At 39.8% G+C, this 144,179-nt stretch overlaps 1 protein-coding gene across 3 annotated transcripts; it reads right to left on the bottom strand.

Moving 5' to 3' along the window:
• Positions 1 to 74,614: 74,614 nt before the first annotated feature.
• UBE2E3 (ubiquitin conjugating enzyme E2 E3) lies at positions 74,615 to 128,948 on the bottom strand. Of its 3 annotated transcripts, none has more exons than XM_059853209.1 (6): positions 128,788 to 128,948; positions 127,298 to 127,500; positions 125,095 to 125,145; positions 80,041 to 80,173; positions 78,171 to 78,318; positions 74,615 to 77,144 (listed from the first exon to the last, which is right to left on the bottom strand). In XM_059853209.1, exons 2-6 carry the CDS (start codon positions 127,489 to 127,491, stop codon positions 77,047 to 77,049), a joined length of 624 nt encoding a protein of 207 aa, XP_059709192.1. In that variant the 5' UTR covers positions 127,492 to 127,500; positions 128,788 to 128,948; the 3' UTR covers positions 74,615 to 77,046. The 3 variants fall into 3 exon arrangements, with proteins under 3 accessions (XP_059709192.1, XP_059709193.1, XP_059709194.1); XM_059853210.1 differs by lacking the exon at positions 128,788 to 128,948 and adding an exon at positions 128,327 to 128,406; XM_059853211.1 differs by lacking the exons at positions 125,095 to 125,145; positions 127,298 to 127,500; positions 128,788 to 128,948 and adding an exon at positions 103,263 to 103,345.
• Positions 128,949 to 144,179: the final 15,231 nt, after the last annotated feature.

Genomic DNA, 144,179 nt, shown 5'->3' with positions numbered 1-144,179 from the left:
GGAGGCATCTCATTATAAAAAAGGGAAAAGCTGAAACAAAGACCAAGTACTGTCAAATGATAATGCAGAGAAAATGTTTCTCTCTAATTATTGTGATATAAACTTAGGCTTGGGAAAACGAAAGACAAAACCAGAAAAAACAGAAAAAATCCCAGTTTAGTTGGTATCCCTTGAAGTTACTTTATTACAAATAAATTTTAACCATCCAAACCCTGGGAAAGACCTTAGAATTTGCAGTTTGGACTCAAGCTTTCAGAAACTGCAGAGATCCACTGAAAAAAAGGGACCATCCAAACTCGCTTCATTCCATTTATTCTTTTGATAAGGCAGTTTGTGACAATCATTAATGACAATGATAATAATTATAATAGTAATAGTATTCTAACCCAAGATTCTCATTAAAAGTTCAGGGAAACTATTTCAAAGAGTCCAGCTCTATAGTTCTTGACCTGGATGAGAATAGAGTGTCTGCTCTTGGAACTTAGGTCACACCAAATAACCTGTTACAGATGACAATCTCTCTGTCCACTTAATAAAAAAAAAATCAGTCCATTTTTATGCATTGTTGTCACCTACAGTGGCACTTCAAATTGGAACAATAAACCTATAAAGAACTGGAGCATTTAATATCTGATTTTAGTAATTTTATAGGTATTTTTTATCTTCTAAAATTGTTTCCCTAATCAAGGCAATTGATATTTACTTTTAAATACATTTTTCAGTAAAGACTCTTGCCTTTAAGACTCAATATCTTACAAAGATGGTAATGATTAATGCAGGTTTTTACCTTTTACTCTTTTGTTAGTATGAGGCCAAGATACCAAGAACATCAACAGGGAACTGTTTCTTGGCATCAATAGTGAGATCTCATATTTTTCATGTAGAAATACTTCACACCTGATTTCATGATTTACCAGATGGAAGAATACACACTGAAATTTGAAATAACTCAATATAATGTTTAATAACTCTATAATTGTTTTCATGATATCACAAAGCTTCCTCAGAAATATCACCTGAGATGCAGTTCTGCTAAGGAGCAGTGTAATTCTGTATGCCACTGAACAGTGGAGGCTCATTTTCATGCTGTGTTTGAATGTTTTCCCCATGTGGCTGTGTGGGAGTCCTGTAAAAGAGGAACTCTACAGTGTGTTATAGCATATTAAAAATATGAATGATATGAAGAGGAGTTCTTAAGTTACCTCCTTTCTAAAGGCATAAGGTACCCAGTATGGCTATTGATAATATGTGCAAGCTACGAGTAAAGCAATGTAAATTCTATTCAGCTAGCACTTTTTTTTTTTAAACTTAACACTTTATTGCATTTTTTTTCATTACAATGCATATCCTTATCATACAAAGCGTTAATTAAATCCCTGTGTATTTCAAAAGTTTCCAGACTTTGTGAACAGGTCAGACTTTGGTTACATATCCTGTAATGAGTTCCTGTTCCCCTGAGTAGAGGGATCACAGCACAGTCTCCATGGTCCCATTCAACCACAGTCTCTCATGCAACAATGAACAGTGTTGCTATTTTCAGTGGATTCTCCCATTTCTCTGTAAGCTGATTGGAGATGAAGTTGGCTTATAAAATGATTACATGTTAGAGATATGAAATAATTAAATAGCAGTGCATGCTTTCTGGAAATATCCTCTTCTGATAAGTTTAAGTACATTACTTTTAGGCAGATAGCCAGAATAATTTTTAAAAGCAAATTCTATTTTAAAAATAGTCCATGACACAGAGCATTAGAGTGACCTTACAAATAATCAGTACAGTGACAGTAAAGTTGTATCTGTAATACCAGGAGGAATAAACCTTCCATATTTCTAAAAATAGGCAGGATACTTTTTAACTCATTAATTTTAACACCTTTTCATCTGCTTTCAGGCTTTCAGGCAAACAGCCAAGGGAGTCAAAAGGCAGCCTTTCATGTATCAGTTATAAATCATGGCGTATTTTCACACAAAAAGATTCATCTGAAGGTGGAATTTGAAGTCAGTTGTGTTACCTTAAATCCCAATGTGTGAATACTCTCATTCAGAATAAGTGATTTTAAACAGAGTAGAAAGGGATTCATGTGGTTTACATTGTCATGTTACTTGGGTTTTATCTTTCCAAATGTTCCTTTGTAAACATTTAGTCTTGGACTGTGTAGGGTCTGAAATAGCTTGGCACAGGCCTCAAAATGACAATGTTTGGAGAGGTGGGAGTGGTTTGGAATTGTGCCTATTTCTTGAATAGCCTTGCCGGATCTGTGTGATTTTCACTGGTTTTTAGGAGAGTTTTCACTCCCAAATTTAATTTCATCCCATACACCATCTCCCTGTAATAAAAGTGTGACTGGGCCCATGTTTGCTTTGCTTTGAAATGAAATATAAGGAATAATGTATTTCAAGATGCTAAAATATATTTCTCCCTCCTGGCTTTTAAAATTTTAATAGTAATGGGATCTTGACCAAAGTTTAGTGATTAAAAAAGGGCAGATATAAATCTCCTATCACAGCCTTTATGTAAATCACCAGGTAAATTTCAGATTATTTCTTGAGTGGAGATGCCATTTATTTATTTCTAGCAGATAAAGTGCATATGCTCCCCAACCCTGAACTTCAGAGCTGCCTCCAAGAAGAGGGCAGCTACAGTCAGTAAGCCAGCTGTCAACTGGCAAAATTGTCTTTTAAAGAGTAGTTGACTATGACATTAGACAGCAAGTAACCTCTTCAAGTTTCTGGATGTCAGATAGACAAACGGGGGGGGTATTTTGCAAGAGATAATTCTATAGTGTTCAGCTAAGTCTAAATAACTGCATTGAGAAAATAAAATCACAGCAAAGATGCATTTTCTGTATTAAGTGATAAGATATTCAAGAGTTTAGCTGTGGCTCACACAGCATCCATTTGTCCCTGATGATTATGTGATACAAGTTAAGTACAAGGGAAAATGAGGGAAACGCAGCCCCAGCACATTTATCATTCTGTAGCACTGACATTCCCTTGTTGTACTGTGAAGATTAGAAAGCAGTTCCTCAAGACTCATGTTTAAACAGCCACATAGTGATTTCTGTTTAATTTTGGGGAGGCTGCAAGGCAAATAAGCATGGAACTCTGGGAATCAGGGAGCGCCATCAATGGAAAAATGTTACCTGGCCATAGCTGGGCAACTGTGAGTGTAGAGGGAGCAATTCACTTTCTCTCAGTAACAAGAATTAGCTGCTAGAAAAAAGCATTCCTTTGAGCAATCTGGAGGGACTTTTACTTTTTGCTGTCTCAGAGTCTCCAAATCTTACATGAGTACCCCAAGAGTGATGTATGTTTCTGCTTCATGTGTGAACTTGAGCTATCCTGGTTTTCTGGGCTCAAATACTGTCAGCCCAAGCATTGTGCTCTAGTCCTCCAGCCTGAACTGTCTTTAAACCAATTTGAATTGCACTTAAACAACTTCATAATCTCTAGGAGGATACCTGTAAAAACATGTTAAGAACTGGAAAAGATGCTAACATGCTGACTCTCTACAGAATATTACTAGCATATCTCAAGCACAATTATGTCTGTGTACCCTCAGTTTGCTTTTCAAAATTAAAGGTCATTAACGGAAATTAGGCCAGAGAGCATTTGCAAGCAGAAAAACATAGTGCATATATAAACACTTCTTAAAATTAGTTTCAAGTACATTGAAGTCCTAATTAATGTCTGGTGTAAGTGCACTGTTTTCTTCTCTCAGCTAAAATGTGGTGCTTCACTGCTGTAACAAATGAAAGCAAAATTAGTGGCATTAGGAACATGGTTTTAAAAAGAAATTGATGTCCTCTTAGGTTTATTTTGCTCAATGCTGCTTTTAAGGAATACATTGCCATTCCCCAATAATTCTGTGCAGGAAAATATATGTATTTGGGGTGGGACAGAGTGGACATTTCCCCAGAAGTGTTTTAGGTGCAGTTTGTCACCTGCGTTCTGTACAGCTCCATTGCATTGGCAGGTGTGGTTGTGCCTTCCACAGGTGAAGCAGTTTGTCTTCCTTGCAGAGGAGTGCTTCCATCGTCTTCCTGAGCCCAAACTTGATTGCTGCTAACTTCAAAGCCAAAGGAACAATGAGCAATCTGACACAGATCCCACACTACTATGATACCACATCCTGGCATCAGAACAGGAACAGTACTATCTTAAGTGGATGGTAAAAGCAACTTCCAAAAGTATTCCTGTTTTAGAAAAACTAGTGATGAGCTGTCTTTTTGAAAAATTCCATTCAAATTGGGAGCCAAATTTTAAATATTATTATCAGTGACCAACCTCACAGCTTCTGCAGAGATTCCCAAAATTCTTTCTTGATTTCCTAATTAAATAGAGCTAACATCACTAGGACTGAACCTTCACCACACCTGTGCTAGAAAGTGTCCTTGAAATATTGTATCAGTGATTTCATGTCACATTATATTGACTTTCAAAAAAAAAAGACTTATGTACAAAATCATTTTACACATTATTGTCCTGTGTATTGTGGCATTTTCCTTCTCATAGAAAGTCATTCACCTGCTTAAGTTCTTCAAGAGCAGAATTTGAATGCCCATGACAATGACAATACTGCAATAAATTTTACTTTTTGCAATAATTGAATTATTTGCATCTAATCAAATTATCCTTGCAGTATATGTATATGTACATACATTCACATGTACATACACATGTATGTATATATACACACATATGTACATATATAGAAATATATTTATATAAATTAAAGAATATTTGCCTTGTGCTAACAAATATTATTGGCTGCTGGTAGTTGATACAACAGGTGGCTATGACATTTTATGTCACTCTTCTATATTAATAGCCTAGAAAGTCACCATTCGTGTTGAAAATTTCACAGACTTAAAAACAATTGCTATTTCAGTCCTAGAGGAGATTCCATGAGCACCCTATGTTTAGCAGCCAGCTAATAGAATCAGTTGATGGCTATGAATAACTGAGAATGTCAGGTCATGAATTAGTGTTGATCTGGATTATTTCTGTCAAATGAAATGATCTTATGGTAACATGAAACTGCTCACTGCATAATCAAGATCTTACCTTCAAACCAAACTATTGATATTGTCATTGTTAAGATTGTCTGTAAAATACATATTTTAAAAATTCCATGAAGCATCCATGTTGCTTCAGTTCATACAGTTCAGCAGAGAATTTTTAGGTTTCTTTTTCCTCTCTCTTTCATGTGTTTACCAAACTGTTACAAAACATATGCACTATTTTTGAGGAAGAATAACACAAGCCAAGCAGACGGATCTATTCATGATCAGAATGCAATGGCCTTCATTATATTCCAGTTTGCTTATAAGTGACTGATCGAGAGTTAGCAGATGGTGTTTTCTTTCACCCCTTCGCCTTCCTCTTATTTAATTACTCCAACTTAGTTTATGTGCTGGCTCTATAGTGCCTAATAAGCATGTATATTTGTAATATCATCACTTCTGTGATCTCCAAATTCATCAATGCTTAATCCATCCTCACTGAACTTGGGTCCTGTATTTAAGCTACATATCTAGGACCAAACCAGTGGGACCTCTTACACTTTATGTAGCTCTTGGAGATGTTTCCATCAACCAACCAACCTAGCATCCACCTAGGAAACTGCAGCACCTGTGAAAAATCAGTCTGGCAAATAATGTATTGTACTTAAGTGTCCTTCCAAGCAACAACAGCTGCAGTCAGTAGTGGCACTGGGGCTTTGCAGGCTGCCTCTCTAGGCTGTCAGGGGTCTCCTGGCTCTGCCAGGGCAGTTTTCTGAGGGCTGATACATGGTCAGGCTGGCAGAAATCTTGCACATATGATGCTTTGGAGCTCTACAGAGAGAATACTGCCTCTGTTTGACATGGTAATTGGAACACATGCTTTTATTCATAAAGAACAACAATCCCATTGCTATTCAGATAACAATCCATTCTACTTCCTCTGTCTCTAATTTTACCCCAATTCCAACCATTACACATCTGATAAGATTTATGGTGGGCCCTGACTCTCACCTGATGATGTTTCCTTCCCTCCAAAGTCAGTTCTGTTTCAAACTCAAATATTTCTCACAGATAGGACCTCATCAGCAACCCCTTCTACCAGGAGTTTGGTTTTGGTGGATTTATATCAAGTTGTGACTTCTGAAAACCCTCCCTCATGCACAGCCTCATGAATCACTGCTCAATGGGCATCCCAGAGTAGAGAGATCCCATTAGCAGAAAGCCACAAAACAGCTCACTCATGGTTGAGAGGACTGAGACTGGGAAGACATGAAGGGCACAGGACAAGAGTCCCCTTCAATTTGCTTTTTCCTCAGTAAAACTTAAGAAAGGGAAACTCTTCAGACAGGAACATATACAAATCCTAGGGCGTCTCTGGGCTAGAGACACAGTCAGATTTCACTTCTCCCCTGTCTGCTGCCACCAGTGCAGTCTGGCACATCTGGGTGTGCAGCAGTTAAATGAAGAGGTTTTGTCTCCCCAGATTGCTTTAAGTTTACAATTGTGCCATTTAACAGAATTTCCGTGGGACCAGAAATTCAGCTAGAAGTTCATTTTAAAACATCAGCAAACATGATACTGACATAACTAGTTTTTCCCATTGCTAGGGAGAATTCAGAACAACTAGCACACCCACAGCACATAAATTCTGGATAAATGACATTTGTCAAGTGATCTACTAGGGAAGATCAAAGACAGAACCGGTGCCCTTGTTTTGAATCAAAATCAAGAGATTATTTTGTTTTGTCTTAGATCTGTTTTGGCACTCATGTATGTAGCACTAGTGAATTTAGCAATATAGAAACTGTGGAAAGATGTATTTGGCCAAAGTTAATACAAATGCCTGTCTATAAGTGGCATGCATTATTTATATCCACTTCAAATGTCCAGCAGATTCCAGAATATGTTTGCTTAAGGTGCCGATTCCTGAAATTAGCCAAATCACTTCAGCAGCAATATTTTAATCTATACCAGGTATTCTGAACTTCTAGAATATTTGAAACTTTATTCTTCTGATTTGCAGCTTAGAAGTTTGAGCATGACATCAGTTTATTTTCCTCTTGTGGGTGCGTCAGGCATCTGGATATTACTAGGCAGAAAAAACAGACTTTCCTTTTTTTTTTTTCCTTTCTCCTGACTTCATGCTATTTCTGAGCTAAAGAAAAGAATTATAGGGATGGTGGTTTAGAAATCACTAGTACAAGACCGAACTGCAATCACTGTGAGAATCCCAGATGCTCCAGTAAACTAGATTTCTGTATTATTTCCACCTCAACAGGGGTATCATGGACCCACATAGAACCCATGATATGGTTCATCATGGTTAAAGATGGAGTTTTAGGTTTTTGGGCTGGTTTATTCATGACACAGTCACTACAAGCCCTTTGGATAAGCATTTCACACAGTGGGTGAGAGGTTCAGCTCTAAAGACAGCGTTACACTGCATTAATCCAATGACTTTAATACCTTTACTCCTACTATCTTACAGCGATGTAGCTGAGAGTGAATCAGGCTGAAGATTTTAAGTATAGGTGATTCTGCTATTTTTATGAGGCCCTGCAGGCTCTAATTCTTTGCACCATGTGGGAGCTTTCCATGAATACAGAGTGCCATCTGTGCTTGGTTCTCATTCCTTAAAGAAACATTTAGCTTTCTATTCATCCTTTCTGCATTCCTGGGGCTGAGCAGTGTGTGAGTGTGTTAGTCCTTCCTCCCTTGTGTCACTGGAGTTTATTGATCAGCCTCAGGACTAAAAACACAGCAGAGAGCCCTGCTGTTTCCAGTAGCTGCTGCCTATCTTTTGAAGCAGAGATGAATGTTTGAACCATAATGTATTCTTTCAACACAAGAGTATTAAACTATTGTGAAAAATAAATGCAAGAGATTCTCAAACTGGGAGGCGAAAAGGCATTGGTGCATCAGAAAGCTTGCACACCGAGCCTTTTGCTTCAGCTCTTGCAGCCTGAGCCTCTTGTATCTCTGACTAATTCTCTCCCTGTTCACCACAGGAATACTAATTGCCAGATGAAGCTCTTTGTTCAGCTAATGCCCTAATTGCTGTTTAGAAGAGGAATTGTCTCTGGCAATCTCTTATTGCTAAGGAAATTTGAGAATTTATTTCTATGGCTGGTCCAGAGATCTCAGAGTTACAAAGTTACTGAAATTACAAGGCTAGAGTCACTGGGTGAAAAAAACCAACCAAACCAAACCAAAAAACCACAACCACATTCTTTCTGTAGTGGATTGTTCAAATCCAGATACAAAACATTTTACTTTACATCATAGGTGACAACATTCAGTACTTCGCACCATTCTACTGTAACACCAAAACCACAAGACATCTGGAATTGCAATATGAATGAGAATCCATGAAGTTCAGATTCGCATCACAGTCCCATTTGACTCATCAGCACTAAACCATGGGAGCTTATAAAAACTACCCGAGAAAAAGAAACATTAAAACAATCTAAATGTAGGTAAACTTTTGAAAGGAATAGCTCCTTGCCTGTGCTCTGATTTATATCCATCTAGTCTGTACTTGAACAGGAAAATTTAAGAGCTCTTTGATGGACATTTTCTGCAGCACACTAAGAACAAGAACAATAACTTAAATTTGTTTCCAGGTTTTTCTGTGATTTGATTTGTGATATTCCACATAAACACAAGAACACACAGCAGTGTAAGCACAGGCATGTGCGCATACACATACAAGCACACCTGGGCTAATAAATAAATTACATAAATAAATAAATAAATAGATTTTCCAAAAAGTACTAGTTTCTCATGTCTAAAAACCACAGCAGTATGTAGGAGAGAACAGAATAAAAGTAGCAGAGATATGTACCACTACTATCACTACTGACCTGTTTACATCAATAAACTCCTGTTGTATTATATGCAAAATAAATCCAATCCAAAAGACATATTCACATAAGTAATTAATAATTCAGAGACTCCTTTTTTACCCCAAGGTACTTTTCAGGCATCTTTCATACCTTATAGAGGTCTCTTTAGTGCCTGCTCTGCTGATTGTGATCCTATGCGTAGTAGCTACAATGTGTCATCCATTTATTAAACTAAAGTGTTCTCATGAAAAGTGGGATTTATTAAGATTGCTGGTAGCATAAAATAAAACCAGACAAGTATACACAGGTGTACACATCCTGCTAAAGTATTGGGTAGTGCATCTTAGAGCTGGTTACAGTATGTAATAAAAATCCTACAAATTTATTTACAGTAATGTTTCTTCCTCTCTGACCAACCAAACATTTGAGCATTACACTGATCTGACTTCCTTTTTCATGACTTTTCAAAGCTTGATTATACCTTTAACTACCTTTAACTTTCACATTTCTCAAGAAATCACATAACATTTGTGGTCTCATCCCAGATTTGCTGTGACTAAGTGTGTGACTAAGTTCGTGGCTGTATCACCTTTGCTTCTTAATAACCGAGTGCAAATGTTGCACATGCTTATTTCCAAACATAAAACTGCAAGCACTCAATATTCTGTGGGAATGAAGGAGGTGGCTGTGGAAGAAACCCTGTAGAGACAGCAATCATTATGTTTGTAATTGCTTGATGTCCCTGACCAAGAATGTTAGAGAATTTGTTACTTTTAATACTAATTCTGCTCTTTATGAAGTACGAATTACTGATTAATGAACACCAATCTGTTCCAGCTACATCCTACACCCCATATGGCGTATAAAAAACTCTTACAAAAAAGTTATAAAAAGAGAGCTACTAAAGCATAGTCCAGTGCATGACTAAAGTAGAGGGGTTATCTAGAATCTCATGACTTATTACATTATTCAAAATAGTTTTAGAAGTGACTAACAAGGATTCAGCTGCTTCTTTGGGAGACTGCCTTATTCCCCAAAAACTGTGTTAGCAAATTTTCACAAATATTTCAGGCAGTTATTTCTTCTTTTATAGTAGGCATTGGTATTGAGTCTAGCAAGAACAATAGGTAAGATCTGTAAAAGATGTTCTGCATAAGGCAAAAATTCCCCTTGCTGAAAATATAACAAATAAAAATAGTGTTTTCTAAAGTTGCCAATGATCATGGGACCATTTTAGATCATTGAACCATAGAATACTGGAAGGGTTTGGGTTAGAAGAGGCTTTAAAAAATTATCTAGTCCCAAACCCTGCAGCCATGGCTAGGGGATACCTTCCACTCAACCAGGTTGCTCAAAGCCCCATTCAGCCAGGCCTTGAAGATGTACTTTCTTTCAGTAATGCAGGTACGTCTCTGACAGCTAATAGAACACTTTTTCTTCCCATTTAGTGTCTTTTTTTCTCAGCAATGCCAGGAGCCATGTTATTGGGCAGTCTATGGCAAGCGATGTAGTAACAGCTGTTAACAAGAGCATTTCTAACTCGGCTATGAAGGAAAAGAAGGAAAACAAAGTAGCTGAGAGCTGTTTGAAGACCTAGAGTAGGTTACTAGGCATATGTGCAATGAGACATAGTTGTCCTGAGCTTGGGGCCATCAGTCCTTGGCTCCTGATTGTCCAGACTGGGTCTGCCACTTCCCTGTCTTCTGCTTTGAAGATCCCTGGCAAAGAGGTTGGGGCATGGTGAGAGGCAGATTAGGTGTCACAAACATCTACCAACTTTTGGATGATGGAATCCAAATGCAGCATGAACCTGTGTGTAGAAACCCAAAGCACTCCTGGTTTTGTCAATTTGGACATGACCTTGATGCTAAGCTGTTGCTATATGCTATATAGACCCTAGCCTGCATCGTTATGCTTGTGCCCTGAAATTTGTGGATGTGGGGTTTTAAAACACTCAGACAGATAAATCTAACATCAGGTATAGCAAAACCCCAGGAATTTATCCAATAGTTCAAACCCCACACAATGGTTACACTTGCTTTCAAAGAATAGGAGCAAATGTGGCTATTAGCAGAGACTAGATCAGACAGATCAGAAGATATACCTGGAGCAGATTAAACCAACATGTGAAAGTGTACAGAGTAAAAACCTTGTATACATTCACTCTTGTTCATGCCAAACTCTAATTAAAAAAACCAAAAGTTATTGGAAATTAATACCCAAAGATTATTGAATATTGTAAGCTGTGTAAAAAGTAAAGTTTTTGAGGTAATATTCACTTATCTATACGTTAGGACTTTGATTGTGGTTTATGGACTAGTTGGTGTTTGATCTAATTGTTTTTTCAAAGAATACCAGGCCACTAAACTTAAATGCTTTCCTGTCATCCACAAAGAGCCTTTAAAATCATAGATTGTTTTCCCTCTTGTCAGGATTTCTTTTATTTTAAAAATTATATATACACATATTCCACAATCATTACTTTTTCTATAAGATTTGAAAGACCTTCAGGTGCTATATAGATCATGTATGACTTAGCCTGGACAGGGGACATAAGGTACTTATCAAAATTCATCCCTACTATTGCGTCTCCTTTTATTTCTGTCCACTATAGCGAGAAGCTTTGTGTGCCCTTCCAGTAAAGGACGCAAGGCTGGCTAGCAGTCAGTGTGACAGAAGGAAAGCAGTGCAGCAGAAAATTGGATAACAGGATAAAAAACACAAGGACCACAGGAAGCCCATCAAAACTGCCTCCTCTTGTCAAAAACCAGACAAGTGACAAGTACAAATATAAAGAATTATCCACAATTCAGTATTTCTAATGATATCACAATTACAGTTCTGCTTCCTATAGGCGACCACTTAACTTTTTAGGCTTGACCTTACAATCGCAAACCAAATGTGGTGTGACAAAACAAATCTGTGGAAGAATTGTTTGCAGTCAGACATCTGACTATCCAGGCCCAAGCTAACTTTTATTTAGCTATTTTCTCCTAGAAAAAAAGTGTTTGAAGAGTACTGCTCAGTCACTGATCTAAAAAACATGTTGACTTAAGACCATGTACATATTTAGCGATTCCAGATCGTGCATCAGAGTCAGGCAATTTAAATTGTCTGCCAACAGTTCAAGACAGTGGCTAATTCATTACTCACACATCTCTAGTTGGAGTAGTAATTTAAACTCATGTGTGTCATATTAATTGTAATCTTGTTTCAAAGTGACAAGATAAATTTCTCAAGGTACATAATATATTATGGACATAGGTCAAAACAAATGAGTGTCTAAAAGAGATTAACACTAAATACATGCAATATGTCATGTTTGTAAATTAGGAAAGGATAAATTACATTAACATTTAACAGATTGTTCATTATACTTCATCTATGCTTAGGCTTAGGCGAATACTTCTCCTGTATATAAGATCTCTTTAAACAAGTCATACAGAATGTATGTGATTGCATACTTGGAATACAGAAGCATCAGTTCCCAGATCCTATAAAGAACAGAACACAGTGCTACAGGATAAACAAAACTGGCATCCTGATTGGAGTTCCCCTGATTTATTCTTATTAGTTGCAGGAGTGTTAAGGAAAAATTCAAACGTTTTTCCCCATTTTTTTATTTCCTTCCTGCTACAAAATTAAACATGTTGGAGACAAATGGTTTGATATAAAAGCAGTTTTCCTAACAAGGAAAGCTCTGAGCCACTTCATCAGTTCAAGCACCTCAACAATTCATTGTCACTGTGCTTGCAGAGCTCTGTGTCCTGCATGGACAACTGTGATGTCGCATGGGGCATCACTGCCTCACATTCGCTCCACATGCAAACCCTTGGCCAGCTTCAGAAACTCACAGCAATGGCTTTCAAAGTGCTCCTCGGTAAAACTAATGAAGGGTACAAGGAAATAAATAGAACTGCTCCTGCACCTGTAGAATTTGACCTATCAAAGAGTGCTTATTCATATTTATATTGTCAAAAACCTGTTAAAAGGAAAGGATGCATTTCTATATTCACCAATATTCACTGATTATATCACAGTAAATAGGGATTTTATACAATTTTAATTATATCTGCACTAAAATTTCTAGGGTTTTTACCACTATTTCTCACCATAGTCTACATATAGACCAGCTCTTCTACACTTTCTAAGGCAAGTATAACGCTGTTGATTCAATGAAATTTTTTAGTCCATTGGGCTACAAATAAATAAGTAGGAAGCCTTAATACAACTAATTTTAAACAATTTACTGAAAAAAAAATAAACATTTCAGGTTGAAATCACTGATCATTTTCATTTTATCAGATAAACTGTGGGGTTTTTCCCCTTGTTATGTAAGGATTCCTTTGATAGACTGAATAATAATGAAAGGATTTACTTAACTCCAGATGACATTTTAATTCATTTAATTTTAGTCACTCTGATGATAACGCTGTAACACTCCTTTCAAATAAAGAAAATCTGCTGAGAATTATGTGCTGAATGGAGGCTTTTCCATCACTCACACATGATCTCATATATCTATTTATTTCTGCAGAAAACTGCTGTAGCCTCACACTCTTTAATTACTGCCATTTAAAGGTAATAATTTAAATTTCATTGCTTTTGCCATGTAAATGTCATTCCTTGTCTAAATAAGGTCAGCCATTTAGACATACTGGTTTTGATATGTGTGTCATCTATACTTCATTTCACTGTATTTCATCTCTTCTTAAGGCATCATGATGCTTCTCACCCTGCTTTACACTCCACCCTGATATTTGTCTGTAGGATAGCTGTGTTGTTAACACAATTCCTGTATCAGTCACCAGTCACTGTCATCTCCTGTTATTTCCAACCTCCTTTCTTTAAAAATCTACCAATTTCCATTGGAAATGTACAAATGCTAATCAGAAACAGCAACAGCTCTGACTGTGGGATAAAGGAATAGGGAGCAAAAATACGTGGGATAAATCAGATTTCATTGCTAACTAATGCACATGTCAGTACACATGGGTGAACATCTTTTCCTTACTTGCAGACCTTGTTTTCAACCAGTGGTAAAAAGCAAAACTGAAGCCTTTGTTGCTGCTATACATTCAACATGGGCAACTGGCAATCAACAAGGTAGGCAATTGGCATTCAATAAAATGGGCAGTGGTAACAAAGCCAATGGAAGAGAACCTTATTCCTCTAGTCTGAAGTCCCTGGGTGACATGGCTGTGGGGATCAATCTGATTAGAAATATGTTTGCTGCATGTTTTCAGCCTAAGCAGTCTTTTGTAAGTCTATTATTGTCTACTTTATGGGGAATCTCATCTGGCTTCCACAGCTCCTCCAGTTCTTTTGGCATTATTTTTGTCATATCAAAACTTATGTATAAATTTAATCTGACAAAACAGACTAAACTGTGTCTGCAAAAAAAAAGACTAATTTATAAATTTAACTCTCAGCAGAAGTGTTCATGTGCCAGGCAGACATATATCCAATATGCTCTCAGGTTATAATCACCAAGATAAAACTCTTTTATGAACATATCCTGTGAGTTGATAACTGAAGCAAAACTGTTGAATTACCTCCAGTGGTCCATTCCAGCTTGAATTTTTTTGTGAGATCTGATACCACATTACTTTTGTGAAGTGTCCTGGATCACTGAATCTGCAAAAGGAGCAAATGTGGGTGAAAATGTAATCCAAATCTCACCCTCCAGGAAGTTTTAGTAGAAATTACAGGGAAATTCAAAACTTTGATTGTTTTAGGCAGGTTTTTTCAGATTTTTTTCCCTGTGTTCGCTGGTTAGATAGTGAGATGTGTACACACATGGATGTACAATGTTTTATTACTTAAAAACCACAAATGTTTCATGTAATAAGTGATACTTCAAGGACATAATTTGATCCCTCCTTATTGCTGTAAGGGCTCTGTAGAAATGACAACAAAAGGTCAGTGCCTTTAACAGCAGGCAAAATTTTTGCACTTTTAAAAAATAATTTCTATTTGTAATCAAAGTTTTCAGTCAAGTACTTTCTCAAACCTGCTGAAATAAATGGACAATGTATATCCTATTTAAATGGGCAGAGAGCAGGGGTCAGAGGCACTTTTTGCAGCTATAAACATGACATATGCAACTTTTTTCCCCAAAAAAATTCTTAGATCTTGATGTTTTGAAGGCAGTGAAGCCATTCATTTCTCTTGCTTGCTGGTTTTAGGAGAATTTAGAACTACACTGAGCAGATGCTAAAACAGATGGACACTGTCTTCTGGAAAAGTGGGAAAAATATCTGATTAGAAAATGTCATGCTATTGTTTCTTCTTATTTTTTCCAGCTGGATAAGCTATGAAAGGACATTTCTTTATGTCATAATTGAAAGAAAGTATAAATGCTGACACTACCTTAGCATTACATAGGCAGCTAGGTCCTGGCCCTGCTCCACTACTCCTTTTTTGAAGAATGATCTTGTGCTATGTAGCCCCAGTCTCTGTTTTTCCCTGGGGAAGAGCATTTCAGATTGAGAGTCACAGCGGACTGTAGCTGGCATCAGAGAAATGCCAAATGGGCAGGAAGCCCTATGGAGACTGCAAACCCTGCTCTGACAGGGGACAGTGGCACCAACCAGTCAGGCTGACATCTTTGCTGTATTTTATTCTTTCACCATCTGGGTTGTATATGTTTGTGGGACTCACCAGGACTGGGAAAAGGAAAAAAAAAGACATGCTACTCCTCACCTTTTGATGATGTCTTTCCTGACTACTGCTTACCCAGGGGCTGAAGATGCTGTTGCTCACCATAAAAGCTTCCCAAAAGATCCCACATGCCCTTCTTCCTGGCCCTGCATCAAACTGCTTACCATTCAGAATTGTTGCATGGAGCACCTTTGTTTCTTGCATACAGCTGTTTCAGCTGTAAATCCAATCAGCTTGAAAGCAAATTTACATTGCTCACTAGTCTAACTTGTATTGTAGCCAAGTCTCCCAGTACTGGAGCTGCAGGATGGAGATCTGCACATGATGTGAACAGAGCACAAGAGGAAAAAGTGAAGGACTTGGTCTGATCTTTTCTCTCTATAAATGACTCATCTCTTGTGCTTTGTCTGTAAATTAGATAATGGGCTCTTCCATAAGCCAGGTGGTTTCTCTCAGGCTGTCCAGTAACACTGGCTGATGTATCAGCTGATGGAGCATTCTCTGGTCTGTTTCCTTCATCACACCAACCTTCTTTCCCTTTTTGTAGCTGCTCTTTCCATTGTATTGTATTCCTCTGCAGTTAGATTTTAACATTTTCCAAATAACACAGGAAACAGTTATAAACAGTTAGAATCACAGCCCTATGAATAATTGAATAAGTTCTTGATTGTCTGAATTGGAAAAAGATTACTATTAAGACAGACTGGAATTCCTGTAAATTCAATTTTATATATAGAAAAATACTGCCCTTATGTCTAAATGGAATATTTTGTTTCATATTGACACATTTCAAAAAGCTAACCAGAGAGATCTATTTATACCTAGAAATTCAATTCCTACAATAAAAGCTGTTTTGATTGTAGAAACACTTTTCTTTAAAATTTTGCAGCAAGATGTTTCAAGATTGGGTGGTTTTGGTGTTCTGATTCCCTTTATTGAAAGAAATCAAAATGAATATGGAAAATGCAATGTTCAACTCAAATTGGTAATTTGGGGTAAAAACACTTCATCTCCTGTTTGAAAGAGGTTTCTTTGTGATGATGATTTAGAGTAAATGTGAAAAATTTGCTTTAGGCTGCGTTTTTTCCTTTGGCATGTGGGTCCACACTGTGAATGGATTCTTAGGATGATCTCTTCTGAGGCAGCCCTGAAACCCACTGGAGTGTGCTCTCTGGCAGCCTTTTTAGCTTGTATGACGTGAAGTGCATGAACCTGACTAAATGTGAACCTTTAGTCTGGCAGAAATAGCACCTACTGCAATACAGGCTGAATTTTAAACTGCGCAAAAAATTGCTGCATGACCTGTTTAACAGCTTATTAAAAAAAAGTAACAGCCTTTTTTTGCTACAGTTTGTTAAATGCGTTTAAAACAATGGTCAACTGACAATAAATAGAGCACACACACAAGAATACTCATCCAACCAAGTTATTACCTTGCAACAATATGGCCATGTTATGCCATAAGATTGTCATCTGAAGGCTGACAAGAAGTTCTAGGCCCTCTAAAACAATGAATTTTTATGCCAGTGTGCAAACAGATCAAAGAAATTAACTACCACATTAAGCATATCACACTATGCAGGAGACTACCTTAGAAGCTAGGCCTTTTCCTTCTTACATTTAATTCAGTATAGAAATATGAAATAACCATTTCTTTTCCACTGTGATGTCTACCCACATGTCCTTAATATTTTTCTTCTACTGTAAGTAATATTTTCTATGGTCTTATCCTTATATAAAAATTACATTGAAGAATTACTGCATACCTCCTAACACATTTTTTATGATGTAATAATCAAGTCTAAATTTTTACACCTCCATTAGACTAAAAATATTCTTAATATAGTTAACCTTATTCTGCTCACCTTTGCTGAGGATTTTCAGGCACATATGCTCCAGCTAAATCCTTAATTTAATTTAAGAATAATACCCATGGTCTTGTTTCACTCATTTTGTGTTCTACATAAATTAAGAAGTGTAGTAGTCTGTCAAACAGTTGTTCTGTCTTAGAAGCCACATAAATAGGGAGACGAGTAGCTAATGGATTTCACAATGCTCATCCTTATCACAGTGCATGTGTGTCATTCTGAAACCACGTACCTACCTCTCTTCTTTCTTTCCACATGAAGAGTTTCTTTCATGTGAGGGACAGAAAAAATACATAGTGAAAAACTGAGAAGAAACCAGGAATAAACCACCGTGGCTAACAATGCACTTGGAGCAGTTCTCCAAAGAAATCACAGGAGGCAGTTCAAATGGCCTCTGAGCCCCCTCAGCCCAACTCCCAGCATCTCCCACCCCCAGCACTCTTCAAACAACTGTGGGTTATTAGATGGGGCCTTGAAGGGAGCCCAAGAGCCCTTCTTAGTGTCATTTCTTATCACAGAACTCTTAACAAAGACCTGATGTTGCTGGACAAATACTTATTACCCCGCTTCTTCCTAAGCTACCAAGAGTTCTGGCTCCAATCTCTGTGCTATTGAAAAGTTTTATCTCCACCTTCTTGCAATCCCTCGAAACTAACGTACACGAATCTTTGCACGTAATTTTGGGCTCTATGGGATCTTTTAAATAAAATTAAAGAAGATAGACCAAAATTTATTTGCCTTGTAAAATTCAAGGATCTCATGAATAATTAAAAATACAAATATAAATTTTCTCAGGAAAAAAAAGCACAGCTCAAACAATTCTGAAATGGTACTGTTGAATAATTAGATACTGTTAAATTAAATGAGCAAATATCTAAATTAATTTTAAGAATCCTGAACTTTTTGCAAAGAACTAAAGTTCTGTGTTCAACAGAATAGTAGGCAAAAAAATAAAAAGGTAATGAATTTTTAAATTTTACACTAAATCAATGTGAATCCTGTAAGTCTGAAAAATTAAAAATATGAGTCTTTCATTTTTTGCATTTGTGAATGTTTAGTAGCAAAGCACATTCTCCCTGGTCAGTGCCTTCAGATATATTAAGGAAGGCTTCTGGAATTAGGCATTGGTAAAGACATATGCTCTAAGACAGCAAGGAGGGAAATAAGAGTGGAGTGAAAAGAAAACTGCTTGCCACAGAAAGCCTGCAGTGCCAAGTATTGATAAAAACAAGGAAACCTCCCAAGCTGATTCCAAACCTCATCATTTTACTCTAGCACTAAGAAGCTGTATAGAAAAAACACCCTCAACAATAACAAAAAAGAAACAAACAAACAAAACAACAACAACGAAATCAGCGCATTTTGATAGCTAGTGGTGCTGAGCTACAAGAAATTATGTAAATATTTATACATGTTAGTCATTACCAGAAAATAGATGATACTTTCAGTGAGATATATCCCCACTGGGATATAAAGAGGATGAGAAATATAAATAAAATCCTATATTTTTCATTAAAACTCAATGAAAGAGCAAAAATATATCAGTTGTATCCCAGAACAAAAGACACAGTTGTTGTTTTTTTAAGTCCCAGCATCAACTTAACCGTGAAAGTTTATCTGGATCCATACTTGAAGAAATACTAAAAAGCATATGAGTGGTACATAGCAGGATCACATTTTTGATGACGTTTTAATGAAAAGGAAGATATTTAGCTAGAAAATACAAGGATGAAAAAGAAGAGGCAAATATTCATTCTTCTTAGCAAAAGGAGGGGCTGTAATATTCATTGTAGAACCTAATCACAAGAACTATTGCTGTGTCTTTATAAAAGTAACTAAAAGTCCTCAGGTGTTTTAAAATCTGGGATTCTCACCCTGAGGAATATCAGAATGTGCACCCTATGGATAGATCTCATTACTTGGTGTAGAAATAAAAAAGAAAAAGCAGCTCTGCTATTTCATCAAACCAGGACAGGGTCTTTATGCCATTCTTTGCATCATCAGGGGAAGCTTAAGAAGCTTGGAAGTAAAATAGAGACACACAAGTCCATGAACTGATGTTTACTCATATAAACCAGCATTTAAAAGAAAGACAGTTTTACTAGGGGGTGTAGAGAGGGTGTGGGCACAAACTGCATTCTGTAAAAACTGCACTTAAAATTAGTGAGCAACTGTAAAACCTGGAATGCAGCAAGTGATGCTCAAAGGCTAAAGTACACTGAGACAGTAGGAAGCATGGTAAAATTTGTTATGGGCTAAAATGCATTTTTTGTAATCCTGCAAATACTTCCAGCTATTATCATTCATGTTTTTATTGGTATGTCACTGAAAGTGCTCACAGCTTCACAAGTTGTTTAGCTTCAAGAAATCAGACCTGTGGGGTTTGAACAGTAGGAATTAGTCTTTGTAAAATCCTGTTTTATTACATGGAACCTATTTTGCTGGAACAAACAAAGCATGTCAAATGTCATCAGCAGAAGAAGATTTTAAGCTTTGTCTGAGACAATTTTTGCCTAGCAGGAATAGCTGGCTTTAGCATTTGATTTGTGCCAGTGCAGTTAGTATCTGATCCAATTTGGATGGAAAGTGCCTTTTCCAAATGTTTAACAGATGGAAGGGTGGTGAGTAGTCACAAGAAACAGGTTATTTCTATTACAATAAATTGCTTGGAAAACTAGGTATTCCTCCTCTGCCACTGACAGATATCATTATAGCACAGAGTGTCTACTGTCAACCCAAGAGCAAGGTCTCTCACTCTGCCCAGTGCTGCTTTGTAAAAATCAGTTGCTTTCCAAACAAGTGAGCTCATTGCTCAAGGCCACAGTTAGATTCTAAGGAGCTTTCCTGGCACATTCAGCCATCCCTTCAGAGCAGAGTAAAGCTCATGGAATGGAACAGGAGACCTTGCCACTGTAAGGACTTCATGTTCAGGCCTCTCTGTATTTCACTGCTATTTTGAAAATATCTTGTATGAAGCAAATATCTCGTAGTACTTCTGCTGCTGCTTTTAGCATTAAACATAACAGGTACAAATAGGAAAATAACAGAATTAGTATCTCTTTCTTTTCCATACTGTCACTTATAATTCTCTCGGCATGAGAGCTGCCAGACACTTTGACTCACGCAGTCAGAACTAATATACCAGTGTAAAAATAAGAGATAACTGAGACAGCAGGAAGTGTTCCAGAAAAGCAGTCTGATCTTCACACAGCTTCTTTTCTGCTTTCTTCTACTTGGCATGCTGTATTTTGCAGCTCATTAGTTATCGTATGTTCATTTTGCTCTCTGATTCTCATGATAAATACCTCTGGTAAGAAAGAGCACAACTTAGAGGATCTGCCTCCCCATTTTAGGTATACTTAAGAAACTGCTTTTAACTCCATCATACCTAGTTCCAGATTGATATTGTGATTTTGGGATCCTCATCTCATACTCCATTTGCTGATGCTTACTTAAAAAAACCTCCTAAAAATTATAGCAATAATACAATCAGTTGAAGCTGATCGGGTCCCTAGTATTTATTGGATCTAGGCCATATCCCTGACATTGTTTTACCCATGCAGTGACAAATGCAGCAGAGATTATAAGTTTGGAGTAGTCACTTAACCCTGATCTGCTTCACTGTACAGTACTCAGTTTCCTGGCTGTTTGGCCCATTGAATATAGAGGAAATTCTCAAGGTTTTTTAGAAATATCAAAATAAAGTTTCTGATTTCCTCACAACTAATCAAGGAGAAGTCTTATAAGTTTTAAATTTTCATTTTCAGAAGATTTGAATATTTCCTTATGTGGTATTTGAGTAGAACTCTATATTAGCTTTATTTTTCTAATTCTAGCATGGCAATTCACAGCTGTTTGTGATGGCAGGAAGATTTTTGCCCCAGTATATATTAGCCATTTAAAGCTTTCTGATGCTGAAAGCACTGTTACCACTGTGCTTCCAACCAAATAAAACCAAGGAAGGATGAAAGCATAACTTGGAGAGCAGCACTAAAAGTGCAATGTGATTATTACAAAGTATTCCTCCTGTTTCTTTATTCAGAAAATCATCACTGGGAGACAGAAATATACCACAGGCTTAAACCACAGCAAGAACCCATGTAGAAGGCAGAATATACACTCTTGCCACTTCCCTGTCCTTTGGCTCTCTTACAGACAGATATCCTCATCTCATTAGTTTTACTTATTCTTCTAGTTTAGGTACGGAGTTTCCCGGTGTTTGGATAAAGCTACAATAGCATCCAGTGTTATCCTCCCAGGGATTCAGTATGTGGAGAGCACTTGCAGGCAGACCAGCTTGAACCCTCCAAGATTTATATTCTGATCTCAAGAAGGCACAGTATTTTTCATCTCCTGTGGGTCATCTTTTTTTATGTATGCATGTTCTTCTTAATTTGTAGTAAAAAAATATATCTGTATTTAAGTCAGTTCTTTAAATGCCATGGGAATTGGATTGAGAGCAGTTCCCACATTTCAACAGAAATGAAAAATTAGGAGCTGGGAAGAAATCCAATACTTATGAATTATGCTTCTTCACTTCCGCTGTTTTCCATTTACAAAGAGCCAGAGCTGGTAATGCCACTCTGAATATAAGAGTCTTGCACTCCAGTGGAATTATCTTCTGTCTCCTTATAACTATTATTCCTAGTTCTTCCAAAACGTGACAATAATAATGAATATGAATAATTAAACAAAATAATGTTAGCTTCAATATTACAATAGCATTTGCTTTAGCAAAAGGTACAGGAAAAGTTACAGCCCAAACTTGCAGCTGGCCAAAAACATTTTCCCCATTACAGTTGTTCTGCAGCACAATTCTCTCAAGCGTGAGAATCTCTATTCCTGCCAAATTTCTTACTATTATAATTTTTTTTTTACAGTTTTAGGTATCCATAGAAATAGCTCAACGAAAAACTTGTCCAACTCCTCATTTTTATGATATCATAAGTCAACAAGAAACATTGACCAATGCTGTCTTGTGAGAACATTCCTTAAACATTAATTGGTTTCAAGTGTTGCAGAGAACTCTCAAAGCTATCTGACCAAAAAAATTGTTAAAACATATTGAAACTTCTTTGATGATAAAATATTAACTTAATCTTTTAATTATAAGTTGAGCAGGAGATGGAGCTATCCATTTTGAATATGAAATACAAACTACATAAATGTCTAACAAGAGAATCTTTTGTCCAGTTTCAAAGGACCAAGAGTATTCAGAAATCTGGTTTGTCTCATTCTTTATAGAAACATTTTTCTGTCATTGTGATGATACTTAAAAATGACAAAATGAAAGAGAACAGACATTCTCTCTGTCTGAACAACACATCCAAACCCTAGTTGAATTGCTCTTTCGGTTGTCCTTGTGGTTCTCCAGATGCTAATGTTTAAGATTTAATATCTACCAGCACTACCTGTGTGTGAAGCTCAATGTGTTAATGGGAACACCACATCTTCTACATGATGGGTTACCACTCAATATGACTCTATGAAAGTTCCCTATAACATGGCTCATTTTAATCTGAATCCAGAATAAAAGTAATCTGCCTTTATTTTGTTAGTAAAATACTCAGCTCTTTTCCAAATGCCAAATGTTTTGAGTCTCCCCTGTTCTGTGAGCATTTTTACTTCTTATTCTAAAGCTTTGTTGGGACAAATCTCTGAAAAATGAAGGAATCTCTCGTCCAAGATATCTTCATCTGTGCTGCCCTGTGCATTTGTGACCGTGCTGAGTCGTTAACTAGCAGAGGTTCAAAGCCATTACACAGCAGATTAAGGAAGTTCTGCAAAAAAGAGAAAAGATAGAGAAATCTTGATACTCTTCTGCCACTGAAATGATTTGAGCTGGCTAGAAAATTAATTTGATTTCTCGTAATTTATTCCATGTGACAAAAAGGCCTTTTTCCTTTGGGCCCCTGTTTTTGTGAACTCCAGTGAAAAAAAGGAAAAAACCAACACCCCAAACCCCTGAAATCCACCTAACTCCCCCTCTCCCCCCCCAGAAAAGAGAACCAATAAACACAAAAAAAGCATTAGGGGGAGAGGAATGTCTTGTAGGCAGAAAGAGGAGTCTATCTGCAGATCCTGGAATCAGAAATAAACGTGTTCATAAAAAAGAGAAAACAATTTGAGAAGACAAAACTAGACTGACAACAACTACATGAAATGACTGTGCAAAGTGTCTTTTAAAGCATTTAAGGTAATCTTTGAAAAGTGTCCATAACTATAGGCTCCAAGATGGGCTTTTAAATATTTTGGAGGTTTTTAATCCCTAGTAATGAGAGTTTCCCAGAATTTACCTTGTGAAATTTTGTTTATAGTTTTAGAGGAGGATTAATTAGAAATACCCCTAAATTTAATCATTCCAGTGGCAGAATAAAAGCTCTCATACTGTGAAAGCAAATATTCCTGCTCAGGCAAAAAGATATGATAATTCAAGCTCCAAAGACTGGTCAAATATGGAATATAAACATGTTTTAGACAAGCCTCTTTGTATAAATTAAAAATTCTGCTCATGTCTCTGCCAATGCATCCTTTTCCAGGAATATGAAACTGAGATCTTCCAAATTTGGCTTTGATTGTTTTTAGCAGCTTTTTGCAACTGGACCTGCTATTCAAACTGATACCATAGCTCTGTTTTTCTTCACTGGGTTACTGCAAATTGATGACAGATTGCAAAACAGCTTTATATGGAAAGAGTTTCAAAAAGCTTCCCAAATTGTTAGCAATTTATTTATTTTTCTCCTTATTGTGGCAATGTTTTGGCTCAGTATTTCAAGGTAGCATCTTTAACTGGCATCACACAGCCAGTTTCAGGCTACTTGGTTCTACAGAGAAGCTCTAGCAGCCCTCTGAGCCAGCTCCAGAAAGGGATCCCTTGAACCTTCACAATCCTATCTTCATGGAGTCTCTGTTATGTTCTCAGTAGAATCAAGATTTAGACACTTCAAATCACTTGACAGGAGTAAGACATGAAAGAAATATATAGAAGGGCAGTATTTATGCATCTATACCCATACTCTGTCAAAACCCAGTCACTGTGCATGCTCTTGATGAACCAGAGCCCCTTCCTGCTCTGCCTGCAATGTGGCCTTCCCCCCTCTTTTCTGTTAGAATTGTTCCCATGGCACCTGACAGAGCATTGGCCCTGAGCAGCGCTGAGAGCAGTAGAGGGGAGGAGCAGCTGGGTGGGAGAGTTCCCCATCATGAGCTCCTTCACTTGACAGCCATGCAGGATGCACACTGACAACCATGCTCAGCTCCTGCCTTGGAGCAGACTGGGGACAAGGAACAGTCACTGATTCTCTTGTGACAAAGCAAGAGGCCAGCCAATATCCCCGTGCGCAGGTTGCTGTGCAAACAAAACACTGCTTCTAACCCCAACAGCAAGGCACTGTATATAAAGATATCCCAAGGGGAATTAATAACATTTTCTAGATCTTTACAGGAAAATGTGAGTGATTTTATCCTCAGTTGCTCAAAAAAGAGATTTTGAAGAAAAAACAATCAAAGAAAGGGTCATATGCACAGGTAATTTTTACCCATGGAGGTAAAACTGACCACAGGGAACAAGGCCTCAGGGACTGAGGTAATCTCAGAATTAACTCATGAGGGTGTCACATCTCTGTAAAGACAGGTGGTTCACCTCAGACCTATGCTGAGCTTTCTACTTGCAGATATAAATGCCCTCCTGGTCTTTGTGGTTAACTACTTTGGTGTATCTTAGGTTTACTTGCAACTTTTCTTTTTTCTTAGCATTATCTGTGTGTATATTTTATAGCTTAGTGGTATGCTAGTCTAATCAAGTTTTTTATTCTACCATCAATATGTTTACTTCGTTTGAAGCCAGGTCTTTGAAAAAAAGTGTTTCTCTAGAACTTGATTCTTTGATCTCTTTCTCTGGGGATCAACACATAATGCTTCCAAATATGTGAAATAATTTTTGACCTCTTCACCTTATTTAAACATCCAAATTTTGCATTTTCAAAAAAAAAAAAAAAGAAGTTTCAACACCAGATAGGCTAACTCTGGAGTGTCTTCCCAAAGAAGTGTCATCTCTAGTACAGTGATCCCATTTCATAATACCAGTCCCAGGGAGCTGCTCAAAATCTATTGGCAGGGCCTATCATGGAATCACAGAATCATTTAAGTTGGAAAAGACCCTTCAGATCATAAATGCCAGGTACGTGGCATGGTGGTGGCATTAACAAGAACATTGAACTGAGCTACCTCTGGATGAATGTTGCTGTCTGTCACAGGAAAAAATAGCTTTGCCTGGTGTCAGGAAAAGCATCCACAATTTAAAATGTAAATAAAAACATAGCATGTAACTTGTGATGGGTAAACATCTTAAAAGGTCATGCTAGAGCTGTGCAGACAGAAGGTGCACAAATGCAACTTTCTGAACCCCTTTAAAACAAGAAATAATTATAAATAACTGTCTTCACACATGCTCTTCCTTCTCTGCAACTTTTTATTTAGCCAGTCACTCATTGCATGCAGCACTCAGCTCAGTCACTGAATAATTGCCTTGCCAGGTTTTATTTGTTTGTTTGTCTGATGTGTCTCACTTCCCCTGCAAACTCTCCCCCTTGCTGCTGGGTGGCCTACTGCCTCTTTAGATCTGGGATGCACCATTGCATATTGAATTCACTGGATTTAAGGCCAGAATGTAGCAACTGACATCCACAAGAGTGTCTGTAACCCGTGTTCTGAAATTTAGGGAAATTAAAGCTGCTGGACACAAGGAAATAAATGGTAGGGGAGGAACTTAATCCTGCAGGGCATCAGTGAGGATTACTGTGTACATTTTGACAAGGCAAATGTGGTAAACAATGTAAGAAGGCGCAGACAAACCTATTCTTGCATGATGATTGCCTCTTCTTGGGTCCCTCTGGATGCATGCCCATGATTATCAGAGGCAGATGGAAGAATGTACAGACAAGCATTCATCTGCACAAAGGAGATCATCATTCAACTCAAACTTTCCTGAATGTGCTCATTCACTGCCCACAACTTGAACTCCTTTTAACCTGCACACTGGCAAACAGGTGGAGCTGAGATTAACTTCTCCTTCAGCACAGGGATCTCCCTCATCCACCTGTGGCACAAAGTGCAAATCATCACGTCCTCTGGGACATATCACACAAGGAGCTGCTGGCTCAGAGAAGACAGGCTGGGCCATCAGTCACATTCCAGCCTCAGAAAACACTGATTACACACCAGATTTGCAAGTAAACAAGACCAATGTAGCTCTCTTTCTTCAGATGAGCTGTACTTAGGTGTGGGCACATTCCCTGCTGAGTCAGATAGATTCCATCACCTGCTTGTTCATAAAAGATAGCTTCAATTGTTTCAAGTTTGGAATGATTCCAGAAAAAAAAAATTAAGTTATTTTACCATCCAACATAAATTTGTAGCTTCTTTTTCTGCATAATTCCTGAAAAATCCTGTGTGCTTTTGAAAGTTTTTCCAATGTACTGGTTCACTTAAAAGGTCTTAAAAACTTTAAGACGAATCTGCTTCTTTTCAGCAAGTCCTCAGCTTGCTCTGTTTTATCATTAGTACTGAACACTTACCTTGGAAGGTAGATATGAGAAAGACAAAAATACTTTCATGCTCCAACACTGATTTCATTGATGAAAAAATTGGAAATTAGGCAGAGTGCCAGAAGGTAGGGATAGATTCAAAAGCTAAATGCTTTCCAGTACTTTCAAACATAAATGTTAGATGAAAGCACAAGACAAGAAAAAGGAAGGACCATACGGTTTTAATGCTGTCTATGTGAAAACAATACCACTCTTAAAAATTGTCAACTGATGATCTTTCTGAATTAGATCAGACATCTGCCTGCCATTGACAGGAAGAAGACATGATACTGCATGTCACACAGCATGTTCTAGAAAAAGGAAATCCTTGCATGAAACATCTTATGTATGTAAAGAAATGATTCTACTGATTCTAACAGCCATTTTTATAGGCATTCTTGTGTTTTTATTAGTTGCTTGGGAAGAGGAAGAAATAAGATAAAAGAACTATAGGAAAAGAGAGTTATGTCCCAAAAATAGATTTCCTACAAGCTGTGTAAACATTTTATACTGAAAACAAATGAATTTTAAAAAGGTTTAAATATTAGCTTTTCAACAGAACATTTACAAGAAGCTTTTTTCCCCCTAGTTTTGGCTCTCATAGAACAAAGAGTTCACAAATCTCTGCAGCCTGTCTCTGAGTTTGACATGTTAAAAAACATAGGTTGATCTCAGATTCCTTGCCTAATGCAAATATTTCTGAATGGAAATATCAACTGAGTTGCAGAAAGGAAAGTACTGGACAAGGTTTCTGGGAAAACCTGGCAAGATTGCACTGTATTGGGACTTTCAAAATTTAGAAATTGATGGTGACCCACTTTTGGGTCACCTTTGGAACCCAAATATAATATCATTGGATCAGCTCACTTCTTCTGGAAGGAGGTAAGAAAACCTGTGCCTGATTTTCCTCTTAATTCCCTGCAACCTCGTAGTTATCCACAGGAACTGCTCAGCCAGAAGTGGTTGTGGCATTGGCTTGTCTGCAGGTACTGGAGTCACTTGAAACCACTATTTAGGGCTTGCTTTCACTCTTCTCCCTTGGGAAATCTGGTCTGCTGATAAATCACTCTGGTCTCCAAGACCCCATGTGAAACCTTTTCTCTCCACAATCCACATGACAACTTCTGGTCTTATCAAGCACATTGATTTGGTCTTCCTGAGTTTTACACTGTGAATAGGATTGGGACAGAAGTTTGGAGCTTGATTTTCCAGACACAACCAATGTGAACCAGGTGAAATCACTTGTAGATTTTTAATTTGTACTTGAGGGCAGTGCTAGGGCTCAGGCATATGGGGCTGCATGGCTGGGCAGTTTGGCTGGGCCCCTGCTGCTGCTGGGGGCTTTCAGGGCTCCTGCAGTCTCCAGTGTCATCCACAATATTTTTCCTGCAATGCTGAAAGGCAAATAAGACTGCATCCAGCAAAACTAAGCACTGAGGTTTTGCTTTCCATAGGCCTCCACCAAATTTTTGACTGAATTCAGTCATTATAAAGAAAATATACAATTCCCACATATGGTGGTCAAAAAGATTCCTCCACCCTTTTTGCTAGGAGAGTAGCAACCAACCCAACAACTAATGAAATTGAAAAATTCTCTGAAAGGCCAGAGACATCATCAGTGTCTGGGCCAGATTTCCGTGTTCAATGTTTCCTTGAGAAACTAGGTTTACATGTTATCTGTATTCTTGCTATTTACAGGACCAACTCCTAACACACACTCATGATTATAGTGGTGTGTCCAGCTATGTGCACTGCTGAGGGATAGAGGCAAAGAGGTGGAAAACACAACCCAAATCCTAGCCATTTGTTGTGTTAGGATAACATAGTAAGGCTAACAAATGAAGAGGAATATAAAAATCCTTCTCCATATTTCCATATGCAGTTTTCTGTTTATCTTATCTATTCTGTTATTTTTCATTTCTTATGGATTAGTCAGTAATCTCCCAAGGGAGGGTAAACTTCAGCAGAATCAACTTAGCTCTAGAAACTGAATTCCTAATGAGCTGAATTTTTACTTTGGTGTTTCCTTATACAAGTCACTCTTCAGTAACAGGAAGTCTCATGTTAAATAAAGAAAATGTTAACTGGAAAAATATAAACTACATTCTGTTTTAAGAAAGACCTCGAAGTTCTTGTAGAGTAGCAAAAGGATGTAGCTTCACTTTCTTCCCATAGCTGAATGTGGTAACTATAAATAGTTAGCAACAGTGAGCAAACTGAAGCACTTGAAAAAAAAAAAAGAAAAGAAAGAAAAGGTATAAAAAATAGCACATGATTAAAACATGAAAAGGGACCTTACATCCCAACACAGTCTTATCTAAGGGAGCTACCTTGATCATTGAGCAAAGACCAGAGCCAAGATGTTTAAAAGAAACAACTACATTTCTCTCATGATTATAATAACACATACTTCTTTTTCTCAGAGTTATTTTTATTTATTCCCTGAACATAAATTCATTACTTTAATATTGATCTGTGAAAAACTAATGAAAGTTTTTCATCAAGAATCTGAGGATTTCAGCTCGTAGAGTGTTTGTCAGTCTTTTATGCTGGTCCAAACAGAAAATGTCCTCTGATCAAAACAGAAATAAAGCAAGAATGAAACAAGCCCAAATAACTCGTTGGGGGTAAAAACATAAAACATATTTTCAGCCTCTATTTCTGTCTTAAAAACAGCTGCTAGGTAAGCTCAATCTGTTCTCTGTTTCACTGTGATGTGAAAAACTGAATTGTTGGATACTTTAAGAAAGCGGCATTAACTTGGACTCTGAAAAAAACTATTCTTTATCCTCTGTCTGTGCAATGTGAAAGCAATACCTCTTGAATTTCTGACATTTTTCTGTGTTTTGCTCTGAAATTAGCATCTTTTCTTTTAACCTTGTTTCAAAATGTTGTCCATTTATTAATGTTGAATTCTTAGTTCTGCTTTTTTCTCTTCCTCTCTTGTCCCTTAAGATATAAATCCAAAACTTTATACATCAGACATCTAAACCCAGAGCCTTTATTAAAGTTAATGAGGATTTAAATAATCCCAAGGCCTTGCTTTTTGTTTTAACTTTTGCTTGTCCTCTAAAGTGCACCATACTGATCATCTTTGAAATCCTAAAGGACCCATCACAAAGGAAATTCTGAATCAAAGGACAGCAGTCTTCTCCTTTTTATAGGACACTATCTGAATGAAGACAGAAAAGGGATTGATATCCATGGCCTTGTATTGAAAAGCTGGTGCAAATGCTGTCATTAAAAGAGTTAATCCTTCTTAGCAGCTGAAATTATATAGGGAAACAGCCCCTGTGGTAGTAGGATCTCTTACAGAGGTTAGTCCTCAGTGAGGAATCTGACAGGGAATTTCATTCTGCACTTCAGTGACTCTGCAGTGGAAGACCATAGTGTCTACTCCACTGTATTTCCTCCTCTTTCTTCTGCAGTGTCTGCATATTGAGTAGAAAAAAACTAGGATCATTCTGGCTAGCTCTTACTCCAAGAAGTCAGTATTTCTTGCTGATTTAAGGAGAAGCATGACAATGCCAGTGAGGAAAAGCCTCACTCATAAAGTGCAAAAATCAGTGTGATTTGAGTACATACATTTATCTGACTCCTTTGAAAACCTTGCCTAAAAATCATTGAGTGATCAGCAATGTTAGAATATATAAAAGACATTTTAAAAAGTAGAGAAATATCCAACAAAATGAAACTCTGAGAGCAAGAATGAAACTCTCCTTTGGAGGACAGTTGCGCTGACTAGTAAGTCACAGTCTGTGCAGGTCATTCCTGTCTAACAAGAATTTCTTGCTGATATGGTCACTTCTCCCCCCTTTTTTTGGTATTTGTAGGCAAAAAACAAACCACCTGAATAGGGGTTGGATTACCTCAAGATGCTGGATAAATGTTATAACATATTGGTCAATTATCAACTTTATTTTCACTCCAATGGAGCAGCAGAAAATCTACACTATTATAATAATAGCTATTTGCTCAGCAGGATTACCTAATGGAATGATCAGAATTAACAGAGAAAACTCTGCTGCCTTAGCACAGCAAGAAGTAATTCCCATGGCTTGAAAAAGAATTTGAGAGGATAAGACTGCTAAATGTGGCCATTTACCCGAGTAAATTTTCTAGAAAATCCATATAATATCAGCTGAAAGCACAATTAGTAATTAAGAATACATATAGTCAGATGCTCATAAGCTGTCTTCCAGGAGAGCACTTGTAGAGTGACACAAAACACCCCCATGATGTTGGTTTTCCTCTTCTTACAAAGTTGTCTTTTATTTCTATGAAGCTGATAGCTAAATATAGTTGCAAGTATAATTAGTAGTCAGCAGTTGAGCATATATTTACATGAGTGTAAACTTATAAATACTGTAGTACTTATTATTAAATTCACAGGGAATGCAGTGCTGTCTGTATTTCTGATTTCTTGTTGTTGAAGCAGATTAGATTTAGCATCATCATTTAATTTTGCAATAGGTCAACAATAGAAGTAACTTAATGAGAGTTTTTTTTCCTTAGGTCCCCTGTTCCCTCAGTAACCCCCATTCACAATGAAAATGTGATACTTGGTCTCTAGTAAAAGAGTTTTGTTATGTATAAAACTGTCTCTCTACAGGGGAATTTCAGAGTAGATAGTTCACAGCCTTCTTTAACTGCCTGCTGAAATGAAACTTAATTTCAGCAAATAGCATGGCCATGGTTTCTGAACCTTTTCACTGAAACTTATCACACTAGATGTAAGGCTGCGTTCTGGTATATGACAGTAAGCATTGTGCCCCAGGGAAAAATACCTACAACAGTATTATAAAAATATTAAAATTGCTTGCATATTGTTCATGCAGCTCATGGGGATACACTGAAATGTATCCCCATGAGTGTCTAGGGCAAATGATGTTAATTTTAAAGCCTGTGCATTTGAACTATACAGACCTGAAAGCCAAAGAAGATGCCAGCAGGAAGGTCCACAGCTCAAACATGGACCCAAAAGCACAAACCATCATCTAAATCACAAATCAATGCCAGGTGATGGCTGAGCTGTTGACTTCCCTCCATGGCACAATAGGGATTATTTGACCAGAGCACTTTGGTGGCTCCTGTTACAGACAGGCATGAGAAGCCTAACTGTCATCACCCAGTAAAATATCACTCCTCAGAGGAGCAGAAATTGCACATTGGAAAAGGGATGGCATTCTCCAGCTATCTATATGAATCCATGAATTTGTTTCACTGTTGCCTGCAGAACCCAATACTTTCTAATCGTTTTCACTGCGGTCTTTATACTGAACACAAATAAACTAAGTGTAGGCAGAAAGCACTTTGCAGTGTATCAGGAGAGTATCCCATAGAAACAGATTAAGAGCTGTTCTAGAAAATCAAACAGGCCTTTAAATTAAATGCAGCTTCACTTTGAAGTTGGTGTACAAAGCGTTTTTGATGCCCTTAAGATGCCTTTCTCTAAACAGAGGTTCCCGTTGTGACATTCCTACGCAGAGCAGTAACAACATGGGTTTACTCTCTGTTTGATAAAGTTGCGTGCCTTAAGTCTGACAACATTTCCCATGCCATGCTCCCTATCAGTACTTTGAACAAAGCTCTAGTTTTTCACTTGAAAACAGTGCTGATGCATTATTAATCCAGGAATCAAATTGTAGGTTATCAAACGGTATTTTAGAAGTTGCTCCCAAAACACTGAGTTTAACAACCCAAATCTGAAATTTCTTAACAGTTTCTAATTCAATATTAAACATCATTTGCACAGAGACACTGTCGTGCAGTCAGTCACAATGCAATCTAAGCAATATCTAAATGAAAATTCTATTATTTCTGCTAGGTGTAATCAATTGTTATTCTTAGTACACCCCTCCAATTTGAGGAGCAAGAATTCAGCAAGCTTCAAGGAAGCTTTACAAAATGAACATTAGCTAACAACATAAGGTCTTCTGTTTACTTCTGGAGAGTGAAAGAAAGACTGACAATGAATACAGCAATGGAATAGTCATCTGTTTAATGGTCCATTCAAAATATTTCTCAAATTATTAACAGACCTTAACTGAGTCTTCTTCTGGCAAATTTTCAGTGGCATCAAAGCTGTTATCCTTAGCTGATAAAGGACATCACATATAAACAATTACTTAAATGAGAATGTGCAAAAAGAGCAGGAAAAAATGTTGAAAAGATGCTTAGGAACCTTATTTTACATGTATTTTTTTTAATCCTGACTTCTTCATGACCTACATGAATGCAATTTGGCTGAACATTAGAGTTGCTTAGATCTGGATTAGCCAATTTACTGAAATGGCTTAATCACACTCCGGACATGTCTCTCTCATCTATTAGTTGTACAGAAGCCTTAGAGAAATGCAAAGCTTAATTCAGGCACTTCCTCTCAAATACAGATGCTGAGTGTGATTGATCTGTGCCTTCTTTTATGGTGGGGTGGTCCTTCCAGGCAAAGTCCAGCCAGATAATCACTTTGATCTAACTGTACTGCTGATTCTTGACAGCAGGCAGGCTCTGTTTCCCCTCTCAACTTCACAGAGCTCATCCCTATAGCAAAGAAAAAGAAACTACGGCAAGGTCCTCACTGGCCCCAGTGGGACCAGCAGCCAGGTTAAGTGCAGCATCCAAACAAAGACCTAGGTTTGCTTTTAGCAGCAAATACAACTTTTTTAATACCTCAAAGACTACGACATAGAGAAATAAATGCAGTTCCATGTTGGCTTCTCCAAGTCACCATTTCATGCACCTCTACAGCCCAATTCTCCTGCTAGTTGAGGCATCTCCATACCCCAGTGAATTGCTTGGTGTGGATTCAACATTTTGCTTCGGACCCACCTTGAGCCAGCCCCAGCACATACCCAGCTGCTGCCCTGGCTCCAGGATACAGTAGGGAGCTGGGGCTACGATGCACAACAGCTGTGGCAAAACCCAGTTCTTTCCCTGAGCTTGGGTTTTAATGTCCCACTGGAGCACACTTCCAGATTAAAACATTTCAATATGTTTGCTGCAGTGGCTAGTCAACCTTGTGGGAAGTCAGCATCGTCTTCTGACTTGTTGTCACCAGTAAAAGTCTCTCAGGACTGAGTAATCACTGCTCAAATCTCTGCAGACACAGTCATTAAATGTTATCTTGTACAGCCGGTTTTATTATACACTTTTTTACAGAAAATGCCAAAAATATAGAAAGCAGGTCACTTGGAATTCCAGAATATCTGGCATTCTCTGAAAGCAGTTGCCTTCCTAAATTAATGGTCTACTGCTGGTGGTTAAATGAAGACTTCGATATGTTGCTAACACCTCTACAGACTGCTTCAAGTAAACACAAGACCCTATCCTTCTCCTGAAATTTGCTGTCTATATTTTTGTTCTTGGCAAATTTGGACACTCCTATCATCTATAAAGCAAAGTTCCAGATGTGTTTGCTGACACTTAAAACCTCATAAGTAGAAAATGTTTTGCTTGTAATAATGTTTACATGATTAGGTACATTTTTAATTAAAAGTAGCAGAAGACATTAGATCATAGAAATTAAATAACCGCCTCATTGACTGATTTATTGGAAACATTTAACAAGAATATTTTACTCCAATAATGGTGATAGCAACAGGTTCCTACTTAATGTATGCTTTCAGAGATATTTAGCCCACAAATATTTCAGAATTATCTCACACACAATATCAAGTTGTTATGGAGAAACTGTATAGCAATAATCAGAAACACGAGATTTGAGTTACTAATACATCTTTTTCCCTTTTCAATTTAGGTTGGGAAAGTTTGTAGAAAAAAGGGTCCATCTTATTAAATGTTAAACATAAATTGTAAAATGCAAAGATTGATCAAATTAAATAATTTGAAGCAGTGCTCTTATAAACAAACTTAACAAACTTAATCACAGCTTTAAGAGATTATATAGGATTTAAAGTTAGCTGCAGATCCTATGCCATCATAACTTTTATGGTAAGGACATATTTGAAGTGATAAGTCACCAAATTCCAAGAAAACCTTTCAGTAAATATTGAGAATAAACCACTATTTCACTTTTTTTTTTCACGTCAGTTCTCTGCATGCATTTTAATCAGGAATATCAGTAGCAAAATATGGTAAACAAAATCAAGTTTCTCTTGTGATCAAAAGATCACCCATACGTTACTTGAGTCAATGGGTAAAGGCTTTGTCTTTGTGAAATAGCTCTTGCCAAATAAAGACAATGCTACCTTAAGCTCATGAAGGGTGAATCCAGCAATTACAGCAGATTGCCCCCAGATGCCAGGTATCCATCAGGTTTACCTTGGGTTGCTTTGTTAACCTGCCCCACACATCATCTGATCATTCGTATTTTTAAAAAAGAAGCGGAAAATGGGGAAATCCTTTTCACTGGTTTTGAATCCCATATGGCTGAAACTGGCATAAAAGGTAAAGTGTTTTGTTGCACTTCTCAGCAGTCTCTAACAGCAATGACAATGTTAATGCCAAATGGCTCTGTAACCAGCAGGAACATTGTAAAGTCAGTGAATTAAATCACTTGGGCATTACTTATGCTTGTATTACTGGAGCCTTTATCTCTTTGCAAGCATTCGTTACCACAGTGATTCAAAAATAAAACCAACTTCACAGCCTTCTTTTTAATTTAAAAGAGATTAAATAACTATCTGTTTGAGGAACATGCACTAGCTCTGTAGCTATTTGTGCATACAAAACCAATTTAAAAGCAATAGAGCAAGCTGAGAGTAGTACAACGTAATAGCTCCTCATTTTGTAATACCACCCAGAAGTCTTGCTCAAGCAAGCTAAACATTCTTCAGTGGTTTTCAGGTATCTAGGTGTACCTGAATTATGGGATATTTTGATTCAATATCTGCAGTAGAGACTACAGACAAGATGGAATAATTTGTGGGGCATAACAGCTCTATCCTGAGCCAATTCTTCTGACATTTCTACAGTTCCAGTGTGGACCTGACAAATTAATACCTGAGGCAGGTTTCAACTTTGAAGTCAAATGTGCAATTCTTCCAGTTGAAAGTAAAATGTTTTCATGACATGAACTGTCGGTGAGGCAGCAATTAATTTACTAGACTACAAGACAGAAGGTTTAACATCAGTCATGTAAATGGTATTTTGATCTTTTTCCACCCTGAACAGAAATACTTGTTGGGCCTCCTGGAAATCAGCGATATGACCATCCTCAAATGCTTTCCTTTTTTATAATTTGGATGTCTGATTCTGTTACATGATTAGGAATTCCCTAGTGACAATTTTCCCAGTGTTTATGAAGAGCACAAATTTTTTTTTAGAGGATGTGTAGGATGAATAAAATAAATGTCAGAAGTAGGAAGAGGACTGGATGTGAATGCAGTGTGAAACCAATTGAGCTCAGCTCCTGAGCTCAGAACCCCGACTGTTCTATCCTGCATGCAATGTTAAGTGTGTACAGTTACAGAAAAGCACAGAACAGCAGAACAAATCCAGACATCTCTCAGCAATTTCTCCAAAACAGAGCCAATGATTGAGACTGAGATTTTGTAGCAAGAACTTTTGATACAATTGTGAGGCTGACCCCCATTATTTTGATAACAGTAAATGTAGACTTGCATATCATTATCTATACATATACATGTGCCTGCATGCATATATATATGCATATATTGATTTATGAAACCATGAGCTGAGAGATAACCCATCCATCCATTAGAGCTGCACACACAGTATCCTAAACCAAGAAGTCTGTCATTCTTTCTGGTGAAGAACAGCCCAAACCCTTTTCTTGAAAGGAAAGGATTGGAGACAGAATTCTACTAAGTGAGATTTTTTGCTTCATTAGGAGCCAGAACTATCTTATTCTCCATTATTTTTTTCATGTCAGCATATCTAAACAGCCACTGAAATGAAAGGACAATTCTCAATAAATACAGAATTTCACTAATTGTGCTAAAAACAATGTTCAGGATATCTCAGTGAGGAACAGAATCAGATGTAAGGAATAAGGTAAAATGAAGCAAAAGCTCTTCTATTTCCTTTTGTCAACAACAAAACTGTTTTGTCAAAAAAGTTTAGTTTTACAAATAATTTTGAGAGCAATGGAATTGAATTCAAGTTATCTGAGAATCATGCAGGTAATTCTGACAAACATATATATGTGGCTTATGAATGACACCATGACCTATTTTATTTACTAACTAGCTGTTTTATTTATCACCTTGCTGTTCTATTTTTGAAGTGAGAAGGAAAGGTAACCCATTAAATTCAATTTTTGGTTCACAAATTGCACATGCATCCCAACTCCATAGACAGATTTCTTCTTCACTCAAGCAGTGTTTAGTACTGAGAACTTCCTGTGAGAATCCTGGCTGCTGGCATCAGAGCCTGCCCCAGTCTGTCAAGAAATGAGACAAGGAAACCTGCACATCAGCAACCATGTTCAACAATAATGCCAGATGTGAAGCTCTTGTTAACACTGAGTGAGATCCTGGCCCCGAGGAAATCAATGACCCCAGACAGGCCCAGCCCCCTGAGACTTCCCTCTAACACAGGGATGCTGCTAAACGTGTTAGCAGCTGAGGAACAGAAAGCCTCAGAACACACAAAGCCCCAGTATAGACAAGGCATAGACAGGCTAGTATTGTGAGGCAGTAAGCTGCATTTTAAAATATGTTTGAATCAATTGCTATCAAAAAATATGTCAGCTCATATTCTATTGCCAGTTAACAGTTATGTTAAGGCACTGTCCTGAAAATGGTTGGATACAACAAATCATAGTGGCCCTAAATTTCTACTTTATTATGTCATGATGAGTCTTACAGAACAATCTCAGGGCAATCTCTCCTTTTGCATTTAACATTATTTTTTGAGTTATGTTGTCTCTTTCATATTTTTGAAACAGAAAAAAGTAATGGAGCAGATGGTCATGGCAGAACACTGATTACAAATAGGAAAGCATGAGTCAACCTGTACAGAAATGCAGACAGAACAGATTAGCAAAGAACACTGACCCACTGATCAGGAATTCAAAACTCATGTAAAAGGGAGCCCTGTGAATGCTCATGGGTATTTCAGACAAAGTGAGAACAGGTGAAGTTGCCACCAGGAGTCCAATAGCAGCATTACCCAGAGGGAAGGAAACAGATATTTTTCTGGTGCTGGGGAGAAGCTGCAGCACCTCAATTGTCCAATTTCTATCACCCACAAGGAAGTACACACATAAGCCATGTCATTTTGTAAGAACATGTATTGCAGCATCTGAAAGGTTGAATGCAGTAAATATTTTATTCAAATTCACAAATACTTATTTTTTCCTTTCAGAACTAATCTATCAATGCAGATAAAGGCTGCAACATGAATCTAGAATAGATCTATGAGAGTTCCTTACCTTCTAAAGGTGTTTCTGTATGTGTGACAAACTAGAGAAATTCAGAATAAATGATTACAGATCACATTTCTGTTACTATTCCTTCTCTAAAGATCTTTTAGTGATGTCTGGATCTTGAAACATGCAAGAATTTTTTTGGCACCTACAAGGTTAATTATATGTTCAGGTAGTATCTGCGTACTACTGTATCACTGTATTCAACTTTGTGCATACATGGAGTTTAAAGCAGAAAGGACCATCACATACTGCTGTTTCATGACCTGCTAAACCCCTGTTAACCCACTGTTCTGACAATTACTAATGTCTGTCTTGAATTTAAGTAGAGTCTATCCTGCTGGAGATCATCAGTTCTTTATTTGAAGGAAGAGTGTGACCATAAGTACATGATCTTCAAAAGCAGCTCATTCTAGTTGTTTATTTAATAACATCTAATGTTCATCCAAGGTTGCTCTAGCATACCTTATTTAAATTTCCCTGGCTTCAGCTTCCAGGCACTTGTTCTTCTCATGGATTTTCCACTAGGTTGAAGAATCTGCAATACACATTTCTTCCTTTTTTGTAGCAGATATTTGTGCATGGTATTTTCTGCAGTAAGCAAACTGAATTCATTGCCTTTCGAATTCAAAAACTTTTTAAAAATATACATTCTTCTTGAGTGTCACTGCTTTCCAAGATTTAGTTTATTATTCTGGGCTGGGGTTTGCATTCCTAGTCCTTAGACATATTTTGCATTTAACTCTATCTGAATACACTTTGCTTCAGCTTTCCCAGCCTGATTTTTCTGGGATTCTCCCTCTGCCCATCGTTGTCTGCAAATTTTATTTACCTTGATTTTTCCAGTTCATTGATGTGAATATTTTGTACTGGGCAGGATGGCTGCAAGTCCCTGAAATGACTGCATAAAAACTTCCTGCTTTAGTCCCAAACAAAGAGTTACCACTACACCATATCAATAATCTCAGATGGTTTTATTAGACAAGTCTAAAGAAATACCTGGCAATAGGAAAAGTACGTCAACTGTCTGAGCAAATCTTGTTACATCTATGTTGTTGCAGAAGGACCTGTCAAGCTCTGCCTTTCCTGAATAATTTTTAAGTTTTCCTGCCTACTTTGAGCAATCTGGCAAGAGAGATTATTCTTGTTTCTGCCCCTTTTAACATATTTCAGCTTGCTAGCTTTTTTGCTTCTGCTATTATATTTTCATACTCCATAAATATTACTTTTAATTGCCTCTTTTTAAATATTTTTTGAATTTTTAATTCACACAGTAAAGCAAATGCTCTATTTTCATTTTCTTTGAATAAATATTTCTTTTTTTATTTTCCTCAGATGTGAAATTTTAAATACTCATGTGCGTGTAGACAAGTGTATCTCAACTCACAATATGATCATTTACTCACATATTCTTCTGAAAATTTCAGTACTAGCCTCAAATAGTAAAAGACTGATGCTAAATATATCTTTTAAAATAAACAGACAAACCTCACAAACATTAAAATTTGAATGACAATATAATAAATTCCTAAGCTGTTTAAATAAGAAAACCTTTTAAAGAGAATATTTGTTTAACAGAACTCAAGCAGCATCACCTGCTTTATAATGCATAAAAACTAAGTCAGTCACTATAAGGGTTTTTACTCTGTGTGCAATGTACAAATAAGGTAAACTCAAATTGTTCTTTACGAAGTCAAGTCAAGTATTACTCTCTCCAGCCTGAAATTTCCAAAGGTTTTTCTCCTCTGCATTAAAGTTTCAGCTTTGGAATTTCAATTTAAGAAGGAGACGAAGAGGCATTCATTTTGAGATTAGACAGGGAATGATTTTAAAAGTGAAAGCAAGTCCATGCCTCCTAACTTGGAAGGTTTCATTGTGGGCTTCACTTTTGTTGGAGTTTTGGTTTGGTTTAGGCATTTGTTTCTTTATTTTATTAATATTTCTTATTCTGAAAATTAGTATTTTAGTGTGGGTGGAGAGCAAGACCCTGTTTCTCTAGTTCCCACAGAAAAACTGCAGGGATTAAGGGACATCTGTGTAGGGAAACTGATGTCCTGTCTCCTGTGGCTCTTTTAAACTGACACCCACTTAAATTTTCCTTACGTTGCCAGAGAGCAAACAAACATTAAAACTTCTGGGTATTTTTCTCTGTAAATAAAGGAACTTTCATAGATACTTTGGTTGAAACATTGCTTATTCATTTTGTAGAGCTCTTTTATAGCCCACTGTGGATAATAATGATGTACTTACTGTTCTTTCAAGGATATATTTCCTGCATGATAAGCTAGGAATCACCTGATTAGAAAAATTTTGGACACAAATATTAAGTATACAATAGACAAGTCAGGTAAGATAGGCAATAATGGAATAGAACCTCTGTAGTTCCAAACCAAAACGTATCTGAAGGCAGTGTTTTGTGCATGTGCAAAACATGTTTGAAACCTGGGTTTCTCATTTTCTTTTCATAAGATAAAACCATAGCAGATGTTAGTTTGGGATGAAAATTGCTTTCTTGTTTTGTGCATTTATTTTTAGGTTTATTCTAGTTTCCTACTAATGTAAATCTGTCATTCCAGGTGATACATTGTGAATTCCATTTTTAATCTAACTCATTTAGAGGGATGGAAATATGTCCAGTCTATAGTAGAATAGATGACTTATTACAGTATGAGAACTTTCCCAAGAAACTAAACTCACAGAAGTATGGAAATAACTTGAATCACCTTTCAGGTCCAATGGGAGCTTAGCTTTCTCTACATTCTGTGGTCTTCAGTCAAGGATTTTATTATCATGTGATTGTAGACTGCAGCAGTCTCCAGGGCAGGAAAGTTAGAAAGTTAGAAGTTGGAAATAAAATCAGACGCTCATAGTGTGGGGAAACATTTAAGTAAAGCATTATAAGTTTCATATTTGTGGAAAATATTCAATTGGTCTGTAATAACAGGGGAACCAGGGGAATTGAAGAAAGAAGTGACCCAGAATTGGCACTGAGGTAAATGTGTTAAGGGAAGCAGAAAACCAGGCCTATACCCATCTAAAGTGGAAAGGGGTAACTCAAGTGTAGGATATTTTATTATGGTCCAGTATCTATGGCATGAAAAACCTAGCACAGGCTTGTCTGGAGAGTCTGGCAGGAGAACTGAGATTAGCCTGCTGTGAAAAGGGTGCAGGGTCCTGGGGAACGTCTCCACCCCATCAGAAGCTATGGTGCACCTGTGGCATTCCTGTGATGACAGAGCCTTATTTTGATGGTGCTGGAAGAAACAGAGAAGAAAATGTCTGGCCAAGGGCAGCTGGGGCAGGGGATCCACAGCTCCTGCCCAGGGAAGTCCCTGATATCACTGTGGTGGAATCCACAAAATGTTATTGTTGGAAAAGTTTCTTGCAAGTAAATGTGAACAGAGACAATCTGTATTTTGGGGTTACTTTACTTTCAAATTTGAAGAGTAAGCAGCATGTGTGGGAAGAGTAACCACCTGAGGTGATGTTATTTAGACATTGTTAGCAGCCCACTTTCATGAATTCTCAGGTCACTATTACACACAAGTGACCACAGTATCCAAAGCCAGCGTATGTAAACATTTGGAAGGACAGTTATTTTAATTCCAATTCCTTTTTTTGCTCCTGAACCATAATAGCAAAGATGATAATTGTATAATCCAACTATTTTTAAAAACCCTTTCACAGACATATTAATGATGTGTTTATGAGAAACTGGCATTTACACATACATTTTTGTAGATGAAAATCATACCAGCTTCAATGTCAATGAAAATATACTATCCTATATCTTGGGATTTGCCTGTGTCCTGGGAAGTACCCCTGGAACAGTTCTGCTGTAAAAACATTCTGGCCTGGATCTCAGGCTGTATTTGATGGTTATGTTTCCCATTTGTGATAGAAACAGACAGCTTTCCTACCATACACATTTGTGAGTTCATGAACTATGAGAGGAAGTTTTCATATTGTGAACATCTGTTTTTTTTCCCCATTCGGCTGCGCAACTACAGCTGGTAAAGGCATGAACTGAGCTGTTAGTCATTTCTGAAATAAAAATAGATACAGTCTATGACTTTAGATTTTAGCTATGAGCCTTTAAGGCATTTTATTCCACTACATTTTATTGTTAACTTACATAATTACAGGATTCGTATTAAGGAAAATATTTTAAAAGAATACAAGAAAAGCATAATCTTTTTTATTAACTAAAACCCCTTTTAATGGACCATCTTCCAAAGATAACTAATTTTTTGACTCTTTAATCTTTGACTAGCCCACACACCACAGACAAAACATATGGATCCAAACAGTTGAAAAACTGGCATCTGATGCTTCTTAATCTTTTTACAGGAAGCCCTGATTTCTGGAAGTCATTTCTTGTAAAGTTGCAACAGTTAGGTATGGCCTGTGCTCTCTCCCCTATATTTAGTGCTAAGCAGTATAATAACACATTAAAAAAAAAATCAAATAAATACTTATTATGAGCAATTTTATTTGAGAGCTAATTTCAACACAGGAAATAAAAGAAGTTTAGGCATTCTTATGAAGAAATAGTGTTATTGGGCAAGTTTATCCAGTGGAGACACACATGGAAAGAGTGCTTTCCAACCCATCAACCTCTGCTGCATTAATGCTTCCCTGTCTGGGAGATCTGGGGATCTCCCAAGTGAAAAGAGTATGAGCCAGGAGTGGCATCAAGGACAAGGACATCATTTTCTCTGTGATTACTTCACAGTTAATGGTTTTCCAAGGCCTATATTCCATGCTGCATTTCAGTTTCAATAGTCTTTAATTCAATCTAGTGAATAAGCAAACCAATTTCAGGAGACTGCAGGTGACCTAGGTGTTTCTTTTTTCAATATACTTCTCACCACCACCAGGAGCTCTAGTAGCATGAGTATTTTTACAAAGTTTTACAATGATCAGGGAGCTCTCCAGTTCATATCAACACCTTCAAGCAGCCTCTAAGAGAACTCATGAGGTGCCATGACAGCAAGCACTGGCAATATTCCTGTAAACACAATTAGACAAGAAGATTTCTTGTCTATACCAGTGATTACAGTCAGTCTCAGTCTTTGGAAGACCAGATAATGGAGAAAATAATGGCTTCTTGAAAACAAACCTCATGAAGAGAGGTGATGCTGGGCTGTGAAGGAAATACTCAAACACTTTTTTGCAGGCATGCTGCAGTCCTTTAATGGTACACTTGTGTGACTAAGTGGTTAATACACCATTGTAAAAATCAAGTAAGGGGCTCTGCTGTATCAGACTGGTAGAGGAATGTGTCACTCCCTGGCAGATAGTAGCTTCAGCCTGCATATGTGTCTTCTCTCACTTCATGGAAAAACACATCTGGCCATAAAACTGTCTTTAGAAAGCACTGGTAGAGAGCAGAGGAGTATGGTCCCCTAACCACTTGTCCCTCAGTAAGCCCTTGCCTGTATCTCCACCTTCTCTTCCGGTCTGTAAAACTTAGAAAGAGGTTTAAGGCTGGCAGAAAAAATCCTTAGCATAGGGCAAAAGTTCACCTATGCAGAAGGCAGAGCTTTGCTGAAATAATCTCAGACTAAAGAACAAATCTGCACAAAACAGAACAGCCACTGCAGACATTCCTGCTCTGTCACCTGTCTTTTCTCACACAGGTACAGTAGGACAGACCTGTGTTATTTAATAGGGAAAAAAATGAAGAAACTAAAAACTCACAAGGAATAATTTTACATTAAAGAAAGAATTAAAAAAAAGTTCCACCATGTGATAAATATTATGTGGCTTAGTACAGTACTTACTCTGACTTTTCTACTTAATGTGGTGGCAAGAATTTTTGTTAAAGCTTGTGTTATCTGTTTTGTGAATTCACCTCATAAGAGAAAATGGACACAGAAATATTTTTCTGATAACATTTTCCCATAAGTGTGTTAAATGCTCTTTCTATTTACAAAATGTGTGAGTGAGACACAGTGTGGGAGAAGCCATCACAGGAGTGCAATGGGAACTTGGACCAAGAGGAGAGCATGGCAATCATTTCTATCCACTGGCAAGGATCAGCTCTCCTCCCTCCTCCTGATCTTTCTTGTTCTGCTCTTCCTACCCCTCTTCCTACTCTCCTACTGTTCTCTTGTTTTGAATTCCAGCATACACATATTGTTTAACAATTCCTCCCTCTCCTGGAGATTTGAGTTAACTTAGATCACCATCCTCAAATATCTTCTCATGAAATAAATTTTTTTGCAAAATGCTTTCAAATGGGAAATCATGAGAAGCTGGATCAGCATAAGAGAGCAGAATATATCTGACAATAGATAATTTTCACAAGTTATCATTTACTGTAGATGAGAAAAGAAGAATTGATTGAGTCTTGCTCCACTAGGGAATGGTATTTTGCTGATTATTTAGTTGCCCCCTGTCTGCTTACAGGAAGATAATAATATACCAATTGTCTTCCTATGTTGAAGAAATTAATAGTCATTCATATGCACATTTCCAAACCAACTCACATCACCATTCAGAGGTTCTTGATATTGACATCTCTGCCCAGGCCTATGAAACATGAAACAAATGTCACCTATGCACTTTTGAGGAGATTTTTTTCTTTCCTCTTTTAGCAAGAGCAAGCTGCTTCTGTCCTCCTTGCTCTGGCAAACAACAAGAAGTATATGCAACATATTTCTTTACATGAGATATGAACCCAGTGCAGAAGACAGAGGAACTGCTGGTGTCCTATTTAAGGGAATAAAGATTCATTAGCAAAATTCACTTTTTGGAAAGATGTGGGTGTATTTAAATGCTGCTATTTTCTGTACAGTGCTGTCAGCTAATGAAAGGGAGAAGCTGGGTGGTGTTGATGCACTACAGGAAACAGTGGGGAAGAAAAGGGTGATGGACAGAAAACTGATGCTACTCTAGCTGTGATTAAGTGAGAAGAAAATATGCAAAACCATGTATTGGTATTTCCTCTGATACATCTGCCTCTATGGCTCCTAAGACTGGAGCATCTGCACAAGCTCTCCTGCTTTTACTATGAAGATTGCAACAGCTGCCATGAGAATTCCTTTATTTTCCTGCACTGCAAATTATTATTCAGCCCAGTATTTCTCACAAGTATTACAGAAGACTTGAATGCACACACAGATTAAACAGATAGCATTTTTCTGCATATTTATCAGCACAGTGTACAATGGCATAATGAATGTGTTGAGATTTTTGAGCAGCAACCCTGGTGTTGCAACTCACAGCCTAATAAAGGAAACTCAAGCAAACATTTCCTGAGGTTTTGGAAAAGTCCAGCTGTCTTTTCTAAAGTTGAACTGCGCCTTTCCTTTAGCCTTTACCATATGCTTGATGAAGACTGAGAACCTGGAAGTTCAGGGGTACCACTAGTACTCACTGTGGGTGAGCCCCAAGCACCCTAACTCTTCTGCACAGCACAGTTTGGACAGGATATATCACGTATCAAGTATCTGACCCAAAAGGAATCACACAGACTTTGAACATGAACCTGGCTAACTTCCCCCGTTGATGTGATCCCTTCTAGGTGCAAAATGTGTCTGTACCACCTGTGGCTTCTGTGGACCAACACCTGAAATCCTGCTAAGAATACACCTAGAGCCTTTAGTTTATGAATTTCTTTGAACCAGACAGATTTCTTGAAGGCAAAATGAACCACATCTTCTTTTCCAAACTATTCAACTTTTAGTGAATCTGGGATACACTAACAGCAGTTTTAACTAGGAAGCTAAAGGAGCCCAACAACAATGTCTAACTCAGTCAGACAGAAGGCACAATGGCAGCTTCAGGGCCACCCACAGAACTGCCTCACTACCTGTGGAGAAACCAGGTGCATCTATATACAGGAGAAATGTTTGTCACTTTTGCCCCTGAGGCTTTTCTGTGCTCAGAGAGGAATCTGCACTGGTGTGAGTACACTTGCAGCATCCCTCTGGAGTTTGCTCCAGATTTCAGAATGGAAAACCACCTATATATTGAATGTGTATAATGTTAATTCTTGTCTTTGATTTTGCTTTAATTTTGGGTGTTAAAAATTCAGATTAATCTTTTTCCACCGTATGCCGGTCAATAGATTTCTACAGCTGCCTAGTGGGAAACTGATATAAAAACAATCATTCATCTCCATTTGTTTAAATGTCACTTTCCCCCACTATCCTCTGATAACTGATGCTCTCATATGTCTATCAAGAGGTCTCAGATTATGAGGAAGGCCCATGTCCTAAGAATGTTTGACCTCCATCCCATCTTTGCAGTTTCTATTGGACAAACTTCTAGAGCTGGATGTGTAAGATTTTTATTGGCTTATCTCAACAGATGTAACATTGTCCATCAAAATATAAAACTCTCTTCCTGAAACAGACTCCCAGGAGTAGCTCAAATCTGCTACCAGTTAAAAATTCTGATATCCACCCAGCACCTCTTTTAGAAAAAAAAAAGAAAAAGTATTTTTAAATTTTACAATCTGCACCTGCACATCTTTTCAGTTTTATGTTTCTTTCATCAGCATTTTTTCAGGTTTGTTCAAAATTATTTGTCAATTTATATTAGCTCTGTAGATTAAGTACAGTGCATTGGGTGCCTAATTTAAAATTTTACAGGCATTGATTTCTTTTAACATCTGAAGAGTATCTTCCATATGACTGAAATTTGTAGCATTGGTGCTCATTTTTCATCAGTCAAAACGTATTTATGTAGAAGAATGTTCTTAGATTGTTTAAGATAATTAATTTCCCACCAAAATTCCGGAGGTTCATACAATTTTGAAAGAACATATTTCAAAAAATTTCATTTGTGAGGCTTGAAATGGTCCATTAACTAACGTAGAAAAATATTTCAATCCAGAAAGAAGTTGGTATGCTAAATTAAATTAAACTCTTTGGGAGCAAAGGAATACATTTTAATGTTTAGATAAAAGCTCCCTTGAATTTCACAAGACAGAAATGTACAAACATCCCATCTAACATTTGGCTGTACTGTATCTGATATCCTGGATTACTGCAGGATGAGAGGCTGGGAAATTATCTCAGGACATGAGGAAATGAAAATGTCTTCAGACCCATATGGGAAACATCTCTGAGTTGAGAAGTGATTTGCAGGCTGGTGTTATTTCCTGTTGTAAAAGAAAATTCTTTCTACAGGAATTGATTTTATCCTGTGTATTTCCAAAATTTGTTTCCAAAGTTTTATACAAGGCTGGGTAAGTTTTTCGGTGTCTCCTGATTCTAGGTTTGGCTTCATACTGATTATAGCATTTCTCTTAGCTAATTCTCTTTCTTCAGTGAAATTGTTTGGCTGGTTTGCATTTCTTACAAAAGTTATCTTCAAAATGTGTAATGGCTGGACTGAATGATCTCAGACGTCTTTTCCAACCCTAATGATTCTATGATTTTTTTCTTCTTCCACATGCAATCTCCTTGAAATGTTTAATCACGTAGAGTAAAACTGTTTACCTAGCTCAAATCAACAGCAGACTAGAGACTAAAGTTTATCCTAACCATGCTAGAGCTTATTTCACAAGTACATACAAACGTGTGTATGAAAACCTGCCAACACTGAGCAATTCAGAAGTGGCTGTTTAATAGCCTCACTGAGCCCAGACTGATGAGCTTATGTGTGTGGATAAGCTGGGCACCACCAACCAGCAGGAGAGGTGAGCCAGAGGCTTGATTATCTGAGCTCTCAAGAGAGGAGCATCACTTCTCTTCCCTGCAACTCAAATAGCTGTGGTGGAGCTGATAAAATCTGAGGGAAGGACTGAGGCTCCATTTACTTCAGGACAATGCCCTTTGCTCAGGAACAGCAAACACACAGGCACAGTGTTTGCTTACACTTACACGTGTATATATGTGAACTTTTTTTGTCAAATGTACAAAGGGCAACAATATCAAGTGATTTATATTTTTGTTAAAAATATCAAACTATCAACCTGGTGGCACTGAAAGTGTGTGTCAGGCTGCAGAAGTAGCATACTCAGGACAGACTTAAAATGAACGAGAGAGAAAAATTCAATAAGAATTTCCAAGGCAGGGGACCCAGCAGAATTTGCACTTCAGTCTATGAAATCATGCCAGCTGGGACTTTTCTGCTCACAGAAATGCATCCTGAGGAAAAACACCAACTATTTTGCCTCAGTTGTATCTAATCTCGATGAAGTGATGAGCTGAACTTTATTAAGCAAAGGAAAAGAAAAACAATCTGTCAGAAGGAATACTTTGTTAATTCAAAAGATTTGTGATGTTTGAGGCTTTCAACTGAAAATTGTTCATTTGGCTGCCTCACACTTATATAAATGCATGTTTCTGCAGAGGGAGTTATTCTTTCATACTTCACTACTGCCAAAATAATTTAAATTTATACCATTGAATAGATAGTGTTAAAACGCTAACTTTTAATTTCATTTCCTTTATATTGTTTAGATTTTAAAACTTGAATTCAAACAAGAATTATGTTTGTCTTTCCATTCAGCATTTTGTAAAAGAAAAAGAATCTTAGAAATATCCAGTTAACCACAAAAGCACATATCTCACTGAAATGACTGAGTACAGGAATATGCAGAACTGCTGCAAATAGCTGAATTAAAGGGCGGAAGTAAAGAGCAATATATTATGGCTGAGTTATATTTGTGACTCTTAAGTGGCAAAAACACATCCTTCTTTTGAAGGAATGCCCAATATATCTTCTATACCATGTATGTACTAAAAATGGGAAGGAACTCTTAAAATACACTGGATTTTTCTTCTTTCACTCACATCTTTATTTTGCTAAACTTCAAGCAGTTCTTACTTGCAAAGACTCTCCGGAGTGGTTGCACTGGAAGCTTAGCAATCTCCTGCATACAACTAGCTCAGCTGAAGCCCTGTGGGGTTCCCACTTGGTGTAGGAATAAAAGGCAGACTGATGCCACAGAAAGAACTTTATAGCTCTGTAATAAAACTCCTGAAGTGGTAATGGGAGCAGCCAGGACAGTTACTAATTTAGGAGAAGCGGGGACTGTTTGCAGGCAGAGGTTGTATCTTTTGTTAGACCAACCAAAAAAAGAAAGTGGGAATGCATCTGTGTTCAAGCATACAAACATGAGGTTAACTGAACCCAAAGAAGGGTTCCTATCCTGCAATTTTGCCTATTTTCTTACAGTTTAAACATTTCTTTCAAGTATTCTAATAAGATGATAAACATAAAAAAAAAAATCAATGTAAAATACAGATTTCAGTGATCTGAAAACCATTAATTGGCTGATTAAGTTCCCTTCTCAATCAGGCTCTCTTCATCTCTGCCAGCAGGCACACTAGAAAAAGGCTCTACTTTTTCAAGTTGTGGGTGAAATAGGCCTTTTGTATTCTGTAGCAGAAGAGAATTTTGCTGTTCTTGGTGTGGAATTGAAAGAGCTGTTCCTTCTTCTCACTTGCTGCTAAACATCAAGATTTTATCCTGAAGGATGATTTTTTTCTGTCTTCATGAAAGTGAAAATAGGACACACAGTGCATATCAGACAACATGTGTTCTTATTGAATTCTAACCATTATTGATTTAGTTTTGGTAATGTGGATATATAGAAACAAAGCCATACAAACTCATAAATTTCTTTTAGCCTATTTCCATGAATATAAAGAAAAGAAAATACAGAAGCAAATGTGGTTCTGTTTCTCTTTTTCTGCACTCAGCATCAAGAAGTTGCAATACAATAATGAGAGCTTCATGTGTGCTTGTGACAAACAGCTTGTGATAAGTTGTGGTCGAGGAAGTGGTTTCTGTTCTGTACAACAGCAGGTACAAGTGGTACTTGAGTGGCTGCTTGAGTCAGGCAGAGAATTTCTGTACTACTAAGAATGAGAAGTCAAAATAAGTTCAGAAGCAAGTAATGAGAGTTAAACCTTTTACTCTGCAGGGCACACTCGGCCCTTGCCAAGTGAAGAAAGGACACAAACATAACTTGCTTGTAGCAATTGCCTCCAAAAGCTGCTTTGCTCCCAGGATTTAACCATCCTTACACTGCTTGTGTCTCCCTCATCGTTGGTTTTTACCACTATCCCAAGCTGTGCAAATACAGAACTTCACAGAACTTCACACTACACGAAGAAGTTCACACACCTATTTCCCCCCACTTAGCCCCAGTGTATCAATACATACATATTAGCTTTCACCAGGACTCAGCCCTGATATTTTACTACTTCAAGATTGTCCCACTTTGGCTATGTTGTGCTTATTTGCACCTCTAGCAGGCCACAGTAAAACCATAATTTGCACCTTTCAAGGGAGAAAATTCAGAGGCAAAAAAGAGAAAGGTGTTACTGTTCAAAAGCTGTCACAACAGAAACTTAATCAGGGAAATACATATGAAAGGGAATGTGGGACAGTATGTGATGACAGCCTCTTGTTGCCATGTCTGTGCACAGCATGAGGCTTCTGCATCACACTACTTCTGAGCAGCTGAGACACACACTCTACTTTCCAGGTGTCTGAGCTTGGTAAAGCAATCTCTTCATCATCTCACTTCCTCTGTAATGTGATCGAATCCATCGTTCCTTTTGTTATCTCCCTTTGTGTTTGCTTTGCCTTGTGGTAATTTGCTAACTGCAAAGCAGGAAAGTGCTTTAAAAACATACAAGGCTACTGCAAGTTAAGTCATACTTATCAGATGTGCTGGTAATGAATCATGCTGACAGATTGGCTCTGTTTACCTTAAACAAACTGTCAGAAATTTTCAGTACACGAACCAAAGCATGGGAAAGGCTTTCAAATACACATGCAGATCAGATCATACCCCAGCATGTCATATTTGCATATTTCATAAAGGTATCACATGTACGTTTGCATGTAACAGTCTGAACACTCTGCTTACAAAGATATTTGGTATCTCTACAAGAGAAAGCAATTAAGATTCATGTAGCTTATGGGGCAGGAATGGATTTTTTCTCACTCACTCTGCCCAGTGAGGCTGTCTGGGGGCTGCAGGAGCTGCTGCAAATGCTGCTGTGGTTCTTTCAGTGCTCTGTCTCTCTGCTTTGTACCAGGCTCCCAATGGTTTTGCATCACCCTGTGCTGGGCTGGTACTCCAGAAGGACCCTGGGACCATGTGGTAATGAGGAGTACAGGAGTACATGACAGCACAGTCTGCTGGAGTGGCCAGAGCACTCATGTACCACAAAGTAATGAGCAGCATTAAAATGTGTTTGCTTTACACTGCCTGGGAATATCCCCCACCATAGGGGGCTGTACAATACAATCTTGCTTTCCTTTCTCTGCTTCAGCCTCACACTTTTGGTTCAGAGATCCATTTTCTTAGTAATTTTAGAGACATTTTTAAACTTCTTGAAGAGACACATTCTCTTGACATGGTCATATTTCCAAAGCCTTAAACAAACATGCATACAGCTATGTTCATGTACAGTTTGTTTTATTTGTTTACCTGCTTGCCATAGCCACCCTTCAGCACGTAGCTGTATATTGTGAAACCAAGGTAACATTCCCAAAAATATCCTTAGACTCCTGTGATTCCATTTCCAGTACTCTTAAAAGAAACCTTTTCTTTGTCATAAAGATCTAAAATAATGCATGTCCCCTCACTGGACTCAGAATTAAGAATAAAATGATACAAACCCCAGCTGAAATTTATGATTGCAAGTTCAATACTGTAAAGTCTGGGCAACTAAACAGTTCATAGTAAAAAATGTATCCACAGCCTTCCCAATATTAAAATTGAAGTGGCACAATCTGAGGCTAGAACAGAGGAAGCAGCAGAGGATTGTTGTTTTTCACTTCTCCTCGGTTTGTTTTTTGTTTTCTACCTGTGAAAGTAGTCAGAAAGTGTCCCCTGAGGCTGTGAGGCATCATGACTGGCTTTCCTGAGCAGGCACCATGCCCCAGATGCTCCAGATCTGCACTTACCCAAAGGGGCTGGCAAGCATTAAAAGTGTGAGCAAGGTTTCTCACTGGAAATAACTGCAGCTACATTTCAGGATGGGGAACTTCCTGATGAGAAAGGGAACGCTGGTTACAGCTTATTTATGTGTACAGGAAATAATTTATGGTTGAACCCAGCAACATTGTTGGGATAGGGTGACTTACATGAAAAAGGCTTTCCAGGGCTGTGTTCTGCTCTAAAAGCCAGCTTAGAGCTGCAGTGGCTGTTTCTAAGTCTGCCTGTTCCCCAGAAAACCATGGCTTGTTTGCATCCAGTACCACTGACCAGGGCAAATAAGGCACTCTGAAGGGTTCTGTGGTTAGAAACACAGCAAGCAGACGTGATACTAATGCCTATTTTGTGATTAGGATACAGGACAGGTTTGCAAATTTGCATCTCTCCCCACTAGAAAATAATTAAGTAAAAATTAATTGCCTCAAGCTATTTTGCTGCTGGTGAAAAATCAATTCGTTTATATAAGGAAAAAAGGATGGGTCAGTAAATTCTTGACTTTATAGAGAACTGGGTAACAGTTCTTTCCTGCTAGGTGAACAGAGCTCCTGACTTTTTACCCAATGTGTAGTGCTACAACCATCAGCATGTTTATGAAAGGGACTAAGAAGGCTGTGCTATGATTTTTTGTGCTTAACTTTCATTGTGTTAGCTTTGTTTTGATCTTAGTTTTGTGATTTCCAGCCACTCTCACCATAAGCCAATAGCTGCAGAGTGAGGGAAGAAATGGTGAGTTGTTCTAGCCAAAATACCTGCAGTACTGTGGCTGCTAGCAATCTCCTTTCCCTGCATTTATGGTATTACTAAGGGGGAGATGAGCTTCTAGAAGGCAAGAGGAAGGTCTAGAAAGATTCTTGTAGGTCATTCCTATGACCTGCAGAAATCCACCAGAAAGACAGAAATACAGGCAGAAGCAAAAGCTGCCTGAAAGATTTCTTTATATAGATATTTCTTTCACTTTCTTTTTTTTTAAGGCGTTTAGCAATAACATTTTAGTTTTGTAAATATGGCAGCCAGAAATTTTTCTATTTCTGTGCAGCTTTTCACATTCATAAATTGGGAAATAATGTGCCACTTGTCAACTCCAAATGAAAATGCAACCTTCTGTTCCCTCTTGAATGGCATTATCTGTATCTATAGTACAGGCTGCAGGAATGGAAAAAACCAAGCTAAGACATTCTCCCTGCTCTATGATACTAGAGCAAACTGCAAACACATTAAAAATATCCCCTCACAGTACTTTACATGTTATATAAATTCCTGAAAATGAATTGTCCTCAGATGGCTGATACTTTTAAAGAACAAGCTAAAACAAAAAAGTTTCCCATGGCATTCACATAGTTCTGTGAAACAGACTCTGCTCAGGCTTCAGCTTTGGGCTCAGCATTTAAGTGACTGAATCTGTCAATCACCAAAGGGCCCTGGGCTCTTTCTTGTCTCCTTGGGTTTGTTGACAGCAGCTTCTCAAGTCTGCAGCATCCAGATTCACCACCTACACAAACAGATGTACACAAAACATTTTAAGTAAAATACCTTCAACAGTGGTTCGGAAATAAGCACAGCTTTTTCTTATGAGATGAGAACAAAATTGTTGTGGAGTATTTTTAACACAGTTACGAGTATGTTTCTTTAATGGCTCCTTGTCAATTTTCTTTTTTCTTACTGAAACCATTTTTATTCAGTTCACTGATAAAACCACTGAAAACCTATCCTTGAGACAGCATAATAGGACGTCTTTTACATCACCAGGGAAGACACAAGCAGAAGAAAAAGCTTCTCAACCAAAGGGTCTAGTGTGAGACAGATATGCTAGCATCTGCTCTCCTGGATTTACTTATAATATTTAACGTCTAGCAGTTTCAGTGGAAACATTCAAAACTTGACAGTGGTGTGGGATGTCCCATGCTGCTTATAAAAATGAAAGATCCTGTTAGTTAGTAGTTTCTTTTTCCAGTAATAGACCTGGGTAAGCCCAAGGTCTGGCTCATCCCTGGTTAATCAGATTTTCTGTCTTATAAGGCACAGGAGATGAAACAATTCTGACTCTTTTTTAGATATGTTACCTAGTTTGCTGGAGTTGTTTCTGTTTCAGACAAACTTTCTGGCAAGTAGCTTCAGGCGTCTCATGGCAAATTTCTGTTCCTTTAGTCATCCTAGAACTGTCTCTTTTTGTGTGTTCTGTAAACCCCTAATTCTCCCTCTGTTTATCTCTTCCTCATTTCCCCACTACCACTTTTAAAAAGTAGCATTCTGCTTTTCTGTGTTGCTATGGCAACATTTATACTTGCCTTTTGAAGGCAAAATATGTGGCTTTCTAGCATATTTTTGTCAGCTCTTGTGTTAGAGGGACACACAGGGGAATGAAGGCAATTGCAGATAAAGCTTTAGCAGCAGACTGCAACTTCATTTATCAACAGAAAGGGCATTTAAGTGGGTCTAGTATGGATTTACCTATGTGTTCCCCTAAGACAGATTTATTTTTTTAGTCTTCTGAATCTTCTTCAGTGCAACAAAAAATTAAAGGAGAAACCGTCATGACCAGATCTGCCTCTCTCTCCTGCCTCTTCTCATGCAGGCAGAAAGAACAGCAATGACCTTCACTGTGGCCTTTGTTTCTACACCTTGTCAACTATTTACGGAGATGGAGAGCAGCTAAAAGCAACCAGAGGTTCCAAAATTGTATAAGTTACTTTTTAAATCAGAAGGCAGAGACAAAGAGAAAAAGAGCTTTCATTTACCCTCCAGTTTCTCAGAACAAGGCCTTTGAAAATGCACATTGCACTGCAAAAACATAGGAACTAATGCTTGCCCCTGATAAGAGCGACGGTTGAGTCTATGGGCAGAGAGGGTGCTGTGCTCAACAGAATCCTCACTGCCTTGTCAATGACTTTCCATATTGTGAGCAGACTGACTGAACTCTGCCTCTTCACAGGCCCTAGGAGCTTGCTGGCAGCTGATCTACAGAAGTAAAGAAGAAATCTCCTCCAAAGATGGAGATTTTGAAACAATTGGGTCTTTATTGGAAATGCCAGGAGCTAAATAAAACCTCCCTTCACAAAATGACTGTGTCTCCTCCTGCAGCCACAGGATCTTACTTAGTCAAATAAGTCTTACAGGCTTCAGCACTCTGTGTTTGGAACATAAAAACAGATGGAGACATCACATTCCCTCCAAGCAATACAGTTGGGCTGACTTAGATGATGCTTATTTCAGATCTCTTTAGAAGATATGCAGCAGATATATCTCTACATTTCTGGCACTGTTAGCAATCTGAACTGCCTCTCCTTACCGGGGTGTGGGAGCACAGTCCTTTGTTTTAACAGAACATATCTCTGAAACATATTAACATACTATCTGAAACAAAACTTGTTCTTGCTGAGCATGGGAAAATACCAAACTCTGAACACAGCCTACAAGATGCTAAGCCAGGTTAACAGACTACAGAAGTAAAACATTTGCAAACAAAATGTGTTTTATTTAAGCAGATTATTAGTATGCTCTCTAGGTCATAATGTTCTTCATTTTGTAGTGGTGCCAGCTGAGTGGGTTTAGAAAACTCACTGCAGTCACAACTGAGTCCTTATAATAAGCATGAAACTCCAATATTAACCTAGGCTGTCCGAGCATGTCATGAATTCTGGGGGAACAAGGGCCTCTCTTTCTCCAGCACCGAATCCTGGATCGTTGACTGATTTCCTATCACGCTCACACACAGAGATATCCCTCAACAGAATGCAATCTAGACAGACTTTTGAAGGCAGTTAAATAAACTGAATGTTATCAATGTAGAACAAACATGGTTTAGCATGCTCAGAGGCCAAATCAAGTTTGCACAACGCTGGTGACAGTTCCACTTTTGGCAGAAAGGCTGGATACTGGCAATGTCCCTTCAGCACCCATCTCCAACTGCAGAAAAACAACTTAGCAAAACAAGAAACAGAAGGTGACTGCAGCTGTCATGCAGAGAACCTGATGATCTCCATCCCCAAAGGCTGGAGGCCTAAGCCATAGCTCCGTTTCTCAGTTCCATTTTTATTGCCCAGTGCCTTTCTTTCAGTGACAGCAACTACTCTCTGGATTCAATTAGTGGTGTCAAAATTGTAACCACTGTCAGCTTTAATGTTTGGGGGTTTTTAATTTGAAGACGTATGTTAGAACTGAATCCTGCCACCATGAAAGACAATGATCTGAAGAACTCAGCTTTCCTACAGATTTGCAGGACCTGGGAGATACAAAGCCAGTACTGAAAGAGGCAAGTTTTGGCACACGTCATTAGCATGTACTACATTAACGATGGGAAGAGTCGTTCCTGTGTAACATGAGAACTCAAGGGAAAAGACAGTTGGAGTAGGAGCCTCTCAGTTTCCAGACCTTTAGAATTTCAGAGGGCCATTCTCTCACATGGTCATTTCTGCCCACTGGAGAGCAGAGAGCAGCTCTGGGTGGGATGTGCCATGGTGTGGTTCCGGACACACAGGCAGAGGGAAAACCCCGGTGCGCACACAGCAGCAGAGATGAGGCTCAGCACGATCCCACTGTGCCTCGGTGCTGCTCCCTCTTTTCCAATGTGTTTTTATGCCTTTGCACAGATTGACTGTGGCACATTTATATCCAGCAGTGCTACTCTACAGCAGGGAATTCATGTTGTAAATTTATGGCTGGATTATGTCCCTCTTTAAGTTACCTCATAGGACAAAGCAGCTGTAACACATGGTCCTCACAGCACTCCTGCACTGGAAGCAGGCTTCAGTAATGGGCAGTAGCCTCACTCAGCCTCAGTAAATGTGTTGTCACAACAAACCCCTCTCATGTGGTAAGAAAATTTAGACAACACCCTTTTCCCTGAGGTAAGCAGATTTAAAGCTCGTATTTCAGCTGAGCGGTTTAAGAAAAAAAGGAAATGAAGTACGCCTCTCTTCTGAAAGCATATTTTTGAAATCTAAGCTGTATATATTTTGGTTCACATGATATTCTGGTTTAAAACTCCATTTTAAAAAATCCACAAAATAAATATAAACCAGCCACTTGGGTTTTTTTCTTCCCCGAAGTCCTCAGTGATATTACTGCATGTATGCAAATAAGGCCATATTTATTAGTCCACAATGCAGTCTCTCAGCTCATTTTTTCTGTCCCAAGAGAGCAGTCAGAATTTTAAGTTTCCTAAATCAAATCATAGTGAAAAAAAACTTCAGACTAGAGACAGGTAGTATTACCAGTTCATGCTGTTCCCCATTCACAAGTGCTAGCTGCTGTACTGTCCTGTGGCGACACAACACTTGGTATATTCCCAAAGGACCAAATGATCTGTAACTGTACATCCTTACCAAGCACATATGATAAGGTATTGCTTTTGCTCTGATTGTGCAAAATATCAGTCTGGAGATACACACGTGGATGCAGAGGTTACAGTCGGTGAACACTTGACCCATTTAAGGTGTGTGGGTTGCTGTTTTGTTTTTATCAAGAAATTGGTTGCTTGATTTTGGTTTTAAAAACCAAACAACAAAACTTCACTCATCAACCATGGAAAACATTTCCATGACAAGAGCTCTCTTGATTTTCAGTCTTAACTTTCATTCCTTTAATTTCTACTTCTTAATTGGAGTTGTGTATGTCATGCTGACTACTTTCTCTCCACTATGTGTCTGCAGTCCTGCACATATTTATGCATACAATTAACTTTGTTATCACAAGGCATATGAGATAAAGGTGGTAAAGCAATGAGTGTGTTTATGTGTATAGGGATCTAAATAACCTCAAATATCTCTTCACTCAGATGGCTACAATCTCCTTAAATGCTGCATTGTCAACCTACACATTTTGCCTGTCTGAAAACAGTCTATCAACATCATTAATCATGTACTGATTTTTCCCTGTTAAATATCCTGTCTCTTCAGGTAATCAGGTATCCTACTATGTACACAGTATTCCACCTCTGATTTCTTTGCATCTGTTCATTATCATACAGCACTCATTCACACGGTTGGTCACAACCACTGATGTACATCCATGTTCAGAAAGACACAGCTCCCAACTGGAAATGCTCCTGGGGGTGAACAGCATATGTTCCTTTTTATGACACTGGAATGTGTGTTGCTCAAAAACTTTCCATGCTTTTTTTTAATAAAGTATGAAATACATTAAATAGGACAGAAAGAGTATGAAGATTTCATCAACCCAGAGCATTCTCCATTAAGACAAATCAGATAGGTCTAAAGGTGCAGTGCTATCTAAAATGCTCTGAACTTTAATTATCAATTTAATGTAATTCAGAACCTTTTTCTCAATCAAAAAGAAATAAGGAGTACTATAAGTTAAAGGGTTTTGTGGTGTTTCCACATCCAAAAAAGGCGTAAGGAAAAAGTAAATAAATATATAAATAGGAAGTACAAAAATGTTAAGCAACAGTGTGGTAATCACTTTGAACAGAGAAATATATAAATTAATCTTTATTTAACTCTCATTCTTACTCACTTCTAATGTCTTTCTCAAATACAGACGATCTGGCATTAATGTCCAGCAAAATCCAGGCTGTGCAAAATTGTCAGCTCTCCCAAATATTCAGCTGATCTTTTTATCACACGAGTAAAAAGAGAGTTGCATGGGCTCTTCCCACTACCATAGCCCCTGCAAGCAATAGCAGGTGGAAAGTCTTAGAGCAAATACACAGTGCTGTCTTTTTTAATAATGATTTTTCCACACATTATAGGACATTTAAGTGCTGTGCTTGCTCTTTAAGACGGCCTCATCTTGATAATCAATGTAGCCAGTCTAGTGAAGTGCCACTTCCCTGCTGTGAGAAAGCACAATTCCTCTTACTGCCACAGCCCCCTGCTGACATGTTTTACAACATTTAAGAAGGAAACTGTTAAACCTTACTTCTCTCTTTTCCCACAGTGCAGACAGAAATCTTCTTTCCTGCTGGTTTCTCCCTTGTACTAAGAGCCGTTAAGATGTGCCCTGACTTTTACCCTGAGCATTGCCCTAATTTTAACCTTGTGCAACGGTTATCTTAATTTTACTCAGATTTTTGGAACTGACTCACTCAATAAGACAAACTGAAAGTGTCTGGTAAAAGAATAGATTTCCTATAAGCTCGGTAAAAAGGTCACCTTACCAGGCTTTTTTCAGAGGAAGCAGGAGTCATTCTCAGTGTCCTGACATACAAACCTCATCTAGTCAGACTGGGGCATTCTTGCTGCTCTAAAGGATATAAAAGGCAAAGAGGTTGTGCTTGGAATTCTACATCTGCAACGTCAGGCGTGCGCCTTCATGCCATGAGCCCCACTTCTCACCAGCAGCATTTTTAAAGAGGGAAGGGAAAAGTGAAATATAGAAGTCGATAAGTGAAATATAGGAGTCTGTTAAGCTGAATAAGCACTGTTAATGGATGTTAAAATTATGACTGAGAAGATGATATAGGTGCAAGTTTTATGAGTGTGAAACTTTACCTTGGCATAATGAGTAAAGTTAAAGCCCGAGGTTTTTATGCCATTATGAGGGGCTCTGTCAGTGAGCACTGTAACCTAATTAGTTTTGATGCAGCAAATCAGCAAAGCCACCATTGCTTATGACCTCTGCCAAGAGCATGAGAGAGCCAGACAAATGAAGCTTAAGATGTTATTAGTTGTGCTGTTCCAAAGTTCCAGATAAAATATGACAGGATGTTGTTGCTTGACTTCGGCATCAGCTCTCCAGATGGCACTCAGCACTGGCTTGTAGCGAGGCTCGCAGGGAGGCTGCCACATTGTCTCTGTCAAAAGGAAAGTTTTCCAATTACAAAGAGATAATTTGAAGAGATGCAAACTTAATCTCCTGAACGAAAGGTTGCAAGCTGTGTAATAGCAGTTGAGGGGAGAGATTTCTCATAGTTCACTTGCTGTAAACACTGCTGCTCAGGAAAGCTTTATTATCCTGCCTGGTGAAACAAAGTAATCAGATGCTCTTGACTCTGTGCGTTAGGACAGCTGTGGCTGGGTGGCACAACCTCTCTGGTGGAATTAGTGGGTCTGATCCATCTGCAGGGTTGTTAGTGATGATCAGAAGGAGATAAAATTGTGTAAGATGGATCTAAAAGGAAAATTAAGGACTTTTGAACTAGCTGAGACCTGTACTTGTATTTTATGGTAGACCAGGTAATTTCTGCCAGTTTGGTTGAGGGAAACAATGTGTGTTTTTTCCTCAAATTATTATGAAATCTGTAGTGGAAAAAAGAAACAGAATGTCATGCAAGTGGTGCGGAATGTTTTAAAATATCTTCATATTTATAGCACTGTACCAGGCATGTTGAAGTTATTCAGCTGCCACTGTGACAGAATGACAGGGTAATGGCCTGATAACAAGCAGAAACAGTATCTAACATGAAGATCATTTTAAGCTGCTGGGAGCATTGGGAATTGTATAAAGGATAGAAGACAGAGTAAAGAAAATAACCTCCTCTTGACCTATGTACACAAGGAACTTTTGAATGAATGTACCACATTCAATTTGGAAAGTTCTCAGTAGTAAAGCTTTTATATTTCACTCAGTATCACTGAGTGAATCACAGCCGTGCTTTTCAGGGTGTGTGTCCCTTTCCACCTGACACACTGCTGATAACTGAAAGCAACATGTTTCAGGAACACTATTTGAAATACTTGAACACGTGAAATTTCCCTTAAGCATAAGAGAAAATCTTCACCTAGTGAGGATGGTCAAACACGGGAACAGGTTCCCCATCTCTGGAAATACTCAAAGCCCAGCAGGATGGGCAGTCAGCTTGCTCTGGCTGACCCGGATTGAGCCAGTGGTGGGATTGGACCAGCTCTGGAGACCCCTTCCAGCCCCAGCTGATCTGAATATCGATGAGTCTATTCAAATTATCATCTACTAAAAATTATTATCCACAACAAACCAATTTTAAAAGAAAGTCACACTCTGTCTGCTTATAGGGAGGTACACATAGGAAAACATGCAAATGCAGGCAAATAATATAACACCATGAAGCAGCAGGATTAATTTTGATTCTCTGGTTTCAAAGATGAAACTGCTCAAGCAGCCCCACCAGCACACAAAGCAGGGGGTTTGCTGCCAGGACAAAGGCAGCCCTGCACCACTTTGGGCACTGGCAGCCTCCCAGAGGGCTGAGCACTTTGTGGGTATCCAGAGCCTAACCCAGCCTGGCTTTGGCACTTCCATCTTGGCCCTGGCCTGGGTGTTTTGTCTGCTGCCCAGTGCCTGAGGGGTGAGGGCAGCCCTGCACACCAGCGTGCTGCTGCCACGAGAGGGGTCTGGGGCAGCTGTGTCTCACTGGGGCACTGCCAGGGAAGGGGAGGGTTAAGCTGAGAGAGGGCTTTTCCCTCTTTCTGTCTTTAAAAAGGCCGAGGGACTGTGAAGCTGTGGCAGGGTGGGGGAGGAGTGGGGGGGAGCCATCAGAAGGAGACCCTACACATGACTAAGTGGAGTTACAATTTTCCCTTTGAGGAATGAGCTGTAAACAGTGATGGCAAGGGAACACGACTTGGAGGTCTACACAATCTTCTGGATTGTGTTATCCAGAAGCAAATCTCCAGAGAGATCTTCAGGAAGGGCTTTTCTGTGCTTATTTTTCAATTTAGTCCAAATAGCCAATTCAAAGTCACCAACTTCTGGCTTTAAGATGTTCTCTTTTTTTCCTGAAGTCTATATTTGCATACTAGCTATGTTGGTACATGGATTCTCTTGACAATACACTAATGTCTGTCATAATTGCCACTGTGACCCAGCCCAAATATTTAGTAGATAGGAAATACTCTGCTTTTTAAAATGAAGAGGAATGGTGACATATAGGCATATGCACAGAGTCAAAAATGGCCTCATTTTTACAGATATTACTGTCAATAGTTTCTCTTTGCATCCTTTTTCCTCTAAGGTAGGACAGGACTTTCACACAGGTGCAAACAGCCCTGAGGCTGCCATCACAGATAGAGAGAGTCAGGGAAGCAGGTCACTGAATGTCACAAGGCCTTATCTGCAAAGGGTTCTTCTGGTGGAAGCAGGATGCTTTGAGGTTTGCCATCAATGGCAGAGCTGGAGATTCTGAAATCCTGAATCTGAAGGGAAATGTGAGAGCATTTTCACCCCTTTGGAGTAACATTTGTTCAGACAGCCAAACATAGCAAATATGAGCTAGAAGACTTTATTATAATTAGAATGTTTGTCTTCTCTAGGGCCCAGAATGCAACTGTCCCAGATTTTATTCATACATATAGTTTAAAAAAGTTGCATCCTTCCCAAACAGCTGCACCCGAAAGCTAAAATAACTTATACTGGAAGTGGGAGATGCACCATGAAAAGGGGATCCTACAAAAGAGCACCAGGTGGGTAAGAGACTGCTATGAACTGTCTTATAGGCAGCAGCAAGTTGGTAAATGCTCAATGGGAGAATGAGGCATGCTGGTGGATTTCCCCAGGGGACTTCATGCACAGAGAGAGCTCAGATGTCCTGAAGCTGTTTGCTGGGGCTCTGCTCTACCAAGCAGGGAACAGATCGGAGGCTATGGCTGCAGCACAAGCCCTCATCTGATGAGTGGGATGGACATGGAAAGACTATAAGGGAAGAAAACTCTTGCATGTTTGATTTGGTAGAGATGAGGAGGGTCTTTTTCCTCAGCAAAATTTAATGTTCCCTCAAATGCACAGCAGATCAGGGCCTGACACTTCTCTTTGGTTTAATTATATTTTAACCCTTCGGCTAAAAAGAACCATGAAAAGCATCCTACTCCAAAGTGTAGCTATAAATTCAACATTAATAGAACAGAACAGAACAGAACAGAACAGAACAGAACAGAACAGAATAGAATAGAATAGAATAGAATAGAATAGAATAGAATAGACTAAGAGAAAGATATTTCTTTTCCCCACTGAAATAGCAGGGTGTATAAATCTCCAGTGCAATTGAAGGACTGAAAGGAGGACTCTATAAATGGGACTAAAGAAATAGATAAATACAAAAGGTAAAGAGAGGAAATCAGCAATTCATGCACAGAAAAATGAAAATGTCTAAAGCAGAACAACTTGGGGGAAGTGATTCTAGTTTCACATAGGTGTGGATGAGAACAAAACAGTGGTGAAGGGAAACGCCCTACAAAGTGTACATACATATTCACTGAAAAATTTCATAGGGCTATGAGGTTTATGGGTCTAATTTTGCATTGTTCACAAAATTTGCAAAACCTTTTGTCTCTAACCATCCCTGCACTATGAACTGTTCCCTGCTTTATCTTTCTGAAGAAAAGTTCTTTTTTTCCTCATTAAAGAAAAATAGGTTTGATGTAACCAAATTTTTGCAAGAACACATGATGTTCATCAATATTATCTTTCATGGAAATTATTGAAAATCCCCTCTGTGCTTTTGATCAGGTGAAGCCACTTTGTTCTGGCTGCTTGGATGCTGATGGTGGTGCCCTGGAAAGCACACATACAAATGGAGGCACCAAAAAGTTTGTCATTTTTTTCTACTCCATGACTTTTGAAATGTCAACTCCTAATTCTTTTTTGGGGTGAAAGGAAATTCTGAAATGTTAAGCCTGGTCTTTGTTCATGTGTGTGCAGCAGAAGCAGAGAGTTCAAGACTTAAAATTTTCTTTTGTTGGACATTATGTATGGACAGTATTTTAATAATAAGATCCAGTAGCATGGTTGGAAACATTCTTTCACAGCTGTTGATGTTTTAATCCAACATGGGAAAGAGAAACCAGAAAAAACATTTCAGCCACAGGGTTTATATTTTTATAAAATTAAAATACCGTTTAAAGCTGACAGCATGTTTACATCTGGATCCTGTATGATAGCAATTGATACATTTAATCTGGCATGTGGCATAAAACAGGATTAGATAAGGTTTTCTTAGCCATGCTTCTCTTGTGCAAAAAAATATTTATAACAGTGTTCCCAACAAATCACATCTCAGTGCTGGATACTGTGTTGAAATGCACTGTGCATCAGCAATATTTTCCAAAGGTTATGTCCCTGTGATTTGTGCTAATTAGCAGTGAATTGACTCTGGAGTAGATGGCACACTCAGGAGCCTGAAGGTTTGAGTTCAAAAGCCAAAACTGACCAGATCATTCCCCAAATTAGCTGGTGTGAATGCATCTGAAAAAATAGGCTGGAACAGGACCTCACATAAAATTTGATCATTTGGAGCTAGATTATTCAGAATGGAGAAAAAAATACATATTTATGTGAACATTGGGAAAGACTGTACTCGAAATTCTAGACAAGGGCCTGGGTGCTACTTTATAATTTGATGTTTCTTATCCAAATGACTTAATCTTTAAGTCCTCCCAGAGTCTGAAACTGCACCGACTTCTATTTGCACAGTCCTTGACGTGCTAATTTCTGCCTGCTTCCCTTCCCATCTCCTCAGCTCCTGCAGCACTACTCTTCCCAAAGTGAACACACAGGTCCTGACACCGAATTTTTTTGTGAGAAGCCTAACTAATTTTTAATTATGCATTCAGGGGAAACCTTCTCCCTCATATCCTGGTGCTGAGCATCTCTGTGTATGCCACTACAGTAGCTGACACTGTGTGCTGAGGGCTGGAGTGCCTGGCACTGTGGTCCCCTGACAAATAGGAAAGAAAAAGAGTGAAATGTGAACCAAGGGTAGCTGCAGTGTGTATTACTGATCACTGTCCACTGGAACTCACTATCCAATACCTTGAAGTGACGAGTGAGGAGAATGGACAATGAATATACTTTCCAACCCACAGTGAACAAGAGTGAGAAATCATGCCTCTACATGTGCTGCAGGTACACATTCAAATCCACTTTTAGGTAATAGAACAAATAAATATCATGAATATAGAAATAATGAAATAAAACAGGATTCGTATTTGAAGAGAAAGACAACTTATTTCACTGTGTGTCTTGAGTCCATTTATAAGTCAAGAAGTCTAAATGAGAGAGCTAAAGCACCAGAGACAGGTAATAAAAAAGGCCTTAGAAATGACAACTCTAGCATGTGCCTCTCCATCATGAAACAGAAGCATTCAGTAGAGAGGAAAATTGACCAGACACGGACAGGAGATAATGGACTTATCTCTTAAAGGAGTGGAGATAATGTAATGTTTAATATGACATTGCAGATAACCAATCAGGAAGATCTACCTGTGCCAGATTTCCAAGGTTATTTGTAATTGAATGTAACTGTATACCTCTAGAAAACAATGTGCCAGATTTCCAAGGTTATTTGTAATTGAATGTAACTGTATACCTCTAGAAAACAATGTGAAAGGAAAGGAAGAACCAGAGTTTTTTGACAGGAGCTGAGCACCTTCAAATCTAAAGAGAGGGTCCCCATCTTGAAGAGCTTAAAGGCCCCAGTTTAGGACTGATTTATATTTGAGCAAGCAGTTAAGCACTTGGCAGGCAAAGGGCAGCTCACTTTGCTGAGAAGGGCAGACACCTCCTCACCCTCCCTGTCTCCATGCCTCTGCTCCTGCTTACAGCTCTGCAGTCTCACCCACGCCTGTGCATGAGCTCTAGCATATATCTGACCCCACACTGAGCTGATGTAATGTGAGGCAGCTGCACAAAACTACTTCTTTTTTTCCCCTATGTTCCTTCTATGCTGGCTTAATGAGTTGGGTTGGCCTGTGATTCATTTGTCAGCTGCTAGAGGGCTGGAAATTGCAGCTCTCAGTGGGTACAGTCCTTAGTCCTCAGTGCAGGGTAGTAGCCTCTGAATGTGTGGGGCAGAGTGGGGCTGGCAGGGCTTCCTATCATGATTCAACAATGTGATGCCTACATATGTTGAATGATTGTTTTTTCATTTAGTGTAGGCTCCAATCCCCCACATCTGCAGCAGTGCAGTATCTGTGGAGTTTGGTGCAGCTGGTGTAGGGCCAAGACGAAAATTTAGATGGTGATGTTCAAATCTTCCATGGCAGACATCTGGACTATTCACTGCACATACGTGTAAAATCAAATGCTTATTTTTTCTGTTCTTACCACATTTTTTTCTCCATATTTTCATCTAAGGTGGAGTTCTTCCAGAAAAAGAACATTCATTTCTTAATGCTGAAGGCATTTAAAAAGGATGTATAGGGCAAGCAAAATGCCAGTAAGTGGCGTGTAAATATTTAGGGATGGTGACTAAACTGTGTTATTGATTTTTATTTATTTTAGTATTCAAAATAAAAATGTCTTGGTTTCTGGAGCAAAATGAAAACATATTTTGGGCACTACTACAGGGTAGCTCTGCAAAAATAACATTTTGTCTGCAACAAGTAGAGCTGTGGTGCTTCTCTTTTTCATTTACAGGTACTTTCTGTGGCCACTCAATCTTAGTCTTCCAGTCTTCCCATAATTTCTTAATTTATTAAACAAAAATTGCAATAACCCAACAGTTTCAGAATCAGCTTTATCCCTAACCCTAGGCCTTTATCCCTAACCCTATTCTCAGGCTGAATCTGAGATACCTGGCCAGGGACCAGAGGATAAGCTCATGCAGAAACCAGTCTTTGGGCAGCATGGCCTCTCCCTTGGTGGCCTCCATCCTATAGTTCTCCAACCCAGGGCCAGGCTTTGTCTAGTGGGATGAGAGCAATAAAAGCCCAGTGGGACCACAGCTATCTCAGGAGGTGGCAGGATGGAAGCCAGGATGGGGAAATCTGCATCTTCCTGTCCATGTCTTTTGTCTCACAGTTGAATGACCACCCCTTTCCCTAGGAGGAGGATGAGTAGAGCTGTCCATCTGTTAATTTGCCACCAGTCAGGTCTAGCTCCAGAATGTGTTTTTATTTTCATTGCTCCCATTGTCTTGCTCCTCTTGTTCTCAGCAAAGTTCTTTAGACTATTCCAAGCTTTTGGGCTTTATTTAGTTGGGCTTTATTTCTGCCCTTTGCATTGTGTTGGATTTTTGTAGCCACAGTGGAGGCTGAGCTGGCTCTCAGTTATGGGCTCTCTGAGGAGCACAGACTCCCATGCTGAGCAGAGCTGGCTCCTTGCCACCTGCTCCTGTGATAGAGGATGGGTGTCAGAACAAAGCTGGCGGCATGAATTGGCATGATGAGGTGAGAAAGTAGGGTGCAGTGTGCTCCAGCTGATGCTTGCCAATGTAATTGCCCTTCAGGCAATAATTCTTGCCAGTGTGGTGGCCTCCAGGGACGTGCTGCATGCCAGCCAGAGCCACTTCTGCTTCCCCATCACTCAGCCACCGTGACTGTTAACCTTATATTAATTTAAGACTGAAGCGCTACCTTCACATTAGTATTTCATAATAACAAATTAAAAGAAATCAACTCTTCTTTCAAAATGCTTAAAGTGGGTGGTAAAAAAAACATTAGTGAGGCTTGGAAGGATGGTCTTGGGAGAAAAATCTTTTGTACTGGTGCATATGCCACGAGTAACGTATACTCATCTGGTGCTTGCAGCCTGCTTGGCACTTGCTACAGTAAATTAGGTGGCCTTAAACCAGCAGAAGGAGCTCCCAAAGCCTCTATCCCAATGCAACATTAAAAATGGCTGGGAACGACAGAGTCAATTGTAGGACAATGAAAGCAGGAGCTACTGTAAATTCAAGGGTGAAAGTAACAGGGGGACAAGACCTGAAAAGAGCTAATTCAGCTCCCTCAGTTGGCTGCAATGAAAAAAATCATTAGTCTTAGATTCCAAGAGACAGTCAGGTCCTCACAGTAAAAGTCAATTCTGGCAGGTGAGAGCAGGTAGTAACCTTGTGGAATTTTAGCTTTCCTGTCTCTAGGGCTTCATGTTTCACAAGTGTGTGCATCCCAGGACACTGCCAGAGCCTCATCCACTCCCTCTGAAGAGCCGGGGCTTTAATACCAAGGAACAGCTTGTCAAATTGTTCTCAAATGGCTTTTTCATTTGATTCTAATTTTGTAGGTACACAGTTTGTGGTAATTGGGAGTGGGGCTGTGGCTGAGTCTCATCCCCAATGGGCTACAGCTGTGTAGGACAGGTGACCAACACTGAAGGTAATGAGCCATAGTGTTCAGGTACACTGACCAATCACCAAAGGGAACAGAGGGCACAGAGGTGCAATGCATGAACATGAGGGGCACCCAGGTGCAATGCATGAACCACGAGGGTATAAAAGGTTGTGCTGAAGAATAAGAAAGAGTAGGTGCTTGTAGTCTTCTGAAGTGATGTGATGGTATTCTGTATGGGCAAACGCCTGAAGCCTTCTGATATGGTATGTTGTTACTCTGTGTGGGGGAATGCTTAAAGCCTTCTGAAATTGTAGGGTGCTGCTCTGTGTGTTGTGGCCATCTCAACAGTGATATATGCTGGGGCATAGTTTTGTGAGTGTTTCTACATTTCTGCAAATGTTCCTTAGCTCTGAATGACTGCCATTATACAAAAAACTGAGTTGGGTTGTGAAATGTTCATCCTTTCTTTGTAGCTCCTCCTCTAACTAGAAATTTGAAGGTTCCCAAAGTCTAGCCAGACTTAACAGCAGGTAGAGGGTCCAATACCCCAAGGGAAGGGAGCAAGAAGGTTCCTCATGTAGTAGTAATTGTCTTATCAATGTGATGGATGGGGCAGATAGGGCATGCAGTGCCTAGGGTGGAGGTATAATGTCATGAGACCTCCCAGAGTACTGCCCAACTTCCAATCTGAATCCTGGCCTGATTGCAAAAAAGCTGGTCATTTTTAACCAGCTTTCCAAGCACTGCTGCTGACTGTCAAAACTGCCAAATTCCTAAAAAGCCCACAGCCAGGCAGTACTGCTTCCTCCCAATGCAGTCTGTGGATGTAGCAGTACTTTTGTAGGATTTCCAGCACATTTGCAGACAATACAACACATTCAAACATAAATCTCATCAATTTGCATCAAACATCCTCCTTTGCTGTTTATGGCTATGTAAATGTCTTTTATTAAAACCCTACCACAGGAAACATCTTAAGACAACTGCTATTTCACAGCTTCACTACAGGTTCCTAATGTAAGTTAATAAGGCAAACACAATACCTGACGTTTGCAATGGTAATTGCACAGGCCTCACTGTGAATGATGGCTAAATCTGATTGTGCATGACTTCCTTTGCACAGTGTCTGAATTATAGCGTAGGTTGAAGCCTGAAAAATCAATGGCTGCTATAATCACTCAATTAAAGCCTTTGAAAATCATTAGCAATTTGGTAAATTTAAAATACTTCACCATACATCATTTTTAAACAGAGAGTGCCAGACCAGCACAACTCCATTTGTTACACTGGGGAACTGCTGCCGGAGGGGTAAACAGGAACAGCATTAGGCACTATGGCTGAGTAGGCAAGGGTATCACTGGAGCTGAGAGAGACACAAGTCACCTCTGTGAGCTTTACCTGATTTACAATGCTTAGCTGAGGTTACTCTTCAAGTGGCCAAATACGTGTCAAAATCTTGGAAAAGCCTTGCTGGCCTATAGAGCAGTAGTCCCCCTACAAATGCCACAGGTTTGGATGAACTCTGAGCCCGAGGAGCAGAAGGGACTGCAAAGGAGAGAAGGAAGCAGCACCATCAGAGTCCTTTGTTACTGAGAGAAAACCAGTGGACAGCAAGGCCTGGTTTTAGAGTGGGGCATATGAATGAATGTGGCCTATAAAAAGAGAGGAAATAACTTACTGATGCCAGGAGCCTAATATTTAATTTCCTAAATAAAATAGAAAATGAACATGTTGTTTTACTCCATTTGGAGCAAATCTATCCATCTGCAAAGATTTAACTTTAAAAGATAGTTAATAGAGATAGAAAATATTTCTTCTTAACTTGTGTGTTTATTTTCTTTAACAGCCTGCTCTTTGGAAGCAGTGGCATCTAAGTGCAGCAGCACCACTTTTCTAAACATGTGGTCTGTCTGACGAGAAAGAGACACTCCGAGAGAATGAGCAAGCTGACAGGCACCGGCCAGTGCACCAACGCCTCGTGTTCCCTAGAGCTGCTGGATTTATGTAAGTGCTATTTAACTTTGTGGAGCTAAGCAGCTTAATGAATTTGAGAGAGATGGAGTACGGGTCTAGGAGCAGCCTACTTCACTGAATCTATTGCGACTTCTAATTTTTAATAATTTTGGGGTAAAACTGCATTTTAAAGTGAATTGTCTGTCCTTAGAGTGCAACGCGCGGTGGCTGCTCAGCAGAACAGTCAGCAATCCCTCCCGCAGGCATCCCTCCCCAAGGGCAGGGGGAGCCGCGGGTTCTCGCCCTCCTGTACCCAGCGTACCAGGGCGGGCTCGCAGCTTCTTCCACTGCTCCGCCGGGCGAGGAGAGCCCGGAGTGCAGCTCCTGCACAGGCCGGGACTGCGGGGCTTGCGGCAGCGTCCCGGGAGCCCCCGTGGGCTCCGGCGCACCCGCGGCTGAAGGCCCCGGCGCGGCCCCGGCGCGGGCGGCCGTAGCCGGTGCGGCAGCGCCACCTCGCGGCGCTCCACCCGCCCCTACAACTGCGTCTGGGAAAGGCGGCTCGAGGGAAAACTTCTCACGGGGTTTGACTATTTCCCTGGCTGGGTACAAGGCCAGCACCGCACTTCTTTGGTCCTAACTTTAGTTTTTCTTTATGGTTGGGTCCAGGCACTAATGCTTTTCATTTAAGAAAGGTAATTCAGGTTATTTTTACAGTAAGATATCCACTGTATCAATGAGTGAAGCTTAATTGATACCTTAATGTTTTAGTTCTTCATCAAATCCATACTAAAATAAAGCTATTTGAAAACAGCAGCATGTAATAGTGAATAGAATAAAAATGTCACTTTTCTGTGGTAACTGATCATTCCAGAGAAAGGCAGCACATTTCCTTCCTAGTTAACAGGGAAACCTAGGTAGGAACAGAATAGCATTGGGTGTATTAATATTTCTCCTCAGAAACTGACTACAATTTTTAAATTGTCTGTCACTTTAGGTCCATTGCCTATAAATTAGGATATGTAAGTACTGGTAACCTTTATTTAGCACGTGGTTAAGAGTCTCAGCTTGGTGCAAGCTTTTACAAAAGTACACACATGTAAAACACTGGGATACATAAACACAACCCTAGACTTCTGCCCTTGCACAAAGCTGTCATCCTGAGTGTAAGAAATGCCATCACACTCTGTTGTACTTCAACAGTAGCTTCATTCCCTTCCCATTTATCACTTCTGCACTTGCAGCCCCACTACTGCTGCCAGGCACTGTGAATGCATGCTAGGCTGCAGATTTCCGACCCAGCTGTATCCTTCAGACACACATCCAATGGCTGTGTTCAGAGGAATGGCCTCCCACAAGATTTGTGATTCACCCTGTCTACCTATATGATATCCAGAAAACTAATCTCCAGGATGACAGCTCATTCAGCACTCTGGAAATTTACCCATGCTGAGCTCCTCTTTAAATAATGACCTGACATTTGTTCTGTAGAGGGAGACAAAGCCCAGACTGATGAAAACAGTTGGCAGCTGCTTTCATTTGTGCCATTCAGAAGCCAGATGATAATTTGTCCTCAGGGACCCATCACTTCTTGGCAATCAGACCTGTCCACTGCACTTTGCTATTACTTTTGCTGTTACCTCCCACCCCTGGTGCATGCAGCACACATACAGAGTCAATAGTCAAAGCAGACTAAGCTAAAATTTACTGCCAAGAGTCATGAAGGATTTCATGTTTCTGAGAAGTGGGAGATAAGATCACATATTAATTTGGTGTTGATAAATATAAAGCAGAAGATGTTGGGAAAGATATTTATTAGATCTACACAAAAGGTTAAATTAGCTGTTGCTCAGAAAAGAGATCCCAGCCTCTCTGAACAGTTTAATGAAGGCTTTAACCAAGCAATAAAGGTCAGAGGCAAAGCATTCTGAACTAGTAGGCAAACAGATGAAACCAGAAAACATTGTTCCAGATGCACTTTGAGTTCATATTTTGCATGCAGTGTGGAGCTGTCACTCCTTTAAATTAGCTAGAGTGGAATTACAAAATGTACTGACAAGGGTGACCAGGACCTTCAGAGTATCTTCCATATAAGCTGAGATTAAATATATGAGGAATTTCCAGCCTGGAAACAAAGAGGTTACTAGGAGCTGATAATAATGATGATACATTAAATCATCAATGGGATCCAGGAGAACAGATGCAATTATTCATTACTGGAAGACATAAAATCAAGCGCTCACATACCAGGTTGCTTGAAATAATTACCTAACAAAGTGCTTTTTTCACACAGCCAATACATACCTGTAGCATTAACTGCCAAAGAATGTTATGGCACTCATTTAGGATGGTTACATGTGATATTTACCTTGGACCACAAAGCTAAAAAATCCTTCCCAATACTTGGAAGCGCCATATAAATAGATAGGGCCATCCACACCTCAGCTGTGGAAGAGCAATAGCAAGGAGAAGACTTTATGCATTTATATCCATGCATGTGGTCCCACCACATCTTAGATCCCTCTAGATGCAGAGCCTGTGGTCCCCATGAAGGAAGATAGATAGATATATATACACATACTGTGCCTCTTCTATCTATTCCTGACAGTTTTAATTTTAAGGATCCCCAAATTGTTGCTAGTATGTTGGATGCCATCTATTCCACCCAGCAACAGAGGAAGTCATAGCTGCCCTCCAGATACGTGCTTGTAGAGAGATGGGGAGAGACAAGCAGAAGCAGGCTTCCCTTTTAAAGGATTAAAAAAGGAAAAGCCCTGGTGTGCTGCAAGTGTTCCAGCCACTATTTTCCAAGTACATGATCTGCTCTCTCATCTAAGCTGAACACTTGAATGTGTCAGCTCTCACTGCAAGGTTAGGCAGCAGTACAGGCAGCTGTGCCCTGCTTCTCCCTTTGGAACCAGGGCTCTGTTACATAATCTCTCCTGTTGCCCTGGAACCTGTCTGCAGCCACCTTCAGTCAGGAGTGGTTAGGGAAGGAAAGGGAGTGGGGGCTCAGCCTTGGAAGTTACTGTGCAGCACAAATGCAAGTGGTGCCACCAAGCAGAAGTTGAAGGGACACTGTGCATAAAGCAGCACCAAGTTCTCAAATGCATCTGTTTCTCTGGCTGTAGCACTGGCTGCCAAAATAGAATGCTGTTTTATGGCTTAATCAAATTGCACTTTAGTCACACTACTGTCACTGTCCTCTGCAACTGCTTTAGTCTGGGATTCCTGCATAAGCCTTCCTTCTTTCACATAAATATATGTTGATGATTTTTGCTGAAGAAAATGCAGGCAAGATGGAATTCACTCTCCAGCCTGGAGTCAGGAGTTCTTCCTTTGCATATTCTGCCCACACAGATAAAACCCCAGAGGCAGAAGGCCATGAGCTCTTTGTAGAAGCTGCTGTGGTCTGCAGCTTTCCTCCCTCCACCACTGAGGGGACTCAGGCAGGGCCCTGGGGAAGCCGTGCAGCTGGCAGTTCTGCCCCGTGGCTCAGAACTTCACCCAGGCACTGCAAAGCCCTTCAGCCCTGCAGCTTTCCTCTCATGGTGCAGGCAGGTGAGAACACCCCAGAGAGGCCACAAATCTGCTTCTCACATATGAAGGTGAAGAAAGGAGGAAGTTTGGTCTCATTTTTAGCAATACCAATGACCAAAAATAAGCTGGTACAGAGCAGAAACCGCTGTACCACAAAGCCTGAAAGAGTTTCCTTTTCCCCCTAAGGGTAGGGAGGGAGCAGAGCATGAACCAGATCTGGTGCAGTTGCTTTCCTTACAAGGCTGCACAAGCCTGGCCCAGGGCTTGGGCTGCCCTGTGGTCTTGCTTTCTATGACCACCTCCCCTTCCTGGCTATAGACTTGGAATGATCACTATGCAGCATTGATCAGTGAGACTGTCTCTACATCAGGCACACCACACATCACTGAGACACCAAGAACATGTTACTGCAGAAACAACCAGGCTGATGTTTATTAGCCTCTCCATTGTATGCAGTATTTTTATTTTTTAAACACATTCACCCATCCCTTCTCATTTGTTCTGAATGTAGCTCAGCTGAAGAGGTGCTTGCCCCTCTCTATTCCTTCGGTGTGTCACAGGCTGGGACTGCTGGTTTCCACACCAGATCTCTTTATGCCAGATCATCATGGAGCCCAGTTTGGGCAGCTTCCCAACCAGATGCACACATTCCCCATTCAAATCCCAAAGATAACAGAAAAAGAAAAGCCCATCCCAAATGGAGAAGAAGAGGGCATGTGCAGTATCCTCAGCTTTACACAAAAATGTCATTTCAGTTCACTGTTTCCCAAACACAGAACCCAGGATAATTTTCTGTTCTATCTTCTTAAAACTGCAAAAGAGTATCAGTGCCATTCTTTGGTAGCATACAGTATTCACCCTAGCACAGCCAGGAAGGAAATAGTTTGAAACACCAGATCCTGTTCACAACCAGTGCTTTAAATATATTTCCAGCAGAGGTTTCTTCCCTCCCCATGAAAACAGACACACATTCTCATTTAACAACTAATTGATTTATTTAACAATACAAATTTCTTTCTACTGCATGGTTTAGCAGAGAGAACTTGAGAAACAAAATTAGCTTCTTTTCTTTTTCTTTTAAAGTTTAAATGTTTACACAAAAACAACCTTTACTTCAGTAAATATAAAATTTACACACAAAAAAAATCTACATTAAAAAAGAACAGAATCATGACAAACCAACAAAAAAAAAAAGAAAAAAAAAGAGGATGGGAATTCAGTGTAAAGGATCCAATTGCAAGGAAGGCAAGATGGGGCAACACTAACAAGGCATCCCATTTGTACACCTAGGTATCTGAAGTTGTAGGTACGATACAAACCCAAAATACATTAAAATCAGAATTAAACCTGTATTTTTATAGCAGAATATTTTATGATATAAATATCTGTAAATTCTGTAGGCAACACAGTTAGTGCATGAACTCCATAGTTTGCTCTCCACTGGAAGGTCACTGGAGTGGTGTATGAGCACCCTGTGGCCCATGAGTGCACTAATGGTCAGCAGGGAGCAGACTTTAGACGTGCAGCCCGGATGTGATAGCCCCTTGTTTCTTTGCCAATCTGTGCTATTTCTCACACATCCAATGACATGACAAGAAATTCTGGTCACCTTCAGCAGTGATTTCCAGCACTTCATCTCCTGGCATTAGTCTGTTACCTGAATCAGGCATATTCACCTGCCAGATCCTGTTTCTCATTCCCTTTTGCACTTTTTAACCTGAACTCTAAAGCTATCTTGTAGCTACCAAGAGAGATTGGCTTCTAGGTTGAGATATTTGGGATACACAGTTCTTCAAGCCACCTTCAGGCATCTGTAGAAATATTTAAAGTAGGGTGGACAATTCATGGTCAAAGGTCACGTGATACAAAAACCAGGGACCTGTTCAGTAATGGTTAATTTTAGATCTAAATCTTTAGTATTTTTTGTATTGATTTACTATTTAAACTTAACATTCAGCTTTCATATATTAAATGAGCAGAGCATCTTATTGATGGAAGTGCTATGTTATCTCCAAAAACACCAGGTAGTAAGGGAGACTGTAAAATTTAAAATTAAGTGTAATTTTAAAATCATTTAAAGGAATCAAATGTATTTTTTTTTAATAATCAATACTGTGACTGGCAAACTATAAAAGCTTAAATTATAAAACTATTAGTGACTATACCTTTTAAACTGTATGTACTATAAAGCTGTATTTTTGTACTTACAGATGTTACAAAATTTCCAAGGCAGGAAGTGAAGGGGGGAAAAGGTAGTCTAAAACACTTTTCTACAGATTTCATTTTTACTAAGAAAGGTTATTTATTTCCCCCACCACTGTTTTTATGTCATATAAATCTGATTAAATTCATTGTACTCCTCTCTTTTCTGGGTAGATGATACAGTGTTCAATCATGCTTTGGAAGACCTTTTTCAGTGGATAACTCAGTTCTCTAGGGTCAGCAAGTCCAACTTGCTTTACTCAGAAAAAAAAGCACCAGACTATCTCTAACTTGGCCATCCTCCTGCAAAAAACCTTTGTAGCAAGACTGAGGCAGCCTGTTCTGAGAGCAGGACTGGCCCTGAAGCAACCAGCTACATTAACTTCTGGAGTAAGCATATGAAATGTGATCATTTCAACTTGAGAAAGAGCTGAAAAGTATTAAATTTCAGAAAAATTTAGAAATTTCACTTGTTCTGTTAAAAACAAAACAGAGAAAACTTAATCCACAGGTGTGCATTAAACATTTAATAGCAAGCCTTTGCTTATGCATATTAATTTAAAAATTATCCACAGGGATCTGTGATACATTGGCCTTGCCTTGTTACTATAACTAAATTTATTAAAATATTAATTTAAAATAGGAAAACAAAGAAATTACTCCTTGGGGAACATGTTTATTGTGTTTGAGATGATACACTGGGTGCTCTCTGAGCTACAAAGGGAAAAAGGAAATCCTTTCATTACAAACTGACAAAGGTAAAAGTTAAAACAGTTTTCACAACAGCATGTACCACATATTGGAAATAGATCTGGGTTTAATACAAATGACATAATTCCTAGTAATCTACAGCTACCTTTAATAACTTCATACAGATAATGAATTAGGCTAAAATGCACTATAATATTTGGTTGACTTCAGGAACAGTATCCTTAGTACATCACAAAATACATTTTGATATCCCAAAGAAGCAAGACTTGCAAGTAGGCATTTTAAACATAACTAATCTACAGCTACAAACTTCTACTCTTGATAGCATTTACCTTTTTGGGGGGCAGTATCCCAGTCTTCAAAAGGATAAAAGCAGAGTAGAATCAGTATAACATATACACAGAAGTCCGTATTGTAAAGGCTATAAAGATTTGTTGCACACTGCAAAGTTGCCTTCTGCACCTTCACACTGCACAAGTAGTTTGTCATTTATGTTGCATATCTCTTGGTCCACTGTCTGGCTATCCTGTCATGTTCTGCTCTGTTGGTCAGGTATTGAGTGGCTATGCTTCCAACCAGAGGGTCAGCTGCAAAAGGCAGGAAAAAATGCATCAGAATCCATCCCACTAGTAACAAAAATCCCCAAGTAAAAACATATTTTAAAACACAGCATCCATTCCAAAATATAGTTTAGACCAGAAATATAGTGGAGCTCTCATCACATAAGACATCTCCAAGAAAGCACAAATGGACAAAGCACAAGAATCTAAAAGAAAACAGGAACCATCTATTGTGGTTATCTGCATTTGAATGAATCTTGCCTCGGGCAGGTGCTCTGCTTTCAGCCCTTTGCCTGCAGGACACATTCAGCAGTGCTGCCTGGCACCCTCCTGTCAGGGAGGTGCACAGGACTAGTGGGAGTTGGAGCATTAGGGCTGCAGGACACACCAAGGGGAGCCCTTCAGGAGCCATCAAGCCTTTGTACCTAAGAGGCTGATCCATTTCTCCCTAACTGTGACCACTTTCAGTAAATGAACGGTCCCTTAGCACTATTGCTCAACTCCTGCCCTGACCGCAGGCAATTAGCATCACTGCCTAATGACACTTGTCACACAGTTTCTGCTGAGAGTCCCTACTGATTCCAGTGGAGCTCCTCCCCTCCCCACAGGATCAAAGAAGTGTCTTTGAAATAGGGAGAGTTCTCTCTGAACATCCACTCCCTCACATTTGCAAGATGAAGCCTTTCAACTGCTGTCTTAAGAGACTTCCTGCAGCCTCTTCTGACATGCAGGATTTACAACTCAGGAGAATGTTGCTCCTTTCCTGGATTGAACACTCATTTGCTGGACCTCCTTCAATACAGACCTTCAATGACATCAGCTTATTTTCTCCATCATGTCTTGGAAAAAAAAGGACTTAGTGCTATTTACTTTCTGTTGTGTCATAGGAGTGAAAAACACCATTAAAAGAGGGACCACATCCAATACGGAGTGCTTCACCACAAATTTAAAACAAATTTTATTTAATCTGCATGCAATCAAATATACAAATTACATTTCATGGCAACTAAGTCAAATGACTGAGAGTCTCTCAGCGAACTATCAGCTCCTTACCTGGGTTGCAGTCTGTCAGAAGTGAACAAATAGACAGCAGAACCTTTGAAATAGTCAAAGCAGGGCTCCAGTTGTCTTTCAGGATATCCAGACAGATGACTCCCTGACTGTTGATGTTGCAGTGATAAATTCTGGTGCGGAAAGTAACCTGAAATCACAGCATCAGAGACAGAGAGAGTCATTCAGTGCTGCCCAGGGATGGTGCCCCTTGGCTCTGAGCAGCCTGGGGGATTCCCAGCTCTGCAGAGCTTCTGCAGACACAGCTCCTCTCTGCTTGGCTTCCAAGCCACAATTGTTTAACAGAAGAGTGACTATTTTCTGTAGCCAGGGCTGCCTTTAGGAAACCTACCATGATGAGATTAGGGGCACAAACTGCTTTCACACAGGCTCTCTGTACCATACCCACAAAAATAAGGACCTACTTTATTCTATATAGTATGGAAGCTATTTAATGAACATACCACGTCAGGAACATTCTAATCACAAATGTAACTTTACTGTAGTTTCTGAAGGTGAGGAGGAAGTACACAGAATTTGTCTGCATGTGCAGTGTTAGTTGATCTTTTTCTTTCTTTCAAAAGCCTAAATACAAACCATGAAAATTAGTCTTGTTAAATTAACAATGAAATCTTTGTTCTTACCCTTCATTAGGCAGAATATAATATACAGCCAAAACAATGCTATTACACTTAATCCATCCTTAAATTATTTCAGACTAATATTGATAGAGCATGTGAACCTTCTGCACAAATAAGAACTGAGAAATAAGTAACTGCTTTAATACACAAAGCACAAGAACATACGGAAATTTTTCTTTTTCATACTGATTGGGGGGGAAGTAGAATCCACAATGTATCCTGCAAATTTAAAAACTATCATGCTCTAAAAAAGCCTACAAGATTTGAATGAGGAATTTGTCTAAAACTGTGCATCACTTCAGTATAACATTCTAAATTCAGAACATATTAAATGCTGTGGGTTAAAGAGAGGTGTGAAATACAGAGTGTATATTCTTTATGTTGTAATCATTCTAGGAATGAAAAAAGGTATTATATTTATAGTAACATAGTTATAGCCCCCAAAGATGTAAGCTGTAGAATGTTGTGTGGTAAAAGGTATTTAGTTGTGAGAGTTTTGCAGTGTTCTTTCTGGTGACTTGGTCAACAGCTGTAATTTGACAGTAAGGGAGGGGAAAAGGGAATGACCTTTAAATTCTTTCATTTCCGCTAGTAAATTACAATTTATGAGGTGTCCATACTATTTCTGAGCAAGGAATTGACATTTTAATTTAAGATTAGTTTAATTTAATAAAAAGATATTTTGTGAAAAAACATTATCAAACAAGACTGCTGATTTTAGCAGTAGTAAATAGACATTTTAAAATAATGGAAATTCATCACAGTAACTTACTCAATTTTAAGTCACAATATAATGCTCCAGTTTTCTATGTGAACTTATTTTAGCTTTTTCTTATTTTTAAAAAAATTACTGATAATATTTAATATGGAATCCGGCTCATTACAGGAAAGACTATTATACATATATTTTAGTAGCCAGAATGAGAAGTAAGAAACATAAGAAAGTCTTGTGTGGTCTTCTACTAGAACTAAAATTTCTTGAATCTTACCTGTTGATCAGAATTACCTCATTTATCACTTGGTGAAGTTTGGAAATCAGTACTAACTGTGGTAATCAAGAAGTAAATTAGAACGGATTTTTCTGAGACTGCAGGCCAAGATTTTGGACCTTGTAGTTTTCAAGAGACCATAAACAAGCTTGATATTCAAAAAGAGATGTGCAGTAACCTGGCTGCAAGCTGTATTCTTCTCACATGGAAAAATGACAAGCACAATAAAAACCTTACCCTTACCTTTGGTGGCTTGAATGGATAGTCAGATGAAAATGTGATATCCAGGAAGAAAACGCCTCCTTCATATACAGAACCTGGAGGTCCAAGTATAGTAGACCTCCATTCATAAATGTTATCTCCTTTAGGACCGGCACTGTGTAAAGAAAAAAGAGGAGAGGGAAAGAAAGAGTCAGATGTACCTTTGAGAGAGACATTTGATGGATTTCCTTCAGCATTCATCTTATTGAATAGAAACCATTTGGTTATTTTTAACACCTGCCCAATTTCCACCTGATTTCAGTGGGCTAGATGTTTTAAACTGGCACAAAAGCTGGGTACTCTGCTGTCCCTTTGGAGAGACAGCAATGAAATAGAATGACCATGCACTACTGGTTTTTCATGGTCCAAAACATATCCCCAGATCTATTTTCTTGAGTATGTCATTGCTCTGAGCTTCTACATCACCCTTTCATCACCTTTTCTGCACCACCTTTCCATGCCATCATATTAGTACACAAAAGGAGTTTTACACCTTGACCACATTTGTCTTCTCCAAGCATTTAGCAGATCACACCTTCATAAAAAATGTGGCTTTCAAGTATATGATACACATTTATTGCCACTTGTTTCATAGGCTAGAGTGAAATGTTTCACCCTTGGGCAGCAAAACTAGGGAAGGGCTAGAGAATCAAGTAACAAGGAATTGAGCTTCTTGCAGCAGCCATTCCAAATAACTGTTTTTTCAGGATATACTGGTGTTATGCCTCTGGGCAGTTGGCAATGAGACAACGAACCAAAAATATTTAATTTTAAGAATGCATTTCTCACTAGAGAAAGGATTACTGTGTAATTAATTATTAAAGGTTTGAAAGAATGGATAATGACCCAGCATTTTCTCAACTTTTGAGCTGTCACTAATGCTATTATCACACAGTAACCATCTAACCTCCTCACAAAAAACCCTAATCAAACAATAAACCCCTCCCCCTCACCCCCAAAAGGAACAACCACCAAAAAAATCAAATCCTTAGCAAGCCTGCATAAAAATTAACCTAACCTTCCACAAAGGGTCCTGAACCCACCCAGCTGAGAGCCAAACTTACTGAACTGACTGCTATGGAGAGCAACAGCACTGAACTCGTGCAGACACAGTGGCTTGGTCACATCTATGTAGAAGAGCCAATAACACAGCACTGTAAAAGATCCTTTCAGTTTTCCCCACCTGGGCAGTTTCCCAGGCACCACCTCCATTTCCCAGACATGCTGAGGCAGCGCCATCCTGCTCCCTCCGTGAGAAGGAACAGGCCCTGAGGACTGTCACACATGAATTGCACATCAAATGAGTGACAGGGCATGGCACCACACTGGAGCCTGGGAATTTGTGGTTTCTGGAACTTTTCAATACACAGAGGAAACTCCCTACAAATAAAAGGCTCCTCCTATGCCATGTCACCCCACATATGTGTCATACATAGGTTTGCAGTCTGTAACACAACATGTTGGACACCCATCCTTACTATGTAGTTAAACATGGAGAAACTCATCAGAGACAAGGAATATGAGCAGTCTGCACTATGGATCTGCAATCCCCGCCCCGCTCCCCTGCCAAAATTTAGCTATTATTACATTAAGATCATATTTAAGAAAAAGATGCTAATTTTGATTATGAATTCACTTTCAATTCATAATTTTCCAAGATGCTTTTTATCTTGTAGATATTTCATGTACCAAATGTTGCGGGTCTTTCATAAACAGGACAAAATAATAATGGAATTTGGATGACATCCTATTTAATTGAAACAAAAAAATTATTTTATGAAGCTGCAACTATTTTTCTGTTGCCAAAATGAAAGTAAGTAACAATAGAATGCTGGCCTCCAGAGCACAGCTAGGGGAAAAAAACAAACCCTACAGGTGCTGTCAAAAATAAAGTTTGGGTCTAAAACCTTACTTTCTATTTGCAATGCATACATAGAAGTGGAAGGAAAATACTAGCTACATTTTAAGGAAAAAAAAAAAAGGAAATGTAAAAGCAAACAGGTCCATTTTTAGTAATGCAATGAACCATTTGTACTTTCAGTCACTTCAGAAGATAATTTTATTCATGCTCCCTGAAAAGCAATTAGTGTAAGAACTGAAAATATTGGGGCAATAATGACAACATTTAAAACCCACACAGGCCACTGAAATATTTCAATTAATTCTTGACATTCATCAAGCTCACAGCTAATTAGTATTGTGCTTGAAAACCAAATTTCTGTGGAGCAAATCAATTTCAGCATAAGATGTCCTAATGGCTGCTTTATAGTTTAATGCAGAGGTTAGTGCTCTTGCCCTGCATGTCAGGTACCTTTCTTTCATACCTCTCCAATGGCTGGATGCATTTCAATCAAATTAATGAAATGGATGTATCAAATCAGTGACATGTTCCAGCCCAACAAATCAGTCACGATTAAGTGCAGCACCAGCCCAGAGCCAAACTATCTGGTAATCACTTACCAAGTCAGAGATAGGGCATCCATGAGCTGGTAGCCACAAAGCACAAAATCTGGATGGAGCAACAGGTCTGAATGACAACTTCAGTGTTTTGGCTACAGTGCATACAAGTGCAGTACATTGCTAACAGCCTGCTGTCCTCCTAAATTAGCTTCAGAACATTACAAATTCAGCAAAGGCACCAATACTTCATTCTCAATAAAAAATCCCCTTGATTAATTTTTTTTACAATATGGGCTAAAAAAATCACAGACAAAATAACAAAGCAATTTAATTGAAATGACAAAATATTATTTGCAAAATTAGGGGAGTTTACTTCATACATTAAAGATGGATTGCTTTTTAAAAATAAATTAGAGTTAACTGGCTGCATCTGCTTCCTAAGTAAATATTCATTATGCCACTTCACTGAGGGATATATACCTGATTCAGATAAGACAAAGGATTTACAACCATGCTGTAGCCAAGCTAGTCCACAGAACAGATTTAATTTACAAGTGTGACTTCAGATGGTAAATCTGAAAAGACATGAGGTTAAACTTGAGGGGCCCAGGGGTTCACAGCAGGTCTGTCAAACCTAACTCTGCTGAACCCTGGCTCACAAGTTCCCCAAAGATGAAGGACAGCTTTTCCTGCAGAGTGTTAAGAGCATTCATGTAGGTGCAGCGGCATTCACACCAGCAAGAAGCCTGTTAGACTCCTGATGCAGTGGTTACAGAAATCCAAGTTCAGCTTTTGTTACAGTTTATTAAATCAAAATGCATTGAAGCTGCCCATATAGAAATAAATGCAGGACAAGAAACTAGGAAAAGAAATTTCCAATCTACAATGATGCTGGTAGCATATTTTGCTTTCTGCACTTACTAAATGCACTGCTGTCAACAGCCCTCCTCTAAAACACAAGACTAACTTTAGCGACAGAATGTTACTTCATTGTGCTGAGACTGTGCTAACTGAGAAGAAAAAGGAAGAAGGAAAATGTAATTTGGCTAAATTTGATGTTAACTCTGTGTTATGCTTTCTTATGATACAGAATATGGGTCTGCAACAGCATATAGCAAACTGGGGGCTGGTTGTGCTTCTTTTTGGAAGCTTCCAACAGTGAAGTGTGTCTGACTCTAAAAGCCTTATGAGAAATGCCATTGGTATCACAGAACTAAAGGTACTGGTCTACACCTCAAAAAAAACACCCGGGGTTGCCTACATGGCACAAGTTTAAGTGGTGGAATATTTTCTCATGTTCTCCTCTCAAAGTCTCCGCCCTCAGGTGTGATACCCAAGCAGGCAGAATCATAGAACTGTAAAGGCTGGAAAAGATCTCTACTCATTATTACAAAGGCAGCAGCTAACAAACCAAATGGGGCACCTACAGTGAGAATTACGTAAGGAAAGACCTCCGTCCATCCTTCCCAAACGTCTGTTTCAAAATGAGATTCAGTAAAACTCTTGGAAGTTCTTCACAGACTGCTCAGCCACAACTCTGTCACTATATAATTTTTACAGCAGTGTAAGTGAAGTCAGTGCTTTAAAAGAGGGATAAGATATCTCTTTTGATTTTTCTTATTTCAAGTGGAGGTACTAAGTAAAGAAAGAAAAATGCCCTCAAGCATGTTCCTCAACCTTGTGCTTGAAAAATCCACTTCATAATGCTATAGTATAGTGAAGCTCTAAGAAATCTTCAGCACAGCTTTGGAAATTGACTTTTACAAATCCTGCTGGAAGAAAGGCACTCAGGATGTTACCAGCACAAAAGGCTGTGTTTTGGACACACACACAGCTAAAGCTGCTGAATTATTTAGTTTGGTGTTACATCATGAGATACTAAAGGGGCTATGACAGATCCCACCAGCATATAGAATTCAGGTAAATATACAGACCCCATCTGTAGGGATTCTGTCTGCTCCACCATCTCAGCTTCTGAGCTTGATGAACTCATTTCCAGTGGAAGAAAAATGCCCCAGGCTCAAGTAACTCCAACTTATCACAGAGGTGGAGGTTCGTATTTACCGTGCAGGATATCTAGTGTGGAGGCTGATGTTTGTCCCTCAGGTTACCCAGACAATCAGGGTAGAGAGAAGAGTAACTGCAGCACCCAGAATATCTAAATACTCCCTCACACCAACGTGCTCCATCTCCCTCTGGTGACACCTACCTTTCACCAACAGCATGGGGAGCCTGGCTCCTAACTCAAGCCACTAAGCTCAGCACTTGAAAAAATCCTCCTCACCCCTCCATGCAATGAGAAAGTGAGTGAAAACAGAGCTAGACAACCCTATCTGGAAGAACACTACCTTTTAATCTAGCTACAGATACACACTGTCATGCTGCTGGTAAGTAAAGAACAAAAAATAATCTCACAAGCAACCAAAGGGTCTTTATCCAGTGCAAGCTGTCTGACTTGCTCAGCAAGGCCTGGAAAGAGCACACCACTTCACAGTAGTTATGTTTTAATGTTGAGCATGGGAATAGAAAATGCTCAAAATATTTTCTTGCTTTGATATTTTCAACATTTTGAAGAAAATTTGTCCATTATCCTTTTTTTTCCTGAATTCTCTTTTCCAAGTGTGGAGGCACTCTTGTGGTTTTGGTTATAGAGTGCAAGAAAGGAAATGAACATTAATTAAAAGGCATAGGTTTGTGTGTGGCTTTCAGTTCTGTGACCTGTGACAAGCATGGATAGCAATTTCTATTTTCTTTATTTTTCAGTGCCTTGTTTACAAGGCTCTCTGGAGTGCTTATTCTCAGCATTCATATTATCAGTACCAGTGCCTTAAGCACCTCTACTTAAAGAATCTGGGTACTACATCCTATAGACATAGAAAGAATTCTGTTTTCTGAACCAAAAGTTCAGCAGGAACTAACTTGTAATATGCACATGAGAAGTCCCTCTCATATGCCTACACTGGAGAAATTATCCATACTACCTAATAAAACACAGAGCAGGACAGACAGTAAAGGGAAACATTTCCTGCTACTCCACCATGTGTTCATAATAGTAAAGCTTTAATTTACAATAAAATAAAAGACCAGATCCCTTTCATCAGTGTTGAAAGACCTGTAGTGCTAATGTCAAAACACTATTTTCTTGCTGTTGATATAAAACTCAATTTGTACGAGGGCCGAATCGTTGAAGAATTTCTTTCATTGAAGAAATTTATCTAGCAGGTACACAATTCTCATTTTTCTTCCACTCAAAATTACTGATGAACCTGGGTTTAGCAAACATGGAAAATTTTGCTTTTCTTCTGTGAGAGAGGATCCTTCTCAACTCCCTAACACAAACAAAACTCATTTGGGATACACACTTATTTTGTTCTTCAGGATGTTTAGCCTCCATAGTGATTCTAGAGATTCACACTGAAAGAATGACATAGTACCTGAGAAATTGTGCAGCCTTAGTTTAAGGTGTCCACCCACAAATACATCCAGCAGATGTGTACTGTGGAGTGTGACTGCAATGCACAACTCCCAAATGCCAGACCACCACCTCACCCTCAGGAGATTACATTGTTAGTAAGACATTCAATTGTTCTGTGGCACCCACATGTTCCAGATATCAGCCACCTCCACCCTTCACTGCAAAATCTTCACATCACAAAGCTAAGTGACACTGAGAAATCCAGTTTAGGATTTCCTCCCAGTATTTTCAATAACACTTTTAATGTCAACAAAGAGAAAAACGTATTATTCCCAACGTCCCTTATGCACACCCTTCAGATGGTGGAAGAAAAAAGCTAAAACAATTTCACTAAAAGACCTAATTAAACTAAAAATACAACTGGCTTTTAAAATGTAGTAAACTTAAAAATACTCATGCCTAAGAACAAGAAATGGGCGATTTTCAACAGACTAAGCCTGTAAGTTACCTAAGCTATTCAAATGAAATCCCAGCTATCCAGCTACACCAAATACCTAATTATAAGGCAATTCCAAATGTATTAAAAATGTGACCAACGTATTAAAAAAAATCTTCTACCTCTCTGCAGATTATGTTTTGTTTTCTAAGGAAGGTACCTTCATCCAAAAATTGAAAGGAACATCTATGAATAGTGTTTTTCAAGACAGAAGCACACTGGTGAATTAGAGAATCACCACCATCCGATAGCTCAAGCCCAAAGGCAGACTCTGTGATTAAACTTGTGAACAGCGTTAATGTTGTGGAAAAATTTGATTCTAATATCATAAAGGGATAAAGTGCAATTTATAGAACATGATTTATTCAGGTACTTCATGAAGGACCAAGAAAGAGAAAGAGAGAATTGCTGAGAAGTCACCTTCACTGAAATGTGTGTGTATCCACCTGTCAAGAAGGTGAACACACAACATGCCTGGTGCTCCCACAGTGGAACCTCCTCCTCCTCCCCTCCAGGATGTCCAGGATTGGGTTTCTCTACCACTTCACAATAACAGAGCTAAAAGTTGCATTTCCTCCTCCTCTAAAAAATCAGCTTTCAACTTCAGCAAAGAAGTTCCAGCTTGCCCACACAGAAGACAAAACCAGTCAGTCAGATAACCTTGCCTCCATTACCACACATTATCACTCTGAATAAGAAGCACCTACTTGGGGATTTATGACCTCTAATACATGCATATCACTTCTGTACTTAGAGCTGTTTCACACTAACTTCCTGAAAGTTAACCTGTAGTGAGCACTGAGTATTTTCATTCAAAAGAAGTCTGTATTTTCAGCATCTAAGTCAGTTCTTGGTCCAGTCTTCCTAACCTTCTAGCACAGGCTTTCTTCAAAATGCAATTCTATTATTACCTTTAAATACTTTTTTCCTCTTGCCTCTATCCATTTCCACGTCAGACTTACAGCATAACAAACCAGAAAATGCTGTGCCATTGCTCCTTGTGTCAGATGCCTACCTTGAAGCCATAAAATTCTGATGCAAATCTCAGTAACTAGAAAAAGGCTGCATTTCTCAAAAAATAATTGTTCTTTCCCAGTTCATACACCAAGGTTTCTCCACCTTGCATGCAATACGGACACCTTCTCCAGTCCAGTTCCTTTCCAAATATGCTTGGGGTCACCACGTGGACTAGCTGAATTTTAAGTAGTTATACATTTTGACAGGACATGAATCTGATTAGGCAAAACTCAAGAACCTTGTTCAGCACAACAGTTCAATGTTCAGAAGGTTTGTCTTTAGTTATGTCTCCACAGTGGCCAACAAAATTTCCTACACTGAGGGTTGATTAAATGAGCTTTCTACTTTTTTTTTCTTTTTTCTTTTTCCACTGAAATGAACACCAGAACTCTGGTTATGAGCTTAAAACTCTGCTTAGAGCAAAATGATGACAAGCTTCACATTCTGTGCAGGAGACAAGTTTATCATTCCTGACAATTTTTACATATCTAATTTATTATTTGATATTAATTGTTTTGTGGTGCTGAGCAAGTTGAGAAGCAACCAGTGACTGCTGCCAAGACTCCTGGAAGCAGCAGCTGGCTGCAGACTGGCTTGGATGCCAGCACCAGCACAAGAACTGCTGCAGTGGGGAGGAGAGCAAAAGAAGGGGCTGCAGCAGCTCAACCCAAACTGGCTTAACACATGCTGGAATTATATTCTGCATGTGCAGCTCCAGAGCTACAGCAATGATAAAGTCAGGGCCCAGGATCCTATCTCACACTGTTCCACAATGTTCATTTAGTATGAGAGTTGTAGAGTGACCCAACATTGTGAGCATTACCTGCCCTGTAACAGTACAGGGCAGGCTCCATTTGGGTTCTGAAACATTAGCCCAACAATGTCCACTTCACTAGTTAAATACGAGTGCTTGGAGAGTCTGAAAACAAATCAGCTGAGGATAAGAATGTGCTTTGTGTAATGCAGAACTGGAGACAGATGAAGCAACACTTGGTACAGAGAATATATAAATGTAATGTGTGGATAAAAAACATTAAAACACTCTGGGAATACCAACTTTAGCTCCAAAACCAGAGCAATTCAAAGGAATAGAGAAAGCATCATGCATACAAATACACAGAAATCAATGTCTGACATGAGTTTATTTTACTCCACAAAAGTGCATTACACTAAAGAAAAACGTGAAAAAAATAATCATTTCAGGGGAAAGAAACGGTCAATAAACATCTGAGTGAAACAAGTTTCACCTAGTAAAATCTGTTTATTGAAAAGCCAGATCCAGCCCAACTATTTCTTCCTCTACCAATAGTAATTTAATATTCAAAACAAATGTTCTCTGTGGATATAGCTGTAGTGTAAGGAGCAGAGAGTGTTAGGGTTAGCCCTGGGAGCAGGGCTTTGTACCCCTCTCTAAGGGAGCTGCCACAGCTTAGGACAAGCTAGGGAATTTGCAACCACCACGGAATTCTGCTGTTGAGCTTGGACCACTGGTACCCCTGGACTAAGATATGCTGGAACTCCATTGTAAGAAAAGTCATTTTCTCTCACAGCCCAGACTTGAGGCAGCTGTTGGGAAGTGTCATTTTACTGCCTGCAGCAGGATACAGAAGCTCAACCATGGGCAAATCAAAAGCACATGGACAGCACAGACACTGGGTGCTAAATCCCTCTTTCCAATAGCTCAAGCAGCTGCACCAGTTGCACCACATTCAGGAATTAGATACTGCTACAACAGAGACATGGAATGGCTGTGATCTTAAGAAAAAAAGCCTCCCACTGTATATGGTTTTTATTTGAAGATATAAGCATGATTTATCAGTGGAGATAATATCTACCGCAGCAAAATTCATCAGGTTATATACAAATTAAGTATAATCTCTTCCAACGTGTTCCAATATTATATATTCACACATAACTCTACTTCTTTCATATTTTCAGTCAGCATAATTTAGTGAACACCATCCACTACCCATTGGCTTACATTTGCAATCTAGGAAAAATAATTTTCTTTCTGATAACAAATCTCAATAAAATTTTTTCTCTGCTGCAAATGCCTAATTTTTAAGTAGCGCACTGCTATAAAATTAGCCCAAGACAGGCTGTCTGCTCGTTGCACTTAATAGACTCAGAGCTGAAAAGATAAACATTTTTACTAGTAGTGAGTGTGCTGGGACTGCCTGCTGATGTTTAGATGATAAAATATTAGTAAAAAAAAAGAAGTAGTAAATATATCATTTTGTTTTTTAACCATTTTTACTGCAGATATCTAAGACAAGATCAATATTCTGTTTTACACAAAGAATAATAAACATAACAGAGCAATGACTTGATGAAAGTACCTGCACAGGTAAGGAGCAGAACAGGGTACAGAAATAGTCTCCCACGTCTCTGACAAGTAACCAAAGCACTAGGTCTCAGCAATTCCCACTCAGTGCTGGAAGGTTTATACAGCTGAACTTCAGAAACCCCACAAACACCCCTTATCCTTTAACCACTTGTAGATAAGTGCTTCCAAGAGACAACTTACAAAACTAACTTAAATGGCAAGTTTTCTTTCTTGCTCAAGCCTTCCTTAATGAAACAACAAAAACAACAAAGTGCTGGAAAATAACAAGAGTAGTAGTAATAATAACACCAAAAATAATAATAACAACAAAAGGATCAAGCTCTGGCCTGGCTCTAGGTCCCTTGCACCTGCACATGCTACCTTTCTTCCCTGGAGAAGGTTGCCCAGTGCCAGCTCTGACAGCAGTGCCAAGCCCCTCTGGCATTTTGGGCTGGGCAGGGGAGGAACCAGCCAGTCATGCTCCAGCAACTCCCAGCTGTGGTGCAGCTGCTGAGGAGCACAGCAAGCTGGTTGTGGGGCAGGCTGGCACATTGGCTCAGGCAGGGAATGCCAGAAAGAACTCTTTGATAGCTCGTTTCCTTTCCCCATCGTGCCAAGCAAATGCCAGAACAGAAGACAGTCCTGCAATGAAATACTGGACATCTTTTTTTGTAGGAGTTACTTTTCCAAAGTAACTCCTACAAAATCATAGAGTTTTCCATAGCCCACTGAAGATTTGTGATCAGCTGTTCAGAGTTAGGCGTCATCGCACTCCTGTTCTCTCTCCACCAAGCAGCAGCAGCTTTCACAGGGCAGGACTCCATAAGAACTGGAAGCTAATTACCAGATGCCTTGGAAATCTTTCCAATCTGCACAGCTTCATCCAGTTTGCAGTGCTTAGCATTAGCTCTTTTGGAACCTCTTCATCCTTATTTTGTGCAACAAATTTTCAACAAGGCAGGAGTTCTTTGTTCTCTCCTAATAAAACAACCTAAAATGTTAACACTTCAGTATGAAACTAATGAACTAAATGCACTTTTCTGGAGATCTGAGCAGACGTATGGGCATTTCCAGATTTATGTGAAAACATTAATTCTGGAAGAAGTCCTTTAGGCTGCGTTTTTAAAATAACTTCAGAACTACAAAAATTAATACAAACAACAGTTGTAAATTATCTGTGTTTTGCCAAGCATATGGCCACTCAAGTGCTGCACTTACTGAGAATAACTTACAATAAAATCTTATAGGAGGATGAAAAGAGAACCAAGTCAGACACTTACTTAGATGCAACAGCTCGGTCCACAACATTTTATTCTAAATAAATGCTAGTGGCAATGCAGAGATAAACTCTGCAGAGCACTGAGCATTCAAGTCTACAATTTACAAGGAGGGGAACGATTTTAAAATGTCATTTCTTGGGGGATATAGTGAAAAAGATGAAGAGTTTGTGGAGTATTTCTGCTCCTGCAGTACTGCTGACACAGGAGACTGTCAGTTTGATACAACCTATTTCAAAGGGATACTTAAAAAGTAACTGGATGGATTCAGTACAAAGTGGGAATATAGACCCCGACATAGACCCCATTCACATGAATCCTCCAGCTGGCAGGATTGGGAGGGCTTTGAAACACCACAGAGAGCAGCTGGCAGCATCTCTGTATGTGCAGCTGATTGCAAAGCAAATGTCTGACCACGCTCTCACTGTGCTATGGAAGGGGACGTAGTAGGAAACGTATCCTATGCCCAGAGCCAAGAGGAATGGGTGACAGACAGACTTTTGGTAGCTGTACAGTGGCAATGTCCTGTTCAACATCTGCATTGCTTTATTCAAACTTCTTTGGACAAAAGAGTTTTTTTCACCTTGGGCAAAATATCAAGACTGCTGAATGCCACCTGCAGAAAGACTGTCATGACTAAAATTGGAAGCAATAACTTCACTTTTATTTTGCACAAATTCTGCCCTGTGGATGTTGTTAATTACATACTATAAAAATAAGTAACTTTTATCAGCACTCAGTTTTAAATGTATTTAGATACATGCATTTTAAGTAATAAGCCTACAATACTCCTTGAGGGCTGAAGGTCATCTGTTGCAAGCATCACCTTACCTCCCTTCTCCAAAATACTAACTTGAGTACCTAAAATATGGTTCTTAGTAGACAATATTCAAAAGCATTCAGAAACATCAAGTTTATATGAACTGACACTACAGAAGTAACATCTCAATCTATGTGACACATAAATCACAATCTTAATTAGAGCTACTTTTTCAAGCAAACACTAGTATTCACAAAAAAATCTCTGTGGCTAAAAGGAAGTGGCAAACATAGAATTAGCTGTGTTCACATGTGGATGACTATACAGGAAGACTGTGGTGACATGAAGCCACCCTTTTAGCAGGCACAGTATGACATAATCTCTCTGTTGCTGGCATGGCCCAAGCAGCAAAACTTGGAAATGACATCCTCTGTGCCTTTGGGAGAAAGGAAGTAAGAAGCCTCATTCATTCAAGGCAGCGCTGCTCCTGAACAACATGGCTGTGATGAACACAAGGCCCATGTGGGCTTTCACATGGGAGTCAAAAGTGTAATGCTAAAGTAGCAACACTGTTTTTTTTCAATCAGACTAGAAGTAAAAAACTGTTTAGAATCTATTCTATGAATAGAAGTACTGCAAAATGTGGTACTATTCTCCTGCTGACAGTCAATGCTGAGCTGATCTATCAGTCATTTCTGACTTTTTCCATAAGCTTTCCTTGTCAATCTTGGCAAACCTTGGCATCTCTCAGGAGCCCATGCTAAGTTTCTGCATATTTAAAAACAAAGAAAAGATTTACACCATTTTCCTCCAGGGCACTTGGCTCCCCAAGCTATCCTGAATGCCTTAAACACTTTCATGAGTCTTTTTTTTTTTAATGTTAACAAATTTCAGTCGTTATAACAGCAATTTTACGTGTGTGGCTTTTTGAAAAGATAAATCACCTATCATGCTCTGAAGCAGTCAATCTATAACACTTTCACATGCCTCTCAAACACTTCAGAACTTGCACCTCCCTTTCAAGATGTGCCCTGGAGAGACCTCCAGCACCTGGCATGACCTCAAGAACCACTGACTCATCTGAGGCATGGAAGATGCAGCAATCCATGCCTTATACAAGGCGCTAAACCACTCAAGGTATAAAGACAGCAATTAGCAGTATGAAGTGGAACATGTCACGGTGATATATTTTTGATGATGCTTCTTTGTGTTCTTCTTCCCTTTTGAAACCTTTATATATACTCTGCAGATTGGCATTTCTGTGCTTCTTGGATCAACTAAGTGGTTATGCCAAGCCTTCCTACGAACAAGAATTACATTAGTCACTTAAAAATCAACTGCCTACACAGTCATAAACTAATCCACTCAGCTCAATTATATTGGAGCTACAGATCCTGACCAGACCTGCAGTGTGATGTGGAGCACTGAAAAGGGTGAACCTGCCAGGCTCTGGAGAGAAAGTGCCATTGGGATGCCTCTTGGAAATCCTCCCCAGGCAGCAGGAATGGAGCAGCAAGGACCCACCTTGCAAATATCCCAGCCTTCAAAATCCCTAAAGCTCTGAAGGTCAGGCTCCACCCTCAAACCCAAATAAGAGACAGGAGGCAATTTTGCTGGCACTTCCAATAAAATGCTGCCTAACAAACAGGCACAGGCTGTATTTTAGCTTCTGAATGGTCTCTGGGCACAGCTCCAAGCAGCAGATCATAGAGTCAAGGAAAAAGGTGAAGCAGGAATGGCTAAGGGTTGTATCTAAACAACATGGTACGTTTGATATGCCAAGCACAAATAATCTAAACATAGCTGTCTATCTGGCATCAGAAAGCAGCCAACAGAAAAATAAATCCCAGCTTTTAAACACTGACTTGCCTCCATCTTTATCTACTTGTTGTTTGACTAATTTTGACAAGTTTGGTCCACAAAACTAACGTACCACTTCTGCAGACTGTATGTTTCCAGCCTCCTTATAGTTCAAATTTTCTCTTTACACCTTCCCACTCTATTCACAGCCTTCTCAACCTCCTTTCAGGAAGGCAAGAAAAAAAGTATGTCTTCACTAAAAACTCAGCCAGCAGAGACTGATTGCGGTTCTCCCAGAATGTGCATACATTTTCTCTACCTCTCTTCCTCCATCTGGCTCAGCTGAATGCCTCCCATCTCTTCCAAAGAGATCTTCTGCCCTTTCCTAGAATATACCCCTAGTAATCCTTCTGTTATTCTTCTTACAATAAAGGCAATCCTCATCCCAAGAAAACAAAATCCCTTTCCTAGACAATCCCTCAGATTCGAGGAAGAAACATTAATTAGAAGTGACATAGTTACATGCTTCCTATCAGTTGAAAATACATATACCAAAGTGTCATTCACCATCACTGATTCCAACTTGCTTGAATTACTCACCTCAGACTCATATTCAAACTGGAGGAGTTTTATTTACAAAACTTTACTTCTGAGCATGCCATACAACTAACAGCAACTACTGAGAAATAGAGTGTTTTTTCTTCCTGAATTTCTAGTCAAATGACCTTCTTTTTATGTAGTTGTGTGAATCAACACACACAGCTGACTGAAGACAACCAAAAAACCACAGCTGAAATGCAAAGAGTAAATTTATTTTGCTACCTTGCTGGCTAGAGGATCCCAAAACCACATTGGGCTGCAGACACTCAAAACGAGGGTGCAGGCACCGTCAGGCTCAGCCCAGTCCCAGGCAGGGCATCAGGGCTGTTGTTTGCACCCATTCATCAAAGGGCCACACATGGGTTAACACTATGCTGTGATTTTCCTCTCTGCATTTTATGATCTCTGTTTTGATCTCTCTCCCAAGACAGGGAGCTCAAGCATGCCTGGGAGAGGCCCTCCAAGTTTCTGTAAACACCTGTGTTATCTCTACACAGAAATTCCTCAAACAAAGGATAAACAGCAGTAGGCATAATATATGGTTTCCCACACTGTTATTCTCCAGGCCTTGGCATTCCCAGCTGCAAGGTCACTTGATGGAATTTACCATCCTCCTTGCCATTCTTCCACTTTCAACCCTTCCCTCCCCACACTGGCAAAATACTTAGCTGGTTTACAATTGCTGCATAATAAGAAAATAATGATGTTTTTACTATAGATTAAGTCTAAAGAGGATGATAAGTCTAAACAGCCTCTAGCTGTTTGTATCTTAATCTCAAAACTATATCAATGCAAATCTGCCACAGTTACCTGAAATACTTTGATCTGTTAACAGTGCTTATATTCCTCCTGTCAACATTTATTTCTTCTCAAAAGTATTTCTTTAAAATCTAGAAATGTTTCAATTGTAAGGAATAAAAAAGGAAAAAGGAAACGACAAGGAAATATTAGAGGAGATGATTAAATATTCATAAGCTAGATAATGCTAAATTCAAAGTTACATGACAACTTTAAGTCTAAACTCTCCTTTAACTACCTGACTGTACACTCTGTCTTATATAGCATTTCACAATTTCAGTGACACCGCCTATTAGTAAGACAAATATTTTGTACCTATAACCTATACAGCAAACTGTCTATACCCAACTTCCTGCCAGTCAAAATACCAAAATACCAGAGAACAGCTATGGCTCACATGCCAAGCTGAGTTCACCACTAACATCCCCTGAGGGAATTACAAGGGTAACAGTTCCACTGCTAAAAGGAATTCCATGCTATAGAACCATTAACTTTGAAAAAGAAGAAAAAAATCTTGGAAAACAGCAAGGCCTTTTTACCAGGAAAGATATCAAACTAATCCCAGTGTCATAACAGAAGAATGAGGCAAATATACAAGAAATAAAATATAACAGGACGTATTAAATGCACATGAAAACAGGCAAAATCAGCATCCTCAATTTGAAAAACAAACAGAAATTTAAAGCAAGTGTACAGTACAGGACAGTAGTATGTACAATTAGCAGTAGTATGTGCAATTAGCCTGTTTGCTATAAAAATACATACATTCAGATTTGCAATTGTTTTGCACTTGGGTATTTGTAAAGTTGTCCAAGCAGCAGCAACAGCAGCAGCTGCATTCCTTCTGAGCTTAGTACTCCAAATACTTATTTTTTGTAAGAAAGCCTAAAAATGGTAAGACATAAAAAATCCTCTGATTTCTTCACAGTCAGTTCTCAGCCAAATGCTGAGAGTTTCCTTGCTTGCTCTCAGTTCCCTGACCACAACGCTTGCCCTGCGCAGGGCTGCTTCCCTGCCTCCTGCTTTCTTTCAGATACATGACACTGATGTTACTTTTCTGCAACTTGTATCTAAATCAGAGCTTGAGATGATACATGGCAATATTCAAATATTCACAAAAAGGATTGAATATTTACTCTGCAGACCCCATCTGTAAGAATGGTTTTCATCTGTAAAGACACTGTCTCAGCCACCTTCTATATCAATAAATAAAACTCTAAAGACTATTTTTAACACATAACAGAAACATTTGATTTCTTTTAATTTAGTTTTCTCAAATACTGTACTTTTACTTTAGCTGAGGACTTAGATTCAAAGCATAGCTGCATTACTGAAGAAGACAAAAAAAATGATCCCAGCAGCAGCACATCTGAACAAAACAAACTCTCCCTGAAAGACAAAAAGTTCTTCATGCCCCTGAGGCTGGATATCCCAGTCTTGCAGCTCAGACACACCCACAGAAGACACATTGGCAAAAGCACACATAGCACAGTTAAAACCTTCAGAAACATTCTAAGAGATTTCTGCACAGCTACTGAATTATGACCGAATCCTTCAAGAATGATCAGGCTCCAGCAACCATCTCCAGAAACAAGCAACCAGAGTAAGGAGGAAAGAGCAGCAAGAAAACTCTACCAGCATGTGGTGCACACAGATAATACGGAAAAATATGAAAATTGCTTCTTCCAAAACTCACCTCAGTGCCACACTCTGCTCTGGGAATATATGACACACCAGTGCTGAGGGAGGCAGAAGCAGGCCTTGTTCATGGTGACTCCATGAATGAAGACTGGAAACAAGCCAGCTCAGTGCTACATCAACCCTGCCTGGCCTAAGACAGGTGATGCTGAGAAGCTAAAGCCATCTGTACAGTATGTATTGGCCTCTGGGCTGTGCCCAGTCTGTAACTGAGAGGCATTTTCCAGGTCAAATGCCATCTCCAGACTTCAACAGGTCCCACGAGTGCTGTAACAACAATAAGCCAAAAAGACCCAATGCCTGAAAACTAAACCCTCACACTCTGTGGATGATTGGTTGTTTTTTTCTTTAAATCACAGAAACACCAAAAAAAAACTCTGCTGAGGTAGAGACTAATTCTGTATTTGATGAAGTAAACTGGACTCTCTCAGTTGACTCACTGCATTCCAAGGAGCTGTTCATCAAATGAAGCTACTCACACAGGATTTTAAAGACAGTAAAGTCTGGCTGGAAAGAGGTCAGTACTGTTCACTCAGCACCTGAGGGGCCTGTCTCTGTATGTTCTGCACCAAAAGGACAGACAAGATGCCCTATACTAGAGCTGTTACTGGTCTTAGATAGGAACACCTGCCGAAGAACAGGTCAAAGATGCCATTGCCCAGGCAGATGTACCACGCATGCAGGAACTAGCGACACCAAGTCTGAAATTTGACTCCAAGGCAACATTCAATGCCTTTTCTGTGTGCTGACACAACATAAACTTTTGAAGCCTAATTATGATCATTGAGATTTCAATAAACTTACTCCACTGTTGAACAACAAACAGAAACATGTTATCAGGCAGGATTTGTTCAGAGCTGCCAAGGAGACGCTTGGCATGTCCCACTCCTCTGTTCCTTTCAGTGGGGCTGTTCCAGGACAAACACGCTTTCAGACAAATTTAAATAGTCTGGAGCAGCTGGATGCAATCTTGATTCTTACTTAGAAGTGCAGCATACAAAAGCATGTCCAAAAATGAAACAAAAGCTGTGTGCTCAGGTCCAGACTTGTGGGGAGAATTCACACAAGCGCTGAGGAGCTGTCAGCAGAGGGTCAGTGGGAACTTGTGGAGAGGAGTGGAGTGGAGAGGACACTTTTCCCAGTGTTTATGAAAGTCAGACAGGCTCAGTTTTACTATCTGGGAAATGTAACAAATGCCAGCAGCACGAGGTCAGCTAAATAGAGCCTTAAAATGATAAATCAGATCAGCCAAATACACGGTATTACCTTCTGTTCTTAGAGAGGTAAGAGTTTACATTGTCTGGAACAATTTTAGAAACATTCCATGCAGAACACACTGCAGGAGGAGATCCTGTTGTCCCCTTTTCTGAAGATTTACTAGAGACCTTGACTAGCCTCAGGGAGCCGGGGAGATCCAGGTAGAGGAGCTGATTTCTCAGCCTGAGGCTGGACTACTCACTACCTATGTCAATGTGATGAGCAGGTTTAGCTCTTGAGCTGTTAATGGATTTTAGTGGCAAATCCAAGAAACATGCAACAGGGCAGGAGAGAGGGAGGCAACAAAGGCCAATAAAGATCCAAAACTGAGGACATTTTCCTATTTAAAGGCTTTCTGGGTAGATACTCTTCCCAAGTTTAATGGAGGAGGTTGAAAAGCTTTCAGCAAAGCTATTTTAATCTGCAGCATTTCACAGGATGCATGCAGGGTATATAATGGTATATTTAGTTGGTATGGAAATATTTTGCTGGCATAGGCTATGCAGAGAATTATTAAAATGAACATGTGTATTCAGTCCTTTTGACCAAATTCTGTTCTCAGTCTTGTCTGAGGCTCAACTAATGTCACTGATGTCAGTGGAGTTGCTTTAAACGAATACACACTTTGGACACTAGGAAATGCTAGTAAGAATTAATTTACTTGGTTCAAAATTCATTAAAAGATGGCAATTTGTGTTTTTATCTAAGGCATAAAGCATACTTAATGTATATCTAATAAATGAACAATAAGTAACATTTAATAACTAACAACTAAATTATTAACATTGGTAATGTATAACTAATAACTTAGTTTTGTCAAAGAATTAATAAACAATTTAAAAAGAGGTAATAAAACTAAAAATTAATCAGACCAGTGCTTTAGATAAAAATATATTTATAATTTCTTCAGATTTATTATTTGTTTTACAGAAAAATCTGTAAGAACCTCTACAATCTCTCCAAACAAGATACAATCTCTTGGCATAAGAAACAAAATCTCTTCAGGTTATTTCACTGTTGTTCTGAAAGGGCAAACCCCACAATCTTATTATTTACTTTCTTGGTAAACAGATTAGATCCATATTCAGCTATGGTGTTACATATGCATGTGACAACTGCTGGCATATTGCTCTGCCAGTGCTCAAGAACATTTCTTTACCAGTTAAACAATCTCTCCCAAAATAAACACATCTTTTCTGTTATCACAAGCTATAAAGCAGTTCAAGAGCCCTGAAATGATCTTTTCATTAGTCTGAGATGCTTAAGGATGTCAGTGCTGAAACATCCCCAATAAGCCTTATGAGTCAGGAAGCGAATAAATCCTGCTCTCCCATCCCCTTAATGAGAATGCCTAATAAAAATGTAAACTAATTCTCTTGACTGCCACTATCCTGTCTGTCTACTGAATGAAATCCTCCTTTTCCTTACCATATATTTCTATAACTTTAAAGCTACAATATATTTATGGCTGTTTGAGATTACTCAGCCAATGCCACAAGCTGGCTCTAGTTTCTTAACTTCCCTCATTTTTTTCCCTTGGCTGAGGCCAGACAAGATCACCCACCCTGCTATCAAATCCATCCTCTTCAAGTCGATACTGTAAAAACCTCAGCCAAGTCCATTCTCCATCAACAAAGCAATCATGAAGCCCTTAGCTTGCAATATTTCCTTGTTGAAGGTATACTTCAGTAAATTTGAATTATCTATTTGATTATGAACATTTATGGGGTTTTTAAACTCAAATGAATATTAAATATACTTAAACTGTGCTTTCCTTCCTCTCTCTGTAAATGTCCCCTTGTTCTCCTAAAGAAAACAAATACAGACAGTGCTTCTACCCACAACATTTGTCATTGTTAGCAGCCAGGAGGACACTTCTGTCCTCTGTTCTACCCACACAGAGGTCCTTGTTGAGCCCTTTTCCTACATCTCCAGGGTCTCTGCAGGGAAGTAAGAGCTCAGGCAAGCAACAATTTGCCTGTCCAGCAACAAAAAGAAGACAGTGGAGAATACGGATATTTCAGCTAATTTTTATGCCAGACCTGGAAGCCAACCAAGAATTCCAGCAGGACCTCAGGACAATTTGAGAAACTGTAAAAGGAAAAAAAAAAAAAAATCCTGAAGCCTCCAACTAAAAGCCAGGGGTTGTAGGAGAGATTCAAGAAACCCTGGGATGATGCAGAAAAGCAAGCTGTCGGGAGAATGGGTCAGTAAGAGCTGAAACAGGCGCCATTCTCACACGAGGCCAGTAACTGCAAAGCAGAGCCATGTCACCCACACCAGCCTTTTACCACTCTCTAGTCTAAAGCAGGATCACGAGATGTGTTTCAAGGCACAGTTACTGCAGTGGAAGCTGCCAGAGAGAACATGAAGACTGCTGGAGAGGTGGGCTGCCTTCCAACACAGAGTGCTGGAAGCAAAAGCAGGTTCCTTTGGTCCTGATCAGCCATTTAAATTGCTGTCAAGCCTTCTGCTAGGGAAGCGTTTCTCCAAGCTCACTCCTGAGGGCACACATCTTGCCAAGGGCCAAACAGGGAGAAGGCTGCCAATGTGCTCTTCCCCTCTGCAGCAGACTGCTGCTCCTTGCACCACATGAAAAGAAGTGCTAGGCCCTCAGCTACCCATGCACACAGTGGACACGCCTGGCAAACTGATCTTTTAGGTGTGCTTCTCAACACTTTTGCTGGGCACTCTCCTACTACCTCACATCTGCCAATACACAGGTTCAGAATGGACTGGCAGGCACCCAAGCTTGTTCCTGGCTCTCACAGGTAAAACTGCCAAAAGTACTTTCCCTGAAAACAATGATCCTCCCCCTCCTTGTCTCACACCTAGCAGGGCAAGGGTCTCTCTCCCTGGCCACAGAGAAGGCTTCCAGGCAGAGACAGCGCTTGGGAGCTCTGTGAACGTCAAGGGAATGCAGGAACTGAGCACCATTAGCTCCTTTGTGGGTTTCTACAATAGCAGTTAGACCACTTAGGAGACAGCCTCCTTATTTGTTTACTGTAAGGGGCCTAGTGCATAATTAGGCAGAGGGCTCTGCCCTTCAAAGTCACTCTTCTTTCAGCCTGTGCTCTAACCTTTAGTTGAAAACACACAGAAGAAGGGAACTGAGATGTTTTGCCCATGTAATAAAAGCAGGTCTGGTGGCATGCTGATACTTCCCTGTCTCCAAGGAGAGGATAGCAGCTGTCTTGCTGCTTCAACCTCCTGCTCCTGAGTTGATTCACACAGTGTCTGAAAAAAGATAAAGCCACAAAACAGTGGGTCTGAGATGGGAGACAGGCAGAGCATCTTATGCAAGTGTCATTACACCGTTCTGCACACAAAATGTCCTGCACCAACCTCTCTATACCTGCATGAGACCTGAGTGTTTCCTTCTGACAAGCTCCAGTTGAACCTTTTAAGTAATGTTTTGGGGTTTTTTTAATTAAAAGAAAGAAAAAAATATTTTACTTGAATATTGATGTTTTCCTGGAGCACAGGAAGATACAAGGAAAGGGAAGAGCTCCTTCTGAGAAAACACTCTCCTGGTCTTCCTGCTCCAGGATACTCCTGTTGTCTTCTCTACAGAAGTGCAGGGTGTGGAGGGAGCCCCTGTCAGGGGCACTGGCCATCCTGCCTTTGCTGTGTTAGATTCTGCTGCATTAACACAGCTCCTCGCAGGATCCAGTGACAGTTCTGTACTGAAGGGCAGCCTTCAAGATGAAGTGAGGCCAGCTGGTGTTCCCTTACAGTATTCATGCCTCTGTGGAGATCTGCCTTTTGGCACTCTGTATCAGGCCTGGCAGCTCACCTGTGCCTCGTGCTCCTTGCCTTCCTGCCAGCAGCACAGGAAGGGGAGCTCACTGCAGCTCACTGCAGTGACCCTCAACACAGCCCTGCCTGCACAAGGGCTGAGGCCTTTCTCAGCTCCCAGCTTTGGCCACTTAACATGACTTTCTTCCATGTTCACAGAACAGACTCAACAAGTCATCCAAACTGTTTGGATCTGAAAAGACAGATGGGATAAAACCACTGACAATCATAAAAGTATGCTTCAGGTGCTGAGGACAAGCCAAAGTTTTTTTTTATTCTTGCAACTGATTAAAAGACAACAGAGAAATACCCATGTCTGGTGCTGAGGTAAGACATCAGATCTGGTTTACATGATTTCCTACAATGGTGGCTTTACACAGAAAAGCTCAGCCCTGTGCTGAGGACGACAACTTCTACAGTGATGGCAGCCACGTGTAACACAGATCTTCAAGTCTGCTTCTCACAACCAGTAAAAATTACATTTGCTTCCATTTGGCATTTTTCCCACCTTCCTGGAAATGCCATGGTTAAACAGTTGGGTTTTCTTCCAAGAAGTTGTGATTTAAAATAAACACACACAGTTTCTTTAAGAAATGAGAACTTAATCCTGATTTCAGCGATCACACAACTGCTAGAGGAACAGCACTCAGCACCCAGGCCTGGCAGACACACAGAACAGTGGCAGCTGGGCAGCCACCTCCAGACACTGCCCATTCCTGCCTGGTGCCTAAAAGGGACTGATTATCTTCTGGGGTGAGACATCCTAATTCTCATCTCCTCCCACCACCATAGATATGCAGACATTTCCTATTCAAACACAGGAGCTTCCAAGGAAGGGAGTGAATGAGGAGGATCTGCAGCACCAGGGTTAAATTCTGCTCCTGTGACAGAAGAGGGCAGCTCAGAAAGAAACTCACTCCTGATCTGACTTTTTACTCCACCACCCATCCAGATTACAGCCCAAGGCATACACAGTGTACTGTGAATTTGAGCCTCCTTTGGGTCATTTCCCGTTTATGTGCACTGCTAATGAATTCAATAGCTGCAAATCAGGGAGGGGAAAAGGGGATTTGAGATCTATGAGTGCTTCATCTGGCCCACACCTGCATTTCTGGCATATGTGCAAACTGCATCCAGATCATACTCTCTTCACTGTAGGTAGGGAAAACAGGAACTGCCTGCATCCATCGTGTGGAAAGTGTACTTAATTGACTTCTACCAAGGACAAAGCTCCTCTGCAAGACACTCTGAAAGGGGTATGTGCTACCTCCCTGAGCAGGGCAGCAGCCTGTTTCCTAATTATGTCTGACCTGGAGGACATCAAGATAAGCTATCCAGATCTCTTTTTCAACCAAGCAGGATAACCTCTAGCTATTGCAGATAAACTCTTCAGTGCAAAAACTGTCCTTCTGGACATGTCTTTGTTAGGATTAGCACAACAGGGCCTCTGAGAAGTATCCCAAGTAAGAAACCAAAAGGAAGTATTTGTAGTGTAGAGGCCTGTACAAACAGACAGTGCAAATGAACAAGAGCCCATGATGCCTTTCAACCCTCTTACTTACTGGGTAGTGCTAGGGTTTGCCCATCCTTCTCCCACATGTGAGCCCAGAGCCACTCCTGCCCTGAGCATTACACCCTTCAGCACTTACTGATGACAAAAGAAGGTGCAGTATACACTTACTTTTACAGCTCCATTAAAAGGTGACCTGCAAATAAAAAAAAAATCAAGCACATTTAGTATTATGTGCTGAATGCCCCCAGATAAACAGGATTAAATGAGCATTCAGCCCTCATGTAAAATTTAGGTGAAAAGACTGGCACTGAATGTGTACTTTGATTTTATGCTCATGAAACAGTGTCCTTCCAAACAGCAATGTTCTTAGCAGTTCCTCAAAACTACGGACTCCACATTTCTGCCTCTCCTGCTTGCAGGCAGCACAGTGGGCTGGAGGTGTGGCAGAAATATTATCCCTCTGAATGGCGTCTTTCTGAAACTGCAACAAGAAAGCTGGCAAAGCAAGGGGACAGCAGGCAGGCCCTAGTTCCCCTGCTTTCTCTTTCCTTTCCCTGCTCAGGCACCAAAGCCTATGCTTTCCAAAGGCACTGACCTGGCACTGGGCTACACCCCCTGTGGAGGCACTGGGGGATCAGACGTATTTGAAGATGAGGTTTTGAGGTCTGGTACAAATTTAGCAATGCACTGCACAGCTGCAGGTAGAGCTTTTCCCTGTAAAATAATGAACACAGTAGCTATTTCCCACTTGCAGTCACCATGCTGATTTCCCCTCCTCTTTCTGTGTTTGGCCCTGCTTAACTGACTCCCCTCCCTGAGACCCAGCTCAGGAAAGTGTTTCTGCACGTGCTCAAAACCCAGTGCCTTCAATGGGAGACAAGCACGTGCTTCAGGACATTACTGGCCGGGGTGTTCAAATATATACCTTTCCCACCAGTGCTCTCTTGTACCAAATTTTGTACCTTTATTATCAATTACCAGGTATAAAGCGATGAAAAATAAGCTCATAAGTGACATGATCACTTTATAGCTCCTCACTTAATTCTGATTTAAAAACATGGATATGTAAAAGAAGATTAAGGGTTTTCCTGTCCTGGTATTCTTCCACCGCTTCCCAAGCGCACGTGAGGAGCTGTTAAACATCGTGCTGCAGTTCTCAAACAACCTTGCTCTCTCCCCAGATCTTATTTGACATTTCTCTGAAGTGAGGCTTTGCAAAGAGCTACCTTCATGTACAGAAATACACTGCACAGGTTTCCAGAAAGTTGTTCAAATAAGGTCTAGCACCTAATTTTAAATCTCTTTTATAAACAGAAGCTTTGGTTACCAACTTTCATCAAAAGCGTCTGGTATCTGGTTACCGTTTGTTGGTTTCTTTAACTTGGCTTTTTTATTCCTTATTCTTTTGCAAAATGTGATACTGCTTTATAGGTGTCCAAACCGTAAACCCTCAGCATTATCCTACAACTAAGATTCTACCATAAAACCTTTAAAAATATTGTTTTGTAAATACAAGTGTTAAAACAACCAGAGGTGTGCACACTCCCTACATCTGAATGTATAATTACAGGCAAACTAATTGACATTATCTAGAAATATTACTTAAACTAAGAAACTAGACAAGTGAGTTATACCAATTCCTTTCAACAATAATTCTTTGATTTTTAGTAGACTGATAAAGACATCTGCAATGGGTTAAGAAAGAATCTAAAAATAACTATAATGTCAAGCAGGACATCTTTTAAATTAAAAGTGCTAGTGAACTAAGAAAAGGGATGAGGTTATGCCAAATTCTCACTTACAGTTTAAAAGAGGCAGGTGATGGAGCTGAGCTGAAAGCACTGTACAAAAGCTGCTTGGTTCATCATTTCTCCTCACCATCCTCCCTGAATAAATCCATCTATCTGACATCTTTTTGCTTTCAGCTAAATACACTACTCATATGAAAGGCAGGTTTCCTCCAGCCTTGCCTGGGAAAAAGCACACCAGAGAACAGTGTGCAGGCACAGTTATGCCCCACGTGCAGGCACAGCAGTGTCACATTAGTGCTGCTGCCAGAGCATGACTGACCACTGACTAAACAGAAGAAACCAGCCAGAAAGAAAAAAATGTGGCATGGTGTCTAAACCACAAAAGAAACAACAGAATAAAAGCCCCAAACAACACTTTTGGGTTTTTTTCATGTTGTCTGTAATAACAGTGGACATCCTACTTTAGAAACACATGTCACACCAGGAGTTTTCTATAAAGTAATACTGGCAGAGTTTTTGTTGCCTGTCTGCTCTGGCATCTTCCAAGCAGTCCTTCTGCTAATATTTCAGCATACCATTAAAAGAGGCTAATTGTGTACAGAGAGAACCGTGCATGAAACAGCAGCACAAGCTCTGGCTGAGCCTCAGTCCCTCAGCACACGACTTCAAGGAGTGCTCAAGCAAGCCAAGGAAGAGCAGAACCAGCAGAAACTACACTCACTACTTGCTTAAGAGCTGCAACAGGCTGAAGTAACATTTCAGAACAACAGCCTCCCTTCAGCAACTAGAACCATGATTGAAAAGGAAAAAAATATCTAAGACATACATAGTGAAAGATTTAAATGTTTTAATTACTCTACAGATTTACATTAATTTCATATATTTTCAGACTCTCAGCTGTTAGACTACTAGGCAACGCCATCTAGTGATGCTAGCCAAAATATGTCATGCTCCATTCTTTGTGGAAAAGAATCACTCTTGAAAAGGTTCACTCTTGCAAAAATCCTTTTTGTGGAACCACAGTATCAAGAGGTGCAAATATTTCAGTACCCATAAGCATTTTCAAACCTGCAGTATTAACAAAGCAAAAAGGTCTGAGCTATTTTAGTTATCCTGAAGTAATTTCCAGAACTGACAACACAGAAAGTGAGTTGGGTTAATCACATCACAATTTAAAAATGCACACAATGTATAGTGTTGATATGAGATTGGGATACAGTGCAAAGCCCAGTAAATGACCTCCAGATTTGGAAAGACCTAAAAATAGTATTTGTATGATAAAATAATTTACCTAAATTTTGAAGATTTCTGTTTGTATGTGTAAAATACCTGCTTGAAAAATGCTATCCCAGTCTTACAATTTCAAGGAAAATGAAACCCCTGTGTGGGTTTTAAACTTTTTTGTGAGGTGGAACCAATCAGTCATCTGCTGGTGATAGCTGTGAGCTGTAATTAGCTACTGGTGGAAATTGGCAGCAGATGCAACTAAAAGTTTAAGTCAATTGGCTCTGCTTCCTCCTTACAAGAAAATTGGCATTTCAGGGCTGCATTCCAGCGTGATGGATCTTAAAAACCAGAGCTAATATGACAAGAAAGGGAAATGTCCCTTTTCCTGGTCTGCTTTAACCCTGAACATGCTGCATGTTCCTGCCAAGGATGTATCATTTTTTTCTGTTCTTTTGTTGGTTTGTTTTTTTTATTTAATCCCCAAAGAAAGTAGCTATGATTATACAAGACATATTCCACTGAAGAAAGGCCAGTGTTTAGTCCCAATTACTGAAATCACAGCTGTGGAGATGGAAGAGGAAGAGGATGGAAAAATTCAGCAATGGTGAACAAAGGCAGCATGTGAAACAGGACTTGGAACAGGAAGCACAGCAAGCTTAGGGACATGAAAAGCCAAGCAAAACCCTGAAACACCAGTACTGCAGCTGGTCCACACTCAGTCTGAACCATTGGTCTACAACAGTTTTGCACTCTGGCTGCACCACACTGCACCTTTCAACAGTTCCACAGCAAATGCAGCATGGGTATTTGCCCTCACCCCACTTCCCACCAGTTTCCTGCATTTGATTAATATTTCATGATTTCAACATTCAGGCTTGATCAGCCTCTAGTGGTGTATGGGTTACGCATTCTTGTGACCTGTCCTGATCATGGCCTTCATATCTATTGTTGAGTAGATAGTGAATGATCAGCTATGACGAGTAATTGGCATCATTGCTTTGCCAGCTTGGCTTTGTACAAGCCTTGCTGGGATTTAACTTCCTAGTATCTAACTCCCAGGGACATTTGAAGATGTCAAATAGTAGAGAATCTTCACTTCCCCAAAGCCACCGTTAGTTTGCAATGACCATATCTAACACATAAGCAGTTTTCAATGAGAGGGTGTCTATTCACTGAGTGTTGGAACTTCTCTTCAGAAACAAAAACTTCTTAACAAATCAAGTAAAAATCTACACCTCTGTGTCAACAGCACACAGGCCCACCTGCCTTATCAAACCAGGCAGCATGAAGAGAGGAAGGGTTTCTGCAGGCTGCCTTTCAGCACCCACTTCATCTGTATACTACAAAACTTAGCTGATGATGTCTTCAGACTCCAGAAAGTAAAGTGATTTGAGATACATAAGAAACTCACATGCAAAAGATGCTAAATACAGCACTTAAACAAAAGCTTAATGAAACAATGAGGAGTTCTGTCAAGCAGAAACTCAAGCAAAGTGGCCTTTTTTTGACACTGGATAGATTGGTCACATTGTAAACTACTGCAATTATGCAGATCTTGCTACAAAAAAATTATATTAGTGACTGTTTTGATGCATTTCCTGAGGAGACATGCAGTGACAGCACAGCAGAACTGCCACAACCATTCTCACTCCAGCTGCCCCATATATGTACAACTCTCTCCTAAATACCTTTGAATGCTCACTTTGTAACAGGTCAGCTTCTCAAAAAGATATGTTAAAAGGGGGTTATTTACCGCAATTTTTCTAGCAGATAAATCAGAAAAAACATACATGTACATGCTTGAATACATTATCGTCAAACAATATTGGATTTTTCATAAGGTTTAGGAGCATTCTTAATAATTTTATTTCCTTTTAAAAAAGCCCATTTTAATATCAAGCCTCTTCCAGTAAGCTAGATGGCTTTAGATAGATGGGATCCTTTCCCAATTAAGAAGAGAAAAATCCTGTAGATCTAATCCTGCCTACAGGATAACTTGTTCTTTCTCCTTTTTTTTAAGGTTATTCCTTACTACTTAATTATAAGTCTAGTGTTTTGTACAAAAATGGGATCTTTCTTAAGTGCTCTTCTGTTCAGTCTTCCTCTGAACTGCAATGCTGTTTACCAAGACTTTTATCATGTCTTTCTTGTTAAACAGTTATTCTTCCTATTAAACAAGCAATAGAACAAATCCTGATTTCCTCTTAAAGCAGTAGAAAAGCAAAGTTTCTGCCAAAAAAATCTCCACAGCCAAGATTGTTAGCTAATGTACCTTCATTGCTCTTAAGGCTAAATCATTTTGCACCACAAAGGAATCCATCTAGGAGCTGAAACTCTCAAGATAACAGCTCTTCAGGCAAAAAATGAGCAAGATACTAATATCTCTACAAAGAGAGGCAGCTAAAACTGGACTCAGCCCAAGGATTCCCTGCACACCTAAGTGCTGTGGAGTGCTTAGCCCTCCAATATCCTGGTTTCACACTGAGTGGCTCCATTCCCCAGGTGGGGTGGGGTGGGGTGGCAGGACACAGAGTCAGCCCTGCCTTCGGTGTTTCCTGATGGAAAGCAGGTGGCTGCCAAACCAAATGTACTGTGTGCAAACAGCACCTGCACCATTCTCTGCCTTTGTGAGACACCATTCATGCAAACCCCAACATCACCTTCACCCAAAGTATCCATTTGGGCAGAAATATGGCTCACAGGCTTTGCTATTCCTTTTGAGATCTCAGCTCAGCTCCTGTATGCTTGTTCTTTTCTAAAGGCAGAACAAAGAGAACATTTGCCTTTAAAAACATCTTAGAAACTACAAATGAAAAATTGCATGACAAGTGTACAGCTTTAATTACATCTCTCAAGGGGATGAGAGAGCATTTCTGCATCCCCATCTTGTCTTCTCACTGCCCTGGAAATTCGTAAGATGATCCGAGGTATAAATGTTCGTATTTGTAGGGGGGAAAATGACCTACATTACATTCCTAGCAGATCATGTAAATAACAGGATGTAAAGTCTCACAGAATTAGTTTACATTTGAAACATTTTCAAAATATTGTTTTAGCTGGGTATAATAGACCACCATAAGATGTGACACACAGCAAACACAGGGCTGCAATTAAACAGCTGGCAAACTGCCAGAAATAGATAAAGGCCCAGGCTGTCACTTGCTAGACAATATATATGGCTATTTTGGCAGCCAAAATGAATGTGATAATTGAGCCATGACACATTAAAAAGGCACACAATTTCCAAGGAAAGAGTTCCTGAGCACTAAACAGGGAGCATCTATATTGTGCTTACAGCCAAGCACAGTTTATGAGTAATAACAAGAGCGGACTGACGACAACTCCGCGGTGCCAAGCCAACCTTGCCTCATGCACTGCACCACTGTATGCACTGATTTACCAGCCACAGAAATACAACAAACCCCACAGTGGCCTTCAGAAACAAAGGGAATCTGAAGACTGTGGGCACAGACTTGAAATGTTTTTCTGAATGTTTTTTATACTAATAAGGATTTTGTACAGTAGCAGTTCTATTTCCAGAAGTCACAGTGAATTGATTTGACTTCAACATGCAGAAAAGGCCCAATTGATATAATTCAGTTTTAAAATACAAATAAACAGTAACACATGAAGAACAAGTAACTCTTCAAAATCATACTTTTGCTATAAGGAAAAATTTCTGTTTTGTTTAAGACATGAAGACCCTTAACATTGACAACAATAGATTTTTGGAAGATGAAGTTCAGGAGCTTTTCTAGTGTTTCACTGTATGTTTTATTAAATAACCTAAGGACACAGCAAACAAACAAAGGTAGAAAATGAAGACACTGTTTTCAGTTAACACCCAACAGCTATATAAAGCTTCCCATAAATGTACTCCATCAAATTAACATGCTGACACCAATTGCATTTCCTTCTTGAGTAAAGGACAATACACGGTCAGCTCCCAGCCCATTCATTCACTAACCTCTCACAAAGTGTAGGTTCTCCGAGATCTAAAATTATGCTCATATAAAAGAAGGCTAAATTTAGTCTCTGTTACAGGAAAATCCCTATGCAGAGTTTACTTCCAGATCTTAGTCTAAACTTAACCACATTAGAGGTGTATTCAAATAAAGAAATTGCTTCCCCAATCAAAAGGTGCAGTGCATCAAGAGAGCTTACAAAAAGTGTAAGAACCCACTTGTAGATCCATTCACAGCAGTGATGTCTAGAAGACAACTGCACAGCTTTCCATAGCATCAATACCAGTGAAACACAACTGACCTGAGGGATACTGGCAAAACCTTTGTAAATGATCCCCTGTTCTAAGCATCAAAGAAACAGAGGAAAAACTTTCGAGACATTAAAACAGGGTCTCTTCAATGTAAATTAATTTATTTTCTCAAACAAAGGTATCAAAGTGCTCTAAATTATTCAGATTTCCTCAGAAAAAGCTCCCTAGCTACCCCAAATAACCAACACAGATTTCCAAATCCAACAATCAAAGCAAACTAGCATTGCCATACCGGGCCAAAATAAAGAATCAGAATCAATACTTGACTTTATACTAAACCAGTACAACTACAATAATTACATAATCTACTTTTACACAATTATCTTTAATGGCTGTGATAGTAACTTCATTAAGTGTGAGTAAAGGAAATGGAAAGGCTTAAAGATGAGGTCAGAACATGCACTTTTGGCTGCTTCCTCAGGAGATGCATCAAATACGTTATTCATGTCTAAGGAAGAGCAGACTCTTGAGGGTAGCTGCAGTGCCCAAAAGAAAAATGAAATCATGACACACATTTTTCTGACCCACAAATTAGAAGGAGTATAAGGGGACAATTGCAAGAATAAATTAGTTGACCCTCATCTGAAAATTTCACACAATTGCATCCATAAATGGCATGCATTCTAATAGTGAAATATATTAAAGAAGTATACTCTTAATTTTTTTTTGTCCCCAGTACTGCAGCAGGCATATTATACACAGGCATATTATCCCACAGGCTCTGTCAAGTGATGTTTAGTAGCAGCTGAAACAAGGCCAATTCACATGCCCTTTGGAAAAGCATTTAAACACACACACAGTTTCCTTGAAAAGGTGAGAAAGGTGGGCTTCCTCTGACTCAGGGCCACAAAGCAGAAAGGCAGTAATTAAAAATGTAGACACAAAAAAGGAATGAAGAGAAATAAGTCCCAGTTATTTAACATACTTCATATACTTGCCCCTTGCCCAAATATCCTATGAAATCTCAGTAAAAAAAGGAGTTTTTCGTAACTCTCATATCCAGCCTGATTGTGAACAGAGAGTTATGGAAAGAGTTTCCATATGGAAATTTTTATGGAATTAAATTGCAATCAAAAATTAAATTTTCTTATAGGTTAGGAGAAAATAGGAGGGAAAACTGGTTTAGGACAAGAAACAAACACACTTATGGTATGCAGTATGAGAACCTTCAAGGACTGTGAACCAAGGACTGACAAAACTGTGTCAGGCAGAAAAGCCCGAGTGACTCAGAAGAGGAACACTACAAGCAGGCTGTTTATTTACACCTGCCAGGGAAGCAGAGGGTGTTTCTCGTTATGGCTATGTTAACTCAAATCAACCTTTGGCCCCTAGTAATGAGCTGAAATTGCAAAAGAAAATTTGGAAATACAAGGAATTACAGGAAAACTTTTAAATCTTCTGCTGCAGAGAGTAGTAGCTGTAAAAAGGTGTGTCCCAGTATAATGCAAAGCACTAATCCTCCCCATAAAGCAGAATGCCCTCGAGTAGATAATAGCATTCTCTGTGAAGTAAATCCTCTATTTATTTATACTTTGGCACAGTTTCCAAGTGTTTACATTTATTCAGTAAGCCAAAAAATTACTCAGACTTATTTTTTCTTTACATTTAACATATAGAAGAACAGCAAAGCTCTGAGCACCTGGACCATAATTAAATCTATAATTCATACAGCAGCATGAAGACTAATGCCTAAATTAACTCTACTTGCCAGAAGAATTAATACTATCAGGAACAACTTACTGCAGATTGCAAAAATGAGAACAGAAAGGTTTTATAGTAAAGCTTCTGTCTTTCAAACTTCCCTCAGAAAAACCTTTTTCCCCAAATTTCTATTCCAGCGGTGATCCAGACTCCACCATTAAAACTTCAGAGGCTAGAAAAAAATTCAGAGAAACTGCTGACAGACTGAGAGGCACAGTGCCTGTTAGCACAGGCACTGGAGCCACGCTACAAGCAGAACACAGCTGCACCACCAGCACTCTGGGCCCAGCACTGCTCCTCGGCAGGAGAAAGAGGTGCCCTGGCTCAGTCTGGTCCTGCAGCAGAGCCAGGGTGCCCCAGGAACATGCTCACTCCTAACAGAGGTTTCAGCCTCTTAGGAACACATGCAGCTGGTGCAATTTCATACTGCAGTTTATCCACCCACCTAAGACAGAACAGCACAATGGGGGGTTCCTGGGCCCTACTCTGCATCCAAACTGGATAAAAGCCAGGCTCTGGCTTGCACCTACCTAAGAGACTGTAGCTACACACTGCAGGAGTGCCAGGATGACTCACGGTGCTTTGCACTCAAGATGACTTTGAAGGGAACAGAGAGTTGCATATGGAAAGCAGGAGCAGATGCAGCACAGCATCTCTCAGACACTCATCAAGCATTCACTGCTCATGGCATCTACTGCAAAGCCAACCAGAACTGACCCCTTGGTCTGTGATCAGCAGCCAACTTCAGAAAAAGACCAACAGAATTACTTTCAGAAATAACATTCAGGGCACTGCATGGACTGCTCACTGCACAACTTAGTGTTGCCTTTTTTCTTTTCATTCAGGCTTCAAAAGCCAATGGCTCTGTCAAAGCTAACAAACATGGAACTCTTCTAGGCATAAATGGATCTGGACTAAGACCTTGGGCAATACAGTCTCTCATAATTACCTGTTCTTCACACACTTCCAAGAAGCAGAAAACCCAAATGATATTTCTATTGGTGCATTTTTTTTCAAACAGCACTCTTATCTTCTCACCTCCTGAAACCAGCTGCTATCACACTGTGGGCACGTGTCATCTTTACTGGAAAGCTGCCCAGCCTGCATAGATGATTTTAGCAGGGAGGTATCCAGCTTATCTCAGGTGTGGGGAGAGGTGTGTTCACAGTCATTCCTGTCTCCTTACTTGCATGTTTGAAAACAAAAAGAGTACAAGCACAGCTGAGTCTGACTCAGATAAGAGATTTTATTTTTTTTTTTTTCCAAGGTCAGAATCTGGGAGCTAAGAAAAATTAAGCACATCAGCTTGCATTTGTCGGAAAAAAACCCCAGAGTTATCAAAATCTCTCTTAGCAGTCCTGCCTGAATGAAAAGCAGGCAGTAGCCATCTACAGCAAAAATATCAAGCACGGCCTGCAGAGAAATTCAGAGGCAATGTAAACAGCATAAACAGCATCCAGAAGGATGAAAAGTCATTTCTCAGACTAGTACATCTCACACCAGTCTTTATTTTCTCCATCTCCAACCCCACCTTCTCTAATTCCTAGTAAGGCACACTGGTCATTGAACAGGAATTTTGCCAAATGCCCTTTACATCTGGGAGAACCATGTGGTGCTCAGCCTACAATAGCTGTTTTAGCATCGAGAGCTGCTACTGTTAGCTTGCCTTGTAACTGACAAGAAAATACTTTGCTTCTTCTATTCCTAAAACAAAAAACTCCAAGCAGGTTTAACAGAAAACAAAGACTTTAAATAATGCTAGTCTGCAGTATTACCATGAAAAATAAACCAAACAAAACGCTTGAAAGTAAAATGCTTTCATTGCATTTGTTTTCAGAGAACCTTGAAAGTAACCGACTTCTCCACATATGGATCTATTTAAGGCTTGCTACTCTGTATTATCAAACAAATCGCTGCTTTGTTTTGATGATGTCCCTTTCACTTCAGAAACTTGTTTCTTTCTTTAAAAAATACAAGTTGTGGTGTGTTTGCTCTGGTATAACTAAGTACACCACCTGGAATTCTGGCTTATAAAATAAAAAAGGAAGAAGCAAATCACACTCAAAATACACAGCAGCCAAGTTGCTACTGCAACTCTTCATACTACTCCAGCTATCCAAGACTCTGTGGAAGAAGGGGAAGGTGGAGCTAGGCACTACCTAGCTGTACAAAAACTTGTATGGGTATCATACAAAATTTCTACTCCAGACAAGAAACACTTTTTCAGCCATGGACTGTGCTTCAAATACTTTATCAAGTGAAGACTGCCCTCTCAGATTAAAGTTTGATCATGCTTGTAGAATTTTAGGTTCTACAGTATTTCTGCCTTTTGTGTAAGAATATATATCACTTGAGCAATGCTTAAGGTGCAGTAGGCTGTGCTGTGTAACTTAGATCACTTAGATTTGCTTCCATGTGAATATAGAGTATTCAGTGCAAGTTGATTTTAGTCTCTTTAAGACCTCTCTTTGCATTAGCTTAATAGAAATCAAACCAAAACTCATTCTTTTCCTTCCAAGTCCAAAGCTCTGAACAGAAAACCAGGTATTTGCATAAGGATGTTCGTTCTTTGGTCCCTCAGGGTGTCTGTAGAGGGAGATTTACTAAACTTGTAATGTCCAACTACAGCTTTTGGCATTGATATTAATGAGGTAGATACAGATATGCCCTAGGTATCTATGAACAAGTTAGGACAGGCACTGATGTACAATGCCAACACAGAGCTCTGTGTCAGCTAACCATCCCTGCACCACTCATTCGTCCCTCAGATCCTCCAGCCTGGATGAAGTCTTTGATGTTGGGATACCAGGGAGAAGGACAAACACCAGCTAAAGTATTAGCAAACCCCAGGCACTGGGGACACAGTAGACAGGTCCTTAGTCAGAAAAGGCTTATTTGGGGAGGAACCTGCCCAGTCTGCCACAATTGCAGCCTTCACAGCAAGAACCACCATCTTTCCTATTGCATAGCTACTGATCTATTGAAACACTTTCCACACCCTCTAAAATCCATTCTGCTCAAAGTATTTACAGCATAAATGCTTTACTGAAATTGCAAACAAAATCAGCTTTCTGCTGCTAACCTTCCCTTACAGAAAGGAGAGCACCCATTTGCACCAATTTCATTTGTCCAATGAAATTTGACCAGCTGATGCTCTACTGATTCACTCTATCACATTTTGGTGACTTCCATGTCTAGGCTTCAGAGTGAAGTAACAACCTGAGTTCAAACCTAAATCACCTCACTGCAGCTTCAAGCTCAATGAACTGAGCCAGCATTGACTGAGAACCCTTGGCTTTCTGCAGCACCTGTACTGCTAAGTCAGTCACAGGCTGGCCCGAGTGCTGGGCACAGCTACCTTTGCTCAAGCTATGTTAAACAAGCTCCCAAAAGACAGGCTGGCTTTGCACTGAATGAGAGCTTTAATTTTCTTACTGATTTCCACCTTGCCACTGAAGCTACATGAAGGGTTTCTGGCAAGGGAGGAACTCACCTCCAAGACAATTCGTTGTGAATCCCTGAGGCTGGCCTTTAGCTTTGCCGTCTGTTCTCTGACTTTGCTGGCTTCCTTCCCAGCTCCTGCACCCTTCTGCATGCCTCAGAGAGGAACTACTCAAGTTTATAGCAGCATTAACTCATCAGCTGGAAACCTGCCAGGCTGCTTACATTTTCACTACAATCGTCTGAGCTCTGATTCCAGAGGGTGCCTCGAGACAGGATCTATGGGCACAGACAGCACTACACAACTGCTTTCTGATGTGCTTGATCCATTTGGGGTGCTGGGCAAGATGCATTAGTGCTTGCATAGCTACTGCAAACTGCCTCTGTGTAAGGACAAAAATGGCCCTTGCTTTTGTTTAGCTCAGTTTTAGAGATATTCATGGGCCTGTGGAACAAACACAGAGCACCCAAGCACAGAGCATATGAAGCAGCAAAATTCAAGATCTACTGCAGATCTACTGTGCTATTTGCTTCTCACAAAGTTGACACACTTCTGGAGAACTGAGGACATGTGCCTAGTTTATTTCTAGTTAGCAGAGGGTGACAAATTTGTGCAATTAAAGTAGGATTAGGTAACAATTAAAACAAAGCCAAAACTGGGGGCAGTGGGGGGGGAGGGAAAAAGGGGAATAATAAATCAGCAGAAAAAACACAGGACATTTGCTTTTTTTGACTGACAACAGCACAAAACTTGTGCACTTCCAGTGACCTTTTAGATAATTGTTGCTGCTGCTTGGAATCATTGCACCTGTATATCTTCCAGGATGATTATACTACAAAACCCTGACTAAATTACAGTTTTTAAATGAAGTGAAAATCACTTCCCTACAAGCTTTCCTTTAGCATTATAATTTAAATCCAGTATTAATGCTAGTTTGGTCAAACTGGTCTTTAAGAGGTCACTTAGTCTATTTCCTGCTTGAAGTAGAAACAACTGTATCTAAACTGATCCTGTCAGTCCTTTGTTACTTAAAAACCTCTGGCAATGCAGACCCACCACCTTTTGCATGCTGTCTTTATGTCCAGGTACTCCTACATTGATATTAGATTTTCATTATGGCAATTGAAGCTGTTTTTCATAACTACCAACCCTGGACTAGTAACAATTGCCTTATTTCCTTTGCAGCAACTTTCTTCTGTATCTGAAGATCTTCTCCTTTCTTTCCTTCTTCCTTCAAAGCACATGATCCTCAAAGAGGCTACACCTATTGTGAAGAACTTCTCATCCAGTGTTTTTTTCCCCACAGATTTTGCAGCTGATTATGCCTACTAAAGCACTGTACCTTGCAGTTCTCATTATTAAATTACACAATATTTTTAAGGTCACTTCATACATTTGCCCCCATCACTTAGCATTCTGGTCCTGTCCTCCAACTTGCTACAACCCTTTCATCCCCACTGTTAATTCCAAAGGCAGTATTTATATGCTCTAGGCCAGTATCCTCATCAATAAGGAAAACATCAATTACTAGGGACTGTCAGATGGTCATCTACAGATTCTTCCAACATGAGAGGGACTCACTTCTAACTACAGGTCACTTTGCTGTTTCATCAAAAAAAAATCTTATCCTTCCTTTGTTTCTGAAAGTGATGCTTACAATGGTAGCTTAAACATTGTCAACTAAATTTGTATCTGAGTTCCTAAAAGGTCTGGCCAGTCTGTTTTACTGTAAGTGCTATAAAATTAACAACTGCTCCAGCCACAGTTCTGAACTAGGTAACAGTATAGTGCACTCTCTGCAGAGGGAAAATTAATCCAAATTAATGCAAGCAGGCTAGGACTCATTTATCACCAGCAGTTACTGGCTCAAAGTAAGGCATCAATGTAAAGGAACAGCACAGCTCCTGGATAGCTTAATGGTACACATGCCCCTGTCTGAGATGGCAGCTGGATATCCCAGCTCCTGCCTACCCAGCCCTGAACTCAGAAAATATGCTCAAGGTATTTTTCATGATCTGTGTATTACCTGTCTCAAAATGTTCCACATCTATGCAAACCCACGTTACACCAGCTCCAGGAAACCTCCACACATCAGTTTTATAGGGATTAGGTAATTTTACATAAAGGGTTTGATGCTGTTTAGCTGATTCTCTTGTACTTGCACTTTGTTAAATTGAATTTGAAGTAGGTCTCCCAAGTCTATAATAGTAAAGAAACTGATACACAGAGACAAGTCAGTGGGAGGGGGAAGCATTCAGTGCTAGGACCTTGCCATACATACTACTGATCACAAACTAACTATGACAGGCTGGCAGGGCTGAGCAATGCACATGAGTGTAAAAAGGAAGAACTATACATATACACAGCATATTTTAGTCAGTTTTATCACAGAGCCTGAAGGGCCTTTGTACAGTTATACAAATCCAAAAAGCAGATTTGTCCTTAACTCTAAGACCCATTACTTGGCATTTTCACAAATTTTTGCATTAATACCTAAAGAATTGTTTAAAAAACTGGTCAGGCTTTTCTATTGTTTCCAGATAAAACTTAAGACATAATGAGCATCAGTTCTTTAACACCAGTAGCTGAATGAAAAAGTGTTTGAACTCTTTCTGCAACTTTAAAGTAGGTAGACAAACATAAATTTTATTTTCTTTTCATTTTGACAGTAGTGCTACTAAAAACTAGTGAAGTATCTATATAATCTTTGGACTAAAACACAGGTTTCAAAGCAGGTAGGACAGCACTGTGGACACTGCTCACACAAGTGTCAAACCTGCAAATCTGCAGGCATGAAAACTTATTGGAATAAGTAGATATGTTGATTTGTGTTGCATAACCCTCTCTTAATTATGCCACTGAGAATACTTGCACGAGAAATTCACTGTGTGAGGGCTGATAAAAAACCTTGGTTTATAGCTTGCAGGAGGTCAATACTAGCAGAGGGGAAAAAAAACCTATAACTTGAGGCATTTTGAGTTAGTAGATTTGTTATCTACTCTCAACTGAAAAGAAAGTAATTTAAATATTCTCACAATTCAAAACGTTCAGGAGTTACACAATCTTTCACTAGTGCAGTTTTTAAATGAAAGTATATTAAATAACAGTGCAGTCTGGCTCTACTTAACACTTAAATATTTTACTGAAATGCCTTTCTAAATTTGCATCACCCCTCTTACTTAAGCAGTTTCACTCACTACCAGCAAATAAGGTAAAAGCCACTCTGTAACATAAAGGTTGCTTCATCAACTGGACAGAAATACAAAACCACCAGACTTCTGATTGCCGTGCTAAATTACATCACTCTTTTCTACTCTGACCTGGACTATAGTCTTCTGGTTAGAAAAAAGAAGGAAGAAGGAGAAGGGAAGAAAATGCTTAAGAGAAATAATTCAAGATAAATCAGATATGGGCAATACTAAGAAGTAGATTTTCAATATTCATTAGAGAGTTACTTCAAATATGTTTGTACAGGAGCCATGAACCCTCTTCACTGTGTTTTTTTAACCGTAAACTTCTGTATAGGGAAGGAAGTGTTTGGAATAATCTTGTGGGTTGTATTCTTAAAACCATTCTGCAAACTTCATCTTTCTTTTCATGCAGAATGCATTTATTGCACTCAGCGGTGACAGTGCTGGGCAGGGAGAGAATAAAAAGCATAACGTGTCACAAGATACTTTATCAAGTAGAGTTTGGGTGATTTTTATAAATTTTGCTCGTTCATCTTCAGCACAAGCATTTGGGGACATACTCTTAAACGTAACTATCTCTTACATACCTTAGTCAACTGCTCTTCTATAAGGAACCATTTAGTGCTCACAACTGGGTTTTGACTGCAGAGGTGGAAACCAGAAAAATTGACAATTTTTTTTTTCACTGGGATTCAGTATTTAGTACTATGAAGACATTTGCCCAACAAGAAATTAAAAGAATAAACACAAAACTGGGGAACTTACCCCAATCTGGAAAGTCAACAGCTTGAGTGGAAGAAAAAACTGTACATGTGAAGAAGGGCACACACTTGTGCTGCTGTATAAAGGCCTGCTATTTGACTGCATACAGTATATTCTTTCTCCTCCTGATTTCATAAAAGCAACAGAATGCCTGGCTTTGACAAAGGGAAGATGGAAACTTACTACATTTGAGAGACAAAGGAATGGATTGGCTTATTCATACCCTGATGTGTGTGGCAAAAAGCTTTGTGTGAACAATGACTACTGTGAGAGGACAGAGGAAAAACCCAGCAGAGTTCATTTGAATCACCTATTTAAACCATTTAAGGAAACTTGGATGATTTTTTTCCTTTTTTTTTCCCCCTCCCTGGGGAGCATTACAGAGTAATCACATGAATCTGCTTCACTTTCTGACTGAAGTAGTCACCTCCGTGGCAGAACTGGAGCAAACCACAGCTGTGCAGTAACATCTTCAACAGGCACAACTGTTTGCAGAGTAAACATTTGCCTATAGCCTTACTGCAGACAGAGTATGTTAACAAAAGGAATGCTTCTACAAGCTTAGCTGCAGCACCTTCCTCACAATCACAAGGCTGCATTAGCTCAAATCCAGCGCTACCTCTGCACGTGGACGAGCCTGCACCACCAGCACAATTTTTCATTGCTCCTCATTGTTTCAGACAGCTCAACTGAAAGAGCTTAAATTGCTGGTCTGAGGAATACCTTCACAATACTGCTTTAAACACAAACTGCAGTGCTCCCACACTGATGGAATAACAAGCTCAGCCCGACAGTTACAAACATCTGGATTCATGGGTCCATAACCAAAACAGTAATAGCGTTCGCCTGCCAGGGTTTTGCAGGCATTCTTCTTTGTGTCAAACTCCAGACCCTGGCATTGGCAACACTCTGCAGGGTGGAATTAGCCCAAGATGTGGCAGTAATGAAAGGGACAAATGCAGCTCTTAGGAAGCAGAAAAATCCTGTATTAAAACAAACACCTTACACATCTTCCTTCCATTTGTTCTTAGTCCACATACTTTGAAGTGTTATTTTAAAATCCATAATTTCAAAATTAACTACTCATAAACCATCAACCTATTTGCAAGTCCAGGAGAGGCTACAAACACCAAAATCATCAACTGCCACCTTTTGTAGTACTGCTCAAAAAATCACATTAGTATGTATTAGTATACAAGGCCTGAAAATAAATAGGAATCAATATTGTAATCCCTATTAAGGAAAATCTTTCCAACAGACCCATAAGGTCAGGCACTCACTGGCTAGAGGATGAGACAGAGCAGGGAGCTTTTGGGGTGATCCAAGCAGCTCTCCCTTAGCACTAAGTCCCGTTTCCCAGCAGCTACAAAGAAAGCAAGTTGTTTCTCTGACCAGTGCTCCAAGGCATGTGTTTTGCCTGGCCTTTCCACTTTACTTTTTTCTTTTTAACCATCTGCTTTCAAACATCTGATTTTCACTTTAGTAAAGAGAAGAGATTAAAGCCAATTTACAACACAGGATATAAAAGACTTACATTCCCATGCTCGCCTGGGAAAGATGCACTATTTCAACTCACCACTTTTTAAACCACATGAACTAAGCTCTGAGTGGATACACTGAATTTGGTGTTTGCATTCATTTCCTGCAAAGTTTACACTAAAGTGGATTTGTTGTAAATGGGCTGTAAACTATAAACTAAGCTGACATGAGTGTTATTAAATAGAACTTCAAAAACTTTTCCACAAAGAAGAACAATATTCAATTTAGGAATGGAAATGAGGAAGAGCGAGCAAAGAAAACTGGGAATACACATTTTTGTTACTGTAGATCAGCAGGGCAGCCAGGAACAGCTAAAGGAAGCTGCTATAAATCACAGCACCCCTGGGAACAGCCCCACTTGTGCCAGCCCTAAAATCCAGGAAATACAATGAGAGCTGGAGACAGCAGTGCCCTGCTCTGCTTGAGCTGCAGGTCTCAACAGCAGCCTCAGACAAAACCTTAACCACAGCACAGTGACCTCTGATCCAAACAGTTTTATGCTATGAGCTGAAAATAGTTATTCCAGATATGTCAAACTTATTTAAGAGCATCTCTGCAGCCCAGATTTACCATGCACTACGTGCAAAATCTTTGCAGCATTTACCTGAGAGTCTGCAACAGTGGGGTTTGGCACACTCCACACCTTGAAGTATGTATAAGTGCTTGGCCATGGTTTGAAACTGAGCTGCCTAGGAGCAATAGGGCCAAGATCTTTTTAGCTTTGCTTTATGCTATTAAAAGCACAAAAGAAATTAAATACCACACACTGCATCAAGCAGCACAACTTTGAGTTAAGATGGCAAAAGCAAGAAAAAAATGGAAGCAGATACCTGTCCTCAGTTTACCTACGTGCCCTAGTGCTACAGTGTATGTTGGACGTAATTGACTTGTTTTGGGCCTTTCTGTTGAACAGGAGAAAACATGAGTGGAAACCAGCACTTAATTTTTCTCCAACATATTTAGTGGCCAAAGACTGAACTTAATTTTATTGCTTTTGATGCTTTATCTTTCTTGAAAATAACACCAAAATCACAGGAATTTAGTACTACTGCATGTTAAGAAGTAAAGCCATCAGCATGAAGATATTAAGTTTTATAGTTGGTACCCCCCGAGATGCAGCTCGTATTCACTGCTCACAAACATGACAGCATGATACATGACAACATGATTTTTTCAACAGTTCATTGTCCAATTAACAGAATCAGAAATCAATCCTTTCTGTTGAGACAGGCAAGCAAAAAACTACTGTTTAGTTACTTTTATTGTGCCTGTCATTCTGCTATCCCAGTGCCTAAAACAGAAGTCAATGTGCAGCCCAGGCCTGCTCAGCATACCCAGGAACAGGGCTTTCTTGGGGCTCTGGCATTTTTATAAAGCAGATGTTACAGCAATAGATGTGACTGCAAGAAAAACAACTGCTGGGGAAATCTACACCTCTTTTGCATGAGAATCACAGTGCAGCCAGTCGGTGTCATTTTAAAGTAGATAAATCAGCCTCGGGTCACTCCCATGGGGTGACTCTGGGCAGTTGCACAGGCAGGTGAGAAGTGGCAGCAGATATCAGTGTTTAACATGATATGAGAGAGCTCAACATATTTGTACTTCAGTATTTGTAACTTTAACAGGATCCTGTTAAAGTAACATTTAACATTTTTTATGTGCCATTACAGCATTTAAAAAATTGCTAATTTTCATTACTTATGTAACTGAGTAAGCAGAAGGACTATCAGCATCCAAGAGCATTAGTTGCCAGTTGTATTCTTGTGAAGTTTGCAATATGTGGACTGCAAATGATAAGATTGTGCTCTAGAACTGGAAGAGAAACAACTGTGCATGAAAAACTAGTTTTGGGAGAACTTAGACACCAGGTTTTTATTTTTAAAGCGCATGTGAATATGCCCAAATTACACAGGCTTTTAAATGTTTTGGGTTTTTTTTTTAATAAATTCTTTTTCTTTCACAAGAAATGCAATAAGGAGCATTCTGCTGCTTGTTGCATGAGGAGCAGTGCAGAAGTCTCATCAGCCTGCTGTGTAGCCTAATCTGTGCTACTACACCCTATAAGAAAGCAAAAGTGCCAACTGTTTCTGCACATAACACACAGCTGCATTTACTTCGTGGTATCAGAAAGGCTCCTTCTAACAAGTCAGTTTCAATGGAACAGTAAATACTTCAGGCACTGACACTCTGTTCTGACTGTTTATCATGAAAACCCAGATCTCCTGTTACAGAAGCTTGTTACTCTTCAAGATTTTTTTTTTTATCTTGCAAAAGGTAAAAATGCACTTATCATAAAGCTTTTATTGAGTAAATCCACTAAATTCCTCTTAAAAATACCTATGGGAACAGAAGCATTGACTTCCTCAATGGCAAAGAAACCCCCACATTTTTTCCTATTCCCTGTAGGAAAGAAACTTGAATAATTTTAGACACATTGGGGGGTTTTCATCATTCTCAACATCATTCCTGGGCATCTGGCTGTACCAGCTCATAAGCAAAATGCTCTGCAATACTCTGTGCTAATATGAGAGGAACATGCTCTGCCAGGGAGCCAAGTACCAGATAGTGCTGCAGAGTGTGAAAGCTTCTCTTTCTAAAAGCTGTAACTTGCTGTACCCGAAACTGCTACAATTATCTTTTTGGCAACTGTAAGCAAAGCTTCAGGGTTCTATTTCATTTAAATACTTTCTCTTCTGCCATGCTCCTTTGATGGTCCAAATATAAAGTGCAGGACCAACACAGAACTAGATCCCAGTAATTTATTTAAAGTTATCTAAAGCACTTATTTAAAACCAAACCAAACCCATCTCCCCACAAAAAAAAAAAAAAAAACCAAAACCCAACAGAACAAATACAAAAAAAAAAAACCAACCCAAAACAAAAATGCAAACCCCAAACCCTAAACAAACAGAACCACTGACCCTGCATGCAAATACATCAGCCTGCCACAGACAATCTACAGCACAGTCCTCAGGACAAGATGCCTTCAGCACAAATTCAATAAAACACTGCTCTGGTTTAGCCCCTGCACTCATGGATTAGTGAGACGGAGGAGCAGCTCATATTTTATCATATTCACAAAACACCCACCAACTATTCAAAAGCCAAACAATCCCAACACAGAATCAGAAAGCATTTCCAGCAAATTTTAAAAACATGTACATGGCTCACTGTTACACGAGTTATTAAGATACCTTCCAGTCTTAAATCTTACAATGCCTCAAATGAAAGCAACATTATTTAAAAGCTAGCTTTACTGCAAATCTGAACACTGGATGCTCACAGCTAATGAGAATTTTTATGTATCCTTTAAAAAAAGTAAAACATGCAAAAGATTTAAAGAAATCAGCTAACTGTGATACTAACTTTCCTACAGATCAAGTGCTTCAATTCCTAACCATCACTTTAAAACTAAATCACTCAGCCTTCCATGCTTACAATTTCATTTTCTAAAACCAAACAGAAGTGCCTCCCAAGTTGGGAACTTCCTCAGAAATATTCTTTATCAAGAGACTACAACCAGCAGTCTGACCAACAGACACATAAATTTAGAGGCAATACTTCAGTTTATCTGTTAAACAACATACTAAGAGAAAGCATATAAAAATCACATACAGTTCTTTACTTCAGAATGGAAAGATCACTCTAGAAACTCAGCACTCAAAAACCCAGTTCAAACTACATGCAGACATTAATTTGAAAGCTTCAGCATATTTTGACATTCATATAAAATAATGTTTCACAAAGGCAGTGACCAGCTATGAACAACAAACTGAACAGATTTCACTGTGTACTTCAATCACTAATGACTGAATCTCCAACATGCAAACAAAATATCAAACTTCAGTTTCAAACGTTTTGCCTGCTTGTTTAATCCTCTGTATGCAATTTCTGTCTAACAGTCACCCCTCGTAAACACTAAGTTTGCCTTTTGTTATCCTGAGCACATTAATTTCCTACCACCGACCACAATTTAAGAAGCCATTACATACCTGCAGTTAGGAGGAGGATCAAGGGTTATTTCAGCTAGCTCCTTCTGGATTCTGTTGGTGAAATGAGAACAGACACAAAGCATTTGAGATAGTCTATAGAATAAATCAGGGAATTACACTGCCCTCTACCACCATGCAGTTAAATGCAAGATTGGCTTTGCCTTCAGTAATGCTAACATGGCTGCTTCCTCTTTGTTCTCAGAGGCATAACCCAAATCCCACAGCTGAGAAACTTTGCAGCTTTTTTCCTGCTCCACGCTGCATGTAAACAGAACACTTACAGCTGAGCTGGGTAGAAATTTCCCACAACTATTCAGAAAAGTAACTCTTTTTCACATCCGAGCACTTTTTACCAGGGAGATTTTCTTTTCAAGCTAATATGCAAATGAGGCGGGGGTGGGGGGGGGGAGCCTGCACAAGCAGATTTGACAATGACTTTAAACCAGAGCTACAGGACCTGTGACTGAGGCTCAAATGAACCGTGCTGGCAGCAGACACACTCTTTTCACAATATTTTACCTATTGCTTTGCAGTGTTTAAAAAGTGGATTTACAGATCTGCCGGGCTGTCTCTGCTACTGGAATAATCTCTCTGCATCAACTTTGCTTCTCTCCATACCTTCTGCTGCCTTTCCTCCTGCAACCTTATACAGTAGCTGTATTTCTGTCCTAAAAATTGATACAATAACTTGAAATAATCTGTGGATAACTTTACTCTATTACAAACATTCGCAAGGAGTTAGGATCTGAAAAATGAGTACGGAAAACTTCCTGTCAATTTAAGTTTATTCAGGTACATAGGAGGTGCAATTTCAAAATAAACATGGTTAACTCCTCTTAAAAAGTTCAAGACTTCTCTTCACAAAAGGAGCCATAAGAGCAATACTGTGAATTTCATGCAAATAGCAGGTGTTAAAAGGTGAGCTAACAGAAACTGCTCTGGATGTCCTTGCTTTTATTCCAATAAATTCAGTCAGCCTACTGAACTATCTGAGCTGGAATTAGACTTGCAACAATTAAATGAAATAAAGACAATATGGCAAAACTCAGCGTCAAAAATCTGTATCTTAGGCTGGTCAAATAAAGACAAGTAACAACAAATTACAAGTGCTACATAGTAGTTGCGAAACTTTTTTCTCTTCAGCCAGTCCTATTTCAAAGGGTTTCTTTAACAAGCTCAAAAGTCATCAAAGCCAAGCAGCCATTCTCTGCAACAATTTTAACATATTTCAAAAAGAATTTACTAAGTTTAACTCCAATACAAAATTACTTAAGTGTTCGTAAAAGTCTGAACTACAACAGTCACGCTGAATTAGCAAAATTTGAAGCTACTACAGCTATTTTACAACTTTTCTTGCTACAGGATACTTGTGAATGTTTTCAAAGAAAAGCAACTCCAGGGAAAGGACTGGAAAGTTATGTTTCATCTCCAAAGACAGCTGGAATTAAAGTATTTCGAGTATTTCACACAGCTGATCTTTGAGAAAATTACCAGAGTGTACATCTTGAGAGCCAGACTGCCAATAAATATATATGTAAATGAAAGTGCAACCAATATAACTAAACAAGGTTTCTAAAGATTCTCATATTTAAAGGTAGAGGCTACCTGTAGAACACCGCAGTTTAAATCCACAGATCCTAAGGGAGAAAACTCACCTAAGTTTCTCCCAGGAGAATGGCAGAATGAACCCATTCCTTCAAGGTGCGTAAGGCTCTCCTGTGCATCATCATGAAAAGCTCTCATAAGACCCAGAGAAGCCACTGGGGTTTTATGACTTCTTTAATTAGACAGCATTGCCTGTCATCAGTCTACCAACCATAATAAAATACTCCAGGAGGACTCCACCCTATACCAACCAGGCATGGAAACCTAACTCGGAAAAAAAACGCCAAAGCTCTCTGGCACATTTTTGCAAAAACAAAACGTACCTAGGTGCCCTGCTCCCAGTCAGCCTGTAAGTTACCAAGTTCTGTACCAACTCTTCAAAAGACATAAGACCATTCTGTATAACTGTTACCCCAACAAGACTTGAATCAATTAAAACATTGCTTAGCAGGCTCCTGTCAACTACCAAAGTTGGTAGTTCACTCCCTTCCACATAGCTTTACAAGAAGAATGCCTCTGCCCTGACAAGTGCAGTGCGAGTACTGCCACTCCAAGTACTGTGCAAAAATACTGCAGGATGTTTCACTCCCTCCTTTACCTTTTTGCACTAGTAGATAACTTAGCAGTAGTTTTGCTGGATAGTTTGGTGTTCTTCTTCTGCTGGGTGGCAGAGGGTTTTCGTTCTTCTTGCTCTTCAGGTTCAGGTGCAGGCGGATCCCTCTGATCAGCATCTGAACTACCACTGCTGGTACTTGGACTTTCATCGTCTGACCTCTGTCTATCACTGGACATCGTGGGGAACTTTTTGGGGAAAAAAAAGAGGCAGAGTTAATACACAAGGAAGGACTCTCTCTTGTCATTCCCCAAGCTCCACTGACCTCTGCCTACCACTGGACACCACGTGGAACATTTTTGGGGATGAAAAGAAGGAGAGTTCACACAACAGGCAGGACTCTCTCTTGACGTTTTCCAAGTTCCAGAAAACTTTGTATAGGTGACACGTCAGTTTCAGTGAGAAATTAATCAAAATATACTTCCTTGTCTCATAGCCGAGGACTGGAGTTTGACAGCTACAAAGCAATATTTACACTTCTGAAAATACAGATATTTCCAATTTTTAAACCCACTCGCATTTTTTTCATACTTTAAACAATATGCCAATTGTCGACTTTGTTCTAAGGCATGAGACAGATTTAGCAGGGTACTTAGGCAATGAACATTAATAACTTATGACACACTGTAAATAACAGACCTCATTGAAAATGTTTTTTAAAAAGTCACTAATAACCTGTAAATATTTACACTGGAGCAGAGCATTTTATTGGGTCCAAATGCCAGATCCCCCCTCTTCCCCTCTCTCCGAGAAAATACACTGCCAGTAACACTCGGGTTGATTTCAGATGGAAATGTACACTTGCTCTAAGCGTTTAAAGGGCTGGCACGGGGGGAACGAGGTTTGGTTTTTTTATTGGTGGTAGGGCTTTTTTTAGTAAGGGGAAAAGCCCCGCGACGCGTTTAAAGCCACTGGGGTAGCAGCAGCCCCGGTTATTTACATGGCCAGCAGCGAGAACTGCATTTGGCCACCACAGAGCTGCCGGAGGGGGAAGAAGCATAATTCAAACTGCACCTTCTGCACAGCTCTCCCCGCCGCCGCTCCCCGCGCAGCTCCGCCAGGCAGACCGACATTTTTCCGCCGATCGGGAAAGGCGGGGGGGGTGGGGGGGGGGGAAGAAGGAGGGGGCTGCCCCGGCGGCCGGGGGGGCCCGAGGAGGAGCGGCAGGAGCTGCGGCAGGGCTGGATCCAGGCGGCCGCCCGGCCGCGCTTTGTGGGGAGCGCCAGCCCGCCTCGGCTCGCCTCGGCTCGGCTCGGCGGGCGGCGGCGGCGGCTCGCCCGGCCCCGCTCCGCACCGTGCGTGTGCACCAAGTGAGGCGTGAACTCGGGCCGGCCCCGCGTCCCCGGCCGCCGCCAGGCAGCGAGCACCGAAAACAAGAACAAAGCTCCTCTACCAGCCCCCCCGCCTCCTCCCCGCCTCCCCCCACCGCGCTCGCCCAGCCGCCGCGGCGGCCGCCTCGCCCGCCGCTCCCTTACCTTCGCCGGCGTCCTGTCCCGCTGCTGGGTCGGAGGGGCGGGATGGCGGGGGGCCGGGCCGGGCCCGCGGCGCCCGAGGAGGGGACGGAGGCGGCCGGGGGGCTCTACGGCGGCGGCGGCGGCTCTGTGGCCGGGCAGTGTGGAACATTGAGAGCCGGAGCAGGGGGGGACGGGGGGAGGCGCGGTGCGGCCCCGCGGCCGGCGGGTGGCGCTGGCGGGCCCCGCTCTGCGGCGCGGGCTCCCGCGGCGGGCCGGGGGGCCGGGGCGGGGGGCGGCGGGCGCGCGCCGCGGAGCGGAGCGGAGGCGGGGAGGGGGCCCGGCCGCCCCCGGGCTCTCCCCGCCCCGCCCCGGCTCCCCCGCCCGCCCGCGGCTGCCGGCGGAGCTCCCGGCGAGCGGGGGAGGGGAGAGGGGGCGCTCGCTCCCGCCTGCCGGCCGCCGGGGTGCGCGCACGCGCGCTCCCGCCGCGGCCGGGGGCGCGCGTGCTCCGGGCCGGGCAAGGACAAAGCGGCGGCCCGGGAATGGGGGGGTGGGGATCGCCCCTCGATGGCCGTTCGACCCGGCCCGGCGTCACTCGCAGCCGGCAGCTGAGCCCGGCTCCCGAGGGGCTCCAGCCTCCGGCCGCCGCGGGACTCGCCGGGCCGGTGCCCAGCAACGGCGATGCCGGGGGGGCGTGCGGTCTCCAGAGCCCTCGGCCTCGCCTGCCTCACACCTCACACGCCTCGGCTCCTGCCTTGCGCCCCGTGTCGGGGCAGGGACCCACAGGGACGGGACCCGGCGTGGTTTCTTACCCCGCCACCACAAACGCCTGCCCTTGGCACTTTGTCACACATGGGAACTGGAAAAACACCGGCCACCCTGCAGCCTCTCCGCTCCGAATAGAAGTGTTCGGCATCAAAACCAGAGTTAGCTGTTCCGCGAGCAGCCAGCGCACCAAATCCCAAGTGTTTTAAAGAGGAAAGGGGACGATTGATAGCGATTGTGGTGCCACAGAAAGGTGCTATGATATGGAGATGTAGATTGTTTTCTGGCCCCTTCCAAATGCACGGTGGTGGTGTGCACTGAACAGCTTCTCACACTGCCCAAAGCAATCCACCAATTTAGAGAATGTAAATACTCCAATCGTAGACCCTGATCACGCTGACATTAAAATCCCTTTTCTTTATAAAGGATCTTATCCATCTGTGAAAACTAGACGATGTTGGTGTGGTGGATAACTGGCTTCTGCAGAGGAGAAATTAACAATTACTATAAATGTTTGTGAAATTGACATGAAATCTCAAGACTAACAGTTGCTGACCAGCACAAGGGCTTTTGCCTGGATTGCTTTCATCATCAACAGTCTAATGACTTAAAACTGCTGTGTTTTCTTAGCTTGTGCAAGATCAAGGGCTCAGAGAGCATATACCATGCTCTAGAGGGAATAAACAATTGGAGTGTCAAGGAATATCCTTCACTGGACTTAGCTGAAGTTAACTCAGTTGAAAAGTATGCTGAAGATTTGGCAGGAAAGTTGAATGATATGATGTGGAGGAATACTGGAGGTTGGTTTGTTAAAGTAGGCTATAGAGAATTCCCAGCTCACCACTACAGGCAATTTGCCCCTGAGGTATGCTGTAGAAAATTCCTAGCATAAACAGTATCTGGCATGATGAGCAATCTGGGCATAATTAGTAAAAGGGGAAGCACAGCAATATCAAAAATCTATCAGTCAGCACTGGGAGCCTTTTCCCTTTCCCCTCCTCCCATTCTGTTGATGATGCTCAAGATGAAGCTTGCTGGAATTTTGAAAGTCAGGATTAAGTCTTTAAAATTATTCCAGGGGAAAATTTGCAGTCATCCCCCCAAAAAGTAGTAGAAGAATGTACATCTACAGAATGAAAGTAAGTAGATTGGCCAAGAGGTGTACACCACATCAGCTACTACATGTGTGGTTTTTGTGGCTTTCCGGATACAAAGTGAAAATTAAGAAAGCCCACTTAAGGGAGACTAATAGAAAAACTATTCTAGCTTTTATTTTTTCCCAGCATTTTTTACTATATTAAAATGAATTTACTACACCAATGTGTGGACATAAAGATATTTATTTGATTGCATATTCATTCATTTGACATCAGGTCTCAGAGGATGACACTTTGTTCTTACGAGGTTGTACGTTGCTTGGCTGTGTTTGTTATTCACAGAAAGAAAGGGTTCTTTCTTTGAAGGAGAGGGGAAAATGCCAATTTTAGTAGCCATTGTTACAAATCTACATCTTTGTGACTTTTCATATCCCTCGTAATCTGACTTCAGTGTAATTTCAACTGATGTACAGAATAATAGATGTGTTTTCTCTGTCAGTTTATTGTGTGCTCAAATTGTGGAAGTGCAGCTGACATTGCAGAGCCTTCCCGAGGAAGTCCTGGGTGCTCAGGCCTACATTTTGTTCCCAATCAGTTGCCTTTGTTGTTTCTGTTTTGTTTGTTTTGTGTTCTTTGGGGTATGTTTTTTAGAAGCCCTGTTTGCAAACGGTGGTAGATTTTTAGATATTTCTTTCAGAAGTAGATGTTTATTTCAGAAGCCCTTTTTGTGTCTGTCTCCCTCCCTGTTCTATCAGAGCACAGATATGAAGTTTCTGTTAGCACACAGAGGTTGAACAGCTGCCTTGGACTGCACAGACATCTGAACATATTTTTCTAGGTTTAGGAATTTAGAGTTGAGTCTCCTCCATCTTATGAGAAGTTCTTAGATAGCAAACAATGGGACCAAAACAAAGTGAAAAACATTTTGATCTCCTAGCCCCAATAATTTAAGGGCATACAGGTGGTAATAAGGCCAGCATTCATTTTGCATGATTAAGAGCAGCTCAATGGAAAATTCTACTTAATATTTACAGTTGTGTACTTCATCTTTTTTATTACAAAGTCATAGTTTCCTGACAGTAAATTCATCACCTACAAATGCATCTTTCTGTCCTAAGGATGTTTCCATTCCAGGTTGTGTTAAAGCCCCTGTTGGACTCCTACTACAGCACCCTACCACAGTGCTACAGATAGATGGGGACAAGCTGCAGAACCAGGTAATGAACAGTTTTATTTTTTTTTAAGTGGATGGGGTAAAATTTGATTGTGTTTTTGTTTGTGGGTAATGTCACATTAGCAACTAGTGCTCCTTGTAAGGTAGCTCTTTTTCAAATATTCAGTGTGTCTTGTCCCAAGATAATTAACAGTTTTTACAGAGAGTTGTAGGAAAGCAGATTATGCAAAGATCTTGGGCCAAGAAGCGATATAGTGACTTACAGAAGGGAGTACAAGAAGCCTCACAGTAGCTGCAGCTCATCCTGTTGTGCCTTCTCCATAACTTTGATTATTCTTACATTGGGATGCTGTGGATTCTTTGGGGTTTATAAAGGAAAAACAAGCCCCTTAAGAACAATGTCCCTACTTCATTTGTGTTCTTAAGGATTTACAAGAACAGCAGAGGTAAGTTTTTTGAGAAATAAAGTCAATGTGGCAGTGGACAGGAAGCAGCCAATAGAAAGCCACCTCCTGGTGCCTTTATCAGCTAGTGTTTAACCCATCTGTTGGTTTTGTATTGCCACCTTTCAAAGTTTGGCATGGGAATATGGTGGAGGAAGGATGGGAAGGGGGCTGGGAGGAAGAGATGAAGGCAAGAGCCAGAACACTGCTGGGCTTCAGTTGTTCTTGTTTGAAGAATGACTTTTTGGAGGCTGCTGTAGCTCAGCAATAATCTCGAGACTGCTGTAATGCAGCCTGTCCTGAGGCCTGGAACTTGGGATTCTTACAGGACTTTTCAGGATATCTTTCCTTCTCTGAATCCTTGCATGCTTGAATAGAATCTGGAGGAGAATTTTGCTGACTTTTTTTAACACAGGAGTTAGCTGTTTAGCTAGGATTCTTTATAACATTGAATACTGCTGTATCTAAATCCATAGAAAAATACTTAGCATGAGCTAAAGCACTACATATATTAATTAATCTTCATCATAATCCTAAGAAGTAAACCATAAGTCCTTCTGTTCAGCATACATTGTATTTGACAGTTGTATTTTACACACTGGAAGACTAAATGGCTACTGGTTGGCTACTGGTTTTTAATGGGCAGATTAGCATTAGGTGCTTAAAAACATAACAGATAAATGCATATTTCCAAAGCACAAAGTTATGTGGGTATGTTTGCATTACAGTGTTCACATGCAGTTCTTGTGTTCTGTTTTGTAAATTCTTTCCTTGTGTGTGGATTATTGATGCAAGGAAAAAACACAGTGGCCTCTTTGGAGTTCCTGTAGTCTTTCATATGAATTCAGTGCTGTGTGTGTTAAATGAATATCGGTGCTTTAAAAAAATCCATACTTTATTTCTTGTGGAAAGCAGCTTGTATTCACTAGGTTTTAATTGCTATAGTTTCCATTTTACTCAGAAAGCTTTAGGAAAAACAAGAAAAATTAGAGAAAATTAAAGTGGAATTGTTCTTGGCTACTGGACAAAAGTAATTTGACTCTCATAAGGACATTTCCCTCAAATAAATAAGCATTATTCCATCTGTAAGTAAGAGGATTTTTTCCCTTGAAATTTTAATTGTAAATTTCTCCTTGATGTATAGATATGTGTAGTTACAGTTGCTTTAATGCATTTCATTTTTAGTGCAGTGCCTTGAATATTTGACTACAGTAGAGTAAAATGTAAATACAGACTTTACCTGTAGCAAAGTGTGAGAACAATAGGTCTATAAGTAACATTATGAATTCCATAAAATTCTTTTGTGGTGTATATTCATCAACACAGTGTGTAAATCATAACCTAGGAAGAGCATGGCACTACAGATAGAATCCTGGCAGACCAGCATTTCTGGAAAACTTTCAGTGTGAAATCTGCCCTTTTTCTGCTCACAGGGTGTAGTAAAATTGTGTTGTCATTCTTGGTGTGTGATAATCTGCTATGAAAACTGTAATAGTGAATAATGTTGAAGGCCTAGTGAAAATTACATTTACCTTTTACAGGTAGAGACATTTCACTCCTAAACTACCTCAGATTGAATTATGCGTAAGTCTACACACAAGCATGTAGGGGGATACAGTGTGGGTAAATGAAGGTGATATAGAAGGTAATCTTATCCCCCAATGAGTTGCAGCTGGACCAATTACTAAAGATTAGAAGCAGGCCTGATCTTAACAGGCCACACCTGTAGCCAATGTGAACAGTGGTGTAAAAGAGTGGATTGGTGGGCTCTGGAGTCAGATGGCTGCTGCAAGGACCAGGAACAGGCAGTTCCTGGAGGAGCTGGCTGTGAGAAACATCAAGGAGGTATGAAGCTCTGCTGGTATGAAATCCTTGCACTATAATGATGTTAGAACTCGTGCTAGCTAAGACAACACAAGCATATGTCTTAGTGCTATCTACAGACTGCTTAGACTGGAAACCTTTGGCTCCATAAAAGCTGTGGCTCCAAAAGACCAAAGTTTCAGTGAAAGCAGAAAGTGAATAGGCTGGTAGTAATTGAGCTGATATTCTCATTGATGCCAGCCAAGGGAAGGTAAGATAATTATAAAGTCAAATTCACCTAGCCAAGTTGAGGTCAGAAAGAAATGTATACATGAGGCAGACATTATTCATAAGCTGATGGATGTTTTTATTGAAAAGCAATAATTAAAAAGTACATGACTAAATTGGCCCACCTGACTGTGTTATTAAGAGAAAGGACCTGTCCAGGATCCTTACTGCCTCAGTCTGACTAACCTATTTATTTCCCTGGGGTTAGGTGAGTAAAAGATTTCCTTCATAGCCTTTAGGGCTGGTGACAATTGCACAAATTGTCAATAAGCTTTATCTGGCTTGTCAGCATTTTGGTGCTTCAGTCCCCATCAGGCTCTTCAAATTCTGACATCCCATTGAGGAAGGGACCTATCAGCATTTAAATAAAATCTTACGAATTTCCTGAGAGCCATCACACCTTCTAGTAATGAGTCCCAGTGCTTTACATTTGCCTGCCTGGACAGCCAGGGACACTTCTGAAAGCACCCTAATTATAGGGTAAGGCCTCTACATATTTCCCATTATCATGTCTGCACTGTGTAAAGACTTGCTTGGCTGATGCTGTTTTGCAATAAAGAAAAGCAATACCTTTTTTAGCTTATGAAGATTAGGATTACCAAAGACTCCTGTGGAATAACTTTGTGGCGTCTTGCTTTTTGACTAGGAACAAAAAGCTATCTGCATTTGTGCACTCTGTTCATGTACAGGAGCCCTGATCTCCCACAAAGGGACAGGAAAGTGAAGTCAGGGCCCTGTCATGATAAATCACCCCTGCAAATAACTGGGCAAGGCTGGTCTTCCATAGCCCTGACTCAAGCATGCTGGGCAGTCTCTGCAATACCAGAAGGTGCTGCAACTCCCAGCAGTTTCTTTTGTGCCCTGGTCAGTGGGACTTGTGTCCAGTGTTTCCAGTTGCAGCAGGAGTATGGCTCTCCACCCATGGTGGTGGGGAGGGCAGCCTCAGCTAAAGCATTCCCACCTATGTGATCTGCTGCCTCCTGTGCTGGAGCAGTTGCATGCAGGTGGAGAGCCTGAGTGGCGAGGTCTCAAATAATTGCAGCTAAAGTCATCTAAGATGGAAAGTCAGGCCCTGGAAAAATACTAGCAAAACTCAAGAGCAAGAAAAGATTTCATCCTCAGGGCAAGTGGAGGCCTTCTGTTTGTCATTCAGCGCATTGAAATGTTTCTCTGAAGTATTTGAGTGGTGAAGTGGTGCAAACTTAGAATTGAGTTGCTTTAATGTTAGTCATTTTTATCACCCTGTCTGTGTGATGTCAAGATGTGACTGTCTTCAAGTAGCTCATTTAGTATCACCAGCCAGAAATCGTTGCACAGGAAAGAAGTTATGATTAGCAGGTGTGAGACCAGTCTGATTTTAGTCTTGCCCCTTGGTTTCAATAACAAACTCTTCTTTGAGCTTTTGTTCCTTTTTGTAATGAGAATTTCTGGTTTAGGATTTGGAGCAGCACCCTCTTTCCGAGTGAGAACTGCACCAGGCGCTCTCTGGAGTCCTTCCCTACTGCTCATGTGGCTGGGTGCCAGCTGGTAGATGAGTGTCCTTCCTGGCCAGCCACTGTGCTGTCTGTCCTGAGCTCCCAGCAGAGAATGAGAGACCAAGGATGTTCTCTGTGCCCCTGTGGAGCACAGCTGCACTGCTGAATGAAGGTATTTCTCAATTTCTTTTTTGTCTTAAATAGTCATTGTGTCATTTCCCTACCTTTATTCACATGTATGTCCACAGACTGACTGCTGTGTGTTTTCCAGTGTAGTAATCCAAACTGCTTCTGGAGTCCTCTTTCACAATGCAGTGTGGCACTGCAGTTTGTGCTTTCACTTACAATGTTTAATAAATATGTAAATTAACCTACTTCATCTCTTTAGGTAGGAGACTTGTATGTCTGCACTTGTGTGTCACAGAATATGCTATTCATGAAGATGGCACAGTGGGGCAGGAACTTGAGATAGAATTCAAAATATTATTAGCACAATAAAAGTGTGAGTTAAAGCCTAAATTTCAAGTATTTTAATGTCTCCAGCTGGAGTTGAGCTGAAATGATGCTCTTGTGTTCTGTGCAACACTGGTGAGAAAGTATAGGAAATGCAAGCTTAATTCATGTCAGCTCTGCTTGGATCAGACTACCTGTAGTATTGCCTATTCATACTGGAATTTCTAACAGTTATCATTTGTTATGTTTTCACTAATATTTAACATGAATATTAACATTCTGTGGTTTTATGAGTGCTTTTGGGTTAAATAAAAATAGAGAGGACTGTGCTATGACAGAACAAATAAGAACATGGTGCTAACTTCAAAACAGCAGAAAAAAATATGCCAATGAAGCTGCTTCCACTCATCTAACATCAAAAGATGACTTTACTTTGTACTGTATCCATGATCTTGAAAGCCACCAAAAATCTCTCAGGGGTGTTCTTATTCCTAAGTTACCTTACGTTGTTTTAATTAATTAGCTAAATGGAGATCATTATTCCTGAGGTCTGCTTATTTTTGTCTCTCTTTCAGCCATGTGTGAGAATGAACTTCTGGCCTTTGCTGTCAGGCTGATCATGATTTTAAATAGTAATGTTCTTCCTAGTAGACTGTATTAATCCTGCTGGTGGAAATTTTAAGAAAGATTAATTTGATTGACCAGGATGTTCTAATTTAGTGTTGAAGTGGAACACAGGTTAAAGCTAAGTGTTTGAATGCCAACATATAAACAGATGGCCAGGTTGTTTTGAGAAAAGCTAGCAATTCCCATCAATGCTATACATATGATATCTCCTAATATCCAATATATAGTTATCTGGTGCATTGGTGTGGTACTTTATTCTCTCAGTATTAAATCAAGGATAAAGGAGATATAGAACCAAAATGACTCAGTTAATCAGAAGTATCAGCATATCAATTTAATAATTTTGCAAGGTGCATTTTAAGTCTCCAGCTCTGGCTGAAACACTTGTTTGATATCTCTTTCAATTAAGAAATCCCAAAACAAACAAAGCTCTTTTTAATTATGTATTATTTTTCATTGGTTTCTTGTACCAAGGAAGCAGTGAAGTCAGTCTTTACATTCACAAATTTATCTTTCACGGAATTCTACACAACAAGTAAACATGTAAATGGAAAAAGTTTTAAAAGTGCAACACAACTTCTTTTCTCTGCATTATTTCTTAGCAGTTACTATGCTGTTGATGGGGTCATTCTGAACCACTGAAAGTCACGGTTCATACAAGCAGTATCCAGCAGAATAGGAAGTGCTTTTGTGCCTGAGGCTCAGGGCTGGCAAGTGATAATCTCTGGTTCTGCCCCCTGTAAAAAAAAAAAAAAAGAGAGAGAAATGAAAATGAGTGGGAGAACTTTCAGTGAACGGGGAAGGACTGTATTGTAGGGAGACCTGAGCATACTTAGCAGAGTAGGTCAACCTTCTTTGGTGGGCAGTAACCATGCAGCAGTCATGGGACTTAATATATTTTAAAGAAATGGACAGATTTCTGGGAAAAGGCACTCCCTGGAAATGTACAAAATGCCTTCTGATTTGAGGTTATGCCTGTCCACCTTTGCTTCAGTACCTGGCAAAGGAGCTGAGAGATTGCCAGGATCATATCTGAAGAAGCAAACTTGTATTTTGTTCTGAAGTGTGCTCAAGTTAGAAACATTTCTTCATAAAACAGAGCTTCCAACTAAAAGATAAATAGCTCTTTTTTGCCAAGCAATAAAAAGGGGAGATTTCTATTCTGTCTTTGGGTGTACCTGCTCAGTAATAGTTACCCTGCTGCCTGGAATCTAAGAGGTTTGCGTCCCTCTGTAGGCTGGCCCTCCACAGAATTTGGATCAGTTTCAGAATCATTATTCAATTTAAAAGCTTTATTTTCTAGTCACTACCTGGAACAGCTTATTTTCAATGTTCTCTCCTGCCATCTACTTACATTGTGAACAGTGTTTCTCCTAAACTCAAGGGTAAGTCTCATGACAGCAGAAGACATTGAAGACTTCTGAGGCCCTTGCAGAAACAGAGAGGAATAATCACAATGCTCAAAGCCGTCAGGGAAAAGTATAACATCTTCCTTTAGCTCTGCTAGCCCCACAATGTACTCAGCTTAAAGCATCAATGAAGAAAAGAGGAAGAAGAAAAGGTCAGAATGGAGAGTGCGAAGAGAAAATAAGTCAGGTAAACCCTGTCTGGGGAAAGGAAAGAGCGAATTTAGAATTGCGGCCAGTTGTAATATTGGTTATTAATTAGTGAGAGATCAGATACTGTGGGAAGGGCAGCAGAGATTGACAGATGAGATAGATAGCATTGCTGCACTCTGACCTCAGAGTCAGAGAGCCACTCTGTGTCTGACTTCCCTCCTCTGTAAAATAAGAATAGTTCCTATTTATGTTTCAGGGTCCTTGGAACCATTAATCAGTTAATATTGTTAAAGCTTATTGAGACCATCAGTTGGAAATACAGAATAACCTGTGTCTTCTGGACTGTCTTTTGCATGGCTATGTAATCTAGCCAAAGTGATTTTAAAAACAGGTACAGAACTTAAAAATTCAAAGTTTGTTGGAAAATAATCAGTTTTAAAATTAGGAGAAGACAGGGTTGTTGTGAAACACATCTAATTTTAAGGCAGGGGAGCACTACTAATACCCTCCGTCCCCATTTCCATGAAGCACAATCAAGCCTCAGACTTGACTGCCCAGGCTCCTTGTGGGACTATATTCTGGAAATAAAATTTACTTTTTCTCTGGAAGGAAAGAGTTCATTTCTTTTCAAGAGCTGAAAGTGAGATGCCAACCTTACCTCTTCCCTCCATATCATGTATTTATCCTGCCACCAAAAGAGAGAACTGTTCAATAGTTGCTGTTACAAGGAAGGTCAAACTATGGCATTTTTTCTGGAAAAGTGCAATAGAGAAATGGAGAGATCTTAGCTCTGTAGGGGTGGGTGATGCAAATAGAGCTGCAGCCCTTGTGCTCCTCTCTTGATGTCTGCCTTTCCACAGTTGTGCAGGGTGGGACTTGCACCACTGACGTGGTTGTGAAGAGCACGGTGGCCACAGGCAGTTTGGGAGAGCATTGCTTTTACATCGTGTTCAGCACTACCCACCACAATGTTCTGAAATAGCAAGGAGACTACAAGAGCTGATGAGATGTTCTGGCCCTCATCAAACCAATGTCAGGAATGGATTAAAATAATTCAGTTGCATTTTTAGGTTTAAAATTAGCATTAAACTTACAATAAATTACTAAATAATACCAAGACCTTTTCATTGTCAGATCAGGTTAATTATAATCTTTACAATTATTCACATTTTTATAACATTTCCAAACTAGTTATAGTGTTAGTGTCTATTTATATTTACTGATTATTAGTTACTCATCATCTGTCACAGAGCTCCATAACTTGTCTCACCATGACCTCTTTCCCAAGGCAGTCCTGGAGCATGAGGCTTCTTTAATTGAAGATTATTTTCCATCATTGTTCAAATGCCTATTCTGAACAGCTTCTCATTCTTGCGGTTTCAGTGTGCAACATTCTTTCTTTTTGCCCTCTCTGCTCCATCTTGGAGAATATCAATGATATCCAGAGCCTCTGATAACTGCCATCTCTTATGTCATGTGAAATATAAAGATTTTTTTCCATTTGTAGGTTCCATTGCTTGCATCATTCCTCTGTGCTCCCACAACTTCTATTCTCCGCAGGAGAGTTCTTCAAACTGTTTGTTACAGCCCCCAACAAGCTCCCAGTGGATCACAGGAGCTGTGAATTTTTAGACTCTCATCTTGAAGAAGCAATGAACTACTTTGACTTCCTGGCAGTCTACATCTGCAGCTGTTATATAAAGCTAGTTTTCACTTCTTTGCCTTGGAAGTGCTGAGCAGATGCTGTTTCCTCAGAGACATGGAAGGACTGAGTGGATAACATCTCCTCTGAGATGCCCTCCTCTTTTTCCTCACATAATTTGCGTGAAGATGAATGAATGTTCTTGCAAATAATTTGAGATGATATCCTCCAGAGGGTCTAGTTGTTGAGTAGTGTCAATCTTTACTCCCCAAAAAGCTAGTTTTTAATCTTCATATTCTCATCCATTATATGTTTATTTATTTTTCTGTTCTCTGATTTTTTTTTCATCTTTCTTACTTTCTCTTTGTGTTTGTTTGCTTTCATATTCTTAAGTTCTCATGTCAGGTTGGCCATCCACCTCACTGCCTCATTTGACCTTTCATTCCAGCTCTTTCTATTTAAGTGCCTGCTTGTCCAGTCTTGTCACCTCTCACCAAAATAAACCAACTGCTCCTTGTTAGCTCTTCTGTCATCTGGTTTTAGGACTGGTTTCTTGAAGAATCAAAATGTCTGTGATACTGTACAAATGCATTTTAAGCCTTTGGCAAGACTTGGAAGAGGAGTTAAGGATTTAAAGAGTCTTTAAGTTTTATCAAAGAAGATAGCCACACAGAAAAAATAAATTATTTTTCATTCATCTGAAAAGAAAGAATGCAGTTTGATCTTATTTTTACTAGACAGTAAAAAATCCCTGCAGAGAACTGAGGGACTCAATGTATTAGGTATTAAGTAACACAGGCATTATAGTCTTAGTCTGTATTTCTCTCCTCTGTGGATTCTTCATAAAAAGTTTGATTTTGGGTTTTTCCACAGGTGCAGCCTTGAAATTTTTTTCTCCTGCGGGTATTCTTTGGTGTCCAATAAAAAGTGAATTTGTGGTGTATCATTAATATTATTGAGTATCAAAACCAGTTAGCCATAATGTGCACTTCTAATAGAAAGAAGACTTCATGGACTCTGGATATTCACAGAATTGTGGAGGGATTGTTTCTTAATCTACTTTATTGTTTAGGTAATAAATATTTTGGATAAGGCATCATATTTGGGGTTTTCTGATCCACTATATTGCAGTGGAATAGTAAGCAATGGTTATAGTTATAAAAAAGGCTCCCACAGTTTTTAAACATTTCTATATGTTACATAAGTTTTAGGAAGATTAAAGAAAACACATGCTTTCAGTTGCACTGCCTTTTGACAGTAGCGAGTTGAAGATTCCTTAACATATTCTTGGAATATTTCAGTCTTAACTTGGTTCTATGAAATTCTTAATAAAGGTGTTTCCCAAGAATATAGAAATCACAAGTGTGAAATCTGTTGTAAGAAATAATGAGCAAAAATCAGTAATATAGCAGTTGAAATCAAAGCAGAAAATACCTAAATCACTTGAAAAGGCATGAATTACAGTAAAGTAGCTCTGCAGTGCATAATGATTAGAAATCACTGTGGTCTGCAATAGAATGGACTTATCTTGCAGTGAAGGAGCCCAGGTCCTACACAAATGGCAGGGAATTGCTCCTGGCCAGGAATATGTGCTAGAAAATACCAGAAAAAAATGTTAAAAAAAAAAAAAAGCTGGGGCTTCATAATGATAATTTTTCACAAACATTCCTGCAGGTTTCATAATGATAATTTTTCACAAACATTCCTGCAAGACTCTTAATGCTCCTGTGTAAGTCACCCTATTTTGTTTGATGTATATAGAAGCAGTGAGTACATGTGAGATATTTTTATACACACACAGACTCTAAACTAAAACCAAGGATAAAGAAAAAATGGAAATTGTACTTAGGTGGATTTAGTGACAGTTAAATATTAATCTGAGTAAAAATGGGAACATTTTTTGCATCCTCTGCAGTCTGTTGTGCACTCTATGTTCTTGTATAATTATTCGTTTGCACCTGTGTGGAATGTTGCAATTCTTATTTCATAACATTTTGCCTTGGTTTAAGTTATACCATGGCTGCATGGGTTTGGTAGATAAATGACTTTTCTTATTTAGTTATTTTTTTTTTCCTCAGAACATATTAAATGTATTTCAGACCTGATCTGGTTCCAGATATGAATAGGTTTTCAGTAGCAGCATCATATATCTTAGTTGAAGGAGTGAAGAAAAAAAAGTGTTTTAACTCCAGTGCAGTGTTTTCATGCTTCAGCATATTTGTGTTCCCTAGGTGTCATGTAAGTGATAAATTAACACTTATGACAGCAAGCATATTTCTATATAACCTTCTTCACAGAAAGTGAGTAGTTATTAATTTTAATTGCTCTCTGGCCTCTGACTCTGCTAAAATTCTTGAACAGCATAGAATTTCATGGACAGGATTGGAGGGAAAAAGGCATAGCTAGATCATAAGAGGGGGCACCCATGTATTGTATTTTGAGTCAGTGTTAACTAAATGGTTAATATAAATCTTTTCAATTACAACCAGTTTGTTTTTACAAACCTGCCCTTGTCAGCCAACATCTTCAGTCATTAGTTTGCTTTTCCTTTGAAGATTCTTTCTCTAGGTAAAAAGCTGTGTGAAATATTCCCTGTGGAAAATTAATCCACAATATATTCCTGTTTTATGGAGCTCCTTGTAGATAACTGTGAAAGCTGAATCTGTGGGAATTTTCATTTTAGCCATGAAAAAAATGTATTGATGATACCAGTTGAGTCACCAGTTGATGATCTGGGGGCTGGAGCTCCTGTCCTTTAAAGACAAGCTGAGGGAGTTGGGGTTGTTCACCCTGGAGAAGAGAAGGCTCCAGGGAGGCCCTGGATCACCTTTCAGTACCAGAAGGAGCCTACAAGAAAGCTGGGGTGGCACTTTGTACTGGGGCATAAAGGGACAGGAGATGGGGTAATGGCTTCAGACTGATAGAGGGGAGGTTTAGTTTAGATATGAGGAAGGAATTTATCACTATGAGGGTGGTGAGGCACTAGAACATCTTTCCCAAAGAAGCTGTGGATGCCCCATTCTGGAAAGTGTTCAAGGCCAGGCTGGAGAGGGCCCTGACTTGCTTGGTCTAATGGACTCCCTAAGTGGGGTTGGACCTAGATGAACTTTAAGGTCCCTTCCAACCCAAAACATTCTATGATTCTATGAATGCAGCACTTCCTTGAGCAGAACAGAACCATGAAAAAGCCCAAAGTTGCTGTTACTGTCATCTTTCCATGCTGTTGGTAGCACTTAGACCAAATACTGTTGTCCTGGGAAAAAAAAAATTGAGGAGGCTCATTTAAAATTGGTATGAAACCTGAAAGATTGAATTTAGACCCAATTTGCACAGTTTAAATGTTTGATTTCCATGGGGTTGCAATTACACTGCAGCAGGTCTGGATCTGGATACACATTCCCTGCCAAGAGCAGTTGTACTGCCAATGGTTCTCTGTGTCAGAGTGTGTCAGTTGCCTCTCCTGCTTTGTCAGCTTTTGGTGTCACTAAATTGCCAAATTGCATCAATGCAGAAATGTAGCTGTGATTCTGGGATGTAATAGCTCCTTTATGTTTCTTAACTATATTCACAGTGTAGCATGCTGCTATCATCCCTTCGGGCTGCTGAGACAATGACTGAATTTAGACCTCCAACAACAGCAGCTTCAGTACCCTTATTAAAAATTAGATTGTCTTTGCTACAGTCTACATTCATCACATATTGATGTCTTAGATCACATCCTCTCTATCCCAGCCAAACCTATGTTACTGTTTTCTGTGGAGGGATAGAATGTAAGAAAATAAAGATAGTGCAGAAGGTAGCCTCACACCTGAGGAGCTGCAGCTGTACTGATCACCAAAGATTAGGAAAAGGCCTGCCCTTAATAGGCCACAGCTGTGTCCAACAAGACAAGTGCTGCAAAAGAGAGGGTTAGCTGGTTGGGGAGAGAGTTGGGGTTTGCTGGTTGTGCTGTGAAGAGAGTTGGAGTTGTTGGCTGTGAAGGAGTCAGTGCTGTGAGAAACTGCCCGTGAGAAATTACTGAGGAGGTATGAGACTTTTGAAACATGATGACAACAGCTTTCTTTGAGGACTGATGTGCAAACTGAACTCA

The sequence above is a fragment of the Haemorhous mexicanus genome, chromosome 8, assembly GCF_027477595.1.
Source record: "Haemorhous mexicanus isolate bHaeMex1 chromosome 8, bHaeMex1.pri, whole genome shotgun sequence".
Lineage (NCBI taxonomy): Eukaryota > Metazoa > Chordata > Aves > Passeriformes > Fringillidae > Haemorhous > Haemorhous mexicanus.
This window is presented reverse-complemented; position numbering and strand designations above follow the sequence as displayed.

What these genes read in the sequence shown, in the direction of transcription:
- UBE2E3 (XM_059853209.1), bottom strand. Translation starts at nt 127,491, where the DNA reads ATGTCCAGTGATAGACAGAGGTCAGACGATGAAAGTCCAAGTACCAGC. An exon ending in ATCCATTCAAGCCACCAAAG is followed by an intron (nt 78,319 to 80,040) that starts GTAAGGGTAAGG and finishes CTGTGATTTCAG; the next exon opens with GTTACTTTCCGCACCAGAAT. An exon ending in TCTGACAGACTGCAACCCAG is followed by an intron (nt 77,145 to 78,170) that starts GTAAGGAGCTGA and finishes TGCCTTTTGCAG; the next exon opens with CTGACCCTCTGGTTGGAAGC.